This window comes from Ictidomys tridecemlineatus, chromosome 3 (assembly GCF_052094955.1).
Source record: "Ictidomys tridecemlineatus isolate mIctTri1 chromosome 3, mIctTri1.hap1, whole genome shotgun sequence".
NCBI classification, from domain to species: Eukaryota; Metazoa; Chordata; class Mammalia; order Rodentia; family Sciuridae; genus Ictidomys; species Ictidomys tridecemlineatus.
In genome coordinates, this window is record NC_135479.1 from 51,378,734 (window position 1) to 51,500,618 (window position 121,885).

At 41.2% G+C, this 121,885-nt stretch overlaps 3 protein-coding genes, 1 long non-coding RNA gene and 3 pseudogenes across 21 annotated transcripts; 1 reads left to right on the top strand and 6 right to left on the bottom strand.

Moving 5' to 3' along the window:
* Positions 1 to 2,733: 2,733 nt before the first annotated feature.
* LOC120884542 (uncharacterized) lies at positions 2,734 to 60,369 on the top strand. Of its 9 annotated transcripts, none has more exons than XR_013436304.1 (6): positions 2,734 to 2,775; positions 48,962 to 49,076; positions 50,473 to 50,802; positions 50,981 to 51,124; positions 51,532 to 52,001; positions 52,481 to 60,369. It is a non-coding gene; the product is annotated as an uncharacterized LOC120884542 (long non-coding RNA). The 9 variants fall into 9 exon arrangements; XR_013436303.1 differs by lacking the exon at positions 50,981 to 51,124 and having other exon boundaries at positions 52,481 to 58,477; positions 60,029 to 60,369; XR_013436299.1 differs by lacking the exon at positions 50,981 to 51,124 and having other exon boundaries at positions 52,481 to 54,488; positions 58,338 to 60,369.
* Positions 17,718 to 17,968, bottom strand: LOC101955696 (acyl-CoA-binding protein pseudogene; annotated as a pseudogene).
* LOC144375586 (C-type lectin domain family 10 member A-like) lies at positions 27,190 to 30,015 on the bottom strand (annotated as a pseudogene). Its single transcript, XR_013435622.1, has 7 exons — positions 30,009 to 30,015; positions 29,524 to 29,637; positions 28,818 to 29,125; positions 28,479 to 28,536; positions 28,218 to 28,389; positions 28,044 to 28,047; positions 27,190 to 27,905 (listed from the first exon to the last, which is right to left on the bottom strand). The product of XR_013435622.1 is annotated as a C-type lectin domain family 10 member A-like (transcript).
* Positions 36,853 to 39,695, bottom strand: LOC144375587 (C-type lectin domain family 10 member A-like). Its single transcript, XM_078040976.1, has 9 exons — positions 39,543 to 39,695; positions 38,796 to 38,909; positions 38,318 to 38,413; positions 38,164 to 38,235; positions 38,011 to 38,082; positions 37,797 to 37,883; positions 37,552 to 37,703; positions 37,372 to 37,478; positions 36,853 to 37,246 (listed from the first exon to the last, which is right to left on the bottom strand). Exons 1-9 carry the CDS (start codon positions 39,601 to 39,603, stop codon positions 37,090 to 37,092), a joined length of 918 nt encoding a protein of 305 aa, XP_077897102.1. The 5' UTR covers positions 39,604 to 39,695; the 3' UTR covers positions 36,853 to 37,089.
* On the bottom strand, positions 55,841 to 59,202 carry LOC101965948 (C-type lectin domain family 10 member A). 2 transcript variants are annotated; one of them, XM_040269310.2, is made up of 10 exons: positions 59,117 to 59,202; positions 58,300 to 58,391; positions 57,541 to 57,654; positions 57,063 to 57,158; positions 56,909 to 56,980; positions 56,756 to 56,827; positions 56,541 to 56,627; positions 56,296 to 56,447; positions 56,116 to 56,222; positions 55,841 to 55,997 (listed from the first exon to the last, which is right to left on the bottom strand). In XM_040269310.2, exons 2-10 carry the CDS (start codon positions 58,364 to 58,366, stop codon positions 55,841 to 55,843), a joined length of 924 nt encoding a protein of 307 aa, XP_040125244.2. In that variant the 5' UTR covers positions 58,367 to 58,391; positions 59,117 to 59,202. The 2 variants fall into 2 exon arrangements, with proteins under 2 accessions (XP_040125244.2, XP_077898877.1); XM_078042751.1 differs by having other exon boundaries at positions 56,296 to 56,627.
* Positions 60,370 to 84,575: 24,206 nt separating the features above from the next.
* Positions 84,576 to 116,270, bottom strand: LOC101966248 (asialoglycoprotein receptor 2). Of its 8 annotated transcripts, XM_078042774.1 has the most exons (11): positions 116,119 to 116,270; positions 115,478 to 115,558; positions 106,787 to 106,893; positions 92,358 to 92,512; positions 87,746 to 87,862; positions 87,392 to 87,487; positions 86,724 to 86,795; positions 86,240 to 86,326; positions 86,014 to 86,159; positions 85,206 to 85,312; positions 84,576 to 84,952 (listed from the first exon to the last, which is right to left on the bottom strand). In XM_078042774.1, exons 4-11 carry the CDS (start codon positions 92,479 to 92,481, stop codon positions 84,796 to 84,798), a joined length of 906 nt encoding a protein of 301 aa, XP_077898900.1. In that variant the 5' UTR covers positions 92,482 to 92,512; positions 106,787 to 106,893; positions 115,478 to 115,558; positions 116,119 to 116,270; the 3' UTR covers positions 84,576 to 84,795. The 8 variants fall into 8 exon arrangements, with proteins under 8 accessions (XP_077898900.1, XP_077898901.1, XP_077898902.1 ...); XM_078042775.1 differs by lacking the exon at positions 106,787 to 106,893; XM_078042776.1 differs by lacking the exon at positions 106,787 to 106,893 and having other exon boundaries at positions 116,133 to 116,252.
* Positions 108,126 to 109,714, bottom strand: LOC101966543 (protein farnesyltransferase/geranylgeranyltransferase type-1 subunit alpha pseudogene; annotated as a pseudogene).
* Positions 116,271 to 121,885: the final 5,615 nt, after the last annotated feature.

Consider the following 121,885-nt stretch of genomic DNA (forward strand, 5'->3'; position numbering starts at 1 on the left):
TCAAAGACAGTTTAGTTCAGATAAGCACTGTGAACTTTTGGAATAGAACTGCTCCATTCCTAGTCTCAGTTCACCAAGATTGAACTATGAAACTGGAGAGCTTATTTTTGGATTAGTTAATTTTAGTGGTAGTAGTGACTTTGTCTTATGTATAGAAGGGACAATGTATTAGCCCATTTCTGTAACAAAATAACAGAGGTTTTATTAGCTTGCAGTTTGCAGGGGCTCAAGGACATAGTATTGGTATCAGGTCAGCTCTGGTGAGGGCCTTGTGGTTGATAACATCACAATGGTGAGTTCACATACAAGAGCAAATACATAGTCGGGTGGGAAGCCAGAGAGATTCAGGGGTTAGACTCACTCTTTTATAACAACCCACTTATGTTCGTCATATTTCCATTGCTGTGACAAAACACCTGAGAAAAACAAAGGAGGAAAGATTTATTTGGGTTCATAGTTTCAGAAGTTTCTGTACTTGTTGGCTGGCTCCTTTGCTTCTGAGCCTGAGGTAAGGCAGATTATCATGGAGGTGGGAGCATATGGAAGAGAAGGCTGCTCATTTCAAAGCAGTCAGGAAACAAAGAAGAGGGGGAAGTGGCCAGAAACAAGATATACACCTCCAGGGCATACTCCCAATAATTTGATTTCTTCAATGAGGCCCCATCTCCTACAATTTTCATTACCTCCCAATAGCCCATTAATTATGAACTTGCTGATGGATTAATGCTATGATGATGTTAGGATATTCGTGATCTCATCACTACCCCAAAACACCACCTCTGAACAATGCTGCATTGGGGACAAAACCTTCAACACATGAGCCTTTGGGTGATATTCCAGACTCAAACCATAACACCACTCTTTCAGGAAATAACTCATTCTGTAGGATGAGCATTAATCCTTTCTGACTTTGCCTGCCACTAAGCTCTCTCTCTTAAAAGTTCCATCACCTCTCACATGGTCACACTAGGAACCCAGCTTCTAACACAAATATCCCTAGGCGATATATTCAAACCATATCCAAACTGTTAACAGATGGTTATCTTGCCCCCTTATTCTCAGATGGTGAAAATCAACCTGTGGAAAACTGATGGGTTTAGGAGGAGTACCTGCTGCTTATCCTGATTTATTAATGGTTTTCTTTTCTCATTCTGAAACCATTCTATCAAATGGCAACAAACTGTTCCTGTCCACCCCCATGAAGTAATCATGCACCGTGTGAATAATACACAATAGAATTACTTTTTCACTTATAAAACATGACCAGTTATGACTCATTCTGACATTTCAAAGCCTAAAAATTCTGGGGGCACTACCAAAGGCATTTGTCTTCCTTCTAGCCAATGATTCATACGTTTTCTTCAGATTCTGTTAACCCTTGTCATTCTTTTTCCCCAAACCTATAAGTACATTAACTATAAGATCAGTGTGTATTTTCATTACAGAGATAAAGCAGAAGGTGCAGAGCACATAACTCGGTGCCTAGCATTAACTGGATATTGGATCCACTAAGTAGAAAACTAAACACCCAGCTCTCTGCCTTCCCTCAAAACATCATAGCAGGCTTGCTAAAGATCAAACTCAGGGCCCCTGGGAATCTAGGCAGGTGCTCTACCTCTGAGTTACTCCACCAGGCCCAGTCTTTTCTTTTTCATCACAGAAGAAAATCTTTCATGGACCCCCATCAGGCTTCCAAATTCTCCAGTATCATTGGCCCAAACTGAATTATATGAGTACTCCTAAGCTGACCATGGGCAAGAGAGTGGACATGCGCTAATGGGCGTCGACCAATCATAATTGCAACCCTTATTTCGAAGCAGGGCCAGGCTGCCCTGGGCAGGTTGCAGCCCTAAACTGGCTTATCTGAACAAAGGAAGGAGCAGAAAATGAGTATTTATCATAGAGGCAGAAAAGGATGGTCTGAAGCCAGAAAGAAGAATAAAGCATATAGAGAACTGAGAAAAGAAACTTTCTAGATTCCAGTTCCCTTTCCAGTCTATCTCAGAACTCCAGCCACTTCCCTGCTCTGTGGTTTCCTGAGGCTGCCTTAACAAAATGCCACAAACCAAGTGGCTTAAACCAACAAAAGCACACAATAAATATTACTTAGCCTTAAATGAGAATGAAATTATTTAATTATGAAATTAAATGGATAGAACTGGAGAATGTTATGCCAAGAGAAATAAGCCAACCCCAAAGAACCAAAGGCTAAATGTTTTCTCTGATGTGTGGATGCTAATTCACAATAAGGGTGGGGGAGAATACAGGTCCTTATTAATAGACCTTATTACTCTATGAGTATATATGATTATATGACCTGTGTAACTCTACATCATGTACAGACAAATGAGAAGTTATGCTCCATTTATGTATGATGTATCAAAATACATTCTACTGTCATGTATAACTAATTAAAACAAATTTAAAAATTCTAAAATGTTGGGAGCTGCCCTGGATGCAGATACATGTAAGTTCTGATATGCCAGATTCTGAACAATTCTTGCGTCCAGTCTGGCAGGGCAGTGCCAGGATGAAGTAACTTGAGCGTTACCCTAGCTCGGAAAACAAGGCAAGGCTCCAGGTGTAGGCGTCACCCTCTGGGGTTGAGTAACACTCACCTGTTCCCTTGTAATCCTACCCCTTTGCCCTTTTGGGAATAGAATGTTCCATGGAACCTCCCCTTATGTGTCCCCTATATAAGAATAAAGAATTCCAGTGGCTCTCTCTCTTTCCATGGACCCTTAAGGTTGGAGAGCCATCACAGATTTTGAAAAGGTACTTCTGTGTGTTGCATGCTTTCTTTGTCATTTTCTTAAGTTATTGGAATAGTCAAATTTTGTGAACCCATCATTAGGTCGCCAGCTAGGATAGATGGTGATACTAAAAAATCAACAAAAGCATATTGTCCCATGGAGCTGGAGGAAATCAAGGTGTGGGTAGGACTATGCTTCTGCTGAAAACTACAGAGAAAATCCTGTGTTGGCTCCTCCTGGCTTCTAGTGGTTTGCCACCAATCCTTGACTCCCAAAGACAAAACTGCAACCTTTGCTTCTGTCCTGGTATGGTCTTCTTCCCTTGTGTGTCGGTGTCTCTTCTTAGAAGGACACCAGGCATTTTGGGGTAAAGGGCACATCCTGCTCAGCATGACATCATCTTCAATGATTACATATGCAATGACTCTATTTCCAAATAGGTCACGTTCTGAGATATGGGGGCTAGAAAATCATCATATTTTTGGAAGATACCATTCAACCTTTAATGGGTTGTATGAAACACTCTTGTATCATAAATGGTCTCTTGCATTACCTATATCTAGAAATTTTCTATAGTTTATAACAAAAGAGTCCTTGTAATGTAGAAACTGATGTCATACCATACCTTCCAGGGTCTCATCTCCTCTTTACCTAAATCTCCTGGTCTTTAGAAGCAACTTCATGCTCACCAAACAGGGTGATCTGTGATTACCAAAGATCAGTTTAATCTCCTTCTAACCAAAGAAAGTCCCTTTTCAGAAGGTTTTGCATGAGTTTGAAGGGTTCATTTGCAACATTAAAGAGCCAGCATGAGAAGTTTCCTAAAATTAAAGAACAGTCTTCTTTTAAACTTGTAGACAGAAGAAAATGCAGGGTTGCTTTTTTTTAACTTTTTAAAAATTTGTTCTTATTAGTTATACATGATAGTAAAATGTATTTTGACTTATTATACGTATATGGAGTATAGCTTTGTGCTCATTCTTCCGGTTGTACATAATGTAGAATTACATTGGTCAAAATGCAGGGGTTTTGTTGTTGCTGTTTTAATTTGTGAAAATAGAGCTTTTAATTTTATTTTATATTTTTAGTTTTGGTACCAGGGATTGAACCCAGGGGCTCCTTACTACTAATCTCCACCCTCAGCCCCCTTTTTTTTTTTTATTTTGAAACAGGATCTGACTAAGTTGTTTAGGGCCTTGCTAAATTTCCCAGGTGGGCCCGGAAGTTATTAGGATCCTCCTGCTTCAGCCTCCCTAGTCATTGGGAATACAGGCATACACCATCACACCTAGCTGAAAATGTAGCTTTTGAATCTCTCTTTTTTGTTCAGTCTGTATCAACTGCACCAGCTTGCCTGAGCTTGCTCCCAGTTCGTGTCCCAATTAGATTACCACGTCTTACTCTTTGAAACCTGTCCCAATTTTACATTCTAATCTAAGTCAATCCACCCCCCAATATTGCAGCTTTTCAGATCTGGGGTAACCTCCCTTTTCTGGTATCTGTGACCTGCCACATCCCAGTCTTCACCTTGACTGGCCTGGAATCATTTTTGTCTTTGCTGTTGGGATGACAACTACAGCATGATCTTGACTCATTAATTCCAAGCTTGGAGAATTTGTGTGAATTGGTGGAAATTCATTAATTGATCTTGTTCAGTGCCACTTATTTGTTTTTAATTTTTTAAAAAAATATAAGTTATAGACTAGAGCTGTAGCTCAGTGGTAGAGCATTTGCCTAGCATGTGTTAGGCACTGGGTTTGATCCTTAGCACCACATAAAAATAAATAAATAAAATAAAGGCATTCTGTCCATCTACAACTATAATTTTTTTTTAAAATACAAGTGATGCAGGTAGAAAATCCAAGCAGGGCAAAAAGACCTTAAGTGACAAACCTACAGTAGATCACATCTGGAACAGTAAGTAGGGCCTCTCTATCCCCATCACCAGACCTGTGTCACCATGTGCAAGGAAAGAATCAAATGAAGAAAATAAATAGAGAGGAGAACACGGATTTATTCAGGATAAACCTGCAGAGGTGGCCTGGGCAGGCCAAGACCAGTCTTTGGCTTATAGCCTGGGGTAGATATAGAGGAGTGAGAAAAGGGGGAGTTTTTGCATCTAGGTCATTGGTAGGGGATTGTCACAGACGGGTCCTTGTGGTGTTACCTTCGAAAGGAAGCAGATGTTTTTAAGGATTTTACTCTCAGAGAACAATTTCCTTCGTATGATGATGGAGTGTCATCTGGAGTTTAGGTCGGGCTAAGTTAGAGAGATCTTGAAGGATTCTTATTCTAAGGTGGAGGATATGTTTCAAAATGACATTGCCAGTGTCAAGTTCTTCTTTCCTTTTCTAAACCCTTGTTTATGCTCACTCTATTCTCACCTAACCACCATGACCCTGCCCCACCACTCTGGCATTAGTGACAACTATCCATAGTCTCAGCCCCAAATTGGAGGTGGGTATAAAAATAAACTATAACAAAAGAAGTCAACAGAATTTCTGAATGGATTTTCAAAACTCATAAGACAAGCAATATTCTGAAAGCCAAGGAGGATCTAAATTGTCCTCACTGGCCTTCCTCTGACTATCCCTTCCCGTGGGGTCAGGAATCTGCAAGGCCATAGGGTATGCTCACCCCGAGTCATAGCTACCCTTCTAGACCACCCTCTGGGTAACTGGGAGCCCAGATCATCCACCCCAAATGGCTTTCAGCCTGCATTAAGGGCTTGTGTACCTCCTCTTCCTGGGCCTGTCCTCTATATAGCAACCATATAGCTGGTATGTGTACCCCCAGAGCCCAGGGCACAGGTAGTAGTTTGGAAGAGAATAGAGGGTATGGACTGTGCTGGGGGTATCCTCACATATGCCCAGTGTTCCTGGAGATACAGGACTGCACCAGGGGAGCAGAGTGTAGTGGGAGTAGGCTGCAGAGGAACTAGCTCAGATTCCTTCAAACTGTGAGAAGGGACTATCTCTGGGGTTTGTGCCTGTCTTCTTACCTTTACTAAACCCTTGTTTATTCTCACTTTATAAGCACTTGAGATTTTTATACATCAGGAGCCTTAGACTCCACTGATCTCTAAGGTTTTGGGACATGAGATGAAGGCAGAGAGGGGCTGGGCTGGGGCAGATGTTAGGACTCCTTGGGTTGGATGGAGTTGGGAATTGATGTTTGAACTAGGATGGGCATAGGAGTTGGTCTGGTGTTTGGGGCTAAAAATGAGATTTTTTTTTTTTTTAGGTCTCAGGCTGAAATTGTGGAGGTGCTCATGTTGGGTTGGATTATGGACTAAGGTTGAAAATAGACCCTCCACTGAGGCTGAGGCTGGAGTGGGATTAGGTTGAAGTTGCAGTTGAAATGAGGTTCACTTTAGAGACAAATTTAGAGCTGAGGTTGGAGTTTATGTTTGGGTGAGGGTTTGGTTTCAACCTGGGCCTGAACTCGAAGCTGAAGTGGAGGCTCAAACTAAGGTGGAGACTGGGATTGTGCTGGTTTGGGCCTGTCCAGTCCAATCTGGAAGCCAATAGAGAGAACCGAGCCTCAGTCTCCTCTAAAGAATAATTCCCATTCTGCGATCTGTACTCCCATTTATTTCCATCTGAAACACAGTCACCCTCCTCCTACTTGCCCCAATATCCTTTCTGCCTCCCCAGCCCACTTATCTGCATAAATCTGGAGAATATAATTGCAGGTTTTCTCAGGCAGCACAGGTACCAATGTGAGGAAATTCTAAAGGGAGGGCAATAGGTGGGGCTGGATCCTTCCTGTTTCTGTGCGTAAGGACCCAGAATTCTGGTCAAGATCTTCTAGTCCCTGACTATGGACAGGAAATAGAAAAGGAACTGGACCTCAGATTGAGGATGTGTGTAGGTGGCAGTGAGAGATGAGCCCTGCTTGTTGTCTTCCTCCAGGGTATCTCTTTCTCCTCCTTTCAGCCTTCCCCACCCCTGTCCTGTCTTCCTCATTTTTGTCATTATAGAGAAAGGTGGTCCAGAAGGGATCATAGGTACAGTCTATTATTTTCTTCTCTGTCATATTCTTTCTTACTTTCTGCCTCTGAAGTTCCCAGAATCGTTAGATAATGTCTCCCGGGTTCAGGAGAACCCATTTCCCTTCTCTTACATAGTGCAGATAGACCCAGGCTCTTAGGATCTGAACATCTGACCCAGCATCATCATGTGGTCTAACCATCAGGATGGCCCACTTCTAACCTTTCCTCTACACAGAAGTAAAAATCAACCAAAGACTCAAGACCTTGGGGAGAAGGTGGAGAGACAGTGATGAAGGCTAGGATTTCCTGGCCACAACAGGAGGGGAGAAATTGGGAAACCAAGCACATTTTTATTGGTATCCAATCTTTGACGGAGATTACGCCAATCACTTGCCTTAGATAACCACAAATATCTTGGGAGGAATTTTGGATGATGGACAAAGAAGTCTCCAAGTCATTGTATGACTTATACAAGACCATAAGACTCATAAGGGAGATACCCAGAAGTCTTATAGTTTGGATCTTGAATTGCCCCCCCCCAAAGGCCCATATGTTGAAAGCTTGGACCCTAGCCCATGGCACTATATCAGGAAGTGGTGGAACCTTCAGGAGGTGTGGCCTAGTGGAAGGAAGTTAGGTCATTGGAGTCAGGCCCTTGAAGGGGATATTAAGACTCTCTTTTTCATCTCTCTTTGCTTCTCAGCCAGCAAGAGATGAGTAGCTTCCTTCTCTACAGATTCCTACCATGATGAACTACCATAGACCCAAAGACAACTGGGCAAGTGATCATAGACTAACATCAAAATATATACTTATTCCTCTAAGGACAAATTACTGCTTCATTTTAGATGGATGAGTTCCAATGTAGTTACCACCATAGGCAAATGGCTGAGGATTGATGCCATAACAGGGATTCGGTGTTGTTCTCGATCTTGGATAGGTTGGACACTCAGCTGCAGAATTAGCTATGTCAATCTTGGAGAAGAAAATCTGTGTTTTGAGCTAATTTATAGCCTCTGTCCCTGCTGCCATGGTAACTCCCCACATGGGACCAGCACCGCAGTGGTTGGATAAAGTAGACTGACGCTCAGAAATGAGGTCATCTGATCCAACTGATTATTGTCTTACCTGTCTCTGTGCTTTGTGGGCATATTCATGGGATACAAATGTCTTCACTCTTTATGTTCATTTTGAGATGTGGGAGAGCCATTTATCTCTCCCCCAAGACAACTTGCCAACAATTTTTCAATATTATTCTTCTCGAGGCTGTTCCTTCACCAGCTAGTGAACTCACTAAACTTCTGCCTATGAATCAACTTAGATCCATATTTCAAGCCACATAGCCTTCTACCCCAAATGGACAAACAAATATGCCATGTGAAGATCTTCCTACTGAGAGGACGTCCTATCACCGTTGTTTTCTAGGGCAAACCTAAGTAAGGCTGTACTGCAGCTGCCCTCCACTTGTGTATAGTTGTTAGCACAGTTTGAACAGCCATCGTTAAATCAGGACTATGCTTTATATTCTTCTCTTAACTGATTAGATAGAACTCCCTAGAGGTCCTAGAAATATGAGCCACCTACCAATGCAACAGCACCTGCTGGACTTGCCTATATGTATGAAATATTTCCATTTTAAAAGTGATTGCAACACACGCCCAATTCTTTGGTTTTAATTATTAGCTAAAGCCTAGATCAGAGTGGGCATTTTGGGGCTGTATCATTTTAGGCATTGGATCTCTTTCAATCCCTAGGAGCAAGCTCAGGAACTGATTTTCAAATGAAGAATAGTTGTCAATAAAAGAGAGTAGGACCTAATTCCAAAGTTCCACTATCTGCAATGTGAATCTCATACTTAAATTTGCCAGAGGCTCAATGCTCAACTTGTCATAGATATTTCCAATACCACTGAGTATGAACAGTTTCAAAGCCTAAATAGTGTTTTTTTAAAAATTGTACCTTGCAGCTTGGATCTAATACAGAGACTTTTCCTGCCCTAGGCCCATTATCAAATTGAAAATCTTATGTTGAAACAACAAACTTAGATGTGCTATACATTTTTCCAATAGTTGAAAATATTCAAAGCATATTGTTCTGTCCTCCTAATGATAAAGCAAGGTAAGGCAATTTGCCTCTAACTTTGAAGTATATCCTGACATACCTTACACCACTGGAGTATTTTCTGGATTTATCTCCCCTCCTCTGGAATGAATGTGACTTACAAAGACATTAGAGGGTGCTTATTATGTGACCCAGAAAAGCTAATACATCTGGAGCGTTATTTACAACTCTGTGACAACTTAAGTTTTATAATGTGTATACTCATTTTCTAAGATCCATCTGATTTTCATAATGGCCAAACAGGCAACATAATGGAAGATGTAGCAGAAAGTTAGCAAACATAATATGTTATTATGCAATTTTGTGCAACATTAAGGTGATAAAAATCCCATATGCCCTAGATTATATCATGATAGAGAACAATAGAGTTGACTGTGCCATACATTATGGTACAGAACAGTAAAGTTGATGTATATAAAATAGTGAAGGTGTTCTGCTGTCCTTGTTACATGAAAGTAAATTGTTTCTGATTATCTTTGTAGATAGAAATTTAAAAGAAAGCATTTGCTAAGTGAATAGTTGTATATCAGTGTCAGTGAATGTGTTGAATTGCTTCAGTAAAGACTATATCTTGAACCTTATTTATAACTATATGACAACTTAATTTTTATAATGTTCATAGTCATTCTCTAAGATACATTCAATTTTTGCAATGACCAGACAACTTCATTGGTGGTATGACAGAAATCAACCAATCCTGCATTTTTCTAAGCCCTAATACTTTTCAAATTGCTCCAATTATATGGTTTTGTTTTGGGGCTTAATGTCTTGGTGTTTCTTCCTTTCTTTCTTTCTTTCTTTCTTTCTTTCTTTCTTTCTTTCTTTCTTTTTCTTTTTTTTTTCTTTTTTGGTACCAGGGATTGAACCCAGTGGTGCTTAACCAGTGAGCCACATCCCCAGCCCTTTTTTATATTTTATTTAGAGACGGGGTCTTGCAGAGTTGCTTTAGGACCTCACTAAGTTGCTGTGGCTGGCTTTGAAGCCACTATCCTTATGCCTCAGCTTCTTGAGCCACGGGGATTACACTGTGGCATGCACCGCAGTGCCCGGCTTCTTGGTGTTTCTGATGGCTATCACTTGGCTCTTCATCCCACAGGCTTAATCAAGTAATAGTTCTCACTTCAGCTGTGTTGCTGAATGTGATAAGATTTATGAAAGCAGATTTATGAAACTTCAGTTTTATTGCATATAATCATTGGCTTGAAGAATGCTTTAATTTCCATTGTAATAGGAAAGAGTATTAGCAAAATCAGTTCTGGTAGCACATGCCTGTAATCCCAGTGGCTCAGGAGACTGAGGCAGGAAGATGATATGCCCCTTCGAGTTGCCTTAGCAACTTAACAAGGCCCTAAGCAATTTAGTGAGATCGTGTCTCAAAATAAAAAATAAAAAAGGGCTAGGGATATGGCTCAGTGGTTAAGCACCCCTGGATCTCATCCCTAGTACTAAAAAAGAAAGAAAAAAAATCTGACTCAGTTCTCATTCACATGACATAGAAAATATTAACTTAGAATTTTGCCTCAGGGCTACTTAATTTCCCATTTTATATTCTAGCATAGTCCAAAGAGATCTGGATTTTTCTGGACATTCCACAGACACTACACTGATCTATGTCATGCTAATTGGACAGGAGGACAAAATGTGTCTGTTGTACTGGAAGCTTCTGTAAAGCACATGAACTACAGAGAGTGGAGAGGGATAAACCCTACAAACACCCAGGGACTAACCACTTCAGTTAAATTGTTAGGGTTCACTTTTTTTTTTTTTTTTTTGGTCGTTAGGGTTCTCATGATTGGGGAAAGATATCCCCTCTAAAGTAAAAGAAAAATTGCTGCTCTTTGTATTTTCCTCCACCACAAAGAAGAAAGTACAGTGCCTGGTAGGTTTTTCTGGGTTCTGGAGGCAACTAGGAATACACTGTGGTTAATATACAGGTGACACTGAAGGCTGCCATCGTTGTATGGGATCCGGAGCTAGAACAGACACCGCAGCAAGTCAAGATGCAATGCATTCAGCCTCGCTACTTGAGCCACAGACTCTGGGTTTGGGATGGGTCATGGGTAAAATGGAGCTTATGGCACGCTCCATTAGGAATATCACAACTCAAACTTCTGGGATTCTGAAGTAAGGTTATCCCACCTCAGCAGAGAATTATATGCTCCTGAAGAAATAGCTCTTGACATGTTACTGAGACCTGGAAGAGATGGAATGCTTGACCACAGGACACCACATGACCCTGTATCTGAAACTTCCCATTATAAGCTGGGTTCTGTCAGGCCCAGCAGGTCACAAAGTTGGACAAGTCCAGCTATAGTCCATTGTCAGACAGAAATGGAGTTGAGCCTAAGCAGGACCAGACCAAAGGTCATAAATGAACTACATGAGCAAGTAGTCCACACCGCGATATCACAACCACATTTGAACCAGTTCCCCTTCCCTCATTTGAAGCTGGTGAGGAGCAGGAGGACTCAAGTTTGGCCTATGGATAGGTCAGCGTGACACTTGAGTTCAAGTTAAAAAGGGATGGTAAGGACTGGGATTGTGGCTCATAGGTAGAGTGCTCGCCTAGCACACATGAGGCACTGGGTTTGATCCTCAGCACCACATAAACATAAAATAAAAATATGTGTCCACCTGTAAATAAAAAATAAATATTAAAAAAGGGATGATAGCTGTATTACAGCCATATTAAGGGGAGATTCTGCAAGGTAGTAGAGAAGGAAAACCTTCCCAATGGACAGAGCTACAGAGCTATCAGCCGTGCATTCAATTTGTGTGGAAGAAGTGGCCAGGATATATAGAAATCCTTGGTAGTTGCCAAAGGCCTGCTGTCTGGTTGGAGGTCTGGATGGGAAGGACTTGAAAACCAGAGACAAGGAAATCTGAGGACAAGGGATATAGAAGAATATATTAGAGTACACAAAGCTTATGATGGACCAGTGGTCACCAGAAAGCGACATCAAGGAAGAGGGGCTAACAAAATGTAGACAAAATGCCTCAACCAGTTGGCATTAGCCAGTCTTCTCCACTGGCCAGCCCAGAATTGTCAGGATGGGCACATGAACAGAGTGGCTACTATGGGCCCAACAGCAGTATTCCACTTCCCAGGGCTGATCTAGCTACTGCTGTTTTTGAAAGTCCAACTTCTCAGAAACAGAGACCATATACAAGAGTCATCCAAAATGGCCCTAGGTCTCAAGAAAAACAACCAGCCACTTCTGAAAGAAAGGAAAACTTTTTTGTGACCTCGGATTAAGCAAGGATTTATTTGATATGATACCAAAAGCATAATCCATAAAAAATTAATTGGACTTTATAAAAATTAAAGCATTCACTTTGGATAAATTAATTGTATAATCAAGATCATGCTTAAAGCATCACATTTAAGAGAATGATTTTTACTTGATCTGGTGTGAGAAACCCACCCTGAAGGATTAAGAATTGCATTTTCTGTGCTGAGCCAATGTCCATAAACCTACTTAGGCCCTGGTTGTTGTATGACACCACGTAGCTTAGATTTTCTGATAAAACTACAGACTTATATGCATTCATTACTACTTCATGCTGCATCTATATAGATGAATCAAAGATTCAGAACAAATTACAGCCTTTTTTTTTTTTTTTAACTGAGGATTGAACTCAGGGGCACTTGACGACTAAGCCACATCCCCAGTCCAATTTTGTATTTTATTTAGAGATAGGGTCTCACTGAGTTTCTTAGCACCTCACTGTTGCTGAGGCTGGCTTTGAACTTGTAATCCTCTTTCCTCAGCCTCCTGAGCTGCAGGGATTACAGGGGTACACCACTGTGCCTGGCAAATTAAAGCCATTCTTAGTAATCAAGAATATCGTTTTCAGATTATGTATGATTAAAAGGGGAACTTTTAGAAAAAAAAGTCAAAAACAGAGATAGGCAAGACAATAAATGCATATCTTTAATTACTATACTAGAATAATTTTTTAAAACAACCAAAGTCTAAAAGACTCACTCAAGAATTCTCTCTTTCTGGCTGGAGTTGTGGCTCAGTAGTGAAGCTCTTGCCTAGCATGTGTGAGGTACTGGGTTTGATTCTCAGCACTGCATCAAAATAAATAAAATAAAGCCCATTGACATCAACAAAAAAAAATTTTAAAAAGAATTATCTTTTTTTTTACTTACTACTTTATATAGATTTAGTATATTTTAATAATCTATTAAAAAGCTGATAACAAGGGAAATTATTCTTATCCAATAACAATGCAAATTAATTCTGTCTGATCGTACATGTATGAAGACATGAGTTGGGTATCAACCTACTTTATACACAGAGATATAAAAAATTGTGGTATATATGTATAATAAGAATTGTAATGCAAAAAAAAGTACACGTATAAAGACATGAATTGGCATGGACATACTTTATATACAAAGATATGTAAAATTGTGCTCTATATGTGTAATAAGAATTGTAATGCATTCTGCTGTCATGTAATTAAAAAAACAAAATCAATAAAATAAAATAAATAAAAAATAAAAATACCACATAAAAGCATGATTTTTAAATAAAATTTCCACATATAGACTGCCAAAAAAATTCTGTCTGATCAAAAAGATAATCCAAATATTATAGTTTTATTGTCACTTAGGGCAAGTAAGTTTTATACTTAATTAAACAATCTGATTCCAGTAATTTTTTTTCAATTACTATCAATATTTCCATCTCTCCTGTGAGTAACTGTCTTTGACTTCCTCACTAATGGGTAGGGTAAATTTTAACTCATTTTAAATATACAACTTATTAGTTAGAAAATAGACTACATGCGAGAAGATACAAAGTAAAATGGTAAGGAGAAATTTCTTAATTTTATCTACACTTGATGTTATTATATTGACACCTTAAAAATGCAAGAAATTAATTTTTTTAAAAACCTGCTAGAATTAACAAGAGAATTTGTCAATGTGGTTAGATACAAGATCACTATAAAATATTAGTTATTTTTACAGCAAACATTCTTCATGTGTGGACCATGGGCTCCTTCAGATCCGTGGAGTCTTGTCAGGGATCCACTAGGTCAAAATCACTTTTGTAATAATATTTATCATCCAAAATGCCTCTTAAGGTGCTTGTGGGAGTCAAATGGTGATGTAGGGTAAGTGTCTGACACAATTCCCATCAGAGATTTGATGCTCAATAAATATTTGCTCCTTTCCTGGTTCCTTCTCCTTCCTTTAATCTTGCCAAGAAATCCTAGTCTCTTGTCACCCTCTTTCTTGCTTCTGAGTAGAGTGAGGAGATGGAGCCAGAGCTGGGGAGCTTGATAGCTGAAGTCCCAGAGGAAGCAGAGATGCTGGAGACTCAGGCTAGGATTGAACAAGAGCAAAGAATGAGTTCCTCTAAGCCTTGCGTGGGGGTGCAATGGTACAGACACCAACAGTTCTGGAAAGTGTAGAGGCAGGAAGTGAAAAAAGGGGTGGAGTAGAGGAGAAACAATAGACTGCATGCTTAGTCCACTCTGGTCCAGCTCCCCTTCCAGATGTTAAAAATGAGGAAGTCCATGTTCGAAGGATGCAGAAAAGGGAACACTTGCAACTTGTTGATGGGAATGTAAATTAGTACAGCCCTTAGGGAAATCAAAAAAATTAAATAATGAGCTACCATATGATTCAGCAATCCCACTAATGAGAACAGTGTTTCAAAGAAACATCTGCACACCCTCCCATGTTTATGGCAGTAATGTTCACAGTAACCAAGAAATGGAAACAAACTAAGCATCTATCAAGTGATGAATAGATGCAGAGAATGTAAAAGGGGTGAGATCCTGTCCTTTGCAACAGCATGGACAGAACCGGAGATCATTATGTTAATTGAAATAAGGCAGGTACAGAAAAGCAAGTACCACATGATCTTATTCATATGTGGAAACTAGAACAGTTGATCTTATTGAAGAGACAACTGGTGGTTCCCAGAGGACAGAGAGAGTAACCAGAGGATGAGACTGGGAAAAGTTGACTGATCGGTACTAAGTTACAGTTGGATAGAAGCAAGAAGTTCGGGTGTGCTGTTGCATAGTAGGGTGACTATAGGTTAAGATGATATACTGTATATCTCAAAAATCTACCTGAAAGAATTCTGAATATTTTCACCAGGAAGAAATATTAAAGCAAATAAAGATGCTTAGCCTGATTTGAACATTGCCTAATATATACATGGTACCCCATTTACTATGTAAAATTTTTGCTTTTATGCATCAGTTTTAAAAGACGTTTAAAAAATATATTTGAAAACAGTTGCATTTGTACTGATATGGGGGAACTCAAAGGGGAAGAAAGTAGACACACATTGGAAGAAGAGAGTCTTGATCCCGTGCTCACTACACCTATATATATTTTGTACAGTTTCTCCATCTCAACTCATTCTCCTTTTAATTCTCCTTTAAAGACTCACTTTAGTATGGGGGCAGGAGATGTCTGGTCTTTTGCACTAACTTTCTCCAACCTTCTCTCCCTCCACCATTACACTCTCCACCCAACGCTCCAGGATTCAGCCCTGACAAAGGTGACTCTGTTGCCTGCAATCAAGTCCTTTGAACTTTCTATAAGTGGCAAGGTTAAGGAGGAAAGAAGGAGAGAGAAGGCAGAAGATGTTAGAGGCAGCAGGCTGGGTGGGGGAGGAATTTGGGGCTTTAGTTGGATTCTCTTCTTATATCTGCTTCTTTTTTTAAATTTTATCTTTTTTTTCTTTTTTTTCCTTTAATTTTTATTGTTGGTTGTTCAAAACATTACATAATTCTTGACATATCATATTTCACACTTTGATTCAAGTGGGTTATGAACTCCCATTTTTACGCCATATACATATTGCAGCATCGCATCAGTTACACATCCACTGTTTTACATATTGCCATACTAGTGTCTGTTGTATTCTGCTGCCTTTCCTATCCTCTACTCTCCCCCATCCCCTCCCCTCCCATCTTCTCTCTCTACCCCATCTACTGTAATTTATTTCTCCCCCTTGTTTTCTTTGATATAAGGAGAGTAACTAAGAACAGAGTTGGGAGGAAGAGCATGAGAAGAAGATTAACTTTAAACAGGGGTGAGAGGTGGGAGGGAAAAGGAAAGAGAAAGGAAATTGCATGGAAATGGAAGGAGACCCTCATGGTTATACAAAATTACATACAAGAGGAAGTGAGGGGAAAGGGGAAAAAACAAGGGGGAGAAATAAATTATATCTGCTTCTACATTGAATCTGTTACAGCATATTGTCTTGGCAAAAGTTTTTGAAAAAAGAATCTAGACTTAACACAAATAAGTAGTTGGAAAAGGGACTAGTACTTTAGTAGCCTTTCAAGATAATTGTGGATGGAAATGAGGATGTAACTCAGTGGTAGAGCTCTTGCTTCAAATGTCTGAGGCCATATATGCAATCCCCAGCACTAAAAATAAAAAAGAAAGAAAGAAAGAAAAAATGTCTCTATTTTTCTTTAATACTACACTAAAACTCAAGAAGTGGTAATTTTTTAAAAGTTGCAATATTGACTCTGACACCACATGAAGAAATTTTTAAAATAGACATCTGCTATAGACATTTGCTATCTGTAAATCTTCTTTGGTGTAATGTCTGTTAAGGTCTTTGCTCATTTTTTGATTAAGTTGTTTATTGTCTTACTGTTGAGCTTTAAGAGTTTTTTGTGTCTCTTGGATAACAGTCCTTTATCAGATATGTCTTTTGCAAATATTTTCTCCCAGTTTGTGGCTTGTCTTTTCCACTCTCTTGGCGATGTCTTTTGCAGAGCAAATATTTTGAAATTTTATCAATCCTTTCTTTCATTGTGCCTTTGCAGTTGCATCTAAAAAGTCATTTCCAAATACATCCAAGGTCATCTAGGTTTTCTTCTATGTTATTTTCTAAGGTTTTTATAGTGTTGCATTGTATATTTAGATCTGTGACCCATTTCGAGTTCATTTTTGTAAAAAGTGTAAAGTTTGTGTCTAAATTAATTTTTTTCATGTGGATATCCAGTTGTTCCAGCACATCTGTTGTTCTTTTTTTTTTTTTTTTGGTACCAGGAATTGAACCCAGGAGTGCTTAATCACTGAACCACATCCCAGCTCTTTTTATTTTTTTATTTTTAGACATGTTCTCACTAAGTTGCTTAGGGTCTTGCTAAGTTCCTGAGGCTGACTTTGAACCTGAAATGCCTCTTGCCTCAGCCTCCAGGGTCGCTGGGATGATAGGCATGAGCAACTGCACCCTACATAGCCTTTACCCTTTTGTCAAAGATGGGTCGACTACATTTACATAGGTCTATAGTTGGGCTCTCTATTCTGTTCAATTGATTCATTTTTCTTTTCTTTAACCAATATTACACTATCTTGATTACTGTAGCTTTACCGTAAATCTTGAAATCAAACGGAGTGTCAGTCTTCTAAATTTGTTCTTTTTCTTCAATACTGTGTTGGATTTCTGGGTCTTTTGCCTCTCCTAATAAACTAGTGAATCAGGTGGTTAATGTCCACAACATAACCTGCTGGGATTTGGGTTGGGATTTTATTGAATCCATAGATAAATGGAGAGCATCTGACATCTTGACAATATTGAATCTATGAACATGGAATATCTCTCCACTTAATTCTTGTTATGATTTCTTTCTTTTTTTAAGTGACAAATATATTTTTAACTTATCTCAGATAAAAGCTAGTTGGAGACAGTTATTTCAGCCCTTATTTAGTTAAAGCTGTACCCTGAAAAGCCTTGATAAACTGAACTAATAGGTTATCTTCAGTACTTCACATCATGTACAGTATTAGAAGAAAAAAAAATCATATCAGTCATATCATAAATGTGTGATATGCAGGCCAATCTAATCTCTTAGCTTGCATATTTTTTCTTTAGCTCTTCTATATTGTTGAAATAGATTCCATGGCATTTTTCTTGGAAGTCCCTTTCAGCTCATTCCTACTTGGCCTTGCCTTTGAGATCCAACATTCCAGGTCTTTCTGCACTTAAGTTGCCTGCAGTTGCTTGTTTGTAGCAGCTATAGAAAAATAGCTTCTCATGAATGGCTTGGTCTTGGGGTGCTTAACATCTTCTGCAGCTTTCCCAAATATAGACCAAGACATGTTGGAGGGATGGCAGAGATTCCCAGGAATCTGCAGAGAAGGCAAGGAACAGGAAGGAATAGCTTTAAATCTAACCTACAAGTGCCTCTTTGATTTCCATCATCAGATTTGTATTCTCCTCATAAAAATCTTGTACATATTTTGTTAGATTTATACCTATTTTACCTTGGGAAATGCTAATATAAATGGTATTTTGGGGTGTTTTTTTTTAATTTCAAATTCCACTTGTTCATTGCTGGTGTAGAGGAGAGTGATTGGTTTTTTTATATTAACTGTGTCTACTGCAACCTTGTTACAATCACTTATTAGTTCCAGGTGATATTTTGGTTGATTCTTTCAGCTTTCTACATTAACAATCGAAGGCAGTTTTATTTTTTCCTTTAATCTGTGTACATTTTATTTCTTATTAACATCTTATTTCATCTTCTTGGACTCCTAGTACAAGGTTGAAAAGCAGTGGTGAGAAGGGGCATATTTGATGCAATCTAATATGATGCTAATATGATACAATCTAATATGATGCAATCTCTACGACTTTTATAGATATTCTTTATCAAGTTGAGGAATTTTCCGTCTATCCCTAGGACTGAGAGTTGTTGTTGTTATTGTTGTTTTATTTTGTTTATTTTTTTTTTTAAAGAGAGAGAGAGAAAATTTTTTAATATTTATTTTTTCGTTTTCAGCGGACACAACATCTTTGTTTGTATGTGGTGCTGAGGATCGAACCCGGGCCGAATGCATCCCAGGCGAGCTCGCTACCACTTGAGCCACATCCCCAGCCCTGTTATTGTTGTTTTAAATCATGAATATATGTGGGATTTTGTCAAATACTTTTTTTGAATATTGATATGATCGAATGATTTTTCTTCTTTAGCCTGTTGATATAATGGACTACTGTTTAATTTTTTTTTTTTCCTAGTCAGGGTCTCTTTATGTTGCCAAGACTGGCCTCAAACTCTTGGACTTAATTGATCCTCCTGCCTCAGCCTCCCAAGTAGTAAGGAATATATGCATATGTCCCTATGCCTGACTTACACACTACATTGTTTTTCAATTTTTGAACCAGTCTTGCATATTTAGAATAAATCCCACTTAGTTGTGATATATAATTTCTTTTCTACATTGTTTTATTTAATTTGGTAATATTTTGCAGAGGATTTTTATAGCCATGTACATGAGAGATATTGGCCTAGAGTTTTCTTTTCTTGTAATATCTTCATCTGGTTTTTGTATTGGTTAATGTCAGCCTCATAGAATGAGTTAGAAAGTATTTACTCTCTATCTACTGAAAGATTGTACATAATTTTGGAATAGTTTCTTCTTTAATGCTCAGTAGGATTCAGGAGTAAACACACCTGGACTTTCTGCTTTGGAATATAATTGATTATTTGTTCAATTTCTTTAATAAATATAGTCTTATTCAGATTTTCTATTTCTTTTCATGTGAGTTTTGACAGATTGTGTCTTTCACAGAATTGATCAGTTCTTCTGGGCATAAAGAGTATTTCTTTTTTTTTTTTTTTTTTTTTTTTTTGGTACCAGGGATCGAACTCAAGGGCATTTGACCACTGAGCCACATCCCCAGCCCTATCTTGTATTTTATTTAGTAACAGAGTCTCACTGAGTTGCTTAGCACCTTGCTTTTTGCTGAGGCTGGCTTTGAACTCAGGATCCCCCTGCCTCAGCCTCCCAAGTCGCTGGGATTACAGGCATGTGTTGCTGTGCCTGGCTACTCATGGTATTTCTTGATTTTCTTTTTAATGTCCATGGAATCTGTAGTAATGTCTCCTTTTTTATTTCTGATATTATTTGTTTCTTCTCTTTTCTTTTCTCCCTTCAGCTCTTAGAAACTTACAATTTGTATCGATCTTTTCAGAAAACTAGCTTTTGACGTCATTGATTTTCTTCCTATTGATTTCCTATTTTAAAATTCATTGTTTTGGCTTTAATTTTTTACTTATTTTCTTCTGGTTACTTGATATTCAATGTGCTTCTTTTTGCTAGTTTCCTAAGGTAGAAACTTAAATGATTGATTTTAGATCTATCTTCTTTTCTTTTCTGTGCATTCAATTATACAAATGACCTTTTAATCACTGCTTTCTCGGTATTCCACATATTTTGATAAGTTGTCTTCCCATTTTCATTTAGTCCAAAATACTTTTTTCATTTCTCAAGATTTTTCTTTGATCCTTATGTTATTTAGATGTGTGCTTTTTGATCTCCAAATATTTTGAGATTTTTTTTTCTGTCTTCCTGTTTTTGATTTCTAATTTAATTCTTGTGATCAGAGAGTAGACATCATATGATTTCAATTCTTTAAATCTGGTGAGTTTTATTTAGGGGTGAGTTTTGGTTTTTTTTTTTTGTCTCAGCAACAAAATACTATTGAACTCTATCAGTGAAAGCAGGCATCTCTATTTAAACTTGATTTTAATGGAAATACTTCATCATTTTACTGTGTCATAAATTGTTTGCTGTTGGCTTTTTAAATTTTCTTCTGTTTTTATTCAGGTTTTTAAAATCCATAAGTTGATCATGAATTTTATGAAATATATTTCTGGAATCTACTGTCACATTGGCTTATTTTTCTCCTTGGATTTGTTGAAGTGGGAAATTATGGTAATAGAATTTTGGATGCTGAACTATCCCTGTGTACCCAGAATAAATCCTACTTTGCTCGTGCACAAAGAAGGAGTCTTTCAATGCCTTCTTTTGATGCACTCATGTTTTCTATTTACCAGTTTTTCAATTAGAATCTTTGCACAATAATTCAATTATAAAATCAGACCATCATTTTCTCTTTGAACTCTTTTTTTAGCTTTGGTATTGAAGACACGCTAGTTTAATTAAATAAATCAGTGAGCTGCCATCTTTTCTCTATGTCTTAGAATGGTATAATTGATTTTGGAATTACTTGTTATTTTATTTAAAAGAGCAATACAACTCGGCTGTGAAACTAGGCAACTACCTAGGCCTTCTGTTTTTTTGCTTTGTTTTCTTTTTTTTTTTTATGAGTAATATATGCAAATGATGCCAAGTGTAAAAGACACAAGAAGTTCACCATGAAAAACTTCCCTTACTCTCTTTTCCTGGCCATTCAATATTCCCTGGTAGCTACACAATCATAATTTCACATATTTGCAAATACATTCATATTTTTTCATCAAAATATTATCATACTTAATATATCACCCATGCCTTAAGTTTTTCAAGGTCATTGCATACCTTGGAACCCTTCTGTTTCAACCTCATTTATTCTTTTTAACAAGCATATGGTATGCCATTGTTGGTTGTAACATAATTTGGCACAGTTGTATTGTCAACTAGCTTTTAGCATTATAAATAATACATCTGTAGGATAAACAGTGGAATTATTCACACTTTTTAAAATTTTTAGTTGTAGTTGGACACAATACCTTTATTTCACCTATTTATTTTTATGTGGTGCTGAGGATCGAACCCAGGGCCTCACACATGCGAGGCAAGCACTCTACCACTGAGCCACAACCCCAATCCCTTATTTGCACTTTTAATGTTAACAGATTTTTGTCAAATTCCCTTCCAAAGAGAGGAGTTATACCAAATTACACTCCATGAAGTACATGGAAGTGCCTATCTCTCCAAGTTCTCACCACCACAGTGGATTTAAAACCTTTTGATCTTTGATATTTCGATAAATTAACAAGTGTTCTAATGTCATTTCAATTTGTTTTTCTCATGGTACTATCATTTCCAGTTTAAAAACTATTGGTATTTTCTTTTATATGAACTGTCCACATATTTTGCCAATTTTTAAAAAGTGTTGACTTTTATTGTTTATTTGTAAGAATTCTCAATATATTCAGGAAAGTAACCCTTTGCTCCTTAGGTATTATCAGTATCCCTAGTTCATTACCTTTTAACTTTGGATAAAAGCTTTTATCCATACAGCCTTATTATTTATTTTAGTTGGTGAATTTTTTTTCTTCTATGGCTCTGGGAATTGTCATAGTTTTAAAATCCTCCTTATTCTGAGATTTTTAGGAGAATTGGTTCACCATTTCTGTTAATCTGGTCAAAAAGAAGACAGAATTGGGGAGAGGCCACTTGGGTACCTTGCAGACTAACATCTGCTGCAAATGGGATAATATTTTCCTAACAATAGGATTTAGGGTGAATTTGGGGTTTTTCTGACTAGTTTCATCTGTGGAGGACCTTGTGCACATTTCTCATATTTCTGTTAGGATTACTAAGTTACTGTCCATGTGAATGTGAGAAGTGGAAGAGTGTCCCCTTCCCCTGGCCTCTACCTGTACACTCCTAACAACTGGCATTATCTGCCTTGAAGCAGGGTGTCTTTTCTTCTACTAGTATCTGTGAAATTACTACCTCTTTAGCTTGCATGTAGGGTAAAATCTTAGCCCCTTCAAAGATAACCTGAAATTCTTTATATTTTTTATATAGCCTATTTTTAAAATTGCTTTTTTTCCACTTTAGAAAAAGTGCAAAAGGAATATATAAGGCTAGAGAAGTTTGTGTGTATGTAGCCATGAGTTCTTCTGGGACTCTTGATGCTTGAATATGACAGATGATTCTCTCAATTACCTGTCTCCCAGTTCTCTGTAAAAAAAGAAATTTATTATCACGATTATCAGTAATAATTAATCTAAGTGGTTGAAGCTGTCCTAAAATGATTATGACAAGGAAATAGGTATTCAAGGAAAGAAATAGAAGATGCTTTTGTTAATCAAGAAAAAAGAGAGTAGCTTTTTTTCCTTAGTGTTTGGTTGTTCCAGAATACAAAAGTGAAGGAAAACATCTGAATGGATAGAACGTTGTACAAGGTTTATATAAATGAAATATATTTCCCTTGGACTAATGTCTGCAAATGACGACACTGAAAAGAAGCAATGAAATCTGTTAAAACTCTGGCAACATTGGTTTAATTTTGATGAGCTTATTCATAATGTTTTAAAGTATGCAAATCCTTTCCGGTGTTAATATATTACATTAATGCAAGACTAGAATTGTTTTCTCTCTGTTAAATAACACATTGATCTTGGAGTGTTCAGCCTACTCTGAAAAAGAAGTTGCAAAAATTCTTCTTTATCTGCACAGTTATCAGAAATTCTGGACCTCATCTTAATAATGTTCTGTGCTTTCTGTTGAATTGGTTATGCCCTCAAATATTAAATAAGCAAAAAATAGGGGCTGGGGATGTGGCTCAAGCGGTAGCACGCTCGCCTGGCATGCGTGCGGCCCAGGTTCGATCCTTAGCACCACATACCAACAAAGATGTTGTGTCCGCCGAGAACTAAAAAAATAAATATTAAAAATTCTCTTTCTCTCTCTCTCTCTCTCCTCTTTCACTCTCTCTTTAAAAAAAATAAGCAAAAAATACTTGCTGATGAATGCATCAATGTTCCTTACAACTGTATTACTTCCTTCATTGTTTATTCTTTTTGCACTGTCAACACTATATACCAATTACACCAGGCATCCATGCATTCATGCTTCATCTTAACCCAATGATCACGCCAGGCATGGTCGCACACACCTGTAATCCCAGCAGCTCAGAAGGCAGAGGCAGGAGGATCACGAGTTCAAAGCCAGACTCAGCAAAAGCGAGGTGCTAAGCAACTCAGTGAGACCCTATCTCTAAAATATAAAATAGGGCTGGGGATATGGCTCAGTAGTTGAGTCCCGCTGAGTTCAATCCTCAGTACCAAAATAAAAAGAACTCAAATGATTGATTTTCTCAGATAAATTTTTAAACTTTTCTCTCCCAAAATCAGGCCCTAAATTCAGAAAAATAAAAATTCAAAGATATCTTTTATGGATTCTCTCAGAAGACCACTGGACAAGCAAAAATATTTTTTCTTTTACTTTAAAGAAAGAAGGGTGCTTTTAAAAGAGTTTTGTTTACTGTGTTCCACGTTCTTAAGTATCTCAGTGCTATTTTAAGAACTTCATGATAAGAGCTGTCTGAGCAAAAGGAATTCATCCATCCCTAGGCTAATTACATGTTAGCAAAATCCAAATCATTTAAAATAATTTCAGAGGTCACATATGCCACGAGATAGATTGGAAAACACTGGAGATTTGTCAGTGCTTTCAATGGTCATAAAATGTTCTTACTCTTTGGGAAACAGCAATCAAACTCTCCTAAAATAGTTCTGTATTACACTTCAATGGATAAGCTACTCTCCTCCATTATGACATTGCTGGTTATGGTAATAAATCCACAGTAGCCATTCAACCTTACATGTAGCATCTGTTTCCCTCTGATATTTGCCTGAAGACCTTGCCATAAGGCATATGGCTTTAAAAAAAAAAAAGAGTATCTTCATCAAAGAGGGGCAGGCTCAAAGCCTCATGAATGACACTAAATATTTTTTATGTTTTATTAGTGCACTACAGTTATACATTACAGTGGGGTTCGACTTGACATAAGCATACATGAGTGAAATATATTTTGTTCCATTGAAGTCCCCAGTACTTCCTCTTTCCTCCTCTTCTCCCTTCCCTCGTTCCTCTTTCTCTATACAGTTACTTCAAGGAACCAACCCACAAGGATGGGCTCCTAAGTAGATATTGATTGGACAATAGTCAGTTCAATTAGCAGAGTGATTCAGGATTTCTAGTACTATTCTAGTCCATAGCAAAAGGACTTTATGAAACCTGAATGTTAACCCAACATCCAGCAGAACAAAAATAAATTAAGTAGGATTGCATAAGATAATGAGGAAATAAAGGTGCAAAATGATTCTCATTGGAGGACTTGAAGAGGAGCCTTTCCTCAGTCATTCATTTAAATTTAATTGGTATTATATTTTATTTTTGTAGTTTTATAATATAGCCATTTCTCTTTCCTCTTAATCAGGTTGTAGTATTTAATTTAGTAAAATATTCTTTAAACACTTATGTTCTTGTTAATTCAGGGGAAAATACTCCTAAGTCTCTATACTTTAAATGACAATGAAGCTGTTTTCATAGATTTGATAAGATTATGTCCTCCTTTTTACCAGGATATAGTTTGAAAACCTAGTTGTGCAACAGAATTATTTGAATTTCCTGGAACATCATGTTTGAGAAACGTTTTATTTAGTTAGGCATTTCAAGTCCATTTTTAAGAAGCAAGCTACTCACAAAGCTATCCTAGAAAATTGATCTGGTACTTGTTCTGTGTAAGGAAGGCTATTTCCTGAGAATCCAGGGACTTCAGCAGATTCAGGGACCTTGAGAAAACAATACTTATTATGCACATAGATAGACAACATTGGCGAAAACTGGTGGAAATAAATTGAACCTGGGGGCACTTAACTATTAAGCCACATTCCCAACTCTTTTTTTTTTTTTTTTTAATTTTGAGACAGGGTCTTGCTAAGTTGCTTAGGGCCTTGCTAAATTGCTGAGGCTGGCTTCAAACTTGTGACCTTCTGATCAGCCTCCTGAATCACTGGGTTTATACAAGCATGCCATCACATCCAGAGAGTTACATAAATCTTAAACTCACTTGGAAAAATACAATGCATAAGGTTGAAAATCAGAGCCATGCAGAGAGACACAAAATTAAAATATTCAATAGGTCATATTTGGATCACTCAGCTGAGGTGTTTTTTCCAAATATCAGACTTCTAGGTACCTACAATTCTTTTGCTCCTCTCAGGCACAGTGATGGTCTTTCTGAAGGTGGGTACCTTGCTGTACTCAGTAGCAACCACTGCTCATGTAAGAGAATCAATGAGAGCCCCTGATAATGAGCCTGTCCATGTGCAACCTTGACAGGGACAGCAGCATTTCCTCCCAGAGAGTCAATTCCTCCTTGGTCCTCTGATGACATCAGTTCTCCAGACTGAGAAGCTTTCTTGACATTCTTCCTTCTTTCTACAAATCCTCCACCCAACTCCAACCCCAGATTACTGACTGGATGCTAATGTGGTACCCTTGAGAGACATGAGACCACCAGAGGATTCATGTTCCTTGTGTGCTTGGCCTATTGGGTTCCAATATTTGGTGCCCACAGGACCAGCTGCTATTCCTTGCAGAATCCCTCACACGCTGGACTGTGCTCTCTAGATCGCATCAGCCTAGCATCTCCTCTGAGCACTTCCTGCCAGGACTTCCTGCCAAGATTAGCACAGTGGTTTTCATGATGATTTTGATTAGGAGGGAGATGTGAAGGGATGCTACCTCCTAAGAGCTAAATCCTGCCCTCCCCATACTTTCCATATGACCTTATCCTCTTTGATTTTAATTAACACTGATTGATACTCTCCTATATGTCAGGCCATTTTCTGGGTGTAGGTAATATAGCAATTGATAGCTAAATTAATTAAGAGAGGGTAGGAACTAGGAACTTGTTCTTAATAACTGATGCTTCCCTTGATGTGCTATGAAATGGTGGAGTATATTTTTCTATTCCTTGAATTGGAGTTAAGTTGCAATCTACTTTGGTCAATAGAATGTAGCAGAAATGATGCTTTTGCTCTAAAAGCCTAAGACTCTGGAGTCCTTGCATTCTTCCAATCACTCTTGGAACTCTGCCCAGCCACTAAATGACAACCCAAAGAGGCCCAGTCATCCCCATTGTCCCAACCCATAGTCAACCAAATATCAGAGAAGTCAACCCTCATCCAAACAATCCTTTAATGACCAGACACATGAATAAGCTCAGCCAAGATGAGCCTAACCTGATCATACCAGAAGACTACCCAGCCAACTTATAGACTCATGTACTATAATAAATATTTTATTGTATCAGCACTGAACTTTGAGGTGGTTTGTTACACAGCAATATCTGACTGAAACATCTAGAAATATTATCTACTTTCAACAACTCTGGAATCTTCAGAGATATTAAACAATTCTCTCTCCTGATCATCCTAAGTTTGTACAGCTTTTAAGTGACAAAAGATGTGAATACAAATCTATATAAGAAAATGCTCTTTTACAATAATATAGGACTTTCGAAGGCCTCACTTAGTTTCTCTGCTCTGCCATTTTTAGGATGCTAAAAATCAGATAACACAAAACACATAAAGTCTCTAAAATAGCATATAGTATATGGTTTTGTTTATATGAAATTCTAAAACAGACAAAACCAATCAAAAGTGAAATAAAACAGATTATTACTTGCCTGGGGGAGGGGAGGCAGGCAGACTGCAAAGGGAAATGACGAAACTTTGGGGACTCATGGAAATGTCCTATATCTTTTTTTATTATTATTATTAGTTGTTCAAAACATTACAAAGCTCTTGACATATCATATTTCATACATTTGATTCAAGCGGATTATGAACTCCCAGAAATGTCCTATATCTTGATTGGAGTAGTTATTAACTAGGTGTTTCTATTTGTCAAAAGTCATCTCTGCACTTTAAATAGGTACATTTTGCTGTGTAAAACAGTTATTCCTCAATAAAATTGATTTTAAAAGTTGGGGGAGAAAAACCTCAGGAACCCTTATTGTATTTTTAAGGTTAAGGAGAAAAAATTCAGGATGACAGTGCTTTCAGTCTCCAGGGGCTTATTTCTCTCCCAGATAGGTCTTGGTAGGGGTCTCTGGGGAAGAAGCCCTCTCCACTGCCATTTCCACGGCCTAGTGGTCTAAAGGAAGCATCTCAGTAACTCCTAGCTGTCGTGGCTCAGGTTGACCTAACAGACCCACGGGTAGGGTTTCTGGCAGACATTGTCATTCCACTTGCCATCTAGGTAAGTTGGCACAATCCTTGCCTCCACCCAGCCTGTGCCCATGCCAGTCATCTGGCTGGTTTGGCATCCAGTTCCTGAGGGGAGAGAACAACAGCAAGCCAGGAAGGATGGGCGGAGCAGGATTCAGGTCTGGGAAGAAGGCATCTAGGTCAGATTCCTGAGGAGCAGAGCTGGTTAAGGACATGGGGCACAGAAAACCAGGGGGTACTCCCTTGAAGTTGGTACCATAGTTGGTCCTGTTCATCTATTTCTGGACTCTTTCAAGGACACTAAGGCCTATTCAGGTATAGGAGGAGGCTTTAAGTCCCTGGAAAAATCCTGGGGTGAGAGAAAGGCAGTGGTGATTTTTTACTCATCCAAGCCAACTTCATAGACTAGGTACTGAACTTTAAGCATTAAGTCCATTGAGGCATTTCACATATTTATGCCAATGCTCAGGCCAATTAAATTTCTGAGGGCATGGTTCAGATGGAAATAGTTACTAAGGCTCAGGGGTGGTTCCAATGTATAGTCAAGGTTGTTAACCATTTCCCTAAATGAGACATATCTTGGGAACTAAAGACAAGAGGCTTCTACCTGATCCTCCCTAGAATTGATAACCACCAGGTGGGCATTCTCCAGCTGGTTATTCTTGTCAGCCTCCCTCCAGGACATCCCAAATTGAGAGATCCACTAGCAGCTGCCCTCATGCTCCAGCCAGTTAAGGGGGCAGCAGGACTTTTCAAAGCCTGAGGGGAAGAAAGAAGAAGAGGTTGAGAAGCTGCCCAGAGGGCCACCGGCAGGAAAACGGGGACAGCCACACCCACATCCTCCTCACCTTTGCACTTGAGATTGGTCAGTTGGGAAGTTAAGAATTTTGGTTTCTTTGGGAGTTGCTGGACTCACAGAAACATCTCAGATTGATCTGGCACACACATAGAAGAGAGAGGGACAGTGTTCTGGGCACAGCCTCTGCTGAGGGAGTACCTCAGGCTAAGACACCTACACGGGGCCCAATCTCGGAAACTTCCTGCTCTCCCATGAATATACCGTGTCCAAATGCACTGTAAGAGCCATCTGACCAGCTTTGCATTCCTGCTCCTGTTTCTGCAGGCTGCTCTCCCCACAGAAACCACCTTCAGGTTCAAGCTGTGGGCTAGAGGGGAGAGGGCTCAGCACCAGGATGCTTCTCCCATGCACACCCTTCCATATGCTTTTGGAGAACAAGGTCTCTCACCTCCAGCAGTTCCTCCCTGTGATCCTCCACCTCAGCTTTCAGAGAGGTTATAGTTTCTTGCAAGTTCTGACCTGGAGGAAACAGGGACTTGAGATCAGGAGTCAGCCCACACACACATACACCAGCCCAGACCCCACCCAAGCCCAGCTCACCATGGGAGGTCAGTGCCTGGACATTGGTCCCTGTGTCTACACTGAAATTGCTGAAAGTTGTCCTCAGGGTGCCCAGGTCCCTGTGTAACTTGGAATCTGATGAGGGGAATGAGATGATCAGATTGATCAAGTCCTCTCTGCCAGCACAGAGCAGGACACTTTACACGCATTGTCTCAATCAGTCCTCACAGCAAGCCAGAGGGGCAGGCACTGTGGTTATCCAATATCACACAAGAAGGAGAAGTAATTCAACTACAAAACCCAACTAATAAATGACACAGCCAAAAGCCATTCCAATTATGGCTCCTTCAATATCCCTACCAGTGTCTCCACCACTGTTCTCATCAACCACCCAGTTATGACCCCTCAATGGTGCCACACTGTCCCACTGTGCCCATTGCTGCTCCTGCTAGGGTTCTTGCCATTACCCCCATCCCTGCCCCCACCACAGCCCCTTGATTTCTCTCTTCCCTGTGTACCCCTGGAGTACCCACTTTGGCATTTGATCACACAGACAACCACCAATAGCAGGAGACTAAGGCCCAGGGAGAACAGGATAAAGCGAGGCTCAGAGCAGATATGGCAGAGGCCATCCTGGGGTGGAGGTGCTGAAAGAGAAGAGGGTATCAGGAAAAGGGAGATCTAGGACATACCAGAGACAGAGGAAGGGGCCCAGGGACCTGTCTGGGGATGAAGGCTGGGCCCTGGTAATGCTTGGTGAAATGAGGAGAGGGATTGCGGGATGGAGACTACCTAGGCCTTTGACCCCCTCATGACCAGCACAAGTCTGCAATCACATAGACCTCTCATATCCTGCCAGACATAGACAGGGATAACAGAGAAATGTGAGATTTCATCAGAGCTGGAGGAGGTATCACGATGACCTAGACCAGGCCATTAGGAAATTCACCCTCATCTGCGTGACCAGGTGTGCAAATAAATGAGTTTCTCTTCCAGACCCACTACCTGCAATGGATACCTTTCATTGCCTCCCCACAGAGCACAGGAAACCATGTCCACAGAGGTTTCCCTGTCCCTGTTTTTCTGAAGACCTTGAGTCCTCTTCACATTGGGCTCTCAGAATCCTGGGACTGACCCCCTCAAAGTGGGGGACCCAACATTGGACATGGTAGAGGTGAGACGTGATGTGACAGTAGAAATCCTGCTAGACATACGAAGAGTGCACTTAGTGGAGGACACTTCTCCTGTCCTCTTACCTTTTCTAATCTGGTTTTTCTCCTCACTCCCCAAGTGCTAGAGATTTTCATATTCCATTGTCAGGCTTGGACCAATGTAGGCCCTGAGGCTGTGAGAGACGAAACTGAGAGAGGTTCAGGTTGTGGGGAAGCCGGGGCCAAAAAATAGGCTGGAATCAGGGTGGGGCTATTGGAAAGGTAAGTGTTGAGGTGAGAGATGTAATTCCAGTTGAGAATGAGCCCACTTTAGAACTAGTATCAAATGGGTCTTAATTTCCTACTAGGGTTAGAAATGGAGTCAGGATTGGGCTTTGGGATAGGATCAAGTTGAGTTGAGAGTAACACTTAAGGTGAAGTTGAAGCAAAATCTATTGCTTTGACTGGGCCTAAAATTGGACTGGGCTTGAGGCTATGTCATATGCCAGAATTTGGCATCAGAAGTCACCTTGGAGCCATGGATGGAATTGGACCTAAGCTTGGCACTGAAACTGGAAATAGAATAGGGTTGAGGTTCAGTTTGAGGGTGGGCTCAGGGTTGAGATTCAATTTGGATCTGGGGTTGATGCCGAGGTTAACATTACAGGAGGAGCTGGGTTTGGGGCTGAGGCTGGAGTTGGGGCTGAGGATCAGACTGGAATTGGGCCAGAGATGGGAACTGTCACTGGGGATTATGGCTACATGATACAATATAGAATCCAGGGACAGGAATAGTCTCAAGTCTCCACTTGGTTGCTAAATACCTCATTGCCCCCATTATATTTCTTCCCCTTTTCTCCCACCTAAGACCCAAAGCCCCCTTCCCTGTTTCCTCTAACACATCCCCAGCCCAGTTACCTGTGGGAAGTCTGGAGTCTGTGATTCATGGCCTTGTTGTGCAGCAATAACCAGAGTGGGAAGTCACTCAGAGCAGCAAGAACTAAATCCTGGAGAGTTGGGCTGGGAGGGACTATAGGAAGAGCCATGTACATAATGGACTCCTATTGGTCTTTGTGCCCCAAAGCCCAGGATCTGTAGTTGGGGATGTTCCTCTTCCTCAATTTGGACAGTAAATAATACTTAGCATAAATTTCAACTGGAACACAGGCAGAGATTGCATGTGGGGGAGTTGGGTGGGGGACCAGCTTGCTCTCATTCTGCAGGGTATGTCTACTACCTTTTGTTATTCTAGCTCCCCTGACTTCTTCATTTTTATTTATGTGTGACAAAGAGCTGGACCAGAAGGACCAGGAGTGCCTTTCACTCTGCCCCATCCATCCTTTCGCTCCTATCTCTGAATTTCCCAGAATTCTTGGTGTCTCCATCTTTGTACCGCCAGGTCCAGAGGAGCTTATTCTTTGCTTTGGTTTAATGCTAGCCTGAATCCCTAGTATCTGAGCATCCTCTGAGGCCTCCACCATGGAGCTCCCCAGCTCCAGAATCACTCTCCTCAATCCACCAAGAGGAAAGAAAGAAGGGGATGAAGAATAAATAGGACGACCTGGCTAGAATGAGAGAGAAGGAGTCAGGAAAAGCAGCAAATTTTATTAAGCATCAAATCTGTGAGAGTATTATGCCAGACTCTTCCCTTCTATTAACCATTCAGTTCCCATAAGTACCTTGGGAGGCATTTTAGACAAAGAGTCAGAGACATTTTGTTACACATCCAAGACCACAAAGCCAGGAGAGAGAAAAAGAGGTGCTGCCAAACATCCTGAATTGGTTCTCTGCACCTGCACTGTGCTCACAAACATGCTTCTACTTCATCCCATGAACCCTGCCAGTCCCCCTAAGGGGGCTGCCCTGAGTCCAAACACACATTCCTTTTAAGAAAAAGAGACCAGAGTGGAGAGAAGCAAAGCAGATACCTTGGAGATTATATTTTCTATTTCAATTGAATTGCATTCTGGAACTTGCCTTTATTATTATTGAATTCACAATGCATCAGGGATTTTTCTCCACATCCTTTCTCCATTGGGTTCATCTGTGTTTCATTTCATCATATGTACCATCTTTTATTTGTAAAGCATTTCCCTACTGGTAAACATGTTGGTTGTTTTAGTCAGTTTTTTCGCTGCTGTGACTAACGGGTCTGACCAGCACAACTGTAGGGGAGAAAAAGTTTATTTGAAGAGTCACATTTCAGAGATCTTAGTCCAAAGGTAGCTGGCTCCATTCCTTGGGGCTAAAGGTGAGACAGAACATCATGGCAGAAGAGTGTGGAAGAGGGAAGCAGCTCATGTCACAATGATCATGAAGCAGAGAGAGACTCCTACTCCAGATACCCCATACATACTCCATGGCCACACCCCACCTGCCTCTAGTTACCAATCAGTTAATCCCATGAGGGATTAATTCACTAATTGGTTTAAGACTCTCACAATCCAATGGATTCTCTCTGAAACTTCTTACATTGTCTCACACATGAGCTTTATGAGGGCCCCTCATATCCAAACCATAACACTGGTTGTTTGCAGTTTGGTTTTGGCATGTCCTCCATAGGCTCATGTGCCTGAGACTTGGTCCCCACCAGCTTGGAGCTATTTCGAGGAGGCAGAACCCTTCAGAGGTGAGGCCAAGTAGGAAGGCTTTGGCTCACCAGGGTAGGGGGTGGGGTATAGCCTCTAAGAGAGACCCCAATACCTTCCTCTTTCTTTTTTTCCCCCAGTCCTGAGGTGACCAGTTTCACTTTGCCACACTTAATCACTTTGTAGTCTTGATAAGCTGCCTCCCCACCAGTGCAAAGATGTGGGGCAATTGATCATGAACTGAAACACCTAAAACTGTGAGCTAGAATAAATCTTTTCTCTTATGAGTTTATATATCAGGGGATTTTCTATAGTGAAAGGAAGCTGACTAACACAGTGGGGTTCTGGAAGCTCATGCCAAGATGAAACTAGAGTGAGCTATTAACTAGGGATCAACACCTGGGAAAGCTTGGGGGACATGCAAAGTTGGGCCAAGGGAGACACCACATGGTGATACCAGCCATATAGGGAGTTTTGGAAGCTCAGACAGTATTGTCATGGGAGTGGTCCAGCACTGGACAGACAGGGGGACAATTTTGGAAATCAGATTCCCTCTTCCCCAGGGTTGTTTGCTACTGCTATTTGCTTTTGCTGATGCTGCTGTCTTTTGGCTTAGGGACTTTCCTGAAATAATTCTATGAAATCAGTATTTGTCCTGGGTGACCACTGAGATCTCTGATTCTTTAGCTTAGTAGATACCTAATGACTAAATTCCTTGGAGGAGGTCTCCAAATCCTTGCCAGGGAGCTCCCTGTACATGTTGGTCATGCCTTCAGGGCCACAGCTGTGAAAACTCTCCTTTAGCCTTCACTTCCTGCTTATGCAAAGCCTCAGGTCAGCTACAAGTGAGAAATGGTCATTTTCTCAGATCTTCCTGCATGTATACAGCCCTGCACATGGGCCTGGCCTTCTAGATTCCCAAGAATACACTAGAGTTTTTCAAAGCCACTAGGGAAATAGCACTTCCCAACTTTTCTTTTTAATTTTTTGGTTAGCCTCTCGTTTATCCCAGCTGTTATCCCAGTCTTGAGCTGTTTTAGTGTTTAACAATTGTCAGATTGTTTTTGACAAATACCCTGGTAAAAGCTCTTTACAGTGAACAAGCTCTGAGTGGAGTTCAATAAAGATGAATGTTGCAAGTGAGGTTTCCAGGGAGCTTCCAGACAGGTCAAATAATAATTGTCCTGGAATGGAGATGTTTAGGTAGCTCCAAACCTATTCTTCTCCTCTAGTTGTTAGTAGGCTGCTGGTTTTCACAACCACCATAGCTGCTTGGCTATTGGTTTTAGGGCTTTCATAGATTTTGGGGGAAAAAAGAACAGAAATAAGAGAAGTGAAAAACTACTATGAAGCTCACTATTTCTATCAAAATTCAGATGTTTTTTGCAATTAGTTCAAATTTTTCAAGCCTTTAGCTAATTTCTGGAGTTCTGCAAAAAGTATATATATATATATATATATATATATATATATATTTTTTTTTTTTTTTTACCAGTATTCTCATTGCTTTTATGGAGGAGAAGATTTTTGGAAATCCTCACTCTACCTCTCCAGAAGTATTGCCTCTTATCATATGAGTTTTAGGAGTTGTTGTGTACTCTAGGTGCAGGTCCTTTATTAGGCATGTGATTTACAAATATATTCTCATAGCCTGTGACTTTTCATTCAATGGACAATGTCAAAACATTTAATAGATGTTTCTTCCACAATTAACAAGTTGCTAAAGTAAAGTAATTCATTGTCTTTATCTTTTATCCAGAAACAAAAACATATGCTCTTATTCTTACTGATTACTGCATTTATGAACAGCATTTTATATCTTATGGTTTTAACTCCCAAAAACTTTAAATACTACCAATGAAAGCCAGCACCCATATGTTGTACTTAATTTTTATATCACTTTATTTATATTATATTCATTTTGTTGTAAATTTTATTCAAATGTAGTGTCCACTTAAAAGTACAGAGATAATAAATTTACTAATCAATGAATTTGCACAAAATGAACTTATGCAACCAAGATCAAGTTCAAGAAACAACATTGCCAGCACCTCAGAATCCTCTCAACTAACTTGCAGTGATAAATACCTTCCCAAGGATACCCACCAGGATGATTTATAACACTATAAAATAATTTTGACTGTTCTGAAATATATATATGAATGCTATCATATAATAGCACTCTTTTTGCTTGACTTCTTTTACGTAACATAATGTTTCTAAACACATCCATGTTGTTGCATATTCACAGTTTATTCATTCTTATTGCTGCATGATTTTCCATTTCACAAGCATGGCACAATTAATCTAACCAGCCATATATGAGCATTTGGTTTATTTTCAGTTTTTCAATTTTGTTTTTGGGGGGTACTTGGCTTTGAACTCAGGAGCACTCAGCCACTGAGCCACATGCATAGCCCTATTTTGTATTCTATTGATAGGCAGGATCTTACTGAGTTGCTTAGTGCCTCACTTTTGCTGAGGCTGGCTTTGAACTCTAGATCCTCCTGTCTCAGCCTCCCGAGCCACTGGGATGGATCATAGGCATGAGCTACCAATCCCAGCCAGTTTTTCACTATTCAAAATAATACGATCATAAACATTTTTGTACCTGTCTTTTGGTGAATTCATGTGTACATTTCTCTTTTATTTATTCAGAAATGAAATTGCTGAGTCATAGGATATACATAGTATATACTGCCCGATACTTTCTGAGGTGGTTGTAGCAATTTAGACTTTCATCAAAAGTGTAAAAGTATCTGTATACGGGGTAAAGTTGGGAGTTCATAACCCGCTTGAATCAAACTGTGAAATATGATGTATTAAGAACTGTGTAATGTTTTGAACGACCAACAATAAAAAAAAAAAGTGTAAAAGTTACTCCTCATACTGAGAAATAATTGATTTGATCCTTTCCATTTTTGACACTTTGGAGAATATGTAATGGTATCACATTGTGTTTTTTAATCAACTTTGTAAATTTAAACGTCTTTTTAGTGTTTTATTATCATATCCACTACATCTGTACTTATGCAGCCTCTCAGCTTTCTAAACTAATATTTTAGTTTACATGTGAACTTATGGAACATATCAGCTTTCTAAACTAGTGTCTGTGGCTCCTTTTTTTCTTCTTCATATTCATTTTAGGCACCTTTTCCAAGAATCAGATTTTTCTTCTCTTGATCATATCTATATTTTTATTTTCTAGTTCATTCATTTTGGCTCATATTTCATGAATTCCTTTCTTCTAATTGAGGGGATTTATTTGGCTATTCTTTTGCAGACTTCTTGAGTTAAAACATAGCTTATTCCAATTCAGCCATGCTCAATTTTTAATAAATGTGATGGCTTCATGTACCTCCTCCTGAGAACTGCCTAGACCATCCCACAATGTCAGCAAGTGGTGCTCTCATTCATTTCTGACCACTTGACTTTTTCATTCTGACTTTTCTCTAAAAACCAAAATTATTCAGAAAGGTGGTGAGAAAATTACACGTTCATACATCCTTTTTAGAATGTACTTTTGAGTTCATTTCTAACTGTTCTATTATAGTCAGAGCACTGCTTCCTTTTGAAATTAGTATAGGTCTTATTTATGGACAAAATCTTTGTCTGCTTTTGTTAAAAATTCTGAAAGTGTCTCGAGAGTCCTAATTGGTTTGTCCTCACTCTCAGACTTGGTTATTGATTCTATTAATGTTGTCACTTCTCTTTCATGGTCCAGGTTGTCCTCATGTGTTTAGGGACTCTAGGTTGTATGTACTCATGGTATTTGTCACCTGTCTCTGAATGCAACTTGTGGTTACTATCATGGAAGCAGCAGACACCAGTCAGTTTCATAGTATTTTGAAGCACTCAACAAATGAGGGGGTTCAACCCTGGGGTTTCTGCTGAAGTGGGTGGTCTCCATTAACAAGCCTGTCTTGTAGCTGAGTTTCATAGAACAGAATAACTTGCCCAAGCTCAAACCCTTTGAATAACAAAACTGGGCTCCTAACCAGACCATCTGGCCCCAAACCCATTCAGTTCTCATAATGCCTCTACCAGCCCAAGTCTTCCCAATGCCAACCAGGCCCCTCCCAGTTCCTAATGCCCACTAACCAGACAACTGTTAAACAGAATGTTTAAATATATTTCTTTTCCTTTTATTATTAAAAAGAGAGAGAGAAGTCAACAATAAGCTTCACACACTGCAAAAAGTGTCATGGGTTTCAACTTTCCCCTCCTTCCAAAATCACTGTACCCTTGAAATCCTAGATGAAAATCTCCAAAATGGTGGAGACTCCCACATAGAATGATCTCCAATCCAGACTTTGGCAGCTCAAGGCATTGAGGAAATAAATTAAGGTGAGGGAGACTCCTAGCTGGTCTTGCCCAGCTCTATCTCACAGATCCATGAGAGGGGCCTCCAGCAGACATCATCATTCCAGCGACCATCATGGGTAAAGTGGGCACAGTCCTCGCCTCCTCCCAGCCCATGCCCAGTCCAGTCATCAGGCTGATTTGGACTCCAGTACCTGCGGACAAATCATAGCTGTGTACCCAGGGAGGTCAGATTCAGAAACATTCCCATGAGCCCCTCCCACCTTCCAGGGCACAGGCTGGAAGCCAGATCAATCCCAAGGAGAGGACACACACTCACTTGAAGCCTCTCTCATAGTCAGTCCCATCCACCCATCTCCAAGGTCCATTTTGGTCAGTGAGGCCCATCCAGGAGGGCACAGAGCTCTTGTGCTTCTCAATGAATTTCTATGGAGAAAACAAGGGGTTGATGACCTTTCCCTTACATCAGACAGCCAATAAGAGGAGCTACCAGGCTTACCTGCTCTTCTAAGGAGGTGACCACCACCAGGTGGGAGTTCTGCAACTGGCAGTTCTGGTCAGCCTCAGGCCAGGACTTGTTAGATTGAGAGAACCAGTAGCAGCTGCTTTCATGCTCCAACCAGTCAATGGGGCAGCAGGTCTTTTCAGAGCCTGAGGGGAAAAAACGGGGTGGAGGAGCTGAGGAATGGCCTAGTGCACCATCAGTGGTGAAGTGGAGCCAGCCATGCCTGCCCAGATCCTCACCATTGTTCTTGAGGTTGGACAGCTGGCAATTAAGGGTTACTAGTTTCTTTGCCAATCGTTGTACTTGCAGGACCACCTCAGATTGACCTGAAACATAGATACGGGGGACTGATGAGAGTACTTTGGGTGTGATCACTATTTAGGCACCCCACTAGGATCTTCCTGTGCTTCCACAAATACATCATGCCAAGGTACACTGGAACAGCCATCTGACCTGCTTTGAAGTCTTGCTCCTGTTTCTGCAGGCTGCTCTCCACAGAAACTACCTTCTGGTTCAATCTGTGGGCTAGAGGGGAGAGGGTTCAGCACCAGGATGCTTCTCCCATGCACACCCTTCCATATGCTTTTGGAGAACAAGGTCTCTCACCTGCCAGAAGTTCCTGCCTGTGGTCCTCCACCTCAGCTTTCAGAGAGGTTATGGTTTCTTGCAAGCTCTGACCTGAAGGAAACAGGGACTTGAGATCAGGAGTCAGCCCACACACACATACACCCAGCCCAGACCCCACCCAAGCCCAGCTCACCATGGGAGGTCAGTGCCTGAACATTGGTCCCTGTGTCTACACTGAAATTGCTGAAAGTTGTCCTCAGGGTGCCCAGGTCCCTGTGTAACTTGGAATCTGATGAAGAGGATGAGATGATCAGAACTAAGATTGATCAGGTCCTCTCTGCCAGCACAGAATAGGACACTTTACACGCATTGTCTCATTCAGTCCTCACAGCAAGCCAGAGGGGCAGGCACTGTGGTTATCCAATATCACACAAGAAGGAGAAGTAATTCAACTGCAAAACCCAACTAATCAGTGACACAGACAAAAGCCATTCCAATCATGGCTCCTTCACTATCACTGTTCTCATCAACCACCCAATTACGACCCCTCAATGGTGCTCCACACTGTCCCACTGTGCCCATCATTGCTTCTGCTGGGGTTCTTGCCATTACCCCCATTCTTGCCCCACCACTGTACCCCCTTGATTTCTGTGTACCCTTGGAGTACCCACTTTGGGATCCAATCACACAGACCGCCACCAATAGCAGGAGGTTGAGGCCCAATGATAACAGGATGAGGCGATGCTCAGAGAAGATATACCAGAGGCCAACCTGGGGTGGAGGTGCTGAAAGAGAAGAGGGTATCAGGAAAAGTGAGATCTAGGACATACCAGAGACAGAAGAGGGGGCCCAGGGACCTCTTTGGGGTTATGTTGGGGGAGAGCAGGAGGAAGACTATGGGGTGAGGACAGATCAGCCTTTGATCCCTCACAATTAGCACCAAATCTCCAGGACATGGACCTTTCATGCCCTGAGAGACCCATATACCCACCCCTAGAAACCAGAGTGCACATAAGCAGACTTAGACATGGACAATGGAGAAAAGTTAAGTCTTATCATCAGAGCTAGGGAGGGTAGCACAAAGACCCTGACAGTGTTGGAGTCAGCTAGGCCCATAGCAGGTTCACCTGCATCCATATGATCAGGTGAACAAATGTCCAACTACCTGCAAAGGTTACCTCTCATCCCCTCCCCATAGAGCACAGGAAATCAGGTCCACAGAGGTCTTCCCTATCCCTGTTTATCTGAAGACCTTGAATCCTCTTCACATTGGGCTCTCAGAGTTCTAGGACTGACTCCCTCAATGTGGGAGACTCAACATTGGACATGGTAGAGGTGAGATGTGATGTGACAGTAGAAATCGTACTAGACATACGAAGAGTGCATCTTAGTAGAGGACACTTCTTCTGTCCTCTTACCTTTTCTGATCTCCTGGTTTTCCTCCTCACTCCCCAACTGCTGGAGATCTTCATACTTCATTGCTATGCTTGGACCAATGTAGCCTCTGTGGCTGTGAAAGATGAAACTAAGAGACCTGGGCCCAGGCTGCCTGGATGTTATGGCCAAGGAGGAGGCTGAAAGCAGGGAGGACCTGAGGTAAGCAATGAGGTTCCTCAAGAGAATGAGCCCTGGATTAGGGCCTGAGTTTGGAGTTGAGGTTACAAGTGGAGTCAGAATTGAGCTTTGGGCCAGAATCAAGTTCAGTTGGGTTTAACATTGGAAGTACAGTTGAAGCTAAATCTGTTGCTTTGACTGGGCCTAAAATTGGACTGGGCTTGAGGCTGTGGCACATGCCAGAATTAGGCATCAGAAGTCACCTTGGAGCCATGGATGGAACTGGACCTAAGCTTGGCACTGAAACTGGAAATAGAATAGGGCTGAGGTTCAGTTTGGGGTTGGGCTCAGGGTTCAGATTCAAGTTGGATCTGGGGTTGATGCCAAGGTTGACATTACAAGAGGAGCTGGGTTTGTGGCGTAGGCTGAAGTTAGGGCTGAGGATCAGACTGGAATTGGGCCAGACATGGGAACTGTCACTGGGGATTATGGCTGCATGATACAGTCTAGAATCTAGGGACAGGACACTTGGTTGTTAAATCCCATACTGCCCCCATCATATTCTTTCCCTTTTCTCCTACATAAGACCCAAAGCCCCCTCTCCCTGTTTCCTCTAACACTTCCCCAGCCCAGTTACCTGTGGGAAGTCTGGAGTCTGTGATTCGTGGCCTCGTTGTGCAGCAATGACTACAAGGTGGGAAGTAACTCAGAGCAGCAAGAACTAAATCCTCGAGAGTTGGTCTGGGAGGGACTATAGGAGGAGCCATATACATGATGGACTCCTATTGGTTTTTGTGCCCCAAAGCCCAGGATTCTGAATTTGGGGATCTTCTTCCTCACTTTGGACTGTAAATAATATTTAGAATAAATTTCAACTGGAACACAGGCAGAGATTGCATGTGGGGGAGTTGGGTGGGGGACCTGCTTGCTCTCATCCTGTAGGGTGTGTCTACTACCTTTTGTTATTCCAGCTCCCCGACTTCTTCATTTTTATTTATGTGTGACAAAGAGCTGGACCAGAAGGACCAGGAGTGCCTTTCACTCTGCCCCACCATCCTTTCGCTCCTATCTCTGAATTTCCCAGAATTATTGGTGTCTCCATCTTTGTAGTGCCAGGTCCAGAGGAGCTTATGCTTTGCTTTGGTTTAATGCTAGCCTGAATCCCTAGTATCTGAGCATCCTCTGAGGCCTCCACCATGGAGCTCCCCAGCTCCAGAATCACTCTCCTCAATCCACCAAGAGGAAAGAAAGAAGGAGAAGAAGAATAAATAGGACGACCTGGCTAGAATGAGAAAGAAGGAGTCAGGAAAAGCAAAAAACTTTATTAAGCATCAAATCTGTGAGGGTCTTATGCCAGACTCTTCCCTTCTATTAACCATTCAGTTCCCATAAGTACCTTGGGAGGCATTTTAGACCAAGAGTCAGAGACATTTTGTTACACATCCAAGACCACAAAGCCAGGAGAGAGAAAAAGAGGTGCTGCCAAACATCCTGAATTGGTTCTCTGCACCTGCAATGTGCTCACAAACATGCTTCTACTTCATCCCATGAATCCTGCCAGTCCACCTACGGGGGCTGCCCTGAGTCCAAACACACATTCCTTTTAAGAAAAAGAGACCAGAGTGGAGAGAAGCAAAGCAGATGCCTTGGAGATTATATTTTCTATTTCAATTGAATTGCATTCTGGAACTTGCCTTTATTATTATTGAATTCACAATGCATCAGGGATTTTTCTCCACATCCTTTCTCCATTGGGTTCACCTGTGTTTCATTTCATCATATGTACCATCATTTATTTGTAAAGCATTTCCCTACTGGTAAACATGTTGGTTGTTTTAGTCAGTTTTTTCGCTGCTGTGACTAATGGGTCTGATCATTATAACTGTAGGGGAGGAAAAGTTTATTTGAGGACTCACAGTTTCAGAGGTCTTAGTCCATAGACAACTGACTCCATTCCTTTGGACTCTAGGTGAGACAGAACATCATGGCTGAAGAGTGTGACAGAGGGAGGCAGCTCATGTCACAATGATCATGAAGCAGAGAGAGACTCCTACTCCAGATACCCCATACATACTCCATGGCCACACCCCACCTGCCTCTAGTTACCAACCAGTTAATCCCATCAGGGATTAATTCACTGATTGGTTTAAGACTCTCACAATCCAATTGCTTCTCTCTGAAACTTCTTTCATTGTCTCACACATGAGCTTTTGGGGGGCCCCTCATATCCAAACCATAACATTGGTTGTTTGCAGTTTGGTTTTGGCATGTCCTCCATAGGCCCATGTGCTTGAGACTTGGTCCCCACCAGCTTGGAGCTATTGGGAGGTGGCAGAACCCTTCAGAGGTGAGGCTTAGTACAAAGGCTTTGGCTCACGAGGTTAGGGGGGTGGGGCATGTCCTCTAAGAGAGACCCCAATACCTTCCTCTTTCTCTTTTCTTCCCCAGTCCTGAGGTGACCATTTCATTTTCCCACATTTAATCAGTTTGTAGTCTTGAAAAGCTGCTTCCCCACAGGTGCAAAGCAGTGGGGCAATTAATCATGAACTGAAACTCCTAAAACTGTGAGCTGGAATAAATCTTTTCTCTTATGAGTTTATATATCAGGGGATTTTCTATAGTGAAAGGAAGCTGACTAACACAGTGGGGTTTTGGAAGTTCATGCCAAGATAAATCTGGAGTGAGCTATTAACTAGGGATCAAAACCTGGGAAAGCTTGGGGGATGCCACAGTCTGGCTAGGCACAAAATCATGAGCCACTCAAGCAGGAACAAACTTTATTTTTTGAAACTGCCGCCAATGCCCCGTACGCCCCCGGGAAGATTGCAGATCGAAGCACAGGGCATTCGTTCTCCCTGATCCCAAGAGGAAGTTCCTCCTCCGGAAATCCCTCCTACCGCACTTCCCCAACCAATGGGAACTCTCCAGGAGTTCCATAGCAGGCCGAGGTGGACAGCAGGGGTCCAATATCCATATGAATGTAAATCTTAACATAATCATATCATTTCATTGGCTAGCTGACATCACCTTTCAACCAAAAATGCCATGCATCATATTACTTGGCTGAGGCTCTTAGCAGGGGGACATGCAAAGTTGGGCCAAGGGAGACCCCACAGGGTGTTAGCCAGTCATATAGGGAGTTCTGGAAGCTCAGACAGTATTGCCACGCGAGTGGTCCAGCACTGGGCAGACAGGGGGACAATTTTGGAAATCAGATTCCCTCTTCCCCAGGGTTGTTTGCTACTGCTATTTTCTTTGGCTGATGCTGCTGTCTTTTGGCTTAGTGACTTTCCTGAAATAATTCTATAAAATCAGTATTTGTCCTGGGTGACCACTGAGATCTCTGATTCTTTAGCTTAGTAGATACCTAATGACTACACAAACATTCTTAAATGCCTTGGAGGAGGTCTCCCAGTCCTTGCCAGGGAGCTCCCTGTACATGTTGGTCATGCCTTCAGGGCCACAGCTGTGAAAACTCTCTTTTAGCTTTCACTTCCTGCTTATGCAAAGCCTCAGGTCAGCCACAAGTGAGAAATGGTCATTTTCTCAGATCTTCCTGCATGTATATTGCCCTGCACATGGGCCTGGCCTTCTAGATTCCCAAGAATACACTAGAGTTTTTCAAAGCCACTAGGGAAATAGCACTTCCCAACTTTTCTTTTTAATTTTTTGGTTAGCCTCTCGTTTATCCCAGCTGTTATCCCAGTCTTGAGCTGCTTTAGTGTTTAACAATTGTCAGATTGTTTTTGACAAATACCCTGGTAAAAGCTCTTTACAATGAACAAGCTCTGAGTTGAGTTCAATAAAGATGAATACTGCAAGTGGGGGTTTCCAGGGAGCTTCCAGACAGGTCAAATAATAATTCTCTTGGAAAGGAGATGTTTGGATAGCTCCAAACCTATTCTTCTCCTCCAGTTGTTAGTAGGCTGCTGGTTTTCACAACCACCATACCTGCTTGGCTATTGGTTTTCAGGGCTTCCATAGATTTGGGGGAAAAAAAAAAAACAGAAATAGGAGAAGTGAAAACTACTATGAAACTCACTATTTCTATCAAAATTCAGATGCTTTTTGCAATTAGTTCAAATTTTTCAAGACTTTGACTAATTTCTGGAGTTCTGGAAAAAAAATTATATTTTGATATTTTTTACCTAGTATTCTCATTGCTTTTGTGGAGGAGCTGAATTTTGGAAATCCTCACTCTACCTCTCCAGAAGTATTGCCTCTTATCATATGAGTTTTAGGAGTTGTTTGTATACTCTAGATGCAAGACCTTTATTAGGTACATTATTTACAAATATATTCTCATAGCCTGTGACTTTTCATTGAATGGACATTGTCAAAACATTTAATAGATGTTTCTTCCACAATTAACAAGTTGCTAATGTAAAGTACTTCATTGTATTTATCTTTTATCCAGCAACAGAAACATATACTCTTATTCTTACTGTTTCCTGCATTTATATACAGCATTTTATATCGTAGGGCTTTAGCTCCAAAAAAACTTTAAATACTACCAATGAAAGCAGACACCCATACATTGTACTTAATTTTTATATCCTTTTATTTATATTATATTCATTTTGTTGTAAATTTTATTCAAATGTCATGTCCACTTAAAAGTACAGAGATAATAAATTTACTATTCAATGAATTTGCACAAAATGAATTCATGCAACCAAGATCAAGTTCAAGAAACAATGTTGCCAGCACCTCAGAAGCCTCTCAACTAACTTGCAGTGATAAATACCTTCCCAAGGGTAGCCAACATGATGATATAAAGCAATATACAATAATTTTGACTGTTCTGAAATATATATACGAAAATTATCATATAATAGCACATTTTGCTTGGCTTTTTTCAGGTAACATGTTTCTAAACTCATCCATGTTGTTGCATATTCACAGTTTATTCATTTCCATTGCTGCATGATTTTCCATTTCACAAGCATGGCACAATTAATTAATCTAACCAGCCATATATGAGCATTTGGTCTACTTTCAGTTTTGTTTTGGGAGTACTTGGAATTGAACTCAGGGGCACTTGGCCACTGAGCCACATGCCCAGCCCCTATTTTGTATTTCACTGATAGGCAGGATCTTACTGAGTTGCTTAGTGCCTCACTTTTGCTGAGGCTGGCTTTGAACTCTAGATCTTCCTGTCACAGCCTCCGGAGCCACTGGGATGGAACACAGTCATGTACTAACAAGCCCAGCCAGTTTTTCACTATTTAAAATAATATGATCATAAACATTTTTGTACCTGTCTTTTGGTGAATTCATGTATACATTTCTCTTTTATTTATCCACAAATGAAATTGCTGAGTCATAGGATATACATAATACATACTGCCCAATACTTTCTGAGGTGGTTATAACAATTCAAACTTTCATCAAAATTGTAAAAGTTATTATTCATACTGTGAAGTAATTGATTTTATCTTTTCCATTTTTGACACTTTGTGAAATAATTAATTTTATCTTTTCCATTTTTGACACTTTGGAGTGTCAAATGGTATCACCCTGTGTTTTTTTAATCAACTTTTTTATTTTAACATCTTTATTGAAATGTAATTTATATACAATTAAACTTACCTATATTAAATATACAATTAAATTTTTTAAGTAAATTTGTGGAGTTGTGTGACTATCATCAAAATCCACTTTTAGGACATTTTAGTCATCCAAATAAGATTGCTTATTCTAACCTACATTTAATCCTTGTTTCCATGCCAGCCCGATTCCCACCCCATTCACTTACTTTCTCTATTGCTTTGTCTTTTATTTTTATTTATTTATTTATAATCAACTTTTTTAATGATCAACTTTTTGATGTATAATTTACATACAGTGAAATACATCCATTTTGAGTGTCCAGTTCTGTAAGTTTTAATATATGTATCCATACAAATAACCAACATAATCATAGTATGTCATAACAACAGACAAATTTCTTTTCCTAATATAACTCTCTGGCAAACACTAGCAAATGCTGTGCCAATCCTATAATTATATAAAATCTATAATTTTAGTAACTGAGTACCTATAGGAAATGGTGTAACAATCATGCAATCGGAATACTGCCCTCTGGTGTTTCCACAAATTTTCCTGGGATCTAAGGTCTTGGTATTTTTTTCTCACTTTGTTTCTTTTTACTTTATTGATTTCTGCTCTTCATTATGTTCTCTGCTTTCCTCCTTTAAGTATAAACTGCTCTTCTTCTGATATATTGAGATAGAAACTTAAATTCTTTTTTTAATTAATTTTTTAATATTTATTTTTTTTTTTTAGTTTTTGGCGGATACAACATCTTTGTTTGTATGTGGTGCAAGCACGCTACCGCTTGAGCCACATCCCCAGCCCAAAACTTAAATTCTTTGATTTTGACCTTACTTCTTTCCAAGTACAGTCAGCACTCTGTACCCCAGGGTTCCACACCCATGGATTCAAGTAGATTAAAAACATTGTAAGGGCTGGAGATGTTGCTTAGTGAGGGAGGACTTGCATAGCTTGCATGAAGCCTGAAGTATGATCCTCAACATCGAAATAATAAATAAATAAATGTCTATATTGACTATGTGCAGACTTTTTTCTTGCTATTATTCCCTAATCAATACAGTACAAAAGTCTTTTCATAGGATTTATATTGTATTAGTTATCACAAGATTTAAAATGCATAGGAAGATGTACAGAGCTTATATGCAAATAGTACACTACTTTATATATAAGTGTCTTGCCCATTCATGTATTTTGGTATCATCAGGAAGGTCCTGAAACCAATCCCCCTTGATATCCAAGATGACTGTATAAGCATTTAATGTTGTAAAGTGAAAATTTCATTCAATTAAAAATATTGCCTAATTTATCTTTTAATTTCTCTTGATCTTAGGAGATTACAACTATATTGTTTAATTTCAAAACATTTAGAGATTTTACCACATATCTTTTTGTTATTAATTTAATATATTTACAACTGAATTTCATTTTGATGACAGAACATTTATTACTTTAAGTCATCACACATTTATCGAGGGCTTCCAGCTCCAGGTGACACAAAGCAAACACAGTCCACTTTTTCTCTGCAACTAAAAACAACTATAAAATTTGAATGGAACACATGCATCAACTTTTTAAAGACTCTAAAAAATAAATTACAATGGGTTCACTGGAGAAAAAAAACAGAATTTGTAGTGCCACCGAATTGGCAATGAGTTTATCATTTTATTCTTTCAGTATCACCCAGTGTAACATAGCTCAAAACCTGGAAATGAGCACTTGTTGTGGACAGAGGTGGCTCCAGGAGACACTCTAGCTCTTGCTTGATGACTAAAAATAGTAACTCCTAACACTCAGGGAAATATGAAAATCTGTGCCCTCCACCCCACTCCCTTATACTTAAGCCCAAAGGCAATCCAACAGCAGTAATGGCAGCAGTGGGGTTACCAAACCTTCCTTCCTATTTGGTGGAGTTGCAGTTCCAATAGCATGGGAGACCATTACTTCTTCTATGTCTCTCTTCTTTTGTCATTGCAAGACCTATAAGGGGAGCTGCAGGGAAAAGGAAAATACCAGACACTCATGAAGAGATGTGTGCTATGAAAAACTATACCTAAAAGTTGTTTATGAACTCCAGGACTAACACGTAGGCCAAACATGTAATATTCTAATCCTACTTAGCATCCTTAAGACTAGAATTTAACTAATTGCTATGTTGTAGACTAACCACCCAGTGGCACACAGCCAGGACAGACCTGAAGAGCCCCCAAGTCCCCAAGATAACAAAATGTACCAACAGGGCTTAGATGGTAACTGATGCTGGAACTTAACCTGTAGAGGTGGGTTGGAAATTGTAATCCTAACTTGGTCTGTTGCCTGCTAAACAATAACAACAACAAAATCAGAATTCTCTGTAAAATTTAAATAAGATCCAGAATTTCATAACTTAACATTTAACATATCAATAATACAATTCAAGGGCCAGGCACAGTGGTGGATGCCTCTAATCCCAGCATCTTGGGAGGCTGAGGCAGGTGGATCATGAGTTCAAAGCCAGCCTCAGCAATTTAGCTAGGCACTAAGCAAATAAATAAAATACAAAAAGGGGCTGGGGATGTGGCTCAGAAGTTAAGAGTTCCTGGGTTCTATCCCTAGCACCCCCCCCCCAAAAAAAAAAGATGGGGCAGGGGTGCTGGAGCTATAGCTCAGTGGCAAAGCGCTTGCCTAGCATGTACGAGGCACTGAGTTCAATCCTTAACACCACATAAAAAATAAATAAGTAAAATAAAGGCATGATGTCCATCTACAGCTACAACATTTTTAAAAAAATACAATCCAAAATGAGTTGGCATATGAAGAATCACTAAAAGTTTAACCTGGATTATAAGACACAATAAACACCAATTCCAAGATGACAAAGATGTTGGAATTTTCCAACAAAGATTTTAAATTAGATATGAATAAAATGCTTGGGCAAGCAATTGATGAAATCCTTGTTATTTTTTAAATTTTTTTTTAGTTGTTGATGGGCTTTTATTTTTATTTATTTTTATGTAGTGCTAAGGATCAAACCCAGTGCCTCACTCATGGTAGTCAAGCACTCTATCACTGAGCCACAGTCCCAATCCCAGAATTGATGACATTCTTGAAACAGATGTTAAAACAGAAAGCCTTAGAAATGAAATAGAAACTATAAAAAAGCACCAAATAAAAATGTTATGACTGAAAAGTACAATAAGTGAAATTAAATGCTCAGTGGTTGAACTTGGAGCAGAATGGAGATAACAAAGGAAAGACAGTGAATTTGAAGACAAATCAATAGAAAGTCTCCAATCTGAACAACAGAGAGAAAACAGTAGGAGGAAAATGTAGAGACTCCAGAGCCTATTGCACAACCACAAAAGATCTAATGTTTGTGTCATTGTGGTTTCCAGAAGAAGAGGACAACCACAATATGTTACCAGCTCTGCTACTCCTGAGCCTGCCTGCTTAGCAGTAATTTTAGACAACAGACCTTCCTGAGCACTATACAAAGCTCCTAACATTGCACATTGCAACTGTGGAAAAGCTGCATAGATGTTTCTAGTTTCTGTAACTTTCCTGAATACAAAGAATCATGCTTGCATAGTCTTTAACCCCATAATGAAACATGTTAATAAAGATTGCTGGTATAACTCTTTAGATCTGCTTCTCCATCAGGTGCAGAATCCCACTTGATCCCAGCTTTATCTTTAAAATCACCCTCATGTGTGAGTCGTTATTTTTCTTATCCCCTTTTGCCCCTCGCCAGAACTGTGAGTTTAGCTGCGCTGGTTGTAGCAGTTGGTGGCCCATACGAATCCAGATCCAGACACAGGGGAACTTTTTCAGTCATTAGATGCCATTTAAGATAACAAATCCTCAAGGTAAGGAGGTGGGGTTGGGGAGAGATTCTGAGTCAGGTGTAAAATATGGGAAATATAAGCTCCAAAGAAAGGCATCGTTATGTTTCTATCCTTAAAGATGTGCTTAAGAAAAGAGGTAGTTCTGTTAGAAGATCACAGCTGTTGCAATTTATAGAATACATTACTGAAACTTGTCCTGGGTTTCCTGAAGAGGGAACAGTTAGTTTAGATTTATGGGGGGAGATTGGCAAACATCTACATGCAAGACATAAGGCCCAGAAAACATTTAGGTCCAGGCTCAAGACTGCCTTAATCCAACTCCTGAAAATATACAATGGTCAGCTCCTAACGCAGCTTTTGAACTTGAAAACACTGTTAAATGTGTTATTGCAGCTCACAAGAAGACGACAAATAAAGTAAAAAAAAAAAAAAAGGTGAAATTCTGGTGGCAGAACACTCCTCTGGTGCTTTTGAGGAGATTCAATAAATTGAGCAAACCCCAAACAAGATAAGTCCAGAAAAAATCCACTTAAAAATAAAAGTCAGAGAAGAGGTCTTCAAAGCATCCCCTGGAAGCAAAACTGGATTCCAGAGACAATTGATTTCTCATCAGAGACCATAAAGCCAAAAAGGAGGAATCACAATATTAAAAATTTTAAAAAACTATCAACTTAAGAGTCTATAGCCAGAGAAAATATCCTTCAGGAATGAAGATAAAATAAAAGGCACTATCAGAATGAGAAAAACAAGAGAATTCATTGCCAGAAGATCTGCTTTAAAGAATGATGCATAAGGGGCTGGGAATATAGCTAAATCATAGAACACTTGTCTAGAATATGCAAGGATCTGGGAATGATCCCCAGCAACACACACTCACACACACACACACACACACACACACACACACACACGAGTGATGCAAGCTCCTCACAGAACAGGGAAGAGACTGGAAGGAAAGATGAAACATCAGGAATGAAGGAAGAACAATAGAAGTGGTAAATGTGTAGGTAGAATAATGGACTTTCATTCTTTTCTTGAAATATTTAAAATATACTTAATGGTTGAGAGGGGAACACACATAGCATGCATGGTCTGCTACAGTTTTCAATTCAGGCGAGGTGTAAGTCAATTATAACATGAAGAGAGTATATTGTTTATTAAGACTAACATAACCAATGTTATGGTTTGGACAGGAAGGTCCCCTGAAGGTTCATGTGTTGAAGGGTTGGCCCCTAGCTGGTAGCACTGTTGGGAGGTGGTGGAAACTATGATGTGGGGCATAACTGGAGGAGGTGGGTCACTGGGGGGCATGTCCTTGAAGAGTATGTCTTATCCTTTCCTCTCTCTCTCTCTCTCTCTCTCTCTCTCTCTCTCTCTCTCTCTCTCTCTCTCTCTCTCTCATTCTCCTTCTTGCCAGTTGTGAAGTGAGCAGTTCTGCTTCCCCACACCATCCGTGCCATGATGTTCAGCCTCACCATAAACCCACTGTGATGGGGACCATGCAACTATGGACTGCAAGCTCTGAAACCATGAACCAATATAAATCTTTCCTCCCTTAAGTTGATTTTCTCAGCTGTGTTGTCACGGTGACTCCTAAAGAGTTTCTCTAAGGGGAAGCAAAGAAATAGAACGTTGAAGGGATACTTGCCCTCCACAGAACGGGTGTCTACTATGGGAGTGATGAGAACTTATTTGTAAGCTCATGGAAATGATTCAGCATCAAAGGAAAAATTGCTGCAGAGAAGAGGTAAGCCCGGGAAAAAGTGAGTGGGTGCTGGCTTCATGGCCTTTGATAGAGGCAGAGAGTATGTCCCAGGGCAGTTTGATATATTTGAAAGTAAGAAAGTAAATAAATTGACTTAGTTGCTAAAGAAAGAACAAATCACGGTTGTTTAGCACAAGTGTTTTCCTTGTTGTTCTCACAGCACCATCAAGTGCAGATCCAGTTTCCTCCCTGGAGTGACTCAGGGATCCAACTCCTCATCCATGGCTCTGTTGTCCCTCGGGCCCTCCTCATAGGCACTCTTGGGATTCCTTCCATCTGGCCAGCTGAGGAGCAAAGAGAAAGAGTGAGAAGGACCAAGCATCACACATTACAGTCCACTTCAGAAGTAGTGTAGGCCAGAACCCCAGTTACATTGCCCCAGCCAACCTGGGAGGTCAGGAAATGAAGGGTCCCTGCATCCATAACAGGAGATGGATCAGTGACTATCTAGCAATGTTCACCACAGGGACAAAGGGACTGTTTTTGGCTAATTGCTGCCTTTTCCCAGTGAAATCAGAAGCAAAGTCATTACCTGAATGTGAGAAGAATCAAATCAAGGAAACAATGATTTTGGAGAGATTGAGAATGGATTCACTAAGAGGATTTGGCCCAGCAGCATTGATGGTTCACTTGAAATTGGTCCAAATTTGAGAGTCAGGCAAGCACTCATGTCAGGATGGTTTTGTTATTGATTGTCGTTCTTTCCTACAGCCATATTCGGCCACTTGGTACAGGAATAGAGTAAGAGAAAAGAAGAATTTAACCGAAGTTGGAGTTTTGCCTGGTGAGAAATTGGGAAAGAGGAGAAAGGGAATTGGGGGTGTGGAAGGAGTGATTCCAATGCTGAATCAAAGAGGGGAGTCACTGACAGAAGAGTGAGAGGTCTTTTCCCACACAGGGGTAGCACAGTGGGAAAGGACAGCACAGAGTCCCTGCTGTGTCCTTGGGAGACCAGCTCACCAGAATAGCTAGCTGTATCCAGTCGCAGGAACACTGAGGAAGTTTTGAGTCCCTACACTTTGCAGGTCTTTCTACAAAACAGCCATGTTCAGGCAGAAATCTGGGCTCTCCACCCAAAAGTCTAGCATGGTCACCCCACTGTCAATTGGAGATGTCCCTGGAGGGAGCACGCGGTTTTGTATTCCAGGAGGTTGGAAAGTTGGCTGCAACAGCTGTGAGAGGTAGGTTTTATTTTTCTCCATCAGTTTGCAAACCATACCAGGCACATCAGAGCTGACTGGTAGTGAGCAGAGAAGGCTGGGAAGAAATGGGCTGGGGCTGGGGCTGGGACTCAGGGGTAGAGTGCTTGCCTGGCATGTGTGAGGCACTGGGTTCGATCCTCAGCACCACATATAAATAAATAAAATATTGTGTCCATTTACAACTTAAAAAAATATTAAAATTAAAAAAAAATAGAAAAGAAAGAAAGCCAAGGTACCACTGAGAATCCCTCAGAGCAACCAGAAACCTGCTGAGCTCAAAAGCCAAACTGAAGAGGTGGTATTATTGGCAAGGAAGAATGTTCCAGTGATTGGAGGATTTTTTTTTTTTTTTGGAAGGCTTTCTGCTTGGCACAGCACCCTGAGGAGGACAATTTCACTTCCATTTGCTTGGTTTGTTTAATTGGGTTTTTTCTCTCTCTTTTCCCCACCTCCTGCAGCCTCTACTCTCCACCAGAGGCGCTGAGACTCTTCCTTCCCCCCCCCACCTCCTCTATTTCCTCCTTGTACTAGTAAATATGAGAGACTTGCTAGAACCATCTGTTGGCACAACTAATATGGCCCTAACGTGACCTTGGTCTGCATTTATCAACATTCTTCACTTGGCTAAGCTGGAGCTCAGCAAGAACTGGGCTGGGTCCTAAAGAATCTGGCCTTAAAGCTGTATGCATAAGGCCCTTGGCTTGATTCCCTAGTACTAAAGGGAAAAAAAAGAGAGAGAGAGAGAGAGAGAGAGAGAGAGAGAGAGAGAGAGAAAAGAAAACAAAAGAAAAGAACAATTCTTCTCCTCTGCATAAGATACTTGTCCAAACATGTTGCAAGATGACTCAGCATGGAAGACAGTGGTTTCTCACTGGTTGTTCCACACCATTGATTTGGAAAAGAAATAGCAAGTACATAGATACTTTTATTATTATTATTATTATTATTATTATTATTACCTGCTGTATGGAAAAGAACTAATTGTATTTGGTTTTAAGTATGTTGGTCAGCTTCTGTTAACATTACAAATATCAGAGATAATAAACTTGAAAAGAGAAAAGATTCGTTTTAGCTCACAGTCTTAGAGATTTCAGAGCAGGGTTGTTTGGCTGTATTTTTGGGGGGCCTGTGGCAAGTCACAAAAGTATATCATGATGGGATCATGTGGCAGAAGCAGCCCTTATCTCATGGCTAAAGGCAAGAGAGAAGAAAAGGAAGAGGCTAGTATCCAAATATCCTCTTCAAGGGCACACCTCCAGTGACCAGAACACCTTCCACGGAGGCTCCATCTCAACCACTTGCCAATAGCTCCACAGGCTGGGGACCAAGCATTTAACAGATGGACCTTCCTGGAACACTTCTCCAAACTGTAATAATATCAAATATTTTGGTAGCTTGGTATCTACTTTCTTTTTTAGTTGGTGTTCCATTACAGAAAGAAAGCTATTTATACCTGTAATTATTATCCTGTCAAAAATGACAGCCTAAGCACTATAATTGAAAACCCTGCATACACAATGAAGTATGCTGAAGGCATGAGTTATGCTGAAGTTATTGTATTTGATAAAAAGATCACAAGGGAAACAACTGGAAGAAATACTTCACAGAATGGCCACACTTAGCAAATCAGGAACACTAGGTTTTGTCCCACAGGATGTTCTCCAACCCCACAGACTATGCATCCAGTGACTGTTCCACAGGATTTATTTGTAATAAAGCCAGTGACTTTAGGTGGGGAGGGAAGGAGTTCTCGGATTCTTACTTCATAGAAAAGGACCCAATTCTTTGCACCAGTTCTATTTCTTTATCTAGTTAATATGAAATGAAACCTGTGTACCCAAGATTTTGAGAAGTATCATTTCAGGCATTCAGAGTGGAGAAAGATAGCACATCAGAAATGAATGATTGGCATCATCAAAGGTTTTTTAAAAAGGATCGATGGATAAGATAAAAAGTAGTTGACTCCTGCTCTACAATGACAGAATCTCCTAGATTTTAGCTGGAATTTGAGCACCTCCTTATTTCAACCAACCTTGGCCCTGACACTACTTATGATCCAAGAGATATAAGCTGAAGTGGTGCATACAACTTTCAGAATTGTCTGTGGACATAGAGAATGTGCCACCGTCCTTCTCTTTTCCCTGGTCTGGAGTGTGTCATAACTGGGGCAGGTATCTAGGAATGGGTGGTGAAAGCAACAGTGAAGCAACAAGATAGAAGCCCCCAAAGTCCTGGAAGGTTTTATCATGAAGAGGAGATGAACTTGTTTGGTTGTTTCTTAGGGGTTGATTTTTGCTTTTGTTTTTGTTTTGCTACAGAGGATTGAACCCCAGGGGCTTACCACTGAGATACATCTCCCGTCCTTTTTCAATATTTTATTTTGACACAGAGCCTCACTAAGTCACTGAGACTGGCCCAGAACTTGCAATCTTCCTGCCTCAGCCTTCTGTGTCGCTGGAGTTACAGGTGTGAGATATTACACCCAGCCACCTTGCTCTTTTTAGTGTTTTATTATCATATCCACTACATCTGTACTTATGCGACCTCTCAGCTTTCTAAACCAGTGTCTGTGGCTCTTTTTTTTCTTCTTCATATTTATTTTAGGCATCTTTTCCAAAAATCAGATTTTTCTTCTCTTGATCATGTCTATATTTTAACTTTCCAGTTCATTAATTTTTGCTCATATTTCATAAATTTCTTTCTTCTATTTGAGGGTATTTATTTGGCTATTCTTTTGCAGACTTCTTGTGTTAAAACATATCTTATTCCAATTCAGCCATGCTCAATTTTTAATAAATGTGATGGCTTCATGTACCTCCTCCTGAGAACTGCCTAGACCATCCCACAATGTCAGCAAGTAGTGCTCTCATTCATTTCTGACCACTTGACTTTTTCATTCTGACTTTTCTCTAAAAACCAAAATTATTTAGAAAGGTGATGAGAAAATTACACCTTGATACATCCTTTTAAGAATGTACTTTTGAGTTCATTTCTAACTGTTCTATTATGGTCAGAGCACTACTTCTTTTTGGAATTAGTATAGGTCTTATTTATGGACAATATCTTTGTCCATTTTTGTTAATAATCCTGTATGTGTCTCAAAAGTCCTAATTGGTTTGTCCTCACTCTCAGACTTGGTTATTGATTCTATTAATGTTGTCACTTCTCTTTCATGATCCAGGTTGTCCTCATGTGTTTAGGGACTCTGGGTTGTGTGTACTTATGGTATTTGTCACCTGTCTCTGAATGCAACTTGTGGTTACTATCATGGAAGCAGCAGACACCAGTCAGTTTCATAGTATTTTGAAGCACTCAACAAATGAGGGGGTTCAACCCTGGGGTTTCTGCTGAAGTGGGTGGTCTCCATTAACAAGCCTATCTTGTAGCTGAGTTTCATAGAACAGAATAACTTGCCCAAGCTCAAAACCTGTGAATAACAAAACTGGGCTCCTAACCAGACCATCTGGCCTAAACCCATTCAGTTCTCATAATGCCTCTACCAGCCCAAGTCTTTCCAGTGCCAACCAGGCCCCTCCCAGTTCCTAATGCCCACTAACCAGACAGCTGTTAAACAGAATGTTTAAATATATTTCTTTTCCTTTTATTCTTAAAAAAAAGAGAGAGAGAAGTCAACAATAAGCTTCACACACTGCAGAAAGTGTCATGAGTTTCAACTTCCCCTCCTTCCAGAATCACTGTACCCTTAAAATCCTAGATAAAAATCTCCAAAATGGTGGAGACTCCCACATAGAATGATCTCCAATCCAGACTTTGGCAGCTCAAGGCATTGAGGAAATAAATTAAGGCGAGGGAGACTCCTAGCTGGTCTTGCCCAGCTCTATCTCACAGATCCAGTGGTAGAGCCTCTGGCAGACATCATCATTCCAGCGACCATGATGGGTAAAGTGGGCACAGTCCTCGCCTCCTCCCAGCCCATGCCCAGTCCAGTCATCAGGCTGATTTGGACTCCAGTACCTGCGGACAAATCATAGCTGTGTACCCAGGGAGGTCAGATTCAGCCACATTCCCATGAGCCCCTCCCACCTTCGAGACACAGGCTAAGAAGCCAGATTAGGAGAGGACACAAACTCACTTAAAGCCTCTCTCATAGTCAGTCCCATCCACCCATCTCCAAGGTCCATTTTGGTCAGTGAGGCCCATCCAGGAGGGCACAGAGCTCATGTGCTTCTCAATGAATTTCTGTGGAGAAAACAAGGGGTTGATGACCTTTCCCTTACATCAGACAGCCAATAAGAGGAGCTACCAGGCTTACCTGCTCTTCTAAGGAGGTGACCACCACCAGGTGGGAGTTCTGCAACTGGCAGTTCTGGTCAGCCTCAGGCCAGGACTTGTCAGATTGAGAGAACCAGTAGCAGCTGCTTTCATGCTCCAACCAGTCAATGGGGCAGCAGGTCTTTTCAGAGCCTGAGGGGGGAAAAAGGGATGGAGGAACTAAGGAATGGCCTAGAGCACCTTCAATGGTGAAGTGGAGCCAGCCATGCCTGCCCAGCTCCTCACCATTGTTCTTGAGGTTGGCCAGCTGGCAATTAAGAGTTACTACGTTCTTTGCCAATCGTTGTACTTGCAGGACCACCTCAGATTGACCTGAAACATAGACACAGGGGGACAGATGAGAGTAATTTGGGTATGAACTCTACTCAGGCACCCCACTAGGATCTTCCTGTGCTCCTACAAATACATCATGCCAAGGTACACTGGAACAGCCATCTGACCTGCTTTGAAGTCCTGCTCTTGTTTCTGCAGGCTGCTCTCCACTGAAACCACCTTCTGGTTCAAGCTGTGAGCTAGAGGGGAGAGGGTTCAGCACCAGGATGCTTCTCCCATGCACACCCTTTCATATGCTTTTGGAGAACAAGGTCTCTCACCTGCCAGCAGTTCCTCCCTGTGATCCTCCACCTCAGCTTTCAGAGAGGTTATGGTTTCTTGCAAGCTCTGACCTGGAGGAAACAGGGACTTGAGATCAGGAGTCAGCCCACACACACATACACCCAGCCCAGACCCCACCCAAGCCCAGCTCACCATGGGAGGTCAGTGCCTGGACATTGGCCCCTGTGTTTACACTGAAATTGCTGAAAGTTGTCCTCAGGGTGCCCAGGTCCCTGTGTAACTTGGAATCTGATGAAGAGGATGAGATGATCAGAACTAAGATTAATCAGGTCCTCTCTGCCAGCACAGAGCAGGACACTTTACACGCATTGTCTCAATCAGTCCTCACAGCAAGCCAGAGGGGCAGGCACTGTGGTTATCCAATATCACACAAGAAGGAGAAGTAATTCAACTACAAAACCCAGCCAATAAGTGACACAGCCAGCAGCCATTCCAATCATGGCTCCTTCACTACCACTGTTCTCATCAACCACCCAATTATGACCCCTCAATGGTGCCCCATACTGTCCCACTGTGCCCATCATTGCTTCTGCTGGGGTTCTTGCCATTACCCCCATCCCTGCTCCACCACTATACCCCCTTGATTTCTGTGTACCCCTGGAGTACCCACTTTGGGATCCAATCACACAGACCGCCACCAATAGCAGGAGGTTGAGGCCCAATGATAACAGGATGAGGCGATGCTCAGAGCAGATATACCAGAGGCCAACCTGGGGTGGAGGTGCTGAAAGAGAAGAGGGTATCAGGAAAAGTGAGATCTAGGACATACCAGAGACAAAGGAGGGGGACTAGGGACCTGTGTGAGGATGAGACTTGGGCCCTGGTAATGCTGGGGGAGAGCAGGAGGAAGACTATGTGGTGAGGAGAGACCAAGCCTTTGATCCCTCACAACCAGCACCAAATCTCCAGCGACATGGACCTTTCATACCCTGAGAGACCCATATACCCACCCCTCAAAAGCAGAGTGCACATAAGCAGACTTAGACATGGACAATGGAGAAAAGTTACGTCTTATCATCAGAGCTAGAGAGGGTAGCACAAGGACCCTGACAGTGTTGGAGTCAGCTAGGCCCATAGCAGGTTCACCTATGATCAGGTGAACAAATGACTAACTACCTGCAAAGGATACCTCTCATCCCCTCCCCATAGAGCACAGGAAACCAGGTCCACAGAGGTCTTCCCTATCCCTGTTTTTCTGAAGACCTTGAGTCCTCTTCACATTTGGCTCTCAGAGTCCTAGGACTGACCCCCTCATAGTGGGGGACCCAACATTGGACATGGTAGAGGTGAGATGTGATGTGACAGTAGAAATCCTACTAGACATACAAAGAGTGCATTTTAGTAGAGGACACTTCTCTACTCCCCTTACCTTTTCTGATCTCCTGGTTTTCCTCCTCACTCCTCAAGTGCTGGAGATCTTCATACTTCATTACCATGCTTGGACCAATGTAGCCTCTGTGGCTGTGAGAGATGAAACTAAGAGACCTTGACCCAGGCTGCCTGGGTGCTATGGCCAAGGAGGAGGCTGAAACCAGGGAGGACCTGAGGTAAGAAGTGAGGTTCCTCAGGAGAATGAGCCCTGGATTAGGGCCTGAGTTTGGAGTTGAGGTTACAAGTGGAGTCAGAATTGAGCTTTGGGCCAGAATCAAGTTCAGTTGGGTTTAACATTGGAAGTGAAGTTGAAGCTAAATCTGTTGCTTTGACTGGGCCTAAAATTGGACTGGACTTGAGGCTGTGGCACATGCCAGAAATTGGCATCAGAATTCACATTGGTGCCATGGATGGAACTGGACCTAAGCTTGGCACTGAAACTGGAAATAGAATAGGGCTGAGGTTCAGTTTGAGGGTGGGCTCAGGGTTGAGATTCAAGTTGGATCTGGGGTTGATGCCGAGGTTGACATTACAAGAGGAGCTGGGTTTGTGGCTTAGGCTGAAGTTAGGGCTGAGGATCAGACTGGAATTGGGTCAGAGATGGGAACTCTCACTGGGGATTATGGCTGCATGATACAGTCTAGAATCCAGGGACAGGAATAGAGATCAAGTCTCCACTTGATTGTTAAATCTCATACTGACCCCATCCTATTTCTTCCCCTTTTCTCCCACCTAAAACCCAAAGCCCCCTCTCCCTGTGTCCTCTAACACATTCCCTGTCTCCTTGGTCCCACTGGCATCCCCAGCCCCGTTACCTGTGGGAAGTCTGGAGTCTGTGATTCGTGGCCTTGTTGTACAGCAATGACTACAAGGTGGGAAGTCACTCAGAGCAGCCAGAACTAAATCCTGGAGAGTTGGGCTGGGAGGGACTAAAGGAGGAGCCATATGATGATGGACTCCTATTGGTTTTTGTGCCCCAAAGCCCAGGATTCTGTATTTGGGGATGTTCCTCTTCCTCAACCTTGGACAGTAAATAATACTTCGAATAAATTTCATCTGGAACACAGGCAGAGATTGCATGTGGGGGAGTTGGGCATGGGCCAGCTTTGCTCTTATTCTACAGGGTGTGTCTACTCCCTTTCTTTCCTCTTTAGTGGAGCTCCCTGACTTCTTCATTTTTATCATGTGAGAGGTGGAGCTGGATCAGAAGGGACAGTCTGTTATTTTTGCTCCTGTTCCTTACATCTCCATTCACTTCCTATCTCTAAATTTCCCAGAATTGTTGGCATTTCCATCTTGCCCCCCAGGACTAGAGGAGCCCATTTTCTAGTCTTGTGCAGTCCTACCCCCAATCTTCAGTGTCTAAGCCTCCTCTGGGGCCTCAGCCATCAAGTTCCCCAGTTCCAGTCTCACTCTTCTCCCTTTACTCAGGAGGAAAGAAGATGATAGATAGTAGGATATCTGGCTAAAATGGGAGAGAAGGAATTAGTAAAAGGAGAAAACTTCTATTGAACATCAAATCTGTGTTGGGAATTGTTCAAGACACTGTCTTAAACAACCAATTGATTGGGAGAATCTCCTTGGGAGGTATTTTGGATGATGGGCCAAGGTTAAGAGCCACTTTGTGACATTTTCAAGATCATATCTCCATGTCTCCCGGGTAGAGGTGACACCCAGGAATTAAACCAACATTGCTGCCCAACATCTTGACCTCACTCTCTGCACAGGTACTATTCGAAAATAGGCTTCTATGTCATCCCAGGAGCCCCAACAAACTCCCCAAGGAGTGTGCCTGAGTCCATGCACACATCTCTTTCAAGAGGAAGAAACCTGATGGGAATGATAGTGCATACCTGTAATCCCAGCAACTCAGGGGCACCGAGTCAAAACAATGGCAAGTTTGAGGACAGACTCCACAACTTAGTGAAACCCTCAGCAACTTTGCAAGACCTGTCTCAAAATAAAAAATAAAAAAGGACTGGATATGCAGCTCAGTCTTAAAGCACCCCTGAGTTCAATCCCCAGTACAAAAAAAAAAAAAAAAAAAAAAAAAAAAGAAGAAGAAGAAGAGGAGAAGGAAGAGGAGGAAGGATCCAGTGTGTGGAGAAGCAAAGCAAATACCTTGAAGATTATTTTTTTCTATTTAAATTGAATTATCTTCTGCTACTTGCGTTTTTTTTAAATGAATTGACAATGTATCAGAAATATTTCTGCACATCAGCTCATAAAATGTGCTTTGTTCACCTGCATCTCATTTCATCATATATTCATCATGCCTTTGTGAAGCATTTCCCTTTTGATAAACACATCAGGTGTTTCCAGTTTGGCTTTCTGGATTTGCTTTTATTTATTCTTGGGAAAGTTGATTAGCATATGTTTCAGGTTGGTGTTATAGTTTGAATCTGGAATGTCCCCAAAAGGCCATGTGTTAGAGATTAGATTCCCAGCTTGACGTTATTGGAAAGTGGTGGGATCTTTAAGAAGTTAGGTCTAAAATGAGCTAAAAAGACATGTCTCAAAAGAAGAAAGACAAATGGCCAAAAGAATATATGAAAAAAAAATTCAACATCTTTAGAAATTAGGGAAATGCAAATCCAAACTATACTGAGATTTCATCTCATTCCAAGTTAGAATGGCAGTCTTAAAGAATACAAATAATAAATAAATAAGAGGATATGGGGGAGGAAAGGAACACTTTTACACTGTTGGTAGGATTGTAAATTTGTACAACCTCTATGGAAATAGAGGAACTTCTATGGAGGTTCCTCAAAAGATTAGGAATGAAACCACCACGTGACCCAAATGTATATCACTCCTCAGTATTTATCCAAAAGAATTAAAGTCAACATACTTTAGTGATACATGCATGCCCATGTTTATAACAAAACAATTCACAATAGCCAAATTATGGAATCAGCCTAGGTATCTGTCAACATACAAACGGATCAAGAAAATGTGGTATATATATATCTACCAAGGAGTTCTGTTCAACTCTAAAGAATTAAAAATTATGTCATTTGAAGGAAAATGGATAGAACTAAAGAGCATTATGTTATGTGAAATAACACAGGAAGTTCTAGCAGTTGGAACAGTGTTGTCATTTAACATTGGGCTGGGAAGGGGTACTTTAATGCCCTACTGTGTTGTCACTGAAGACTGATGGCCTCAACAGGTAAGGTGCTACTGTAAAGTTTCGGTGAGAACTAATGTTCATGTGCACATGTAGACGGCGGGGCATTCAAATTCTGGATAGACAGTGAAAGTCTGTCTCGATGGGCAAAGGTGCGACTTATGCAGTCGAGGAGGAGAAATAAAGAATGTCCACGTGCTTCTGCCCTTTTCAATGCTTTATTCACTCAAATCACTCAATACAATTTCACTATAGATTCGTAATCAAGAAAACGATAATCTTTAATGCTAGGCACTGCAATAGACATCATCAATTCACAGCAAACAATTCTAGATTGATTCTAAGCACTGCAAACACACTTAATCATGACAGGCTCAGGACAGACATTCCCTCTGCATGCTGAGTTCAAGTGTCAGATCAAAAGTCTCAAGTCTTAGGCTCTAAATCCAGCAGATGCACACTCACTCAGACCCCAGTGATCTGGTCAGGAACCAAGGCAGGCTTCTCCTGGGGTGGAGCTGACGGCTGGCTGAGGAGGCGGTCATAGGAGAAGTCCTTTTCTCACCAGAGTCAAGAGGCTGCTGTAGAGTTGGAGAGTGTTGAGAACAACACAGAAGATCAGGCAGATGAGAAGAGTTGGGATGTCAGTCATAGGTCCTTGTCAGGCTCTCCACTGTGAGGACATCAGTGTCGGCTGGCTAAATGTCTGTTCATTTTCTCCATCATTTATACTAAAATTGGGGGCTTCTGACCACCTTTTCAATCCCTATCAGCTGACACCGGATTTCTCAGTGACATCATTTGCCCTAGGATTAAAGCATGGGCTCTGGTGGTCCCTACCCTGATTTTCTTGCCTCTCCCCCTTATCAGGGCAAGGACAATATGACAGAGACTTCACTCTGAGCTTGTCAGGGTGGGGAAAAGTGACTTGTTTGGTGCCTGAGGGCCATACTGGAGGGCTCCCTTAGGTGTGCCTGGTGAGACTGCAGGTTTCAAACTGGAGTTTTAAAATGGAGTTGCTTAAGCTAAGGCCTAAGGCCATCCTTACAAAGTCAAAGGGAGAAAATCTTGCTGATAAATTGCATGTGGATTTAAAAAAAAAAAAAAAAAACATAGTTCTCTTTCTGGTCCCCAAAATAAACTTTGAGTATTTCCCATAAATTGCTGACTTCCTAAGAAAAACAACTTATCTCTGACTTTTGCAATGCTGATGCCTAAAGACGTGTCATGACTTTCTGTGAATATAAAAATCTCATGAAAACAGAAAGTGCTGAGTTTTGCCAGCCTGAGGATACTGATCAAAACTCATTAACACTGATATTCTTGCAGGAATACCTGTGTGGTTTTTGCATAGTGAGCTTGTCCATCTAAAGGCTGGTTCCCTTTCAGCCTCTTTGCAGGCAACCTTCTTTCCTTTGCTATGTGCTTATCTCTCCATGACTTCTTTCACATTGACAATCATAGTTTCTTTTTTCCACCAAGTTTGTCCTGATTCCTTCCTGTCTCCCAGCACCTCAGTGGAGTCAGGATTCTTTTTACTAGTGAAGTGACTCAAAACACAGTGTGCAGATCCTGAAGAGTATTGTCTTTAATAAGTCACCACAAGTTTGCCATTGACTGTATTGTTACCGAACATGGGAATATTATATGAAACCCAGAGTCTTGTGGATGGCAGGCTCAGTCTTCTTTTCCCCTACTAGGAAGTGGCAAAGAAATTTCCCTTCTTAATCAAAATCAATCTCCTCCCTCCAATAAGTATACAATTACCCTCATCCCCTGCCTACAGTGGTTCACTTTTCTGAGAAGCCCAAAGCAAGTCAGTTTCAGCTTCCAATTTAAACAATTCCAAAGCTATCTCCCCTAATGGATGGATTCCTTCTTTGGGCCATAGAATCATTCAGTGAGCCCAGATTATACAGATAAAAGACTATAATTCCTTAATAGGTGATTACTAGGTGTCATGGTGAAGGGAGATGCTACAACCCTTGGCTATACATGTGGTCATGGGAGAGAGGGCACTCTGTTGACCACTAATTTAAGGCACATATTCACAAATAGCTTGGGCAGTAAAATAAGAAGCATACTCCCTTTCTGGCCCCAAATCCAGAGATAACAACTGGACTGGTATCTTTTCAGATAGATTTCTGTGAATATTTATATACCTAGAAGCATACAATTGGGCCCCCCTACTCACAGATTCAACTGTGTATTGAAGATATTTAGGGGAAAAAAAGTACCAACTTTTTATCTTGTCATTATTCCCTAAATAATAGTATAACAACTATTTACATAGCATTCATATAGCATATGTATAGATCCCACAAGTAATCTAGAGGTTTATTAATACATATGGAAGAATGTACACAGGTTGCATGAAAATACTTCACCATTTTATATTGGAGACTTGAGAATCCATGAATTTTGATATCCATTGCTTCCTGCTCCCAATCTTCTGAGGATTCTGAGGGATAACTGTACACAAACATACGTGGTAGGTTGGGGGGTATTTTTTCACAAACTTCTCACTGAAACATACTTCTGCCTAAAAATGGGTATTGAGGACATTTTCACAACACTGCCTACCTCTTTTTCCTTTAACATAAAAATTGCATTTATTAATGGGGTACCATATAGTATTTTGATATATGTATATATTGCATAATGCTTAAACATATCTATCTCCTCAAATGTTTATCATTTCTTTATGGCGAAAATTTTCAAATATTTTCTTCTAACTTTTTGAAATTTATAGTGCCTGCTTGTTCCTTATAGTCACCTTGCCATGCAAGGATACACCAGCACTTCTTGGTCATGTCTCACTGTATTCATTGATCAAACTTACTTCCCACCTCCTTATTAAAGGCTGCATGGTACTCCAGGACACAGATACATCAAATCTTATTTAATGACTCCCTATCGATGCACTTGTAAGACATTTGCATCTTTTGCTTACATAAATAATGCTGAAGTGAATAGGTTTATATCTGCCTATTTGTATTAAGAAGCAAATATTTCTCTTAGCTGTATATCTAGAAATACAATTGCTGAGTAGAGACATCTATCTTAAAACTAGAAACTGTCAGATTGTTCCAAAAAGAATTTATCAGATTGTTCCAAAAAGAATTTATCAATTTATCCTCTCCACAATCATGTAGGACACTCATTTATCTATACCTTATCCAACAAATTTTAAATTCTTGCCAACCTGATGATGCTCAAAGGCAGATAGAAGAAATATCCTCTATCTCATCATTTCATTGAGTACTTACCTAATTACTCATATGGGAAAAACAAAATCCTCTGTCCTTAGGTGGTCTCTTTCTAAATATAGTGTTTTGTTTGTACTATTTACAGTAACATTTGTCTAGAATATGTTTCCCCTTTTTAACACATTTGTGTTGTTTTATTTAAAATATATGTATACGTACATTACAAATAATATAGAACGGGATTTTCTTAAAGACAACTTGAGTTCCTATCATTTATTATTAGAATTAAACTCAAAAACTTCAATTATAATTATTTCTGCATTTTTATTTTTTCTGTCAAATAACTTGATGTTATGGATTTACCATATTTCTTTTATTTCTTTCTTTGATTTTTTTGTTTTTGTTTTTGCTTTTTGTTTGGTTGGTTAGTTGGTTTGGGTTTTTTTGTTTTGTTTTTGTTTTGTTTTTTTCCAGTGCTAGGAATGGATGGACCCCAGGGCCTCCCACATGTTAGAGTCTCTACCACCGAGCAACACTCCCAGCGCTCCCTCCTGACATTGGATGATTTATTGTTTTCTTTCTGGTATTTTCTTTTTTGTAATGATTTAGAAAGTATACATCTGGTTTCTATTCTTTTGGTGATTACCTTTAAATTTTTCTCTCTGGAAATCATTATTCTCTGAAATTCATTATAATTGGGACTATTTACGGTCCCTTTGTGATTCATCATGCCGGGAATTTGCTGGGATCTATGTCATTCAGCTTTAAGGAATTCTCTTTAATTTTTATTATTTCTCTTTAATTTTTTAATTTTTAAAATATGTGCACATAAGCTGGGGATGTAGCTCAAAGGCAGAGCACTTGCCTAGCATGTGCAAGACACTGGGTTCTGTTACCCAGCAACTCTAACACCACCTGAGGGTCAAAGAGGCTAGGCTACAATGTTCACTACTGGAGAACTATTCAGAGTCATATTGGTAGGAATACAGGTTGCAGTCAAAACCAGCTTTGAAAGAAGATAGAAGAAACCTGTTTCCAAATATTCTATCTTTGAAATCCCTGAGGATAAGCACAACTTTTCAAGGAGAGAGGCAGGAAATGCACATAGGCAGAGTATTTGCCTGTGTGGTGCTAGACAGGCCTGAGGAGCCGACAGTCACCACTCCCAGCTTCTTTGGCACCTGTCAGAGATGCTGTTCTTTTGCTTTTTTCTCAGCAGGAGGAAATTGCTCCCAGTTTAGAGAGGGGCTCCCAAGTTCATTTCCATCCCCAGTACCACAGAAAGATGAAAGAAAAAGGGATGGGGGTTGCAGGGGAGGAACAAGAAAGAGAAAATAAATAAAAATATGTACACATAAATACATTAGAGTCTAAAATTTTTTTATAACCAAAATAAATAAATTAGAAGAAGTGGGAGATGAAAGTTGGAGGAAATTTCCCCCCCAAAAGAAGGATCTCTTCAAAACCAGGAACAAAATAAAGGGTGCTTGTGTCACCAATTCTGGTGAGATTCTACCTAACAATAAAAGAGTGAAACAACAGGGTTGAATGAGAAAGAAGACGGTCATTATTGGCAAGTAATGTGATTGTCTTCTTTAACAATTCAAGATAATGAGCACACAAATGATTAAACTTAATAAATAATTAAGTTTGTTTTGTTTATTTATTATTTACAGGCACTGGGGATTGAACCCAGAGGCCCTTTACCCCTGAGTTACATGCCCAGCCCTTTTTATTTTTTATTTCAAGTCAGGATGTCCCTAAATTGGCAAGGCTTGCCTTTAACTGGCAATCCCCCTGTCTCAGCATTTCAAATCACTGAGATTACAGGAACACACCACCATAGCCAGCATATATCCTTTATTTTCAAATCTCTACTCCTTCAAAGTTTATGTCAGATGTTTGATTGCCTTTCAAGTCTGGATATTGCTAGAATAATTTCGACTGATGCTAATGGCAGGAATTGTAATGGGTTTGTTCATTTCACTGAGCATTAGGAAAGTTAAGATTGTGTGACTGTGTGTGCCTCATCCCACCTTATTTCCCAGAAAGTACCACTAGAATATTAAAAACAGGACACAATGTCATTTGAAATACTATTTTTTCATCTTGTGTAATCAAAAAATACTAACATTTCTTTTGTCCTGGATTTCTAATCTGGTTTAGAAGACCTCCCCATACCATCTTCATACTTTCTCCTAAATTTCTTTTGAATATTTGTTACTGAGTAATGTTTATTTAGTTAATCCACCTAGGGTCTTTTATCTCTGCATTGAATATGAACAGCAGTCTTGACTTTGTTTTATCCCAGATTAATACTAGATTTATAAAATATATTATGACTTATGTTTTCAGCCAATGAATTACAATAAGACTTTTGTCACAGGTGAAGTTCCTAACTAGATCTATATGTACTTTTGAACTTACAGTCTGTTCTATTGATTTAATTATTCTTCTTGTGCTAATATTATTCTCTTGGGTATTTCCTAACATCAACATCTAATTCTCTGCAAACACCAGTTAGACCTTCTGCAATTTAACTCAATTCTGACACCAACGACCTAACAGAACCAACCCAGCAGTCTAAGAGCTCAGCCCCACATGACTGCACCCTCCTTCAGATGCCAGTCATAAGTCTGGGCTACTCATACTTCTAACCAAATGACTATAAATTAGGAGTTGCTAAAACCCCATCCTTGGGATTCATAACTTGCTAGAACAGCTGGCAACACTCAGAGAAACATTCACCAATTTATTAAAATGGATATTATCAAGGATGCAGATGAACAACCAGATGAAGAAGTACATTCGTAGGGTGAAGTCCAGAAGGGCTCTGAGGACAGGAGCTTCTGTCTTGTGGAATTAGGGCACACTCTCCTGGCACGTGGATGTATTCACCAACCTGGAAGCTCATGATATCTCACTGTTCAAGAGTTTTCACACAAATTAATCTCCAGCCACCATCCCCAGAGATCAGTGAATGAGGTTAAAAGTTTTAACCCTTTGGGGCTGAGGTTGTGGCACAGTGGTAGAATGCTTGCCTATTATGTGTGAGGCACTGGGTTTGATTCTCAGCATCACATATAAATAAATAAATAAAGGTCCATTAACCACTAAATTATTTATATATATATATATATATATATATATATATATATATATATATATATATATATATTTTAAGTTCCAATCCTTTAATCACATGTGCTGTCTGATGACCAGCCCCATTCTGAAGCTCTCTAGGAACCCAACTTGAGTTTTTTCACTGCTATACACAAAGACAAAAAGGGTTCTTTCTGAATAGCAAAAGACACCCCTGTTACTCAAGGAATTCCAAGAATTTTAGGGGAATTCTGTGCCAGGAACCAGAGACAAAAGTTAACAAAATTTATTGATTCATATGCAAATAGTTTAAGAGATCTGCTTTGCAAAATGGCTGATTTGGGGGGCATTCCCCCCCATCTAAATCTTGTTCATTCTTTCAACACCACTTTAAGGACTTGCATCAGTATGTAATTGCCTAAGCTTATTCTTTCTTTGATTTTCCAAAATGACTCGCTATTATCAATACACAGAGCCATGAACACAAACTTTGAATATGGCAACTTCTCTCTCCTAAATACACCTGTTCCAGTAGTCAAAAATCCCAACCCTATAGTTCAACAGTAAACGCTTTTCATGCTCTTGCTTTTGACTTGACCTCAATGACTTTCTTGAAGTCCTTTTGGATTTGACCTCAATGACTTTCTTGAAGTCTTTTTTTTATGTTATCATAGCCATGAAAATTACATCTTATATATTTGAGCCCATCAAGACAGTTTTATAATTATTGCTTTTTGTTATTGTTGTTATTGCTGAGAATCAAACCCAGGGTTTTATGCATACGAGGCAAGCACTCTACCACTGACCTCCACCCCCAACCCTATAATAATCATGTAGTTTATACCGTTGTCATTTAAATCACATAGAAGAAAAGAATTTTTTAAAAAAACACACATTTATACTGTCTTTTTTCAAGTTACTTTGCTATTTTTACCTGTGCTCTTTATTTCTTTGTGAGTACTTGAGGCACCATCTAGTGTTCATACACTTAAGCCTGAAGGAATCTCTTTAATATTTCTCAGAGGACAAAACTACCATCAACAATTTCTCTCAGTTTTTTAAATCTAGGAATGTTTTCATTTTCCCCTTCTTTCTTTTTCTTTCTTTGTGTGTGTATTTGTGTGCGCGCGTGTGTGTGTGTGTGTGTGTGTGTGTGTGTGTGAGAGAGAGAGAGAGAGAGAGATACTGGGTGCTCACTGTGTTGCCCAAGCTGGTCTTGCACTCCTGAGCTGAACCAGCCTCCTGCCTTAGCCTCCTGAGTAACTGGCATTATAGGTCCACACCCCTGCACCTCGCTATCCCTTCATTTTTGAAGAATAGCTTCATAAAATATGGTTATTGGCTTTTTTTTTGCTTTTTTTTTTTTCAGAACCTCAAGTACAGTATCCCACTGCCTCTGGCCTCACTAGTTTCTGATGTGAAATCAGCTGTCAGTCTTACTGAGACTACTTGGTCCATCATGAGTCACCCCTGTCTTGCTGTTTTTAAGATTCTTCTTTGTCTTTGTCTTTGGCCATTTGATTATGATGTGTCTTTGTGCGGATCTCTTTGAATTTACCCTACTTGGTAGTCATTTAACTTCTTAGTTATGTGGATTTATTTATTTAATCAAGTTTGGTAAATTTTCAGGCATTATTTCTTTAAATATTCTTTCTACCCCTTACTCTTCATCTTCTTCATTATGTGTGTGTTGTTAAACTTGACAGTGTCCCACAGATCTCTGTGGCCCTGTGATTTTTCTTCATTCTTTTTTCTGTTCCTCAGCCTAGATTATCTTAATTAACCTATCTTTAAATTAGGCAATTCTTTCTTCTTCCAGCTCAAATCTGCTGTTGAGGTACTTTAATCTATTTTTTTTATTTCAGTTATTGAACTTCTCAATTCCAAAATTTCTATTTGTTCCTTTTATAATTTCTCTTTATGGATACCTTGTATTCGGCATTGTTCTCACACTTTCCTTAGGCTTTTTATATAGTTTCTTTGCTTCTTTGAACATATTTGTAATAGTTTATTTAAAGTCTTTGTAACTCCATACCAAAATGTCCTCAGGAAGTTTCTACTAAGTAAACTTTTTTCTGTGTGTGAGTCATATTTTTCTGATTCTCTATATGTCTAATACTTTTTTGTAAAAAGCTATGCCTGCTAGGTCCTATAATGTGAAAATTCTGGAAATCAGATCCCTCTCTCCTCCAGGATTTTTGTTAATGCTGTTTTCTTGTGCTGATGCTGCTGTTCTTTAGCTCAGTGACTTTCCTAAAGTAATTCTATAAAACCTGTATTCATTGTCCTGTGTGGCCTCCAAGGTCTCTGATTCTTTAGCTTACTTGACATCTAATGACTAGACAAGAATATTCTTAAATGCCTTGCAATCCATCTCCCAATCTTTGCCAGGGAACTCCATGTTGGGTGATGCCTTCAGTGCCACAGCCATGAAAACACTGCTTTTAGCCTTCACTTCCTGCTGTGCAAAACCTGAAGGTCAGCCAGAAATAAAAAGTGGTCCCTTTCTCAGGATTTTGGGCATGTGTCCAGCCCTGTACATGCACCTGGCCTTCTAGATTCCCAAGAATACATTGAAGGTTTTCAAATCCATTACAGAAATAGCACTTTAAAGATTTTGGTCAGTCTCTCATTTGCCCAACTGTTAGCCCAGCCTGTCCAACCTTATATTCGAGGAGTAGTATATAAGCAAAGCTGTCAGAATTTTCAAAAGATGTTTCTTCCATATTTAGCTGTTTTTTGCTAGTATAAAGTACTTCATAATGTTTCTTTTATCCTTCCACAACACATGTTCTTATTAATTCCCATTAATTCTTACATTTTTAAATTATATTTTGTCTTATGACTGTAACTAAAAGCTCAAAACAGTGTTGGTAGTACTAATAAAAGCAAGCATTATTTTTCTTTTTTCTTTTTTTTTTGGGGGGGAGGCAGGGGCAGTGGTTGTGGTTTTTGTTGTTATTGTTTGGTTTGGTTTGGTTTGGTTTGGTACCACAGATTGAACCTACAGGCATTTTACTACTGAGCCACATTCCTAGCCATTTTTATTTTTTATCCTGAGACAGGGTCTCACTAAGTTGCTTAGGGCCTCACTAAGTTGCTGAGGCTGGCCTTGAACTTGTGATCCTCCTGCCTCACCCTCAAGAGTCACTGGGATGACAGAGCGCACCAGTTGTTGTTTTTTAAAATCGGAACATTATAATTATACATAATAGTGGGATTCATTATGCCACATTCATACAGACACATAACATAATTTGATAGACTTATTTCCCAGTACCTCCCTTTCCCTCAGGCATCCTTTTCTCGTATTTAATTTTTTATATCATTTTAGCTGTGTTATATTTATTTATTGTAAATTTTATTCAAGTGTAACATACACAGAAAGGTGTGCACATGATAAGTTTACTGAACTTCGTAAGTTTTCACACAACAAGCCCATACAACTGGCATGAAGTTTAAAAAAGAGAATGTTACCCATTCAGACCACCTTCTGGTAACTAATTTCCTTCCAAGGGCAACCACTTGGCTGCTACAACTCTACAAAATAATTTGTCTTTTGAACCATACATGAGAGCGATCATAAAATAGCCCTTGACTTCTTTCACTAACCCTCATGTTTATAAACCCATCCACATTGCATATTTTTGCAGTTTATTCATTCCCTTTGCTGCAAGTTTTTTTTTCATTTAATGATCATGACACATCTATCTAACCAAACATAGATGAACATTTGGCTTATTTTCAGTTCTTCATTATTTGGAGCAGTACTATGCATCATCCTTAGGACAATAACACACCATGTCCCTGGAATACCTCATAAGTCCTCGGGAACCTAGCCAAGGCAAGGGAAGAAAAAAGAGCAGGCCCAGGCCCGGAATGTCTAGATCAACTAGAAGGACACTACTTTCTCTCATGTATGATGAGATGTATGTACGTAGAGCTATCCATAGACTGCTGCTCTTTGCGTGTGTACCAAGACAGCTGCTCCTTGGCATGCTGGTCATACAAAGGACAAAGCACGCTAAGCAAGCTGATGCTGATGATGTGACTGCTTCTGTAGATTAACTTATAAAACCCCTCTCTCTGTGGTAACCAGTACAGAACTGAGAGCACTGTGGAAAGAATGTATGTCCCTCAGCTAGCTGGCCACCGCAAGACAAAATGCTCTGAGGGAGGGATGTTATTTTCTGGTGTAGTGTCATCAGGTGAGGAGATGCTACTTGGCAAAGCATCATGGGGGATGGAGGTACTCCTGTCTAGCCATTGCCACTGGACTCTCTGGTAAAGTCTCCTATCTAGCTCTTCACACTTTGACCATCACTGTGAGCATTTCCCAATAAACCTGATGTCTCAACCCCGCCCCCATCTCTAGGTGTCTTCCTTAGTCACTCAGCAACATATCCCATTGCCTGAGCACAACTAAGCTGTAGACATTACATACTAACATAAGCATTTCTGACCCTGCTATTGGTGAATAATACATGTATACATTCCTTCTTTTATATAACCAGGAATGAAATTGGTGAGTCATAGGATATGACTTAGTAAATACTGCCCAATAGTTTTCCAAAGTGGTTTTAACAATTTAAACTAAAACTCCCACCAACAGTGTATAGGATAGTAGTTATACCATGCATCGATGCACACCTGTCATCTCAGCAACTTGGGAACTGAAGCAGGAGGATCACAAGTTCAAGGACAGCTTCAGCAAGTTAGTGAGGCCCTAAGTAATTTTGCGAGAGCCTGCCCCAAAATAAAAAATTTAGAAAGGGCTGGGGATGTAGTTCATAGTAAAGTGTCCTGCGTTCAATCCTTACTTTCTTAATACTAAAATATAAAATAAAACCTCAGGGTTGAACTCAGAGCAGAATGGAAATGACAAAAGAAAGTGAATTTGAAGACAAGTCAATAGAAGGTATCCAATCTGAACAATAGAGGAGAAAAAAAGTAGGAAAAAAATTATAGAGCCTCAAAGACTTGTTGCACAACCACAAATGATGAGATATTTGTGTCACTGCAGTTCCCAGAAGAATAGGACAAAGAAAGTGATGTGAAAGAAATTATTTGCAATAATAATGACTAAAAACATCTCTAGCTTGGTCAAACACCTAAACCTACAGAGTCAAAAAGTTGAACAATCCCCATACAAAATAAGCCCAGAGACATTCACTGTTGAAAATAAAAGTCATCCCCTGGAAGCAAAGGACTCCAGTGACAACTGACTTCTCATCAGAGTCCTTGAAGCCCAAAGGAGTCACGACACTTTTCAAACACACAAAGAAAAGAATTATCCACCTAAGAGTTTACATCCAGTGAAACAGCCATCAGAAATGAAACTGGGGGAAAAAAAGGCACCATCAGATGAAAGAGAGAGAGAGAGAGAGAGAGAATTTGTTGTAAGCAGAACCGCTTTAAAAGAAATGACTAATGGGACCTCTTTATACAAGAGAGAAAAGACCAGAAGCAAATATAGAACATCAGGAATGAAGGAAGAACAGCAGAAATGGTAAACATGCAGATAAGATAAAATTAAAAACAAAGTAACTATGTACTGGAGTTTTCAGTTTATGTAGATATAAAATGCAAGACAACTACAGCATAAAGTGAGTATATTAGTTTGCTAGGGCTGCCACAACCAAATACCACAGACTGGTGCCTTACACAGCTAGTTTATTTTCTCACAGTTCTGGAGGTGTTGACAGATTTGACTTCTTCTAAGTCACCTCTCCTTGGCTGGCATGCAGCTGCCTTTTGCTGTGTGTCCTCCTGGGGTCTTTTTTTTATGCATGTATATCCCTAGGGTCTCTTCTCCTGCACCCAAATTTCCTCTTTTTATAAGCACAAATACTACATGCTGACTATAAGAAGCTCACTTCAAATATAATGCTGTAACTGGGTGAAAATTAAAAATAGGAAAAAAGGTAACTAGGCAAACACCAATAGAAAGAAAGCTGGAGCGGCTATATAAATATCAAAGTAAAATTCAGAGGAAATATAATTGCTAGAGAAAAAGATAGATAGCACATAATGATAGAAGGGTCAATTCACCAGCAAGACATGATGATCCTAAATATGAATGCACCTAACAACAGAATTTCAAAATACATGATACAAAAGGTGCCAGACCTAAAAAATGAATAAGAAAACGATTATAGTTGAAAAACTTCAATACTCCTTTCTAAGTAATAGATCATATAAATATTAAAATGTGCAAAAATATAGCCAGGTGAGGTGGCACATACCTGTAATCCCAGCAGCTCAGGAGGCTGAGGCAGGAGAATCACAAGTTCAAAGCCAGTCTCAGCAATTTATTGAGACCCTAAGCAACTTAGCAAGACCCTGTTTCAAAGTAAAAAATTTAAAGGGATGGGGATGTGGCTCTGTGCTAAACATCCCAGGGTCTAATCCCTGATACCAAAAAAAAAAAAGTGAAATACAGCAGAACTGAATAATGCCCCATCAACAACTAGATCTTATTATTATTATAGAAAACTCTGCCTAACTTGGCACAGTACACACTATTTCAAGTGCACATGAAACTTTCACCAAGCTACATCCTATAGTATAGCATAAAACAGACCTTAACAAATTTTAAAAAACTGAAATTACACAAAGCAATCCTCAGATAATAATGACGTTAAGCTAGAAATCAAAAACAAAAAGAGAATTTTAAATCCCCAACACTTGAAAATTAAATGAACCTTTTCTAACCAATTCAAGGGTCAAAGAGGACAGCTCAAGAGAAATCAGAAATTATTTTGAACTGAACTGCAGTTAAACAAAATTTGCAGATGCAGCTAAAGAAATTCTTAGAAAGAAATTCTTAACACTATTTATATTTTTAAAAACTGTTATAAGTCAGTACTGGAGCTCCTGGCTTAAGAAACTAAGATAAAGAAGAAGATCAAAATAAATCCAAAACAAGAAAGAAAATAATAAAAATAAGAGAAACAATCAATGAAACTGAAAATAGAACAATAATGGAGACGATCAATGAAGCCAAAAGGTGGTTGTCTGAGACCAGTCCAGTTGATAAACCACCAACAAGACTGACAAAAGAAAAAGGCAGAAATCAAATCACTAAAACCAAAAAGAAAAAAATGGTATTTCACTACCAATACTGAAGAGAATGAAAAGAAGATTAGGAATAACTCCATGCAAAAAATTTCAAAAATTTAAATGAATTGGAACAATGCCTCAAAAATCACAAAACACCAGCTAGGCACAGTGGCACATGTCTGTCATCTCAGCTACTTGGGATCCTGAGGTAGGAGGACCACAAGTTTCAGGTCAGTCTGGGCAATTCGGCAGGACCCTGTCTCAAATAAAAGAATTAAAAGGGCCGGGGATGTAGCTCAGGGGTAATGTACCCCTGGGTTCAATTCCCAGTACCAAACACACACACACACACACACACACACACACACACACACACACATCTATAAAATTGACCCAAGATTAAATGAGTAATCCAAACAGTTCTGTAACTATAAAGAAAGCAAACTCAACCAATATCAATTGAGGAAACAGAAGAAACCATCAAAAGATTACCATCTAAGAAAAGCCCAGGACCGGATGGGTATACAGCAGAGTTTTACAAAACCTTTAAAGAGGAACTAATACCAATCCAATACTTTTCAAGCTATTTCAGGAAATAAAAAAAGAGGGAGAACTTCCAAATTCATTCTACGAGGCCAACATCACCCTGATTCCGAAACCAGACAAAGACACTTCAAAGAAAGAAAACTACAGACCAATATCTCTAATGAACCTAGATGCAAAAATCCTCAATAAAATTCTGGCGAATCGGATACAAAAACATATCAAAAAAATTGTGCACCATGATCAAGTAGGATTCATCCCTGGTATGCAAGGCTGGTTCAATATACGGAAATCAATAAATGTTATTCACCACATCAATAGACTTAAAAATAAGAACCATATGATCATCTCGATAGGTGCGGAAAAAGCATTTGACAAAGTACAGCATCCCTTTATGTTCAAAACTCTCGAAAAACTAGGGATAACAGGAACATACCTCAACATTGTAAAAGCAATCTATGCTAAGCCTCAGGCTAGCATCATTCTGAATGGAGAAAAATTGAAGGCATTCCCTCTAAAATCTGGAACAAGACAGGGATGCCCTCTCTCACCACTCCTGTTCAACATAGTTCTCGAAACACTGGCCAGAGCAATTAGACAGATGAAAGAAATTAAAGGCATAAAAATAGGAAAAGAAGAACTTAAATTATCACTGTTTGTGGATGATATGATTTTATACCTAGAAGACCCAAAAGGGTCTACAAAGAAACTATTAGAGCTAATAAATGAATTCAGCAAAGTGGCAGGATATAAAATCAACACGCATAAATCAAAGGCATTCCTGTATATAAGCGACAAATCCTCTGAAATGGAAATGAGGACAACCACTCCATTCACAATATCCTCAAAAATAATAAAATACTTGGGTATCAACCTAACAAAAGTGGTGAAAGACTTATACAATGAAAACTACAGAACCCTAAAGAGAGAAATTGAAGAAGACCTTAGAAGATGGAAAAATATACCCTGTTCATGGATAGGCAGAACTAACATCATCAAAATGGCGATATTACCAAAAGTTCTCTATAGGTTTAATGCAATGCCAATCAAAATCCCAATGGCATTTCTTGTAGAAATAGAGAAAGCAATCATGAAATTCATATGGAAGAATAAAAGACCCAGAATAGCAAAAACAATACTAAGCAGGAAGTGTGAATCAGGTGGTATAGCGATACCAGATTTCAAACTATACTACAGAGCAATAGTAATAAAAACAGCATGGTACTGGTACCAAAACAGGCGGGTGGACCAATGGTACAGAATAGAGGACACAGAAACCAACCCACAAAACTACAACTTTCTTATATTTGATAAAGGGGCTAAAAGCATGCAATGGAGGAAGGATAGCATCTTCAACAAATGGTGCTGGGAAAACTGGAAATCCGTATGCAACAAAATGAAACTGAATCCCTTTCTCTCGCCATGCACAAAAATTAACTCAAAATGGATCAAGGAGCTTGATATCAAATCAGAGACTCTGCGTCTGATAGAAGAAAAAGTTGGCTATGACCTACTCGGGCTCCAAATTCCTCAATAGGACACCCATAGCACAAGAGTTAACATCTAGAATCAACAAATGGGACTTACTCAAACTAAAAAGTTTTTTCTCAGCAAAAGAAACAATAAGAGAGGTAAATAGGGAGCCTACATCATGGGAACAAATCTTTACTCCTCACACTTCAGATAGAGCCCTAATATCCAGAGTATAGAAAGAACTCAAAAAATTAGACAATAAGATAACAAATAACCCAATCAACAAATGGGCCAAGGACCTGAACAGACACTTCTCAGAGGAGGACATACAATCAATCAACAAGTACATGGAAAAATGCTCACCATCTCTAGCAGTCAGAGAAATGCAAATCAAAACCACCCTAAGATACCATCTCACTCCAGTAAGATTGGCAGCCATTATGAAGTCAAACAACAATAAGTGCTGGCGAGGATGTGGGGAAAAGGGTACACTTGTACATTGTTGGTGGGACTGCAAATTGGTGCAGCCAATTTGGAAAGCAGTATGGAGATTTCTTGGAAAGCTGGGAATGGAACCACCATTTGACCCAGCTATTCCCCTCCTCAGTCTATTCCCTAAAGACCTAAAAAGAGCCTGCTACAGGGACACTGCTACATCGATGTTCATAGCAGCACAATTCACAATAGCAAGACTGTGGAACCAACCTAGATGCCCTTCAATAGACGAATGGATAAAAAAAATGTGGCATTTATACACAATGGAGTATTACTCTGCATTAAAAAATGACAAAATCATAGAATTTGGAGGGAAATGGATGGCATTAGAGCAGATTATGCTAAGTGAAACTAGCCAAGCCCTAAAAAACAAATGCCAAATGTCTGCTTTGATATAAGGAGAGTAACTAAGAACAGACTAGGGAAGAAGAGCACGAGAAGAAGACCAACATTAAACAAGGATGAGAGGTGGGAGGGAAAGGGAGAGAGAAGGGAAATTGCATGGAAATGGAAGGAGACCCTCAGGGTTATACAAAATTACATACAAGAGGAAGTGAGGGGAAAGGGAAAAATAATACAAGGGGGAGGAATGAATTACAGTAGTGGGAGTAGAGAGAGAAGAGGGGAGGGGAGGGGAGGAGGGATAGTAGAGGATAGGAAAGGCAGCAGAATACAACAGACATGAGTATATATCAATATGTAAATCAATGGAAGTGTAACTGATGTGATTCTGCAAGCTGTATACGGGGTAAAATGGGAGTTCATAACCCACTTGAATCAAAATGTGAAATATGATATATCAAAAACTAATGTTTTGAACAACCAACAATAAAAAATTAAAAAAAAAAAAGAAAGCAAATTCATAGTTTAAAATCTTCCCCTTCGAAAGAAAGAACTCTCCAGGCCCAGATGACTCTAACTAGAGAATTCTACCAGACACTTACAGAAGCAATAACACCAATTCTAAACAATCCTCTTCAGGAAATAGAGGAGGAAGGAACACTTCCCAACTCACTTTATTAGGTTAGCATTTTCCCTGATACACAACCAAAGATAATATGAGAAAAGAAAACTATAGACCACTATCTCCCATGAACACAGACCTAAAAATACTCAACAAAATATTAGCAATTTGAATCTAGCAAATATAAAAAGGACAACACACTACAATTAAGTGGGCTGAGGCAGGAGGATGGTGAATTCAAAGCCAGCCACAGTAAAAGTGAGGCACTAAGCAACTCAGCGAGATCCTGTCTCTAAATAAAATGCAAATGGGGCTAGGGATGTGGCTCAGTGATCAAGTGCCCCTGAGTTCAATTCCTAGTACCAAAAAAAAAAAAATTCAATACCCATTTATGATTCAAAAAAAAAAGTCTGCATACACTAGGAAAAGAAAGGAACTTTTTCAATCTGATAAAATGCTTCATATACTAATATATCATTCATAGGAAATGTTTGCAGGCAATTTCAAAGTCCATGGATGGTGGTGTTGAGTAGTGGTGATAGAATAATTTTAATACTTTAATATTTTTTAAATAAAAATTTTTAATTTTTCCTCCTGCCTCATCCTAAAATTAATTATTAAATTATTATTAAGTAGATTTTTTTTTCATTTTTCCTTCCTACACATTCAGCTATAAACCAATCTTTAATTTTTTTTTTCATTTTTACTTTTTAGTACTGGGAATTGAACCCAAGCATATTTACTACCAGGTTACATTTCTAGCTCTATTTTTTTTTTTTGTTTTGAGACAGGGTCTCCGTAAATTGCTTAGGGCCTCACTAATTTTCTGAGGCTGGCCTTGAACTTGTGATCCTCCTGCCTCGGCCTTCCAAGGGATTACAAGGGATTACAGGTGTGTGCACAGCTATAACAACAATCTTAACTTCAAGTCTAAAGTTCAGTCCAGACTAAAACAAAACTTTGCTCTTGTACCCCATCACTTCTTCATTCAGGGCTGGGCATTAACTCAGTTGACAGGGCTTGATACCTAGCCCTGAAAAAAAAAAATAAGTGTTTTAGGGCTGGGGCTGGGGCTCAGCGGTAGCACACTTGACTGGCATGTGTGAGGCACTGGGTTCGGTTCTCAGCATCGCATATAAATAAATAAAATAAAGGTCTATCAACAACTTAAAAATAATTAATTAAAAAAGTGCTTTACACAGCATTAACTGGGGATCTGCCATGGACAGGGCTCTAGCAGACACTATCAGGGTTTGGCTTGGGTCCCTTCATGCTTTTCACCTGCACCTGGTCTCCAGTATGATTATATATTTAAACAGCCAGTACCAGTGTCTCTGTCAAAGGACTGACTTCGTGCATCAACTGGGCACATGGAGGGCAGAAGTATCTTGGGGTGTGCATTTTTGCCAATCACAAACTGCCGTTAACCCATGACTGGAGGGGTGGCAGCTCCCTTGTTGCTGATGGACACGACTCTGAAATGTGCCCTACGTTGTCTTCATTGCTCCCCTGAGGAACTGGCCTAAAAAAATTTATCCTATCACCACTGGACTTTGAAATTGCCTGCAAACATTTCCTAATGAATCATTTCCACAAGGATCCTCATTTCGAGGTCTGTTCCTATAAACCTGGGACAGGCCTCATAGACTTCTGCTCTGCCTTCCTCTGTTGCAAGGTAGAGAAGAATTCAAGGGCACAGGCTGGTGCTACTGTGGCTGCCAAGGTGCTCTTCACAGCAAGTATCCGACACTGGCCTTTCATGAGGCCTAGTAGTGGTGCCTCAGAGAAGCTTTTGGAATCCCTCTGCTCCGTGGCAGTGCCTCCTTCCCAAAGATGGCGCACTCTGGTTCACATCAGTCGTGCTCCGACTGCAGCTGTGCACCCACAGCCTCTTTCAGCCTCTTTCTGCCATGCAGTCCCTTGGAGAGGGTCCTTCCTAAATGGCTCAAGCCCGACATCCGTCTCACAAGTTCCCTGACACTCTTGTCCTGCCAGGCCACTACGCATAGTTTGATCAACTAATAAATGGGACAGGTGTTAGCCATCCAATTCTCCTCTCAAAAAGCAAAGGTGAGACTGGTGCAGTGCCAGTCCCTAGGTTCAAGCCCTCGTACAAAAGGAGAAGGAGAATGAGAGGAAGAGGAAGGGGAAGAGGAAGTGGATGGGGAGGGGGAGGAAGAGGAGGAGGAGGAGTAAGTGACTGAGGAAGAGGAGGAAATGACTGAGGAGGAGGAGGAAGTGACTGAGGAGGAGGAGGAAGTGACTGAAGAAGAGGAGGAGGAGGAGGAAAAAGAACAAGAAAAGGAAGGGGAAGGGAAAGAAGAGGAAGAAGGAGACGGAGAGGAGGAGGAGGAGGAAGAGATAAGTCTCTTTCTTCATGATTACTAAAATCCTCCTGAACACAGAGCCACAGACTTCCCTAAAACCCTTCCTGATCCTCTCATGTGCCAGGCCACGGGGATCCCAGCAACAGCTCAGCTTTATCATCCAGCCTGGTAGGAAAATGCCTGTCTTAGCCTCTCGAAGACAACTAGTCTCTGCAAATGGTTCCCTTGGGACTCCGTCACCTGGCTCGTGAGGATATGAAGAAGTATCCCCTTTCTCATTTGGAGAGAAAACAAGTTGAATCCCTCATTGCATCTAAGAACTCTCTTAAAATCATCTCCATCAGAGACCAACAGAGGAGAAAATTCGAGAATGGGGATCAAGGAAGATGAGAGAAGAGGGAAGGAGAGGTTCTGGGGAATGAAATTGACCAAATTGTTATGCGTTTATATGACTATGTCACAATGAATCCCGATGTTATGTATAATTATAATGTATGTGCCAATAAAATTAGTTTAGAAAGAGAGTTTAAAAACTCTCCATTGGTGATTGTTTTGCCCCCTTTTAGGCCTGCCGAGGTGAATCCAGAACCCAGCAACTCTATTTTTTTGTTCTGTTCTGTTTCACGTTTTAAGGTTTTTAAAATAACTTTTATTTGTAAAAAGTAATTCTTGATTTTAAACACATGGCCACTACCAACAGTCTTTCTCAGTTTGGGGAATTCAGCCAAATTTTTATAAAAATAGGAATAGTATCATTTAACCTTCTATTTCATCCATCATTTTTCTCAGTTCCTAATTGGTCCTGCCAAGATTTTAATCAGACTAATCTGTTTTGGAAATGTGTTTCTGTTTAGAGGATGAAAAGATGAGTTGACTTGGAGAAAATATTTGCAGAATACAAATCCAACAAAGGAACAGTATTTGGTATATACAAAGAATTCTGAAAACTCAACAGTTAAAAAAAAAATTAGAGGGGCTGGGGTTATGGCTCAGCGGTAGAGCATTCGTCTTGCACGTGCAAGGCCCTGAGTTCAATCCTCAGTGCCCATAAGAATAAATAAATAAAATAAAGTTATTAAAAAATAGAAAATGGGCAAAAGGCATGAAGAGACATTCTACTGAAGAGGATACAGAGATGGACAATAATCACAGGAAAGATGAACAAAAAAACAGATATAGCAGCTCATGCCTGTAATCTCAGCTACACCAGATACTAAAGCAGGAGGATTGCAAATTTGAGGACAGCATGGGCCACTTAGTGAGACCCTGTCCCAAAATTTAAAAAAAAAAATTAAATGGACTGAGGATATACCTCACTGGTAGAGCATTTGCCTAGCATGTGGGAGACCCTAGATTCAATCCCAAATACAAAAGGAGGAGGAGGAGGAGGAGATCATTAGCCATCAGGGAAGCTCATATGAAAACCACAATCATACATCACTACATGCCTATCAAAACAAATAAGATTTTAAACAATATTGACAACAACCAAAGGCAGGGGAGGGGTAGACAAACTGGATCATTAATACACTGTTGGTGAGTATAAAATGGTACCACAACTCTGGAAAACAGTTTGGCAATTTCTTCTACAACTAAACATGCAATGATTATATGACCCAGCAATTGAACGCTTGAGCATTTATCCCAGGTAAATGAAATTTTATGTTCACACAAAACCTTGTACATAAGTTTTCATAACTGATTTATTTGCAAAATAGCCAAAAATTAGAACCCTCTCAGAGGTCCTTCAATAGGCAAACATTAAAAGACACAAGTACTCTATGCCTTGGAATACTACTCAGTGACAAAAAGGAGTGAACTACAGACACGTGCACCAACTTAGGTAAATCTCCAGGGAATTAAAGTTGAATGAAAATAAGCCAATTCAAAAGGGTGACATACTATATGACTCCATATATATAAAATTCTTGAAACTACAAAATTATAGAAAGAGAGAACAGGTTTGTGGCCACCAGGGTTTAGGAACCAGGTGGGTACGGAGCAGGGAGTGGCTATAGGTGTGGATATGAAAGTCAAGATAAAGGATCCTATGGTGATGGAAATGATCTGTATCTTATATCAATGTTTATATTATGGTTGTGGTATTGTGAAATATATTTTTATGATGTACAATATATATTTCAAGGCCATTGGGGGAAATTAGGTAAAGGTTACATAGGATCTCTCTGTATTATTTCTTAGACCTGCATATGAGTCTCCAATTATCTAAAATTTTACTAAATTATCTAAAGTTTACTGTTTAAAATGGGTTTCAACCAAAGAACAAGTAATCCAACCAATAAATGGGCAAAATGAGCTGAACAGAATCTTCTCAAAAGAAGTACAAATGACCAATGAATTTTTGGAAAAATGTTCATATCTTTAGCCATTAGAGAAATGCAAATCAAAACTACAGTGAGATTTCATCTTCCCTAGTCAGAACAGCTACTATCAAGAAAAGAGAAAGTACATTACATGCTGGTGAGGATGTGGGAGAAAAGGAACTTTAATCCACTGTTGGTGGGAATGTATATTAAAACAGCTGTTACAGAAAACAGTATGGAAGTTCCCCATAAAACTAAAGATAGAGTTACCATATGATCCAACTGTACCATTCCTGGGTAGAAACAAAGAAATGAAACTCAACCTACAAAAGAGATACTTGCACACTCACGTTTATCAAAGCACTATTCACAATAGCTACGTTATAGAATCAGCCTAGATATCCCATCAATAGATCGATGGATAAAGAAAATGTGGTATACACACACACCGTGGAGTACTATTCAGCCATAAAAGCAAAAATCATGTCATTTGCAAGAAGATGGATGGAACTGAGATCATCACGTTAAATGAAATAAGCCAAATTCAGAAAGACGATATAGCATGTTTTCGCTCATATGTGGAATCTAAAATAGAGAGAGATGTGAAAATAGAAAGGGAATTTTTAGGGAAGGGAAAGGAGGACAAGGGGGAGGGGTGGCAAGAGAGGGTAGAAGTGAGGGTGGATGCAATCACAAACATTATACGTGAAAATAAACAAATACGGCAACTATTTACACAGAGAATAGTTAAATAGTATATGGCATATCCATACCTTGGCATTCTCTTCAGCCGCTAAATTCAATGAGATAAAACCTTAAAGGTAATGAACAATGTTCTCAAGACGTTGCAGAGTGAAAAAATTAAGCTATGTTATTATTTGGTGTAGAATACATGGTGTACACAGAAAATGTTCTGACAGATCACTCAGAACCTAGTTAACTCTGGGAAGAAGCAGGAGGGAGAGAGGAAAGTTGTGTGTGTGTGTGTGTGTGTGTGTGTGTGTGTGTGTGTGTGTGTGTGTGTAACAGTATATATTACTTTGTCATTTTAAAATGGGGGGTGCTGCTGGGTATGTAGCAAAGGGGTACAGTACTTGCCTTGTATGCTCAATGTCCTGGGTTCCATCCATAGCACCATGAATACAAGTTAAATGCAATCCTTAAAGATATGTTCAAGGTCAGGTTCCAAATGATCTTGGAAAGGGATATGTATCAACTGTGGAAATGGTTGGAGACGCCTTGTGTTGGATATATGTCTAAATCTGTTTGAGGCCCCAAAGAAGCAGCCATGCTGAAAGGGGTGGGCAGGAGTCTTACTGAGCCTTCTCCCCCTGGCAAACATTTTCCCTGGAAGCTGAGGTTGGAGCAGGGATGTTCTCTGCAAAACCCAGTTCGGGGAGATCCCACATGCAGGAAAAGTTTCTCCTTCAGGAACTCTAGGAAGCTGGGGGACCCCTCCAGTCCATCGAAGTGCCAACCACTGAGCCTTTTTGCTCCACATCTTTTCTTTCCCCTCCTCAACCAGGGTCCCTGGGGATTGGTGTCAAGGAGCAGAGCCTAGAACTTACACCCTACTCCTCCAGAATCTCCTCTGTCCTGTTTCCTTGCATGTGCATGCCCCAATCCCAAATAAGCAGGCCGCAAAGAGTTTCAAGTATTTATTTCTACTCCATTGAAGCCACTGAAAATTGTAATAACTACAACAAAGAACTGTGGAAAGAGGCAGGCCCTCAGCCTTCCCAGGATTCTTCAACCTCTCCCCATAACCCAGACTCCCTTTTTCTTCCTTTCTGTAGAATTCCCAGTAGAGAAGTCAGGGTCGGTGCAGGGATGGGGTGCATGTTAAGGATGTGCTGGGGCCGGGCTTAGTCAGTGATATTCCGCTTCATCTCACACGCCCAGCGGTTCACCTCTAGGCAGAAGTTGTCGTTCCAGCGTCCGTCCCTCAGGAGCTCAACACAGTCTTCACTTCTGCCCGGCTCATGGCCCTGCCAGTTGTCTGGCTGAGTGATAGCCCAGTTCCTAAGAAGACAAGACAAAGCCCAAGATCTGACCGGGCCACGTCCCAGCAACCCTGCCCCCACCCCCAACTCCAGAAAAACACAGCCTTGGGGCAGGTTCAGGGCAAGAAGGTGCAGCCTTGGAGGCAGTGAGTGGGAAAGGAGAGGGTTGAGGAATTTGGTCCCCAAAAGGACCTCAGGGAGTCTGTTAGGGCCAAAAGCCCTGTGGCTGTCCCCAAGGCAAACTAACAAGGGGATAGATAGAGGCCACTTACCTATAGCTGTGCCTGTAGTCAGTTCCATCCACCCATTTCCAGGAGCCATCGCTGTCAGTGAGGCCTATCCAGATATGAAAGGCGCCTGTGTGTTGTAAAATGAATTTCTGGAAAAACAAGGGGGGGTGAGGCTGCTAGTTCCTTGTTCCTTGGACCTTTTTCCTTCATCCCTGCCGGCATCCGTGTGCCTCCCTCAGCCTTCTCCAGCTCATCTGTCCCCACGGAAGAAGCATCAGTTCCCGACACAACCGTTCCCTGGGTTTCCCCTCTGTCATCGGAGCTATCGTCAGTGAACACTCACTGGGCTAAACTTTGTGCTAAGTGCTTTCCAGGGACTATCTCATTTAACCCTCAGAAGCTCTCTAAGTTGGGGGCCATGACAACTCACACATTGCAAGGTAAGTTGTTAGAGCCCAGAGAGCCAATCCAGGATCTAGTTTGTGACCACTGTCCTCTGGTTCCCATTCCATTCCCATTATATCTGCTATTCTGACTCTGGTTTGCTCCCTGTCTTCTTCCCTCAGCCTCAGACTCATGGAATTCCTATTCCTGCTCTCCACCAAGACCCCCAAACCCATTAAGGATCTTGGTTTCACTTGCCTCTCAGGTTTAAATGCCCTTACTTGTTTCTGCCTGCCATCTCCCACCTCTTAGCATCAATGGCTGCTCGTCTATGAACACCCCAGGGCTCTACCACACTTCTAGACTCTTCCTTAGGTTAAAAAGACAAAAAGAAACCTGATGATGGAACCTCCTGACTGAGCCTGAGTTCAAGGTTTCCTCCTGCCTTTGGGAAGCTTGGCCTCACCTGCTCCTCTCTGGAATTGATGACCACCAGGTGGGCATTCTCTAGCTGGCAGTACTTGTCGGCCTCAGACCAGGTCTTCCCAGCACGAGAGAACCAGTAGCAGCTGCCTTCATGTTCCACCCAGTTAACGGGACAGCATTCTGTGCCTGAGAGGACAGGGGCAGAGGGAGATGAGATCTAGCGGGAGGGGACAAACACAGTGAGACCGGGCATGCCCTGTCTTTACCGTTGCTCTGGAAAAATACCATCTGACATGTCAGGATACGCAGATCTAGTGGGAAGTGCTTCAGGTGAAGGAGCAAGGTGGCATGATCTAGGGGGACAGATGGACAGACAGCAATGCAGTAGACATGTGGGTTCCCACCTGCCAGCACCAGGCACAAGAGTCCAGCTGTTGGCTGGGGATGCATGCACACACCACACACACACACACACACACACACACACACACACAAACAAACACACACACACCACACAACCCTCCACACTATACACACACCACACATACAAGCACACCACAAACACACACACCAGACATACCACACCACATACACACCTAACACACACACAACCTACCACACATACACATAAAACTCACACATAGCACACACACATACCACACACATACAAACACATACCACAATCCACACACACATCACACCCAGTGCATACACACCACACCATCCACATACTCAGGGAGGGCCTCTGACCTGCTTTTAGGTCCTGCTGATGTTTCTCCAGTATGGCTCCCAGGGATGTCACCTTGTCACCTGCACTGTCCCCTGAAAAGGGAGAAGCTAAGTGGTTTCTCCTCTGTTCTGCCTGCTGACCATATGCCTGGGCATCAGTTGGGGACCATCATCTTGTCCAGGATGTTGTGTGGTCTACCACCTGAACCCCTTGGGCCACCCAGGCTCCCCACACCACCAGAGAGACTCAGGACACTGCACTGTATAAGTTCTTTCACTGGGTCCCCATGTTCTTGCAACCAAGCACCACTCAGCAAACACATCTTGTTGCAAAGTCTGACTCCATACCATTCTCTGCCCGATAGCCCCCGCCCCACCAATTAGCTCACCACATGCTAGAATTGTCCATAAGTCCCAAAATGTGCATTGTTCTTCCTCATCTCTGGGCTGTCCCAGATTCTTCTCTCCATCACTAACCTCTCTCTTCTTCACCTACATGATCTGATTCATCCTCAGGACCCCTCAGGTCAGGGGCCAACATCCTTGGAAGCCTTGCCCAACTTCTTGGGCTGGGTTACCTACCTCAGTCTGAGTCTGCACAGCCCCTAACCATGTCCTTATTGCAGACTCAGCACAGAGCCTGGCAAACTTCTCTGGATAAATTATCACCAACCAGCCAGCCCACTCACCATGGGAGCCCAGAGCCTGGATCTCCATCAGGGTGCTGGAGGAGAAATTGCTGAAAGATTCTTTCAGGGTCCGCAACTCTGCTTGCAGCTGTGTGCCTTGTCAGGAGACAGTGGGAACAAGATGGAGTGTGGGCTATGTCTGCCATCACTATCCGCATGACTGCCCCTCTCTTCACCTGTCACTGCACCATGATTGGTCCCATTGTTCCCCCATCATCAGCCCCCATTCGCACCCTGTACCTGCCCCATGCTGCCTCCACCTCTTCTCAGCTCATTGCCCCCATCACTGCCCCCGACATTGCCCATCAATGTTCCACACCCTTGCCTTCTCCCTGCCAGCCCTGTGACTCTCACTTTGGGACCCAATTACACAAACAGCCACCAGCAGCAGGATATTGAAACCCAGGGCGAGCAGATTGAGATAGAGCCTGGAGCAGAGGCGCTGTGGAAGGGGCTGGGGAAGACGTGACCCTGTGAGAGAGAGAGAGAGTGTCATGAGCCAGGCATCCAAGGGCACAGAAGTCTGAGGAGACACAACCTGGTTGGGGAAGAAACCAGGTGGGGGATGGTGGGACATTCAGCAGGTTTTGACACTAGCATTGGGGCATTGCACACACACTTGCACCCCTGTGAAAGTGGGCGGCATGCACATGCCCCTACACAGGTGCACACAACACTCATGCACATGACACAGTACACACATCAGCTGTGTGCAAAGCTGAGATCTTGGACATGGAACAGGGAGACACACAGGCATCGGGGGGAAAGACCTGGCCTTTATTAGACACACACTCTAAGAAAGTAGGTCTACGAATGGTTTCCCCTCCTGCCCACTTGCTGGAATGACCTGCAGATCACCTCTGGCCTTAGTCTCTGCCCTTCCACAGCCCCTGTCCCTTCAGACTGTTTCCCTAGAGGCTGGGCCCTGTGTTCTCCTTAAATTCAATGACTGCATCCCTCATACGAGTCCAAACCTGGAATAATCCCTCTCTTCCCAAAACTCCACTAGGATCCTTCAGTCTAGGTCATTCCACTCCCCAAGGGCCACCCCTCATCTTCTCAGACTCAGATCCTCTTCCCCCTATTCCCACTGCCTTTGTCCCCCCTGAAACCCAAGTTCTATTGTAAACACTCTCTCCTGAGCCCCCATCATCACAACAGTAATCTCTTCCACCCCTTATCAGTCTGCACCTGACTGCACACTCACATACACACACACACACACACACATTTTTCATTACACTCTCACATGCACACACACTCATTAACACATTCTCACATACTTTCACGTACTCACCTATTGATACACATACTCTTACACCTCCTCACACACATATGGACACTGACCTGCATGTATTCACACCCCCACATCTTCATGTGCACAAGCTGGCCTACCCCACTGCTGTCTCTCCAGGTCCAGAGGATGACGGTCCTCCCAGCCCTGAGCTCCTGCTTTTGCACCATCCACCTGCACTCACACACTTCCTCTTTTCTGCCTTGGACCCTGACTCTGTGGACCTCCTTCTCTCCTATGCTAGGGAGGCTCAGTCAGAAGGCCAGAATCTTCCTTTTCAGGTCATCTCTTATCACCATCCTGAGTTGGACACTGACCCTGTGAGCGGCCATCCAGTACTCAAGACCTTCTCACACCAATGAATGTCACCTTCCTCCACTGCAGCACACTCAGAGCCATCTTGGCCAGGAGAAGCTATGCCTTTGAGGCCTCCACTGCCCACATCCCCTCAGCACAACCTCTCCTGCCTCTTACCTCCCCCCACGTCCTCCCTGATGCATTTGCTTTCTCTTCTGCTATGGGTAGAATGAGTCCCCCCCCCAAGAAAAAGAGACACTCATACATTGCTGGTGGGACTGCAAATTGGTGCAACCACTTTGGAAAGTAGTGTGGAGATTCCTCAGACAACTTGGAATGGAACCACCATATGACCCAGCTATCCCACTCCTTGGTCTATATCCAAAGGACTTAAAATCAGCATACTATAGTGACATAGCAGCACCAATGTTTATAGCAGCTGAATTCACAATAGTAAACTGTGGAAGCAACCTAGATGCCCATCAATAGATGAATGGATAAAGAAATTGTGGTATATGTACACAATGGAATATTACTCAGCATTAAAAGAAAATTAAAAGTTGGGCACAGTGGCGCACACCTGTAATCCTAGCGGCTCAGGAGGCGGAAACAGGAGGATCATGAGTTCAAAGCCTCAGCAAAAAGCGAGGCATTAAGTAACTCAGTGAGACCCGTTTCTAAATAAAATACAAAACTAGGGCTGGGGATGTGGCTCAGCAGTCAAGTGCCCCTGAGTTCAATCTCTGGTATGGGGAGGGGAGAGAGAGAGAGAGAGAGAGAGAGAGAGAGAGAGAGAGAGATTAAGGTATTTGCAGGTAAATGGATGGCGTTGGAGAATATTATGCTAAGCAAAGTAAGCCAATCCCAAAAAACTAAAAGCCGAATGTTTTCTCTGATCAGTGGATGATAATCTACACAAGGGAAGCATGGGAAGAATAGAGGAACTTTGGCTTGGGCAAAGGGGAGGGTGGAGAGGGGTTAGGGGTACGAAAGACGGTTGAATGAGATGGACATCATTAGCCCCAGGTACATGTATGACTGCTCGAATGGTGCGTCTCTACTCCGTGTAGAATTGAAATGTTGCGCCCCATTTGTGTACAATGAATTGAAATGAATTCTGTTGTCATGTACAACTAAGTAGAACAAATTTTTTAATTTAAAGGTCAGCAGGTAGAGTTCTATTGAAATTTTGAAACCTATAGTATTAACTACTAGAACTGTTCATTTTAAGTAGGGTGAAATAGTTATTAAGTGGGATGGTCATGGGGGTGATGTTATTGGAGATGCAGATGCCAGCAAAAATGCTGCCAATTGTGAGATGTTTTATTGAATTAATCAATAAAAAGTTATTTTCATTAATACAAAAAAGAATATGTTCCCCCCACCCCCGCCCGAGTGTTGGAAACTTGATCCTCAATGCAGGAGTGTTATGAGATGGGGCCTAATGGGAAATAGATTAATGCCATTATTGTAGAACCAGATTCTTTATTAAAGCTTCTCTCCTGCTCTCTCTCTCTCTCACCCTCCCTTTGCCCTTCCACCATGAGATAAGGCAATAAGAAGGCCCCTCATTAGGTGTAGCCCCTCAATCTTGGACTTTCTAGCCTCCAGAACCATAAGCCAATAAATCTCTTCAATTTAAATTACTCAGTTTATATTTGGTTTTTTTTTTTAACGGGGGTACCAGGAATTGAACTCAGGGGCACTCAAACACTGAGCCACATCCCCAGCTCTATTTTATATTTTACTTAGAGACAGGGTCTCACTGAGTTGCTTAACATCTCACCATTGCTGAGGCTGGTTTTGAACTCTTGATCCTCCTGCCTCAGCCTCCCAAGCCACTGGGATTATAGGCGTGCACCACTATGCCCAGCCTCAGATTTGGTTTTGTTTTGTTTTGTTAGGGTGGGAGTTGTACCAGAGATTGAACTCAGGGCACTTAATCACTGAACCAAATTCCAACCCTTTTATATTTTTATTTTTTAAATATTTTTAGTTGTAGATGGACCCAATACCTTTATTTAATTAATTTATTTTTATGTGATATTAAGAACTAAACCCAGTGACTCACACCTGCCAGGCAAGTTCTCTACCACTGAGCTATAACCCTAGCCCTATATTTTTATTTTGAGACAAGGTTCAATGCCCAGTATAATAAAAAAGAAATTGTAAATTTTCAAATTTGTTGAAAACTGTACACATGAAAACTGCCAGGAAGAGTGGGAAGCTGTCAACAGTAAAACACGACCTCTGGTGAGGAATCCTCTCCCAGACAGCAGAGGCTCGCCACCTTCCCTTCCCCCTCCTCACTGTCCCTTGGTCTGTTTGGACGAGCTCCCTCTCTGGACTTTCTCCAAGCCTCCTGCTCAAACTCTGAATCCTCTTCCCCTCAGAAGATTCAACAATACTCAAAGTTGTTGTTGCATGTCCTCTCACCCCAGGCATTGTGTGGGCCCTGGAACTCTGTCCCCATGGAGTCTATCACCCAGTGGAAAGGCCAGCCAACACAGGTCCAGGGGAAAGAGAAGGCATGGGTGGGACACCTACCCCTTCTGCCCACTTCTGCCCTGCCCAGCACCAGCCCTTCCCTCCCAGCTTCAACAGTGTAGGGTCTCCTCCCAGACCAGGCTGGCCAATCCTCTCCCTGAGCTTTGAGTCCCAACCCCTCTTGTCTCCACAGAACCCAGCTTCATCACCAGCATTCACACAGGACATTTTCCTCTGTCCCTGGATCCTGCCTTTTTGCATAGAACCCCTGAAATCTCTCTTGCTTTAAAAAATCTCAATCGCTTGGCGTCTGTATTCAAAATCTGCTAGAGGAGGATGGGGATTGTAGCTCAGTAGTAGAGCGCTTGCCTAGCATGTGTGAGGCACTGGGTTGGATTCTAAGCACTGCATACAAATAAGTAAAATAAAGGTCCATGGACAACTAAAAATATATTTTTAAAAAAATTTTTTTTTGCTAGAGGAGGATCCAGGAAGGAGGCCTGCAGGTAGCAGGAATCTCCCAGGATCTCTTCATGCTGGTTTCTCAATCTACCCCAACTCACCCCACCCCCACCCCCACAGTTCTGGCGGGCTCTGCATTACTTGTACACACACACACACACACACACACACACACACACACACACGCATGCGCACAGCACCCATCTGCTTGGGTGAGAGGGGAGGGAGGGAGCCATCTCCAGGGATCCCCATACCTCTGGGCACATACCCTTGCCTATGGCCTTCTGCAAACAGAGATACCATCAGCTCACACCTAGAGTGACTAACTCAGTCCCTGAAGCAAATGCGACAGAGATGTCATGGAGACAGAGAACAATTGGCAGCTGAAATGGGATGCAGGTGAAGCCCCAGAAACTGAACACTTGCCTTTCCAAAATGGATTTTCTCTCCTGGGATTCTGCCCTTGAGTGCCTGGCCCCTCACCGCCACTGAGCTCATGGTCATTCTCTTCAGAGTCCAGCTGCTGGATGTCTTGAAATTCCTTCTCCATGATGTACCCAGGGCTGGTGCTGGAGCTGGACCTGGAGTTGAGGTTGCTATTATGGGTTAGAGCTGGGGCCAGGCTGGGGCTAAGATACCAATTTGTGCAGAGGCTGATGGTGGTAATTGAAATAGGGCCTGAATAGGTCAAGCTGATAGCTTGGGTTGGGTCAGAGGTTAGAGACGAGTCAGGGGCAAAGGTTTGAAATACTGCAGGATCCTGTCCCCATTCTCAGGGGACCGCTTGGCCCTTGACATGGCCATGAACCTTTCCTCCATATTCTCAAGGACCAAGTCACCCTACATCTTCTCATCAGCACCCACTGATCCTGCACTAGAGTCTCCTTAATCCCCAAAAGCCCAGCCCCACCTGCCTCCCCCACCTTGGTTACCTGTTTAAAGCATGGAGAACTAACTGGCTCTTGCAGGCAGCCCAAGCCCCAGGGAAAAAGAGGGGTTAAAGCCAGGAGAATTAGAGCAAGGGGTTCTAGATGAAAGGGGAGGAGGGGCCTGGCCCACGCAAGGGCCTTGAGCCCTGTGTGTGTGTCTGAGTGTCCAAAAGATTCTAACCTGGCATCTCCTCCCCTGGAACTTTGGACAGTAAATAGAAGAGGAAACAGTTGGAACTCAGACAACGAGTGGTGGGGGCAGAGGGACACAACCATCTCTGTTCTCCTACCCAGAGAAGAGGGTCTCCTGGTCCAACCTCCCACCTTCACATTCCAGTCACCCCATGGCACCATTTGGGAGGGGGAACTAGACCTGTAGAGACAGGGACACAATGGCAGTTCCCCCTTTGCCCCTCCTCTTTTCACTTCCTACTTCTGAATTTCCCAGAACTGTTGGTGTCTCCAAATTATCCCTGACCAGGTCAAGTACCCTTCCCTGCTCTTGCCCAATCCAGCCAGTGACCCTGGCATTCAAGCCCCAGGCCCCAGGCTCACTAGCCCTGTCCTGACCCATTCACTCTCCAGGATTAGTGAAGTTAAAGATGTGAAAACCACAGAGGTCAGAGGAAGGAGCATGACAGAAAGCACTCTCTTTGGGGCAGGAGGAATTCAACCTCAGTAAGTGCCTTTGGTGGCCCAGCACTGTATCAAGCTGGAACACAAACATTTGTCTCCAAGCAGAACCATTGCTCTAAGTTATCTACAGGTGTTAACTCATCCACCCTGCACAACGCCCCCTGTGAGATGGACATATTTGTTATTATTCCCAATTCACAGGGGAGGTTAGTGGAGCTTCAGGGAGGTTAAGTGCCTTGCTTCAGGTGGGAGGTTTTTTAGTTTAGATCTGGAACATTTCCAAAGGCTTATGTGCTAGGCTTCATGACTATATTGGAAGATGGAGCCTTTGGAGAGATAATTTCGCTTAAATAGGGTCATTATGATGGGACACTGGTCCAATAGAAGTGGTGTCCTTAGAAGAAGAAGAAGAAACACCACAAAAACACAGAGGAAAAAAAACCCACGTGAGGACACTAACAGAAGGGGACTGTCTCCAAATCAGGAAGAGAGCCCTCACCAGACAGCCAGCTGCCAACAACTTGATCTTGGAAATCTACCTCCAGAACAGTCAACATAAATAAATTTCTCTTGGTTTAAGTCACCCAGTCTGTGGTGTTCTGTTATGGCAGCCCAAACAGACTAAATGATGGACAAAAAAATGCAAGTGGACATACACCTGGCACCATGGCCAGGCCTATAATCCCAGCAATTTGAGAGGTTGAGGCAGGACAAGCACAAGTTGAAGACCAATCTCAGCAACTCAGCAAGGCCCGGTCTCAAAGTAAAAAATAAAAAGGGCAATGGATACAGCTCAGTGGTAGAGCACTCTGGATTCAATTTCCAGTACAAAAGGAAGGAAGGAAGGAAGGAAAGTAAAAAGGAATGGAGGGAGTAGGGGAGGCAGGGGGAGGGAGGGAGGAAGGAAGAATCGAGGGGAAAGGATTCATCAGTTAAAAAAAGAAAATAGCAGAAATGATCTTTTTGGGGGGGCAGGTAAAGAATTTTTAAAAAAAATTTAATTTTTTTTAGTTATACATGGACACAATATCTTTATTTTGTTTATTTATTTTTATTTGGTGCTGAGGATCAAACCCAGGGTCTCTCACATGTGAAGCGAGCACTCTACCGCTGAGCCACAACCCCAGCCCCCAGACTTTTTTATTTGTTATAATAAATTCATACATTCACACAATAAAACAGTATAATTTGATCAATTTCATTCCCCAGTTCCTCCCATTTCTCTCTCCTCCTTCCCACTATTCCTCTTCTATTCTACTGGTCTCCTTCCTACTTTGTTCAATATGTTCTAATTAGTTATACATGGCGGTGGGATGCATTTTGACACATTGTACACAAATGGAGCACAAGGTCTCCTTCCCCCTGGCTGTACATGGTGCAGAGTCACACCAGTCTTGTAACCATACATGTATATAGGGTAATAAGGGCCATCTCATTCTGCCATCCTTCCCATCTCCAAAGCCCTACCCCTCCACTCACTCCCCTTTACATAATCCAAAATTCCTTTATCCTTCTCTATACTCCTTGCCTCCCCATCCCACTATGGACAGGCATCCGCTTATCAGAGAAAACACTAGGCCTTTGATTTTTGGGGATTGGCTTATTTCACTTAGCATAATATTCTCTAGTTCTATCCATTTACCTGCAAGAAATGATCTTCTTAACATAGACCTAACAGGAGGAGGTGGCATAGAGAGGGGACAGATAAGAGATACCAAAATACAGTTAGGTTGGAAGAATAAATTCTACTGTTCTACAGCCCTGTCAGGTGTAGAAAAATCTACCGTATATTTCAAAATAGTAGTAAAAGGGGATTTTGAATTTCCCAACACAAAGAAATGATAAATGTTTGAAACAATGGAAATGCTAATTACCCCAATCTGATCATTACACATTGGATACATGTACTGAGATGTCACACTGTACCCATAAGTAAGTGCAATTGCTATGCGTCAATTAAAAAAAAAAAACAAGATAGACTCAATGGTAGTTAACAGGAAAGAGCTTTTTAAATTAAATTAATTCATTTAAAGTTTATATGGTAAATGAATTATTCGTACTTCTATAAAACAAGAGCAGGAAGTCTCAAAAAAAAAAGAATAATCGACAAGAGAAAAAGAAGTTCAGAGGACTAGCAAGGTGATTGACATTTGCAGGGGGGAGGGGGCACTGGGGATTGAACCCAGGGATGCTTTACCACTAAGCTACATCCCTAGCCCTATTTATTTATTTATTTGTTTGTTTAAAAAGCTGACTAACACAAATGGGTAGAGACTTTCAGTTTTGCAAATGAAAAAGTTCTGGAGATGGATGGTGATGGATGGCTACATAATGGTGTGAATATACTGAAACCACCAAACTATACACTTGAACTTGGTGTAAATTGTGAACCATTCCTAAAGGAAAGTGGGGTGGGTAGGAAAAAAAACTAAGTCACTGAATACCTTCTTTCTGTTCCCAGAAGCCTCACCAAATTAAAGGAACAAGGAGAACAAGCCTAAACTGGAAAGTCCAGGCACATATTATCTTGAAGGACACTGACTCTCTCTTATGCACACTGAGAATTAGGGCAGACCAGTGCTATCAGCAGTAAGCTACTTTCTCACAAGTATATCGCGACAGTTGCTCCTGGGTAGGCTGGTCCTACTAGTAAACTAAGCGAGCTAATGATGCTTTTGCAACCTAAAATGTAAAATTCATCCCTGAGTGGGGACTTGCGAGGAACTGAGGGCACTGCGGGAAGGATATGAGTCATTCATCTAGCCAGTCACCACGGAGAAAATGTGTGAGGGAAAGGAGGCGCTGTTTGTCATAGCACATGAGGGACAGAGGTGCTATCAGCATATCACCACTGAACTATTCTTGGAACAGCCACTGATCTCTGGTAAGCTTTCCCCAATTAATCCTACGTCTCCCATATTGTCACCAGTTGTGGGAGACCAACCTTACATGTGACTGAATCACACTCTCCAGCTGGGTGCTGAGGCGCTCAGTCACAGAAATGTGGCAGAGCCTTCCCCACTCTTCTTGGGTGTCTCATGCATGGGTGTGTCTTGCTACAGCCCCATGAGTGGAGCTATGCTCACCTTTTCCTTTATAATATAACCCCTTGCCCTGTTTAGGATAGAATCTTCCATGGAAGTGCCTTGTGTGTGTCCCCTTCTCTTACTGTGCCCTTGGGTGTGGCCTACCCAAGTGTCAGTCAACCTGCTGACAGTGGACATCATGAAGATAGACTCAGTCCCCTGAAACCTGACCCCTTGCCTCATTTGAATAGCTTCTCCTCAATAAAAGGGGTCAGCGCGTGCTCTCTCTCTCTCTTCCTGCGGACCCTTAAGGTCAGAGGAGCCGTCACAACGACCCCAAAGAAAAAAGTATTTGTGTCTCTTGTGAGGTTATTTTGCGCAGCCCAGTCAGCCCAGTTCAACTGGAGTGACCCCTGAGGCTTTTAGTCGCTAACTGAAACCCGGCAACCAGTCTCTTTCTTTGGCCTCTTCAAAACCCACCCCACTGCCCTGGCACATCTGGGCTGCGGAGCAGACAAATGGCAGATTTAATGCTATGAATATTTATCGAACCAAAAGCCAGTGGGGGAAGATGGATAAAGAAAAGTAAATTACTATATTTCAACAAATTTAAGATTCTATCAGTTATAAAATACAAAGTGTTTTTGTGCCACTAAGGATATACAATGACAAAAATTATTTCTTATGTCTTTGAATTTCTACTGCATACTAAAAAAAAATCTTTAGACTTACACATATTTTATTTTACATCACTTATGCACATACATAAATTAGTTAAAATATTCCCACATGTAAATTTAAATAAAAATAGTTTAATAATAATGTAAAATAAATGTAAGTACGGGAAACTGGTTAAAATATTCCTAAAACTTGTTTTTTTCAGAGTCCAAGTCTTCTGAACCACTTTATTTTTTTTTTTAAGAAAGAGGAGATTTTTTTTTTTTTAAAGAGAGAGTGAGAGAGGAGAGAGAGTGAGAGAGAATTTTTAATATTTATTTTTTAGTTCTCGGCGGACACAACATCTTTGTTGGTATGTGGTGCTGAGGATCGAACCTGGGCCACACGCATGCCAGGCGAGTGTGCTACCGCTTGAGCCACATCCCCAGCCCCTTCTGAACCACTTTAGACAGAACCATCAACAGCCGTGTTTCTGCCATCAGGAGTGCACTGGGACAGTGTGTTTTGAGAATGCTCCATGTTGTCTCTGGGATTTTCTTCAAGCAGCTGTTATCCATTCTGCATGCTTCCTTTACCTTGCCAAGAGATATCTATGGAAGGTTTTCAGACAAGGTTTTCAGGACTCACATTCTTTGCATAAGTGATCCGGCTAGTTGTCTGAAATATGAAGGAATTGTGGTGGTTGGTCGCAGCCTTCAGGAATAGTAACCAAGTTCAAGAGTGCAAGGTAGCGACATCCGTGTCACAACCAGCACCTGGACAGAAGCAGTTGTAAGACATCTCAATTATAGAAAAATTCATGTGAAACAATGAAAATATCATAGAAAGGATGGAAATATAAAGGAGTGGAGGTCTAGCTCAGTGGGAGAGCATTTGTCTGGCATGTGCAAGGCCCTGACTCTAAGCCCCAGAACTGCAAAAAAAAAAAAAAAGATGACAATGTAAGAAAAATAAAATCATGTAAACTAAAGCTGGCTCATCTGAAACACATATAAGAATGAAAGAAAACAAGTAGAAAATAATAGAGAAACAATTACCTAAGAAAAAACAACTCCCCAACTATAAGACCTTTGTATCCTGTTGCCATGGGTTCATCTAGTAATTAGTCTTTAATTTCTGAAGCAAATGCAGCCCGATACATTTATTCATTTACTCAGGTATCTAAATAATCAACAACATTAGAAGTTTCCTATGCTCTGAGCTCTACCAGCAACTCAGAACACTTATACCCCACACTCTACAAGAACCCTGAATAAAACCAGAACATTTCTTTCCTCTTATAAGCATTCCATAATTGTGTTTCCCTTTCTCTTTAGGAAAGTCTAAACCTTAACAACTCTGTAAGTCCTTAAATCCTGCCTTACTTCTGTTTACCTTTTTCTCAATATCTTAACTTTCCATTTGTGTTTCAGTTTCCCCAAGCCCATATTTCTTATTCTCAGGAATATTTTACTATACGTTAGTGACTGAGTGAGTGAGTTGAGGTAGGTAGGTAGATCCAATAGTTTGGAATGTACACAGCCCTATCTGAGCCACCAGCAGACCTGTTCCTCCTTGTGCCTTGAGGTAAGCTCCAGGACCGGGCCTTACCCTTTCCCTCTCCTGCCACACCTAGTAAGGTACACATCTTGCCCATCCAAACCCCTACATATCTCTGCTATTCTTATTGCTGTGGTCACAGCTCAAGTTTTGAAAATGTCACTTTCTTTTGTTACTGGAGTCCTAGGCCAGAGCCCAATTCTAAGGATCCCAACAAATCAGGTCTGGCTACTCACCCCAAATCCAAATGGAAAAAAAGTCATCACAAAAAACAGCAAGAAAGGAAGTTTAATCAATATGTTTGCATTGGGAAGAAGAGTGAGATCAAGCGAGTCGTCCCTTTCTTCTGGAGTACTAACATAGCAGGGAGCAAGAAGTAGGCACCGTTAAACAATCTTGGTCAAACTGTATGGCGGGTCATTATCTCAGTTCTCAGTTCTGGTCATAGTCCTTTCAGTGTCAAGAAAATTGCTGCTGCTCAGGGGGCCAATCTGCATTTGATTCAAAGGATTTTTATCTATCAGACCCATGATCCTGGAAGGGGATAATTTAGTTCCCATAAGATGATCACTTCTACTTGCTGGGGGGCAGTTCTACCCTGTGGTGACCTCCAGCCAGGCCTCACTGTATCTGGAAAGTGTAGGGCAAAACTGGAACCTTCTAGATGGAAAGATCTCCCATGCTCTTGGATAGGCAAAATTAATATCGTCAAAATGGCCATACTACCCAAAGGGCTACACAGATGCAATGTGATTCCAACTAAAATCCCAACATCATTCCTGATAGAAATAGAAAAAGCAATCATGAAATTCATTTGGAAAAATAAGAGACCCAGAATAGCCAAAGCAATCCTTAGCAGGAAGAATGAAGCAGGAGGCATCACAATACCAGACCTTAAACTAAACTACAAAGCTATAGTAACAAAACGACATGGTATTGGCACCAAAATAGACATATAGACAGAATAGAAGACACTGAGACAAACCCACATAAATACAGTTACCTTATACTAGACAAAGGTGCCAAAAACATAAAGTGGAGAAAAGATAGCTCTTCAACAAATGGTGCTGGGAGAACTGGAAATCTATATACAGAAAAATGAAAATAAACTCCTATCTCTCACCATGCAGAAACTCAACTTGAAGTGGATCAAGAACTTAGGAATTAGTTCAGAGACCCTGTGCCTAATAGAAGAAAAAGTGGGCCCAAATCTTCATCATGTCAGATTAGGCCCCAACTTCTTTAACAAGACTCCTAAAGCACAAAAAAATAAAATCAAGAATTAATAAATAGGATGGACTCAAACTAAAAAGCTTCTTCTCAGGAAAAAAAATTAATGATGTGAAGAGAGAGCCTACATTTTGGGAGCAAATTTTTACCACACACACGTCAGATAAAGCACTAATCTCCAGGATATATAAAGAATTCAAAAAACTTAACACCAAAAAAAAAAAAAACAAACAAACAAAAGAAAAAAACAAAAACCAATCAATAAATGAGCTAAGGAGCTGAGCAGACACTTCTCAGAAGAAGATATACACTCAATCAACAAATATATGAAAAAAAAAATGTTCAACATCTCTAGCAATTAGAGAAATGCAAATCAAAACTACACTAAGATTTCATCTCATGCCAGTCAGAATGGCAGCTATTAAGAATACAGACAACAATAAATTTTGGCGAGAATGTGGGGGGGGGGGAAGTACACTCATACACTTCTAGTGGGACTGCAAATTGGAGCAAGCAATCTGGAAAGCAGTATGGAGATTCCTTAGAAAATTTGGAATGGAACCACCATTTGACCCAGTTATCCCACTCCTCAGTCAATACCCAAAGGACTTAAAATCAGCATACTGTGGTGACACAGCCACATCAATGTTCATAGCAGCTCAATTCACAATAGCTAAACTGTGGAAGCAACCTAGATGCTTTTCAATAGATGAATGGATAAAGAAACTGTGTTATATATACACAATGGAATATTACACAGCATTAAAAGAGAATAAAATTATGGCATTTGCAGAGAAATGGATGGAGCTGGAGAATATCATGCTAAGCAAAGTTAGCCAGTCCCAAAAAAACAAAGGCTGAATGTTCTCTCTGATAAGTGGATGCTGATCCATAATGGGGAGGGGGGAGGCATGGGAAAAATGGAGGAACTTTGGACAAAGGGGAAGGAAGATAGGGAGGGGGCATGGAGGCAGGAAATATGGTGGAATGAGATGGACATCATTACCCTAAGTACATGTATGACTGCACGTATGGTGTATCGCTACATCGTGTACAACTATAGAAATGTAAAGTTGTGCTGCAGTTAATTGTGTGTTCAATGAATCAAAATGCATTCTGCTTGTCATATATAACTAATTAAAGTAAATAATTTTTATAAAATTAAAAAAAAAAACTGGAGACTTCTAGACATCACTCCAGGGCTCTGGAGCAGGACTTTGTAAAAGCCGGAGGTTAAATGTCCCTGCAGATCTTTTTTTTTTTTTTTTTTTTGTAAGTATTTTTTTAGATGTAGATGGACACAACACAATGCCTTTATTTTTATGTGGTGCTGAGGATCGAACCCGGGTCCCGCCCGTGCTAGGGGAGCCCTCTACCACTGAGCCACAATCCCAGCCCCTCCCTGCAGAACTTGAAAGTACCTTAGTTATTTTTATCTTGATGTCTTCACCCTTGACAAGGGCTGATTATCAGTTTACATGATCACTCCTTAATTGATTAGCATGGTTATGTGCTGACCTGAGCAGGAAGCTGACCCAAATTTTAAGGAAAAGGGAACAGATACAAAATGAAGGCAAAGATGCCAAGTTGCTATTGTATTTTCATTGGGCCTCTACAGGCTGAAGTGAAGAGTCGGGACTTTTGGCAAAGTCTGCCTCTAATTCCCTGTCATATTTGTTCATAGCTGAATTTAAATACTATCCCAAACCTTCTTTCTGTCTCATGGCACAAATTTTGTTATAATAGGATGAGGATCCAAAAATAGCTTATCACCTGGAAAAGAGTTCCATTCATCTCCCACCACCCCACCTTACCACACACAGGCACAGAGAAGAACAACGGACCAGATTACAAACTATCAGCTTTAATGTCCTGTGTGTTTGGACAAGTGGGTTTTGTGATCCCAAAGAAGTGGAGTTCTTTATAGCAGCAAATGAAATTCTAAAACAAAAGCAAACCAAAGGTGGGCTGGAAGGAAGGGGGCACTTGGAGAAAAGAGCTTCTTCAGGTGAGAGGCACCTTGTCCTACCCTCTTCCACCTCAGGAGGCACCCACATGGCTGCCCATAGGAGAAGGCTTCCAGGAGGACTCCTCGGGATTTAGGACTGGTTTCAAAAACATCCTGCTTGTCAACTGGAGACTCCTGAGGAACAGGGATCTCAGAATTATCTTACTCAAATAAAGCCTGAAAAAAACCACCCCTAGTGGGGATGTGGGGCTCCCATCTCAACACCCCACAGCTCATGGCAGATTGGAAGAGACCTTCATGAATTCCCATAACCCCACACGTGATGACAGAGTGCGGTGATCCTGGGGAAAGTCAGGGAGCTGCACGAGATATTATCTGTTGAGCAAAAGGGATCCACCCTGCAGACCCAATTTAGACCATAGACCACCATGAGGGCTGAAAAGAGAGACATTGTCCCCCAGTGCACCATCAGCACAATGGGCCATGAGCATGGGTCAATCAGACATTATGTAAATGCCTGGTGGAATTGGATCTTGCACAGACTAAATAAACGGCACAGAATCCCATATTCCCCTCAGAAGCAAAAGGGAAAATGGTAGTTACAACCTTAGCTGTGCATAATTCCATCTATTCAAATTCAACTAGAGAATCACCCTGGTCATAAGCAAGTGCCAGGCCTCCACATCCAGTCTCAGAACTCTGTCCTGCAAGTTGCTTCAGTGAACCCCCGGCAGCTCCCAGAAACCCCAGGTAACATGGGATAGTAATGGTTTTCCTTCCAGGAAGTGTATTCCAAATGGAAGCTTTGAAACTAAATATATAAATGACAACATAAGGTCTGGGGGTATTTGCCTATATTCCCAGATGCTCAGGAGGCTGAGGCAGGAGGATAGTTTAAGGCCAGCCTGGGCAAACATAGTGAGATTTCATTTCAAAAATTATTAATTAATTAATTAATAGTAGTAGTAGTAGTAGTAGTAGTAAAATAGATGACAGCCAGGCCAGTGACACATGCCTATAATCCCAGCAGCCCGGGAGGCTGAGGCAGGATTGCAAGTTCAAAGCCAGTCTCAGCAATTTAGGGAGGCACTAAGCAATTCGGCGAGACCCTGTCTCTAAATAAAATATTTAAAAGTGCTGGGGAGGGCTGGGGATGTGGCTCAAGCGGTAGCGCGCTTGCCTGGCATGCGTGCGGCCCGGGTTCGATCCTCAGCACCACATACCAACAAAGATGTTGTGTCTGCCGAAAACTAAACAATAAATATTAAAAAATTCTCTCTCTCTTTAAAAAAAAAAAAAGTGCTGGGGAGCGGCTGGAGTTGTAGCTCAGTGGTAGAGCTCTTGCCTTGCACGTGTGAGGCACTGGGTTCAATTCTCAGCACCACATATAAATAAGTAAATAAAATAAAGGTTCATCAACAACTGAAAAAAAAATGAAAGAAAAAAAAAGTGCTGGGGATATGGCTCAGTGGTTAAGTGCCCCTGGGCTTAATCCCCAGTACCTAATAAATAAATAAATTTTAAAAATAGATGACAAAGTAAATCAAGCAAGCACATGGCATTAATACATGTGTGCTAAGAGTAATCTATATTTAGCACCATAATGTGTAAGAATATTTATTGTACTAAAAGTCTGAAATTAGTCTGGTAACATCAAATTAAACTATAAAATCAAGTGCTTGATTTTAGACTTGGTTTCAGTTTTAAAGTATGAAATAATTTGATTATGTTCATGAACAGTATTGGAACATTTGAGACCTGGAGATTCATTGTGACTCTTAATTTAATTTATTTGCTTAGTTTTTCTTGTTAAGCCAGGCATTCAAAATTACTTAAAATACAGAGTATGTATAAATTCAGTTTAGAATATTTGGGAGCATTTAAATGTGTAATAAATGGGACTGATTATTTAAGAAGAGTTTTGTGACTTTAACTTGCATTATTATGCAGTAATGAGGTCAAATTGGTGGCTCTTATTTACCTTAATCTATGAAGAGAAAAATCACATTTGTAAGCAAAATTAGAAGAAGCTTAAGAAAACTAATTTTAAAATATACTTTAAAAAATTTACTGGGGGGGCTGGGGATGTGGCTCAAGCGGTAGCGCGCTCGCCTGGCATGCGTGCCGCCCGGGTTTGATCCTCAGCACCACATACCAACAAAGATGTTGTGTCCGCCGAGAACTAAAAAATAATAATAATAAATATTAAAAATTCTCTCTCTCTCTCTCTCTCTCTCTCCTCTCTCACTCTCTCTTTAAAAAAAAAATTTTACTGGGGCTGGGGATGTGGCTCAAGCCGTAGCGAGCTCACCTGGCAAGGGTGCGGCCCGGGTTCGATCCTCAGCACCACAATACAAAGATGTTGTGTCCACCAAAAACTAAAATATAATTTTATAAAAATGAGTAATAAGGAATAGTCTTTTCTGTGCACAAACATCCCCCAAAGACATCAAAAACACCTTGACATTGGAGTCCACGTGCCAAGGGGCTGAGGTCCAGGATAAGCCACCTAAGAGAATGTACCGCCTGTGCCAAGAACAACTGCAGCCCTGGGGACTCTGCTCTTGTCAAGCAGATGTACAAGGAAGAACACCTGCAGCTCTACTGCTGCCAGCCTGAGAGACCAATGAACTAAGAGGTGGCATTCTGTGCCCAGCCACCCATGTTCCATCCTTCTACCTGGCTCTTCTCTCCCTGGTCCTCCTTCTCTCTTCTCCATATCACCCCTCATCATTTTTGTTTCCAGTGCAAAGGATTGAACCCAGGGCCCCACTCATGCCAGGCAAGTGCTCTACCACTGAACACCCCAGCCCTGAATCACCCTTTAAGATATTAATATTATGTATTTTACCTATTTAGGTTATCATCTTTCTGAACATAGTTGATGGCAGAGACCATGGAAGCAGGGGTTATGTCTTGTTCAATCCCAAATCACCAGTACCTCCAAAGGACCTGAGTGTGGTCTGCTCCCAAGAAACAGGCACTGCATGAAGAAATGTTCAGCCTTTGTTTCTCATCATCTGTTTATACATCTCCCTCCTCTTATGGGCTGCATAATCCTTGACTCAGGGATGACCTTCCTCACCATTCAATCTGCATGCCCAGCACCATGCCCAGGAAAAAAAAAAAAAAAGAAGAAGACCCAAGCTATCTAAAAATGACTCCCTGTTGGAAGGTAGGTGAGGCCTTTGGAGTCAAGCAAAGTTGGAATTCTGGACCAGCCATAGTCCAGACCTTGGACCAGTTTGGACAAGTTACTCAAGATCTCTGAATTTCTGTTTCTTTAGCTGAAAGTGGGTATAATACCTACTTTGTTCTGTTCTTGTGGAAATTTAGTGGCTTGATGTAAGGGAAAGTGTCTAATGCTGAGTCCTCAAATAAAGTCTGTCTCATAATAGATGCTCAGTAAAAATCAGTTTCTTTGCTCCTTCTCATCTCCTCTAATTGCTGCAGAGAAGGCCCTCACACACACCAATACCAGCTTCAGGTGTGTGACCTAAGTTTCTTCCTCTGGGAAGTGACAGAAATCAGAATGGGACCCTACTGCAGAGCCCCATAGGAAGATCCAAGCCTCCATCTGGGGGATTGGAACAGAAGAATGAGTTCCTGGTTTGAGATTTGGAGATTCCACCAATTTGGAGAACTTCAAGTGCAGGAAGTGAAAGGAGACATGGGTTAAAGGGGATCCTGGCCCTTTCTAGAAAGCCACATGTATCCACTCCTATGTTCCAAAAATGAGGAACCCAAGAAAGGGGCAAGTGGGGAGATTCATCCTGAAGAGGAAAGTCAAAATGACCCCATCCCTCTATACTCCTCTAGACCCAGCCTCCTGACTGATCTTGACCTCAGTCCTAGCCTGATCCCAGCTCCAGGCTTAACCCCTCCATCAGCCCTAACCCCATGCTTACTTACGACCTAATTCAAGGTCAATTCCAACAAAGTGAAGAGTTGGGGCCCTGGAGGAATCAAAGATCCCCAGATCACTAGAGAATTCCCTGGTCTCTCTTTTTTGTTTCCATTTCTCTGGCCTGTCCTCCTCCATCTACCTGCCTTAGTCTATGCCTCCACCTCTCTCTCGCCCATCAGTCCCCTTTCTGTCTCTCTCTTGCTCATTTATTCATGTATCACAGCAGATATTTGTTAAGCATCAATTTGTGGGGAGGTTCTGTTAGAATATTCTGATGGAAAATTAAAGATGGAAATCATAGAATTATGCAGTATCCCAGCTATAGGGGGCATGGGCTGTCCCAGACCACCTGCCTCCATCCATGCAGAGGAAACTGGTGCCCAGAGAGGATACATCCAGGGTCCTACAGTCACTGACCCCAGAGCTATCCTAGGCCACAAATCTGGACCAGAATGGGCATGATTTTTAGTTTGTGAGGGCTGCCATGACAAAGTACCACAGACTGGTACTTAACAGAAATTAATTTTCTTATGGTTCCGAAGTCTGGAAGTTTGAGATCAAGATCTGGGCAGTCTTAGTTTCTTCTATGGCCTTTGTCCTTGGCTTATAGTTGGCCGCCATCTTGCTATGCCCTCACAAGGTCTTTCCTCTGCATATCTGTGTAGTAATCTCCTGAGGATACCAGCCATATTGCATTAGGCCTACTCCAGTGACCTCATTTAACCTTGATTGCCTCTTTAAGGACCATCTCCAAATACAGTTACATACTGAAAGACTGGGGATCAGGACTTCATCCTATGAATTTGTGGAAGACATAATTCAACCCATAATAGTTGGAACATACAACTCTATTTTTTGGTACTGGGGGTTGACCTCGGGCACTTAACCACTGAGCCACATCACCAGCTCTTTCTATTTTTTATTTTGAGTCAGGATCTTACCAAGTTGCTCAGGACCTTGCCAAGTTGCTGAGGCTGACTTTCAACTTGTAATCTTCCTGCCTCCTGCCTCAGCCTTCCAAGCCAGTTGCAGTGTAACACCCAGATTACTATTATCAGAGAGAGAGAAAGAGAGAACGAGTCATGCGTTGGGGAAGGAGGAGTCAGAGGAGAGTTACTCTCCCCAAATCCAGCTCTTCCCCAGCCCCAGGCCCAGGAAGAGGGGGCTGGACTTGTTCTTTCATTCATGGCAATTACTTTATTCAAATATGTTGCTTAGCCAGCATGATCACACACACCTGTAATCCCAGCAACCCAGGAGGCTGAGGCTGAGGAGGAACACGAGTTCAAAACCAGCCTGGGTAACTTAGCAAGACTCTGTCTCAAAATAAATAAACTCCAGGGCTGCAAGTACCCTGAGCATACTGTTTACCAATCCCAAAGTAAGAACCTGGAGAACTCAAGGGAAAGACTCTAGACATTTTATTACTTACTCCTTGGTAGCGTAGCCAAGATACAGTGGAGGGCCACACTACACCTACAAGCAGGGGGAATATGTAGGATAGGTTTCATGCCCACTGCCCTGGTGGATTTCCTCAGCTGTTTTATGAGTGCATTCCTTTACAACCAGGATCACTCTGTTCAGATCTTCTCCTAAAGACTGGAGATACGGAGAGTGACCAGCTCCCCAACTCCATATCTTTCCCTTACCACACTGTTTTTGTTTTTGTTTTGTTTTGTTTTTAAATACATCTGTAATTTTATTATAAAACCATTCTTTTGGCATTAGTTGGTTACCGTGAAAGCAAGATACGGTGAGTGTAGCATAGCAGCTCTAATGTAACAGCTGTACTCCCCTGCTTACTGAACCAAAATTTAAGTTACCTCAAATCCATTACATACAAGTTATCTGTAGTCATTACTGATACAAATCCTTTAGGGAAGAGTTGATACTAAGGGATTAGAGTAAATGTTGGTAAGACTACAAAAGTAGTAGTTCCTTTATAGGACTTTTTTTTTCTTCCCCCTCCCCTCCAATTACTTTACTTTAAAAAGAATCAAATTTCTTAGAACTAATCTGAATAGCAGCAGTACCCAAAGAACATCACATTTAGTTCTTGTTAAAAAGCAATACCTGTGCAATGCATATTTAGTCCACAGGGAAGGGAATGATCGCTCTAGTTTTAAAGTCCTCATTAGAATCCCTTAAAAAAATAAAAGCATTCCATCAAGTTCTTCTGGATGGTGTTATTGCTGTACGTTTGTTGGGAGGTCACTTTCTCTGCTGTGTTTGCTTTGAAGGGATATTCCAATATATCTCCAATATTCTTTCTCTTTTTTTAAGAGAGAGAGAGAGAGAGAGAGAGAGAGAGAGAATTTTTTAATATTTATTTTTTTAGTTTTTGGTGGACACAATATCTTTATTTTTATGTGGTGCTGAGGATCAAACCCAGGGCCACGCGCATGCCAGGCAAGTGGGCTACCGCTTCAGCCACATCCCCAGCCCCATATATTCCTTTCTTATAGTGTCCTTTTTCTTTAGCTAGGATTTCACATAACTCTAATGCTTTATTAAGAATGGCCTCTTTGTTGTCACATTGGTTTTCTAGCATATCTTCATAGATATCCACAAGAAAGGCAATTAGGTAGGGGAAACTGTGACTTGGTTGTAAATCAAGTAATTGATTTAACAAGTTAGGATATTTGGAAAGACCACAATCCTGCAAAATCCCTTTCAAATAGTTCCATGCCCTTTCATTATGTGGTACAAGTTTGATCATTTCCAGAGTGTATTGGACTTCTCTTTCCAATACACCACGACCAATGTAGCCAGTGGTTTTAGAAATGACAAAGTATCTTTGGTTCCAGACAGAGTTATTTCTCACATCCTCTTTTAGAAGTTGGTCTACATACTGCAGCTCATTATCCCAACGTTTAAATTCCTGAATGACCCATCGTGGATGCTGCCAGGCATGGTAATTCTTTGCATCCTGGTTAAGAATATCAGCAATAAATTCAAGTTCCTGAGATGGATCTTTTAGCCATTCTACTAATACTCGCCTATGGTGCCAAACTTGATGGTTTGAGGGCTGTTCCTCAAATATTGCAATGATGTAGTTCATTTCCTCATGTAGATCCTTTTGAAGTGACTTTAAGAGAACTCTCTGAAAATGCCACACTGCATAATTGGCAACATTTAACTCAATAGCATCCCAGGTAAGCTTAAAAGCTCGTTCACTTCTTTCATCACCCTGTAGAACAGCTAAGAAATAATCATAAACATCTCTAAATTTTTCACTATAGATGATCTGGACTTCTGGATTTGGACCATCATTCTGTGGTACTGGATCTATATCAGCCCATTCTGCTCTGTCCCTGTACAGGACATAGGTGGGCGAGTCCAGGCTCAGAAACCCTTCGTCCATAGGGGACATCACTGCTCTTCGGGCCTCAGCTGCCATCCCTTCTTCCTGCTGCACTGCGGCTGCTGCTGCTGGGGTGGCGGTGGGTGCGGCTAGGGCGGAGGACTGCTCCAGCTGACCAGGCTCACCACCCTGTGTAGTCTCTCGGACCCCCTCAGCAGCTGCTGCGCTGCAGAGGTGGTGGCAGAGACCCCCGCCCCTACCACATTTTTTAAGAGTTCTTCTTATCTCGCTGCAAGCCTTCCTAGGCACCAATTAGTGTCTAACCCAACACGCTACCCCTTCAGTGCCTCAGAAACTCCTTCTTGTCCCTCCTATTCTCACACCACCCCACATCTTCTGCAAGCACCCTGCATCCATATCTTACAACAAAGTACAAAGAGCAGGAACTTTTTAGAAAGCATATTAAGGTAATTAAGGTAGCATTAATTGGTTTAGGCACTTGAGTTCAAGCCTGAGAGAAATGTCCTAGTCCAGTTCTGTTCTATCCAGCTACATTCCATCTCATTTGTGGCCTACCCAGGGAAGTTCTTGTGCTGCAGTCACAGGGAGTTCTGAGCAGAATTATGCAGTCAGTCTGGCTGGCGAGATGTACAATTTCCGTTGCCCAATCCAGGAACAGGTTACTCGTTGTTAACCTCTGGTGAACATGACAAATGTTTAATAGATACCAATAATCACATATCAGGGGGCTGGCATTGTGGCTCAGTGGTAGAATGCTCGCCTAGCACATGTGAGGCACTGGGTTCAGTCCTCAGCACCACATAAACATGAAATAAAGATATTATATCCACCTACAACTAAAAAATAAATATTTAAAAAATAATAATAATGGCATATCAATTCTATGAGACAGTGTACAGGCTACTGGATGATCTTGTGTTATTAAAGTAGCCTGCTCAGTAGGCTTACCTGAACACCACACCAGTCTATCTGTACTTCAGGAGTATAAAAAGAACAAGACAACTCTTTAGTATATAACTTATCTTAAACGGATACAAAGTGTACCTCGTGTGATGACACCCGAGGGTAACACCACCTGTACTTATGAGCCCCAGGTTTCCAATGTAGCAGGCTTTATATGTAAATTTAGATATTCAAGCAAACCACTGGGGGCTCACTTGTACAGTCCATAGCCAACAAATGCTCCTCGTCTCTGGTATGATGTCTCAAGAAGCTGGCAACAGTAAGTTGTTATTCATGCCCCACACTGATTTAAGAAAATGTCTAGTGGAAGTGCTCTGTATCTGTAACCTTAATGCTGCTGGCCATGGTCAAGAGAACATAGAAATGGCTGCAGGCCACTGAGGTCTGGGTTTCTCGTGTAGTGTTCTTAGTGCCTCAGGCAGATAATCAGCATGGAGGTACTGTCAGTCCTTCAGGCTTGTTTCAACAGGCCATTCATTCTCTCAATTAATCCAACTCCTGTTGGATTGTATGGCAAGTGGAAAATCTGAAATATGCCCTAGTTTTGAGCCCACTGTTGTATGAAGCGAGTTCGTTGGTCACTCTCCGTTAGTTGCCTTCTGATTGGGACAGGCTTGCATCACGTCTATAACTGTGTCCACACAAGTCAGTGCATATTCAGCCCCTTCTGATAATGGGAGAGGGCCAATGTAGTCTATCTGCCATCGATGAAGAGGGACATCATCTCATTTGATATGCTCTTTGGGGCATCCAGTCATCTTGGGTAGTGCTGAGAGCAGGCAAGTCAGTCCTGGCATTCAGCAACACCAGATATCTTTATAAGCAACCTCTGAAAAACTAATGTGACTCCATTTTTGAGAAACCAGCCTCTACCTCAGAGCAAAGCTTGTCCTAAGGAAGGGGGCGTAACCCTTGTCCTTGGAAAAACCCACAGAGCACTCCTAAGCACATACTTACCCTGCTGAGTTGTTTGTCTGTAAATAACAGGAGAGGTCTTAGGCGCCAGATGTCCCTGACTCAGGCTAGGTAAGGACCCATAGCAACCCCCCTAGCAACCTCCAAGCAGTATGAGACAGGGAAAATACCTGGGATGCCAGATGACCCCCCCAGTAGTTTATGGTGGTTGATAACATGTTGGGAAACCATGTAGTTTAGCACGTACCCCCCTCATGGCCTAAACCAATCAGTTCAAACGAATCCCCCTCTTGTATTAACCAATCACCCCTACCCAACTTGTTCCGCCACTGAATGTGCTAATCAACGTTAAGAGTTGTTGTTTGACTTTCCCGCGGTATGGAATGATTTGCTGTGTGATGTTGTGACGCACAGAGTATCCCCCCAAAACCTATAAAATCTCACTGAACAAAGGACCGGGACTCACTCCCTGAGACCACTGCCTCGGGAATGGTTGTGAGTCCAGGCTCGATCTTGCAATAAAGACTCTAGTGTGATTGCATCGGATTCGGCTCCTGGAGGTCTATTGGGGTCCCACAAATCTGGCATAACACCCCCAGCGTGTATCAGCTGTCATCTTTTGACCTACATGCAATATCCATGTTGTAGCCAAGTGACCATTTCTTCTGCTGGGGCTTCCTCCAGCCACCTTAGCTTTACCAGTTGTACAACCTTGACTGGTTTCTGTGGTGATGGACTCTGGGGCAGGAAGGGCAGCAGAAGTAGCACACAATTGTTTTGCCTACAAGCTATAATGTTCCTCCACCCACTTCCATAACTGTGACCAAAATCCAATAGGGGTCTTATATCCTTTAATTCAGTGCCATAAGCTCCATCCACAGAAGTCCAGAGTGGCATGGACTGCAAGCTCAGCAGGTCTTGATGTGTCCCAAGGTCCTGTGCCTATTTTAGTGTCTGTTTGGCCTGATTAAATGTCTCAGTCTGTCATCCAGTCCCTTACTGTACTCCTCCTACACAAATTATATAGGGGTCATAATAACTGAGCCAGATGAGGAATGAGAGTCCTCCAATGACCCAGTAGCCCCACAAGTTCTTATATTTGTTTTACTGTGTTGGGAAGTTGAAATGCCTGGACTTTATCTATTACAGCCCTAAAATATAACCTTTGTCTTTCCTGACCAAACAGTACCCAAAAATTTAACCAATAAACCAGGGCTCTGTACTTTGTCAGGTTTATGGTCCATCCTCTCCCTTGCAAATGAGTCAAAGTACGGGGGTAGCTTTATTGAGCACTGAAAGCGAATCTGATGTGATCTTTGTGTAAACACTTTTTTATTAGTGGAGGTCAGCAGGGTTGTTACCATGCCATGACACAAGGTGGGGCAATGGATATATCTTTGAAGTAACACTGTAAATGTCTACCATCAGCCTTCCTACCTGAAGGCAAATGGGTCTTGACTCTCTAGGACTTATCTATATGAAGAAGGCATTAGCAAGGTCCAGCACACAGTGAGATGTTCCTAGTTAGCCCTTCTAGAATAGTGGCTATGTCAGGAATGGTTGCACAAAGTAAAAAGATCAGTTTATTTTATTTAATTTTCTATAATCCATTATCTTGCACCAAGTTCCATCCTGCTTTCTTACCTGCCACACAGGGGAGTTAAAAGGACTGTGTGTTGGGTGAATTAGGTTTACTTTAGACAATTCATGCAAGGTCTCTCTTTCTTTCTTTCTTTCTTTCTTTTTTAGTTGTAGATGGCACAATACCTTCATTTTTTACTTATTTATTTTTTTATGTATTGCTGAGGATCCCCAAACTAGTGGCTCACACATGCAAGGCAAGAGCTCTACCACTGAGCCACAACCCCAGCCCCAGGTCTCTGTTGCTTAATGGCCACCAGGGAGCTGATACTGTTTGGTGACAATAATTTAAGCAGGTGGGGGAGTGTTTAGCATGCCCTCTTAATATTGCTTTACAGTTGACACATGATTAATCTCCCAGAAACACAAAGAAAACTCCCTTGTTATATATAATACGTGTTGATATCTTGTGGGATAAATGCCTTACCCACAAGATATCAACACTTATTATATATTTAGGAATGAGAGTTATGAACATCAGGTAGGGGTGGGTAGCAGGTGTCTAAGCTTCAGAGTCAACGATACTGCTCAGACTTTTACTGTTTTCCTCCCATATGTATTTATAGCAGTTAACCTGTCTGAGAATTTGTCAGGATGACCGTATATCAATGTACACTCAGCTTCCGTGTCCACCAAGGCTGCTACTCTCTGAGCATTTTTTGAAGACCAATGTACTGCCAGTGCTATATATGGTCTCCCGTCCAGAGACAGGGCTTAGACTCCTAAACCTTGACCTTTTCCCTAGTTGTCCCATACCTAAAGGTTCAAAGATTCCTCAAGGGCAGCTGTGGACTCGGATTTCATTACATCTCCTTACAGGAGCGGCTTGTCTCAGTCTCTTTTTGGAGTAGGAGTCTATTCTGCCTTTCTGATTATCTTTTTATTTTCTTAATGAGAGGTAATGGCTGAAACCTTTGTCCTCCGGCAACTGCTTTCATAACTGTACCAGAGTGGACTTAGGTTGTTTATCTGTTTGGGGGACAGACAGTCTGAATGATTTGCATTCTCCTTCCCTGAGTCAGAGAGGCTTTGACCGTCACTACATCTCGTACTGACCTGGACATTGCCCTGGTCCTGGAAGTTTGAGGATGCATCTTCGGATGTAGGCATGTCGCCCCATGGATTGAGCTGCACTCACCTGTTCCTTTGTGATATTTCCCCTTTGGGATAGAATATTCCTTGGAAACACTTTGTGTGTCCCTTTCTCTTGCTCTGCTTTTGGATGTGACCTTCCTAGATGTCAGTCAACCTGCTGACAGCAGACATCAGGAAGCTAGACTCATCCCCCTGAAGCCTGACCCCTTGCCTCATTTGAATGGCTTCTCCTCAATAAAAGTGTTCAGCACACATATGTGCGCTTGCGCTCGCGGGCACTCACTCTCTCTCTCTCTCTCTCTCTCTCTCTCTCTCTCTCTCTCTCTCTGTCTCTCTCTCTCTCCCCACCCCCCCAAGCCTTAAGGTCAGAGGAGCCGTCACAGAACCCCAAAGAAAAAGGTATCTCTGACTCTTGTGTGGTTATTTTGTGCAGCCCAGTTCCCCTGGAGTGACCTTGAGTGTTTTAGTCTCAGAGAACAAGAAACTAAAACTGTCTGTTCCCTCCTCTATTAAATCTACTCACATCCATCTACAGGAGACTCGGAGAGGTCCTTCTAGTTTGGGCTGGTCCTTCTAGTTTTGGACTCCTGTTTTCTGCCTCAGTTTGCCTGTCTCTCGTAGGTCTGCTGTCAATCAGATTGCTTGCTAGAGAGGCTGCCCTACCAATGGGAATAATATTGATAGCGGGGCACCATAAATGGATGGAGGGGATGTGCAAAACCCTGCATCCCTCATCCCCGGGAGTAAAGTCATGCTGTCAGTCCTGGGAAAGGCAGCACCTGTATAGCATGTTTCATTCCCAGTCCTTGCAAACAGCTCTGTAGTTTTTCCATAGAGCCAGGTACCTCTGGGCATGACAATATCTCCAGAATTTGGCCACATATTGCCAGTGGCAAGAAGCAGTCAAGTTAGTTAATGACCCCACACTTTCAGCAGCAGCAGTGGCATAAAAGTGTTGGCTCTTTGGACAATTCTATATCATTCGACATTATCCCATCTGCTCCAGTGTCCCACAACTGGAGTAGCCATGCCAGTATACTTTCTTTTATTTTCTGTCTGAATTTGGACCTCAGTCCCACCAGCTCCATGGGGGGTATACAGACTCATGGTGGTATGTAAATATCTCTCTGGAGCAGCAGCAGATCTGGATCCACCTCCTCAGGCTGGCTCCTGCTGGGTCTTTAATTTTTGGACCATTACCAGTCTAGCTTCTATTATATCTTCGTCCTCCACATCAGATTCTGAGTCACTGGAACTGGTGGACTCTCTGAGTGGATCCCACGCCTGATGATCCCTGTTTCCACTAATCGCCAATGCCCTAATATGGGTTCTAGGCCCACAAGGTCCCCTCAGTACTGCCTATGGCGTAACCTGACTTATAGGCCATCATCTGTAAGTTCTAAATGCTGTAAAAGCACATCCATACTCTCAGCCTGTGCTAAACAAGCCTCTCTCTCTCTCTCCTGTTTTAACTCTAACTCTTCCTGTGCTCTACAGAACTGATCCTAAGTGTTTAATTCCCAGTTGGCCCTGGAACCCAGGGAAGCTTAACTACTGAGACACAACCTCAGCCCTTTTTTTTTCACTTTTTATTTTGAGATAGTGCCACCCCCAACCAGCACGGGCAGCTGAACTTAAGGTGACTCGTGTGAATTTCCTGGGACGCCAAATAAAACGCAGACACACACTTTACCTTTAAATCAAGCTTCAGGATGGCTCCTCCATTCTCGGCCTCAAGCTCCCCAAATGGGAGAATGAGAAAAATCACCAGAGGCTGGCAAGAGAGAGACAGCATGTTCAGAAGTGAAATTTTATTGGGAGGACCCTCATTCTTAAGAATGTTCCATCCAAAAAAAAGTCCAGAGGGGCAGGGTTACAAGGACAGGTGAGAGTAATTCGATTGACCCCTGGGGCTGCAGGAAGCCATGCCTATGACTGAAGACACATTTTGCTAATTCGAGGATTGCAGCAATATCGAGGTCACTACGAACGTGACCCACAGAGCCTGTTCTGATCACAGGAAGGAGAATGCCAGTCGTTCAGCGAGACCACCTCCCACAAGACAGGTTATCGCTAAGTTGCTTGGGGCCTTGCTAAGTTGCTGAGGCTGGCTTTGATCTTGCAATCCTCCTGCCTCAGCCTGCTGAGCCACTAAGATTACAGGCATGCACCATTGTGTCCCCTGTGACTAACTTTAATGCAACAGGAGCCAGGCCACTGCTGATAGAGCACCTTCGCTACCTGGATTCCTTTCACTTTACTGAGACCACTTCTGATGCTCTCCCAACACTTGACGCACCCTTCTTTACATTTTCAGGGTATCTCCACACTCACATCATGGTCCTCACCCCTCCAATAGGGAAACCACCTCCGATCACATCAGGGATTGGGGCCAGCCTGGGATTTCCCCTGCAGACTTCATGCCCTCTCCTGACTCAAGAGTCAACTCAACACATTTTGTGTGTGTGTGTGAGATAGGAACTTAGGATAAAAAGAGACATAGTTAATTTTTAAAGGAAACACCCACAAGCCACTGAGACGTAGAAAGCATTGCTGTAAATCTTGAGCAACTCACCCTTGGCCCATGCCCTTGTAAAATGAGGGAAATACTCAAGCACAGGGAAACTGGTGCAAAATTGTGCAACCCCACTCTGGACCCACATGCAGCCCAGCACCTACTGTTGCCCTTCTATAAACATTGGACCCCCAGCCCAAGGCAGGGCTACTTTTTACTCTTGAGACAGCCCAAAATCTTCCTTGAATGCGAATCTACCTTCCTAAATAAACTTCTGTCTATGCCTTTGCCTTTGTCTGGCTGATGCTGAAATTCTTTTCCTTCACATATGTCAAGAACTTCGCTGGTCCTGAGAGAATTCCTTGGACCCTTCTCCAGAGACATCTCTTCTCCCATGTCATTTGGGATCCTGCTGACTTTTGCAATTGTTCAACCCCACGGCTATAAGCACCTGGAGCATATGGTTGACCAATCCCAAAAAATGAAGTTGGAGGACTCAATGGAGAGGTTTTTAGACATTTTATTACTTACTCCTTAGCAGTGGCAGGCCAGGAAACAAAGCAGGGTGAATATACAGGATAGGTTGCCTGCCCACTGCACAGGTGGATTTCCTCAGATGTTTTATGAATATATTCCTTTAATTTATAACCAGGGTCACTCTGTTTAGATTCTCACCTGAAGATTGAAGGTACGGGGAGTGGCCAGCTCCCCGTCTCCATTTCCTTCCTTATTGCATTCTTTAGAGACCTTCTCTCACTGCTAGTTTTCCTATGCCCTGATTAATGTTTAACCCTGCTGTAAGAAAGTTCCTATTGCCTAGCAAGTGGTTTCGGCTCATTACAAGATGCTTTATTGACCAGACCTGTTGTTCCTAGATCCAAGTCAACTCAGAGCAAAGGAATTAGATGCAGAATGGAGATGGAGGTGCTAAGCTTTTTTAAATTCTGCTGTTAGTGGCTCATTGAGCATTTGCAGGCCCAAGTAAAGACTCTAAATCCTTATGACACCTGTAGTTCTTAGACAGATTGACTTGACATGTTGACATATTACTTTTCTGTACATTAAAGCTCCTGACAATTTATGTACTTAGTGTTAGTTGAAGAATAGAACTAAAGAAAAGAAAATTGTTACATATTCTGATGTTATCTAAAGCTCACCAGATATTCTGTGTAAATCTAAGAAAGATTATTTAGCAGTTAACATTTTTATCATTTAGGTGTGGCTTTTCTTTAGGATTTACAATGCCAGACATAAGTGAAAGACTTAACCTTGCAAAAGGCAAGAAGAGGAAATAATCTTGCAGAAAGGAAAAGGGAGGAGATATAATCTTACAAAGGAGGACTTGCAAAGGAGTGGCCACTGTAACACAAGCACCATAAAAAAAGAGAGGAGAGGGAATTGTGTCTATGGTAAACAGATACAAAGTTTTTACGTTGTCATTATCCTCTGAATAATACAGTGTTACAGCGATTTACATAGCTATATTAGATATCATAAGTAATCTAGAGATGATTTAAAGTATATAGGCAGGGTGAGGTGGCACACACCTGTAATCCCAGCTACTCAGGAGGCTGAGCATGATATTCTCTAATTCTGTCCGTTTACCCATAAATGCCATAATTTCATTTTTCTTTAAGGCTGAGTGGTATTCCATTGCATATATATATATATATATATATATATATATATATATATATATCACAGTTTCTTTAGTTTCTTTATCCATTCATCTATTGAGGGACATCTAGGCTGTTTCCACAGTTTAGCTATTGAACTGCTATAAACATTGAGGTGGCTGCATCTCTGTAGCCTGCTGACTTTAAGTCCTTTGAGTATAGACAGAGGAGTGGGATTGCTGGGTCAAATAGTGGTTCCATTCCAAGTTTTCTAAGGTATCTCTATAGTGCTTTCCAAAGTGGTTGTGCCATTTTGCAATCTCACCAGCAATGAATCAGTGTACCTTTTTCCCAACATCCTCACCAGCACTTATTGTTGCTTGATTTTTTTTAATAATTGCCATTCTGACTCGAGTGAGATGAAATCTTAAAGAGTAGTTTTGATTTGCATTTCTCTTGAACTTTTTTTATATATTTGTTGGTCGATTGTACATCTTCTTCTGTAAAGTATTTGCTCATTTCCTTAGCCCATGTATTGATTGGGTTGTGTAGGGCGGGGGGTTGGTGTTAAGTTTTTTGAGTTCTTTTTATATCCTGGAGATCAGTGCTCTATCTGATGTGCGTGTGGTAAAAATTTGCTCCCGTTTTATAGGCTATCTCTTCACTTCATTAATTGTTTGTTTTTTGCTAAGAGAAGATTTTTAGTTTGAATCCATCCCATTTATTGATTCATGATTCTACTTCTTGTCCTTTAGGATTCTTGTTAAGGAAGTCAGGTCCTAAGTTGACATGATGTAGATTTGGGTCTTTATTTTTTTTCCTATTAGGTACAGAGTCTCTGGCCTAATTCCTAGGTTCTCAATCACTTTGAGTTGAGTTTTGTGGGCTGAAAGACAGAGGTTTAATTCCATTTTGCTGCATATGGATTTCCAGTTTTTATAGAACTAATGTTGAAGAGGCTATCTTTTCTCCAATGTATGTTTTTGGTGCCTTTGTCTAATATGAGATAATTGTATTTATTTGGGTTTGCCTCTGGGTTCTCTGTTCTGTACCATGGGTCTACATGTTTGTTTTGATGCCAATACCATGCCATTTTTATTACTATAGCTCTGTAGTATAGTTTAAGGTCTGATATTGTGATGCCTCCTGATTTACTCTTCTTGCTCAGAATTGCTTTGACTGTTCTGGGTCTCTTATTTTTCCAAATGAATTTCATGATTGCTTTTTCTATTTCTGTGAGGAATGCCATTGGGATTTTGATTGGAATTGCATTAAATCTATATAATGGTTTTGGTAGTGTGATCATTTTGACAATATGAATTCTGCCTATCCAAGAACAAGGGAGATCTTTCCATCTTCTAAGGTCCTCTTCAATTTATTTCTTTAGTGTTCTGTAGTTTTCATTGTAGAGGTTTTTCACTTCTTTTATTAGGTTGATTCACTAGTTTTTGTTTTTGTTTTGTTTTGTTTTTTGGCTATTATAAATGGTAGATTTTCTATTTCTCTTTCAGAAGATTTGTCACTGATGAACAGAAATGCTTTTGATTTTGGGGGTGTTAATTTTACATCCTGCTACTTTGCTGAATTCATTTATTAATTCCAGAAGTTTTCTGGTGGAATTTTTGGATCCTCTAGATATAGAATCATGTTGTCAGCAAATAATGATAGTTTGAGTTCTTCTTTTCCTATTCGTAGCCCTTTAATTTCTTTCATTTGTCTAATTGCTCTGGCTAGAATTTTCAGAACTATGTTGAATAGAAGTGGTGAAAGAGGGCATCCCTGACTTGTTCCAGTTTTTAAGGGGAAGCCTTTCAATTTTTCTCTACTTAAAATGATGTTGGCGTTGGGCTTAACATAGATGGCTGTTACAAAATATTGAGGTATATTCCTATTATTCCTAGTTTTTCAAGTGTTTTTGAACATGAAGGAGTGTTGAATTTTGTCAAACACTTTTTCTGCATCTATTGAGATGATCATGTGATTCTGATCTTTAAGACTATTGATGTGATGAATTACATTTATTGATCTTCATATGTTGAACAAACCTTATCCCATGCCTATCTTCATCTAATAAGTTCTGCATTTTCCTATATCTTCGGTGTTTATGACCTTGTTCATTGAGGCCTAGTTCTCCCTGACTAGTTTATGAAATCCATGTAACCGGGGGCTTTTCTGTGGTATGGATACTCTGTGTTGAAGGAATATGTATCCTTTTTTAAATGTATTTATTTTATTTTTTTCTTGGTGCATTATAATTTTACATAATAGTGGGATTCATATTCATGAATATGTAATTCTTATATATTCATTCATGCACACAATATAACATTATAATTTAGTTGATTTCATTCCCAGGTAGGGACAGGCATGAATTTAAAATGTCATAAAGTCTGGCTCAGATTCCCAAGTAGCTGCCTTAGACTTCCAAGTAGCTGGGATTACTGGCATGCACCATCACGCATGGGTTGGGTTACTTCTTCATTCTTTAGAACAAGTTTCTCCCTTCCTGGAATCTCAGTCCAGTCATCCATCTGGTGACCTCCAGTTCATTTTCCAGAAAACTCATTTGAATCACTCTCTTTCAAAAACCTTCCCTGACTCGAAAAGCAGAGATCTCTAGGCCATCCTCAGCACCACCTCCATGCTGGTCTGTTACCATTGGTTTGAGGCACTGTCTTCCTTCTTAGATTGTGCACAGGGACATCCTCCAAGCCCGAGTCATGGATTTTTCATCTCTAATACCCTGCATGGGACCCAGCACATGACTCACCCAGATTCCCTTCCTCCTTGGCTTTTAAAGTCAAGATAAATGAAGGCTGGTGTTTGAACACAAACATTGGGAAAATCTCAGGAAACAACTCATCAAAAAGCATGGAACAAGGCGATTCTGCCACCAGCTTTACAATCTTTTGCATTTTGTAACTATTCATCCTGCTAGAACTAAGTACAAGTCACTGGTGAAGAAAGGGAGGTGAAACCTCAACCAGGGGTCCCCAAGAGCTCTCCTGAGCCTAATCTCTGTTGCTCCTCCCTTCCCATCGGCACCTGACAAATACATTCTGTTTATTGTATCCTGGAGATCACAGGCCACTGAGAAGTGGGATTCCAGACAGCCTTACTCAGTGCCATGTCTCATGATTTAGAAGAGCACCTAGCACATTTAGAACACACGATTTAGAACAGCACCTAGGCTCTCAAGAAACGTTCGTTGATTTAACGACTTTCGTTTGAAGAAACAATACCGTAAAATTATTATGGTAGGAAAGATATGGGCAAAGATATAAAGGAACCAGAACTTCCATTTCTGATATAAAATGATCTCTTTGGACACCTTTTTAGCAGTATCTACTAAATCTAGACTTCCAGATTCCAGTCTTAGGGGTTTACCCAACAGAAATGCATCCATATCTTCATCAAAAACCATGTACAAAAATGTTTTCAAAATAGCACAGAATAGGTGAGTCACTATCCAAATGCCCATCAGCAGCAGAACAGATAGAATTAGTTTATCCTTTTGGGGTAAAGTCACACAATTGAGATTCTGCCCAGCAATGACAGTGAACCATCTACAACCATAGGCAACAATACAGGTGAGTCTCACAAATAGTAATGAACAAGAGAAACTCGACTCAGCAGTACACATGACACAGCTGCATTTACTTATGAACGAAAACAGGCACAACTGATCTGTGCTGTTAGAAGTCAGAAAGGGAGTAAAGTAGAAGAGAAGAGGGCTGGACACCCAGGGAATTTTCAGGAAGCAGATTCATTGACTGCAGGGTTCACAGTTGGCTCTGCCCTAAGAATTCTTCCTCTGAACAAAAATTTTGGAAATTCTTTGAACTTTATACAAAGCAGGAGGAGGGATTTGGAGGCATACATAAAAATATTTTCTTTTCCTTTCTTTGAGTTCTAAGAAAATGCTTTTTGAGGCCAAACAAGGGGTCTTATAAGTCTTTACCAAGAAAAC

What these genes read in the sequence shown, in the direction of transcription:
- LOC144375587 (XM_078040976.1), bottom strand. Translation starts at nt 39,603, where the DNA reads ATGAAGTATGAAGATCTCCAGCAGTTGGGGAGTGAGGAGGAAAACCAG. An exon ending in TCAGGCACTGACCTCCCATG is followed by an intron (nt 38,236 to 38,317) that starts GTGAGCTGGGCT and finishes TGTTTCCTTCAG; the next exon opens with GTCAGAGCTTGCAAGAAACC. An exon ending in GTCCAACCTCAAGAACAATG is followed by an intron (nt 37,704 to 37,796) that starts GTGAGGATCTGG and finishes TTTTCCCCTCAG; the next exon opens with GCTCTGAAAAGACCTGCTGC.
- LOC101965948 (XM_078042751.1), bottom strand. Translation starts at nt 58,366, where the DNA reads ATGGTAATGAAGTATGAAGATCTCCAGCACTTGAGGAGTGAGGAGGAA. An exon ending in TCACCTCCTTAGAAGAGCAG is followed by an intron (nt 56,223 to 56,295) that starts GTAAGCCTGGTA and finishes TTTTCTCCACAG; the next exon opens with AAATTCATTGAGAAGCACAT. An exon ending in GACTATGAGAGAGGCTTTAA is followed by an intron (nt 55,998 to 56,115) that starts GTGAGTTTGTGT and finishes ATTTGTCCGCAG; the next exon opens with GTACTGGAGTCCAAATCAGC.
- LOC101966248 (XM_078042775.1), bottom strand. Translation starts at nt 92,481, where the DNA reads ATGGAGAAGGAATTTCAAGACATCCAGCAGCTGGACTCTGAAGAGAAT. An exon ending in CCAGGCTCTGGGCTCCCATG is followed by an intron (nt 86,796 to 87,391) that starts GTGAGTGGGCTG and finishes CTCCCTTTTCAG; the next exon opens with GGGACAGTGCAGGTGACAAG. An exon ending in TCAGCAGGACCTAAAAGCAG is followed by an intron (nt 86,327 to 86,723) that starts GTCAGAGGCCCT and finishes CTGTCCCCCTAG; the next exon opens with ATCATGCCACCTTGCTCCTT.